The sequence below is a fragment of the Orbicella faveolata genome, unplaced genomic scaffold (assembly GCF_042242905.1).
Source record: "Orbicella faveolata isolate gen_17 unplaced genomic scaffold, um_ofav_v1 contig_2, whole genome shotgun sequence".
Taxonomy (NCBI): domain Eukaryota; kingdom Metazoa; phylum Cnidaria; class Anthozoa; order Scleractinia; family Merulinidae; genus Orbicella; species Orbicella faveolata.
The window spans coordinates 4,450,554-4,572,449 of NW_028301547.1; the positions used below are offsets into that span (position 1 = coordinate 4,450,554).

Genomic DNA, 121,896 nt, shown 5'->3' on the forward strand with positions numbered 1-121,896 from the left:
TGCCCCTAAGAAATACAGGTGGAAGAAGCTCCATATCTCAGAATTGATCATGAAAACGTCATTGAATATATACCGGCAACAAATTCAGCATACAGCACGTCAGTTAACAAATGTTGAATAAAATCAGTTACTTGCTTTAGTGCGGGAATTAAGGGAGAGTATGTTACGCTAAGTAATTTTCTCTTCAAAGTTAATGGAACGAGAAAAACAATCTATTTTCGGTGCATTTTGTTTTTGTAATTTGCCAGCAGCGCTTTTCGCCATCTGATTGTAAGAATAGTTTTTAGTTTAGTCTACATGCTACGAAAATTATCATTTATAGAGATTTAATATTAGATAGCTATCTCTTTCAAAGTTTATTGCTCGAAGGCAAGGCTATTAATGGGCGGAGAATTGATGAAGATAGCATTTCTATGATAAAAATTCTGTGCGAATGTTGATAACAGCTCATTATTGAAAAAAAACCTGCACTGAAAAGATAAATGTGCCAAAGCGAGACAATAGAGATCTTTTAATGATTCCAGAAGCATCCATCTTGGACTAAAATTGGTGTTAAAACTGCTCGTTGCTTCAAAACGATTATTAAGTTCGCTATACTAAATAATTTTCTTTGAATGGTCTTTGTGAATTTTGTTTTTAATTTAACCTTTGTGAAATGTTAACAGTCAAGAATTTAACAATACTATTGAGTGACATTTTTCCGTTTGATAGGGATTTTAAAACAACTTTGAACTGTGTCACAGTTACTCTTGATATTGAGAAAGCGGTGTACGAAGTAAATAATTCAAATTGTTTTGTTTCTTTGTAGGTCCTGCCAGACGAACTAATATAATTCTATTTCCATCTGCTAGAGGACTTAAAATCTATTGAACCCAAAACAACACCTTTTACGATACAACCGCAGCACAATTTCCACCTTAATTTATCATTTTTGAACCCGGCTGTAAGTGCTTTTCGAAGATAAAAGACTGCCTTCGTTAGACGAACAGTATAAATGCCGAGTTTTCAAGCCTTTACTTCCGTTTAATTCTTCACTCTCTAAAGTGTTGTTTTCCGGCCGGTTTGAACGGGTCTTATTACATACCACACGAATTTTTGCTACCATTGACATTATCTGCTCTTGAAGTTCTAATAAACTGAGATTTTTCTGTTTCCTATCTGCCTGTTTTTTTCCTATAGCTGATTCACACTTTCCCCGAGTACATTTTCGACCGCTAACGTTAAATACCTGAGTTCTGCCATTTTTTTCCCCAGAATTTTCAACTGAACTATTACTAACTCGTAATAAAGGGTCCCTTCGGAAATGACCCCTTTGTGTGAAGGCTTCGTATCATACTGTCACGGAAATAATTTTTCTTTTCATTTGAAGTCTTTTCAAAGTTAAATTGCTTTATTAAGTATGAATTTTCCCTTGGGGTGAATTTGATCAACGTTAAAAGATGTGACTGCCAACATTAGGTTTTAATTGTCCTGCTCTGCCAAACGACTTTCCAATGATTCTCGTAAGTCAATTGGACAGAGTTCCAAAATATAACCAGAGATTGTGTTAGTTATGAAGGACCGCAAAACGTTTAAAGTCCATTTATCCCAATTAAACTGACGTGCGATACTTTTTGTCAACTTTGCATTCCTAACTTTCTTTCTAGAACCATTTTGAAAGCAATTCGTCAAAGTTTTTCTGTCGCTTCATATGTAGATATATAGTCTTCCCTTTATATCAAATTTGTTCGTGCATAAATGAATCACAAATTCCAGAAAATTGCCCTGAACCAATTTATTCTTTAGCACTGATTATTTTGATGCACAACGAATCTTCAATTCTGTCTAATTCTTCACCTCTTGTCCCACGTTTTACGAGATTGAAAAGAAGGAAAATATGTTTTAACCTCGCGTGACTTGTTTTTTTTTTTGTACACATAACGTTATCACTGGTGTCTTGGAAAGAGGATATCTTTGAAGACAATCGCCCAGCTTAGAATTTATCTCGTGAAAATGAACCCAGTGTCCTGTAAGCTAAAAAGCTATGATACTTTTCATCAACGACTGAATGTTATTAATTACGGGAGAGAGTTGCAGTGAATTTTTCACTTTAAACTCGCTCAGCGGGCCAGGGCCAATAAACGAGTGAAAATAAATAAATAAATAAATAAATAAATAAATAAATAAATAAATAAATAAATAAACAGTCACCAGGAAAACTCTCGTAGATTTTTCGCTTTTAACTGACTCGCTCCGCGAGCGAGGGCCAATAAACGAGAAAAAACACACCATGACGACTCTCGCTGCGAAATATTTGACATAGTTCAAAGTCAACGACTGCGCACGACAGTTGTCGAAAGTCGCAATAACTGGATTACATGAGATTTTCACGACAAAAGAGGGGACGAGAAATTATGTTCTTTTATGTTCGTGGTCTATTAATCCATGCTAAGCTAAGATCGGATTTAAAGAGGTGGCGAGTCAAAGTATTTAACATGGACAAAATGATGGTTAAATCATTCCGTGCGAGCAGTTCTTGACAATATAACGCGAGCGCGAGTAACTCAATTAAAACCATTATTCAAAAACGTTTTAATAAACTGGAACTTGAACTTAATTTCACAAAGTTTGTGTCGTCCTTGTTAACTCCACAAGACAAATGATTAGTGCGGTGAAAATTCAACTAAGGTCTTGCCAACTTCCCAAAATGTTCTTCTAAGCTAAGAAAAGTGACTGACAACTAGGAATAAAAAATAGGTCCGCAGTGCGTACATGTGTGGCTTAAAAGTGATATTTGCCGTTATTGGGATAAAACTGAATTATCTTAAAAAAGTGAAAGACCCTAAGATTTTCAGGTTAAAATAAGCCCTTGTTATAAATGGCTTATACTGGATTTCTAAAATACCCCAAAACCGCAAGTCAAAAGTTAACTTAGCATATGGGTCAGTGATACTACAAGAGGGGGATCTGAAGTGTTTCAGTGTGAGAATATGGGTGCTTAATGTTATTACAAACATAGGCTCACAATGTGAGCTCATGTAGGCCTCCATTTATTTACTTTTATCTTTCTTGTAGTTGAGAAATTGTAAATGAGGTGTTGCTGTGTTGTAAATGTATTCGCCAATTTTGCGAATGTTTGAAATTTATGTCTTTTTGATTATTAGAGTGTAGGTATCTTTCAATCATTCAAGTCATCAATCAATCAATCAATCAATCAATCAATCAATCAATCAATCAGTCAATCAATCAATCAATCAGTCAATCAATCAATCAATCAATCAATCAATCAAACAATAAGATAAGGATATTCAAGTCCAATGTAATAGCTGTGTTGCTGTACGGATGTGAATCGTGGGAGGATGACAAAGGGAGATGAAGCCAAGCTAGATACTTTCCAGCACAAGTTCCTGCGTAGGCGTTTAAAAATCTATTGGCCCATGCGAGTGTCAAATGAAGAGAAGCACATGTGAGCTAACATGGAAACTATCAGCGACCAAGCAAAGAGAAGGAGGTGGACATGGATTGGAAACGTGCTGGGAATTGATAACAGTTCCCTACCACGAGTTGCACCGACATATGCATGGGTACCGGAAGGAAAACGCAAGAGAAGAAGACTCAGAGAAACATGGCGTAGCACAGTGGGGAAAGAGCGAATGGTGATCCTGGGTAGAGCCAGGGCTGGCGGCGTCTGACAGTGTGTCTTGAAGAAGTAAAATTTATGGCCCCAATCTCCATACGGAGAAGCAAAACTGATGATCGAATATAAAGTTTCGTTCAGGTGTTCTGAAATTGCTTGCAGAAATACATAATTTCAGCAAAATTAAAAGAAAGGACTGCGAAATCCTCTTTATAGAGAAAGAACCGAACGAAATCTCTCAACCAAAACTGCAATCAAATTGGATTTCATTAATATAACGGTGGATTAAACTCAGATTGCAATATAATTCTACCGGCAGAATTGTTTCTTTTTGATGGTTACTCAAATGTGAGGTTCTTTAAAACATTTTTAATTCCAAAAAAATAAATATCGGCAGAACTCTCTGGTAAAAGGTCTGTGGTTCTCACTAAATAGATTTTTAAAAAAACTTCTGGTAAAAATTAGACTAAAGGTGTGATTAATACTGACAAACATCCACAGCTAAAGACTTGTCGTTCTAACTTAATATAAATATAACAAGAAACTCTGACAAATGACCATAGCAAAAAGCCTGTGGTTTTCATTTAATTTAATTATAGAAAAACTTCATAAGCTTGTAAAAATTAGATTAATTAAAGGCGTCATAAATATCGGCAACAATCCAAAGCAAAAGGCCTGTGCTTGTCAGTAAATCTAACTAAACAAAACTTTTGTAAAAATCAGACTGAGGGTGTAATAAACTGTACCAATAGACGAGCAAGCGAAGGAAAGAATAATCGTGCGAGCGAACGATAAACCAACTAAACGAACAAACGAACGAATGTCCGACCGACCGACCAAACGAAAGAATGAACGAACCAACGAACGAAGCAAAAGAACGAAACAACCAGCCAACAAAACAAAGAGCCCACCCATCGACAAACCAACGAACGAACGAATCGAAAGAACGATCGGAAAAAAAAAGAACGAACCAATGAAGCTACCAACAAACCATCATCAGATATTTCAGAGAGCTAGGAATTTTTTCCCACTTTCAGAAGGACTCCTTGAATTTGAACACCATGGCAACGAGTCACTAAAATATGGTTCTCTTGAGATGGGGGAGTGGTTTCCTGAATGGCGAAAATGATGGAGTGAAATTTTGTTGGCGTCTATAGAAAGTGGATCGTGTCACCTGTGAGCACTCATAAGGTGGGTTCAGCCGTACTGCACTGATATTAAAAACAATGATAAAATTCTAAACAATCTGGTTTAAGTACCGTGAAGGTTTCCAAGCCAAATTAAGACTAAAATATTAAAAGTACAGCGTAGTAGAAGAATTGAGTATACATTCATGGAAACGCTGTTTGTTCGCAAACGAAACGGACGAGAGCTGTTCACAACATGAGTCTCTAGGCCTTGTCGTCCACAAAATACACATAACGCTTGGTTATGAGTTAATCATTCGTGAAATTTCGCGTCTCGCGCACTTAATAAACGCTACAATGAAAACTTAACAGCGATGTTACTATTACAGTCATCTAATGAGAAGTCTTCGCCACTTGATTAGCGCGAGTTGTCTTTTTTGTCAAATGCTCTGTCACACCAATTGACGCTGAATCCAAGACAGTGTAGCTGAGATTATTTTTAGAAATTTCCATTGAACAGGCACTTGCAAAGCCAAGTTCTTCATTCTCATTCTGTTGGAAAGGTATTGTGGTGGTTTTGATCCACTCGTCGTTATCATAATCATAGCGCTCAACTATTGCTCCTTCAGAGTCGCCGCCATAGCAACCACCCAATAAGTATAGGTTGCCATCGCAACACACCATACGGCGGAACTGGTTCCTCCTAGTGACCAGGCCCCATATAATCTCCCACTCGTTCGATCGTTCGTTGTACACTTCACAAGTGTCAGCAGGCGCCCCTTTGTTTCCACCAGCATTCTCTCCTCTTGCATGTCAGCTACTTTCTCCCAAGTGTTTTGGTTAAGGTCATACCTGTCAACATCGCTCAGGTATTTGTTCATTTCTCCGCGTACTCCACCGCCAATGAAATAAATAAAATTATCACTGGCTACAAGGCAAACTCTTTCCCTTAAACCCGAATCAAAAGATGTAATGTCTTGCCAAACGTTTGACTCCGGTGCGTACCTCGAAATCATAGAAACGTCGAATTCGCCTTCAAGGCAAGTCTGGCAGACTGCATGTGAAAGTCGTCCTTTGCATTTGAAGCATGAATAATGTTCCTGGCCGTATAATGAAAGGAGACACGGACAGAAACCAGTCAGTCTTCTGTTGCACTCAGGGCACCTGTATTTAGTTACCACACCATAAATTTCACAACCATTTCTGACAACTATCTGCTTCATAGCTCCTTCTTCATAGTACGGTAATGGCGTCCAAGTGTTAGAAAACAAATCATAGCGGTGCATTTGTGACATAGGGACCTCTGAATTTGATGGAGAAAAAGAATACAGTTCGTTATGACAAATAGAGGCTATCTGAGTTCGGTGATGTGAACCTAAACTGTCTCCTACATTGCACCATCTGTCTTCGCGAGGGAAATAACAAAGAACGTGTTCCTCACTGCACACCACAATGGTCGGAGCCTTCCTTGGTGGGGTAGATAAATCGTCGAAGTTGTTTGAGTCAATTGCCTTCAGAGCGCCCTTCACAAGATCCAAACATCCGTCATTAACTTTCACATGGTAATTGGTCGCAATGACACCGCATAGGAAGTCGCGTGATACATAAACAAGTCGAACTTGACGAAATAAATCAGCGAAATATTTCTTTCGTTCGTTTTTATCTCGATCAATCCATGCTAAAATGATCTCAAACACATTTTCCTCGGTGGTCACATCTATTTCGTCACTGGAAATCCACATCTCAACTTCCTCGTTGGACAAATTAAAAAACTCGTTTGTTTTGGCTACGGATGTGAAATTTGCTAGGATAAACTGTCTGGTCCTGGACAGAATTTCGTCGCATCGATACAATTCTGCAAAATGGTAGATTGAAATACAGTTTGAAGCATTCATGGCCTCTAAGTTTTCTACAACTCGCATGGCAAGAGCTTTTAATTTCGGAAGAAACAAGTAATCAGCCATAAAGACAAGATTTTCGGCCATCTCTCGAGGGGCTAATGTTTGAACGCTACCAGTGTAAATAAACTCCAGTACAGCAGACATCACTAACTCGTTACTCATCTCCAACCGAATTATTCCCTCTTTAGCCTCTTTCATGTCGCTGTTCAGCAGCTTTTCAAAAAAGGGACTGGCCTTCGACAAAACATCTTTATGAGCTTTGAATTCTTTTCCGTCTTCCACCAACAAAGTCAAATCACATGGATGATCGAGTGCTTCGTGTGGCTGAAACATTTCTTTCAAACTTTCGTTTTGCGAGCGATTGCTGGTAGATTGTAAGGTTGCTGACATCTTAATGACGTTTGAGACTAAATCACTTTCGATAAAAATGACATCTACGAGTCATGCGAGAGTCCAATATGGCAAACTTCCTCATCAGAAACTGAAACTTCAATGACTTAACCCTTTGCGTACCAAGTGGCCATATGTGGCCACTTAAATACAGGCCCCATTCGGGCGTCCTTGAAAGAGGGATTTTAGGGGCTGGAAACTAATGCTACATTTTGGTTCAGACTACACAACGTAGTTCTTCAGTTTTTTCGAAAATTTCTTCAATCGAGCGGGTTTTTAGCGAATTTTGCGAGTTTTCTTTTAGTTAAACGTTTTGAGCGAGGTGATTTAAAAATGGCGGCTCTTCGAGATGATGCTACACTAGATTTTAGCGTTCAAAACGATGTTGAAATTCAATTTATCGACGAAGAAGACTTCCCACTTGCTAATTTAAACGAGCACCGAGCCTCTGATCAGGAATTTTACTCTGGTGCATCTGAATCAAGCTCAGAGGATTCTAGTGAAGAGTCCGCAGAGGACGAAAACACTGAGACTGAAGTGCAATTTCCTGAAGAATGGTCAAGAACGGTCGAACGCAGAGTAGATATTGACTTCAGTGAAGAACCAGGAATACCGGTAAATGTCAACACAAGAAACCTGAAATGTTTGGATTTCTTTGAGCTCTTTTTTACACAAGAGGTATGGCAGTTGTTAGTTAGTCAAACTAATTTGTATGCAGAGCAGAAGAGAGGGCCAGCAGAAAGCTCTGCATGGTATCCAGTAACAGAAGATGAAATGAAGGCTTGGATTAGTCTTTATCTAAATATGGGGCTGGTAACTAAACCAAGTCTTAATTCTTACTGGAGCACTGATCCCATCCTAAGTTCTCCTTTCTTCCCATCTGTGATGTCCAGGACACGTTTCCTGCAAATCTTGCAGTACTTGCACTTTGCCGACAACACCCGTGCCCCCCCAAGAGATTCTGAAGATTACAATAAGCTGTACAAAATTCAGCCTTTCCTGGATTTGCTTATAGCAAGGTTTCAGGCAGTTTACACACCTGAGAGGCAACTTGCCATAGATGAGACTTTAATTAAGTTCAAAGGCAAAGTGCACTTCAGACAATTTATTCCTATAAAGCCAGGAAGATTCGGGATAAAGGCTTTCACCCTTGCAGAGTCCAGCAGTGGTTATGTATTGAATAGCAAGATTTACACTGGCAAGGAAAACAATGAGGTTCAGAGAGATTTAGGGAGGAAGGCAGTTATGTCTGTGTTGGAACCTTATCTAGATAAAGGATTCTATGCCTTCATGGACAATTATTATACATCTGTAGCCTTGTTTGAGGAGCTAGAAGTAAGGAAAACACTTGCATGTGGCACTGTAAGGTCCAACAGGGTACACTTGCCAAAGGAGATTTGTGGTGTCAAAGAAAAGGCAGTGAAAGATCTTGTAAGAGGGCAGTGTCTGTACAGGCAAAAGGGAAATTTGACTTGCGTGACATGGCGTGACAGGAAGCCAGTTAGTGTTTTAGCTACCCTTCCCACCAGCACAATGAATGAGTTACCAGTAATCGGATACCCGTAATTGCACAAAGAACTCTGGGATCGTCAGGGGGCAAACATTGCAAGTCGCTAGAAGGAAATGTATAGCGAAAAGTTGTTTCGACGCCCAAAAACATGATTTTGTGGAGTGATCAACGCTTTTTCGCTGTAGTTTTTTCGCAAATGGATTTTGGCAATGTTGATACATGGAAAATGTAAGTTTTTGTTTGAATAACCGTGATATAAGTGATAAAATTTACCGATAAACTCCCTTTTGCTTGCGTGAGGTTTATTGTGAAATACATTGAATAGAATTTTGAAAATTTCAATACACGCCTGATCTCGAGAGGCTACCTGGAGCAAATGGTAGAAAAGACCCCCCGAGAAGTTACATATAAAGACAGAAAAGAAGCTCTAAAACAGAAATCGAAAATTGCAGAAGGAACCACTAACCTTTGTGTCAGGCAATTTCACTCAACCGTCAATACCAAACTTTGGAAAGCATAATTACGCACAAATGGCACTTTTAAATACAAATACTCAGAGATATATTCAAGGAGCCACCCTTGATCTGTTGTAGAAAAGGAAACCACTGAAATATGTGCTTGTAAAAGCAGAGCGAAGGCTTTGAGCAACACGGTAGCCACACAGCATGAGTCGCGCGGACTCATTTGTCATTAAATCAACTCCAGACAGTACAATGATCACCACCGGGCTTATTTCCAGTATTATTTGTATGACTGAGCTTTCAAATAAGCCAAAAGTAGCCTGCACACAACTTGAAAGGCTTTACTGGGTTATTTCCTCTCGATTTATCCCTAATTAATTTTGTAATATTTTCAGACCATTACGTGATGTAAATTTCTCAATAACGCTCACGTAAGCAACGGAGTTTATCGGTAGGTTTTATCACATATTTCACGGTTATTCAAACAAAAACTCACATATTCCACATATCAACATTGCCCAAATCCATTCGCGATAAAAACGACGGCGAAAAAGCGTTGATCTCTCTCACAAATCGTTTCTTGTACCTCGAAGCAACTTTTCGCCATACATTTTCTTCTAGCGACTAGCAATGTTTGCCCCCTGGCGATCCCAGAGTTCTTCACACAAACACGGGTATCCGATTCCTGGCAACTCATTCATTGACTCAAGCACAGTGCAGCGGTCAGTCAAAACAAACGGGAAGTGGGAAAAGAAGGAATTCAATCGACCAGGTGTAATTGACCTCTACAACACCTACATGGGTGGCGTAGATGTGTCTGACCAGAGAAGTGTTGCGTATGCTAGACTAATGAAGGGGTCAGTCTGGTATTACAAAATTTTCTTTTACATGATAGAGGTGTGTGTATCAAATGCACATATTCTCCACACCAGGTCACAAAATCATGTCAGTAAAAGAGCTCTAGAGTTTAGAATGCAACTGATCAGTGGATTAGTTCAAGGCTGCTGATTAGTTAAAGTGCTTCCGGAAGGACACAGGATTAGTGCAGACCCCTGTTCCTATCCCTGATATAAGGTTCAATCGTGATCATTTTCATTACCCTGTAAGTAACGAAACACGATCAACCTGCAAGGTGCATGTTCAGAAAGTTAAAACAATATACAGCTGTGCCATTTGTGGTGTGAGAATGTGTCCTGAGCCATGCTTTCAAAGATACCACACAATGCAAGACTATTTCTTTGAAGATGAAAGTCGAAATGGCCCCAGGCGGCTGAAAGAAGGAAGAGGGAGGCCATATCAAAGAGGGAGAAGGAGAACATTAAGAAACTAACTCTGTATTGCTTAAGAGCCTGTTTATGAGCTACTGAGGCACAAGATTAGTGGTTGTATAACCCACAGAGGAACTCTTTGTATCTTAAGAATATTTCTTATGATGTTTTTATTTTAAGAATTTTTTCCTTGTAATAGGAAGTTATAATTTGTCTTAAATTCTCCCAATTGGGGTATATTGCCCTAAAAAATATTGCTTATCCCTTGAAACATTGTAGAAAGTTGATTAGGATTGGAAATAGTTGGATTTTTTTCTTGAGAGCAAGTGATTTCAAATTTTCTTTAAAAATGTGCATAATTATGAAAATTATGCCTGTCATGACGTCACAATTTTGACATGTGTCATAATTTGTATACTTGACGTGAAAGAATATTTAATGTACTTTCTAAATATATATGGTTTTATAGGGTTTTATTGTAAAGAATGAGCTTGACAAGCATTTTTGTAATATATACTCATTTTTGGGACAAATAAATACCACCCCCCTTGGTATACAACGGGTTAATCAACTTAAACGGAAGACGCATATTTATGAAAGTTGGCCACTTTAACCTCTGCCATTTTGTGATGCGTAAGGTATATTTTGAGTTGCTGATCTAAATTTAAACTGTTGTTGCTGTACTGCAGTTCGTCTCCGGGCGGTGCATGCACCGTTATCAAATGTTCTCGTTACTCTGTCGCTATTATATGAAAAGGCGAGATTTTATAGACTGAATTTAACTCACACGCTTGGTCGAGCACAGCATATTTATAAATTGTCTGCAACTTGCCTTTTGTTTCATATCACAAAAAGGGATTACAGTTGGAGACCACCAAGTAGAACACTAACCAATGAAAACTGTAGCTGACAACAATGGATTGGTAGCTTCTCGTGACGGCAAGTGAAAACACTGTCGACTCCTCTGTGTAATATACAGTCTTAGAGATTCAGTTCTTGACGGCGAATTATCATAGTTGTAAATCTTCATGTCATGTTCGAAAGTTAAGCTCAGTTCAAAAGTCATTTTGCGACAACTAAACCGAAACCGTTGATCATGGATAAGCATATACAATTAAGGATCGAAACTAGCAAATCGACAAATGACAAAGTTTCCTGAGAGGTTCGAAACACTTCGCACTTTGTTGGGTTTTCAATTTTGTTAAGAACTATTGTTCGTATTCTTCAATGTTACTGGTTTATTTCAGAAAAAAATATCGCTATCAATTGTTCCAAGTGGCCCGCATCCAGAAGTCTCACTGTAAAAGGCTTGGCTTTGGAAAACAGGAGAGCCGTGCGAAGACAGATAAATTTCGTCCAAGGGTGGAGTGAAGCTAAATGGGGAGTACAAATCATGCTTTGATCTGAAAATTCTTCCTGACGACTGACAGATCATTCCTAGTTTTAACTAACAAATCATGCTTCAATCTCGACATCGGTACTGACAAACGACCGATGATTGCAAATTCTAACTGACAAATCATGCTTAGTTGATTGAAATTCAATTAAATTAATTACAAAGGTGTCGTCAAAAAATTTGCCGTCTATATACTAAGACTTTTGGCGGGAAAATTGGAAAACATTTGCACAACGTTTTCCCTGGGAACGTTTTTGACAAACATTTTAAGGGGGTGCCCCCTCTTATTTTTCCCGCCTAAAAATATCAACATATACCATCCTTAACACAAACTGACGAACAATTTTTATACCAATCATTTGAACTTTTTAAAACTAAGATTTTTGAGTCCAGTAAATGTTTGTCTCCTGTGAAATAAAAATAAAAAAACTACGAAAACTTCAATCTAGTCCCAACGTTTGAAACATTTTAGACCTTTCGTCACTTTTAACCAAGATGAAAAATTATAAGGCAATTGAAAAAATGTTCATGGCTTGCTTAGTTATCTTCTAGAAATTACTTCCAGCGAGGTGTTAAAGGTTTAGGTCTGGTTATCAAGCTTCAAAATGTGTAACTATAAATTCTATGGTTTCAGTTAAATATTTTTTTCATTAGAACTTTGTCATTTGCGAATGAAAGCAATAACATTTTACAAGAATCAGACAACTGAAACTGTGGCTTTGAAAAGCAATTGTTGGTAGATTTTTGTCCGCAGCAAAATGATACCGGTAAATTTAAGAAGAATCTGACAATTGAAGCTGCATTCGTCCGTAATAGATATAATTAGTGAGTACAAACGATAGTGATAAATTTTCAAGGAATCAGATCGCTGGAGCAGTAAGTGTTGAAAATCGAAGATGTAATAGTGAATACTTTTAGTAACAATGTCTGCCAGTTGCAGAAGAAAGCAATCGTATTATTTAGAAAAATCAAACAATTAGAGCTACACATTTTTGAAAAGCAACAAATTTGTTCGCGAATATTTTTGGTAACAATGTTTTATGACGAGATTCATGAGACTCTAAAATACCCAACAGGACATAGGTTCTAACATCTGGTAACGTCACGGTGCTTGTGCTAATCAGATTACAAATCTGTCATTACTGCACAATTTTAGGGTGTTTGTGGTGTATGAGCCGTTTAACATTTGACAGAATAATTTAATGCGGTAAATCAAATCACCAACCATATATGGCCTGGTTAAAAACGTTTAAGCAGTTAATGTTACAACCAGAGGCTTCGCTGTATTTGCATCGATCAAAGAACGAGTGGCGCGAACTGGAGCATGGCGGCAAATGCATGTTCTGGACCGTTGCTCGATCCGAGCCAAACTTGATTCGCGGTGTCGAACGAATGGCTTCATAAACCACGAGAGTTCATCGAAAGTGATTCCTTTCCGTTTTCCAAAACAAGTGGAAAAATAAGTCACATTTGGAATAATAGGCAACACTTGAAAAATGGGTCCCATTTGGAGCAATAGGTAACACTTGGAAAAATAGGTCACATTTGGAATAATGGGTCACATTGGAAAAAATGCGTCACATTTGGAAAAATGGGTCATATTTGGAAAAATTCGTCACATTTGGAAAAATGGGTCACATTTGGAAAAATGAGTCACATTTGGAAAAATGGGTCACAATTGGAAAAATGGGTCACACTTGGAAGAAAGGGTCACACTTGGAGTAATAGGTAACACTTCAGAAAATGGGTCACATTTGGAAAAATGAGTCACATTCAAATAGCTCACACTTGGAAATACAAGTGGCAAAATGGGTCACACTTGCAAAAATTAATCACACTTAGAAAAAAGGGTCACATTTGGAAAAATAAGTCACACTTGGGAAAATGGGTCCCATTTGGAAGAAAGGGTCAGACTTATAAAAACAGATCACACTTGATAAATGGGTCACACTTAAAAAAGGGGTCACACTTGGAAAATGGGCCACATTTGGAAAAATCGGTCACACTCAGAAAAGTGGGTCACCCTTGGAACTCTGGGTCATACTTGGAAAAACGGGTCAAACTGGAAAAAAAAAGAGTCACACCTTAAGTCACATTTGGAACAATGGGTCACACTTGGAAAAAAGGCCAAACCCGGAGAAATGGGTCACACTTGGAAAAATGGGTCACACTTGGGAAAATGGGTCATATTTGGAAAAATGGATCACACTTGAATAAAAGGGTCAAACTTGGAAAAAAGGATCACAATTGAAAAAATGAGTCACGCTTGGAAAATGGGCCACATTTGGAAAAATAGGTCACACTCAGAAAAGTGGGTTACCCTTGAAACTCTGGGTCATACTTGGAAAAACGGGTCAAACTGGAAAAAAAAAGAGTCACACCTTAAGTCACATTTGGAACAATGGGTCACACTTGGAAAAAAGGCCAAACCCGGAGAAATGGGTCACACTTGGAAAAATGGGTCACACTTGGGAAAATGGGTCATATTTGGAAAAATGGATCACACTTGAATAAAAGGGTCAAACTTGGAAAAAAGGATCACAATTGAAAAAATGAGTCACGCTTGGAAAATGGGCCACATTTGGAAAAATAGGTCACACTCAGAAAAGTGGGTTACCCTTGAAACTCTGGGTCATACTTGGAAAAACGGGTCAAACTGGAAAAAAAAAGAGTCACACCTTGAGTCACATTTGGAACAATGGGTCACACTTGGAAAAAAGGTCAAACCCGGAGAAATGGGTCACACTTGGAAAAATGGGTCACACTTGGGAAAATGGGTCATATTTGGAAAAATGGATCACACTTGAAAAAATAGGTCACTGTTGGAAAAAGGGTAACACTTGGGAAAATGAGTCACACTTGGAAAAGTGGGTCACACTTGTGTCGCTCAGACTTGGAAAAAAAGGGGGACACACTTGGAAAATGGGTTACTTGCACCAATAGACTAAATTTGGAAAAATGTGTCACACCTAGAAAAGTGGGTCACACTTGGAAAAACCAGTCACATTTGGATAAAAGAATCACGCTTGGAAAAATAAGTTACACATGGAACAATAGGTAACACTTGGAAAAATGGGTGAAACTTGGAAAAAATGGGTCACTCTTAAAAAATGAGTCACTCAAAAAATGAGTCACATTTGGAAAACTGAGTCACATTTGGAAAAATGAGTCAAACTGAAATGTGGGTCACACTTGGAAAGATGGGTCACACTTGGAAAAACGGGTCACACTTGGAGAAATTGGTCACACTTGGAAAAATGGGTCACACATGGAAAAATGGGTCACACTTGGAAAAATGGGTCACACATGGAAAAAAGTTGGACAAACTTGGAAATAAGGATCAATGTTGGAAAAATGGGTCACATTCGGAAAAATAGATAATACTTGGAAAAGAGAGTCACACTTGGAAAAATGGGTTACTCTTAGAAAAACGGGTCACATTTGGAAAAACGGGTCACACTTGGAAAAAAGAGTCACACTTGGAAAAAAGGTCAAACTTGGAACAACGGGTCACACTTGGAAAAAACGGTGAGACTTAGAAAAATGGGTCATACTTGGAAAAATGGATCACATTTGGAAAAATGGGCCACAGTTGGAAAGAAAGGGAGAAAGTTGGAAATAAGGCTCAAACTTGGATAAAAAGGGTAACACTTGGAAATATAGGTGAAATTTGGAAAAATGTGTCACATTTGGAACACTTAGAAAAATGGGTCGCACTTGGAAAAACGAGTCATATTTGGAAAAGAGAGTCACAATTTGTCGAGCCCATGTGCCTTCTTTCATGTTCATCTTGATGCATATCAACCTGAGTTCATCAGGACTCGCTTTGAAACCAAGGCAAAACGAAACTTTGTAAAGGAGCATTTTTTATCTTTGACAAAGCCGAACTTTATTTTATGGAAACTGTAATAGTCAAGAAAATTATTTCTTTATTCCATTTTTTGATAATTTACTGGTTCATATTGAAGCCACAAGTATTTCATTTAGATTTCTCGTCTTTGAAAACATTACTCACCACAAGTAATTTTTTTAACTCTTTTTCTCTGAAGGAGCATTTACACCAATAATTGAAAGAAAAACTTGTTTTTAATGAAAAAATAAATAAAAAGCTTTTTACAATTCTGTTAAAACAATGCTGTTCATGGTTAAAAACTCTTATTCACAAACTCTTATTTACAAACTGTAGTTTCATTTACATTTTTGTTGAAATACCAACCTTGTAGCTCAGTGTCTGTTTGTTTAAAACTCAGTTGGAGGTATCTTGCTGTCTAGCTAGCACTGACAACAATGAACACTTAAATCATAAACGAGAAATGTTCTTCACATCGCGAAGAAACATAGTAGACCTCACTGGGAGTAACATTGAATTTGAAGACGCAACTTCTTGACGTGTCACTGTTTTCTTGTCTGGATGACTATTGCTCGTTTGTAGTCCTCGATAGCGGCCACTTTTTTGCCTTGTTTACCAAGAACATCAGCTCGCCTTTTGTAGACAAGAGCATCTCCGGGTTTGAGACTCAAGGCTGTGAAATAATGAATTGATAAAGAACGATCAAAAAATAACAATAATTCTCACACTCAAGGAAGGAAGAAGGATAAGAGAGCCTTAATCCCCCTCAAGTCATGTTTAGCTAGTTACTGGTGGAGAAACAGCTAGCCTCCTTCGCGAACGTTCTTCTCATCACGCAAGCTTTCCTCCCCGACGAGGAGGAGTGCGTGACGTTCTCACTTCTCTTCACGCACTCCTCCACGTGACGGAAGAAAGCTTGCGTGATGCGTCCATAGAGCGTCTGCGTAAGAGGCTAAGAAATAGTTTATCCCAATGTGATGCAAATTTTGATCAGGTGGACAGCCAAAGCGACCCAGCACGCACTTTCATACTCCAAAAAAACACCCACGCAACGTGCGCGCGTGGGAACATTATCCGTAAAAGACCTGGGTACCACGCATAAGGGGTACCCTTGCGAATAAGACCTTTCTAGTGGTTTAACTCTCTTAACTTTCATCCTCACTATTAACAATGTATTACTTACGTTGAAGTAGCTCAAGCCATTACATCAAATGTGACGAGCGAACTCACGGATCCGTTTTAAAATTTTTGAAGCATCACTTGGCGAGAAGCTAAACTTCTGGTTATTTTTGGATATTCTGAGTTCTGAATTCGAAATATCAATTCTCCTTACTCATTGCGATGTTGGTGGTACATCAAGACATGATGGTTATCTTTATTCTCATCACCTGTCTACTTGACTGTCTATTCATATAATAAGGAGAATCTAACATGTGATCACTGTTGGGACTACCTCTTTCAAGTTGCCAACTGTTCTTCGATGATAATACAGCGCGAAATCAGACCAGGTGAAAGGACAGATGTACGCAATGGGAAGGGTGGGTAGGTGGGTTGCTATTTACCTCTTGTATAGTCGTCCTCTGAATCTTTGTATTTCCTCAATGAAGCATACAGGTTTGCACGGTTAAAGTACACATGAGCCGCATACGGATTCAGCTCCACTGTTAACAGAATAGAAATGAAATTGTAATAGCTATCATTGTAACAAGAGCTACCGGAAAATTGAAAAAAACAAAAAAAAAAAATAGAAAGTGTCAGTCACACAGAGAGGTGTTTTCTTGCTCCATTTTGATTGGCTGGGTAGATTAGAAGCCAACAAAAAGATATCAAGAGTTAAAAGAAAAACTCTACCTGCATACACACGAATGGATCAGATTAGTACCCCCAAAAAGAGGTCCAATCGGACAGCCCCCATCGAAATTGACAATGACAAATTCTGAGTTTATTTCCTACCTGCCCGATTAAAATCTTGTATTGCACCTCTGGAGTCTTTCATCATCACCTATATAGAGACGAAATGTTAATAACATTGACATTTCACTAGCCTGATGCACCTCTATAAAAGTAAATCCGCTGATCACAGTTGTAAATGTCTTATAGAATTTATGTTTTTCAAAGTATAGGATTTCATAAATTTGAGGCATCTTCGCATTTGGTAACAGCAGGTCTGGCGGGAACTGCACGCGCGCTACATGTGTGACCGCCGAATAATGTGACGTACCTTGGTTATGGCTCGGTTCAGTACCGCGGACTCATCTTCAGCATACCACGACAGTGCTTTGTTGTAGTAACTGAGTGCCTTTAATCAGAAAACAGAAAACAGAACGACCGTTATAACCAGGCTTAGTCCATGAACGGTAAGCTCCAGATGGAACGTAATGTACCGGTTACATGGAGTAAACGAGAAATGCTGTTTATCAAAGTAATGGGTGACAACTTATTACTCTCCCTCCCCTCCCCCTTCCTCGAGAATAAAAATCAACAATAATAATTTTAGTTGTCTGCTCAGTGACCTGGCCTTTGTATGGCAGCGAGGCTAGAGTTGACCTTGTTTTGATACAGACCTCACTGCTTTTGTCATGTAAATGCAACTAGTTAGCATCAGAACAACTTGTTTTACACAACAAAAGCAGTGAGGTCTGTATCAAAACAAGGTCAACTCTAGCCTCGCTACGATGTAAAATGGTCTATTGAACTAAGTCAAGTCTATGATTTGAAGTTCGTTCCTCAGTATTTAAATACCAGGAAATTACTCATACTACATCTGCGAGGAAATTATTTTGGCAAAGAACACAACACAGAATTCTCAACAGGAATCGTACTATTCTCACTTCTGCCCCACCCTCCCCTCCCCCCCTCCTCTCCCACCAAAGAAGAAGAAGAAAACAAACGTTGGGAATGGTAATTTGGTTTGCACGATCAGACAAAATTTGAAATATGAACTAAATTTCTGAAAAGGTTCTGGAACATATGAGAATCATTTGAAAAGATGAAAACTTTGCGTTCCCACATGGACGTTTTTCTCGGCTAAAATTTCCAGGCCTTTCTTCAAGTTTGAATCCATTTCCGTACCCACACGACTAGGTTCCAGGGGCCCGAATCCAGTAAGTTCTTTTGTGAAAAAAAGAACCCTGAAAATCTTTGGCAACTAACTCAGTGTCGGCTTTTAAGTCCCTTAACGTTAACATTGGTTTCACCCTTTTAATGTTCACACCCGCACCCAACTGACCTGTTTGAACTGTCTCTGTCTGAAGTACACATTAGCTGCATTGTAGTAAGCCAGTGCATAAGATGGATCGGTTTTGACTGCCGCTTGATAATCACGGATGGCGTTAACGAAGTCACCCATGAACTGGAAATAAATAAGAAAACAAAGCAGCAAAGTCTGGTTAACTTGCTGCTGTTGTTTTACTGTGGGTGTCAATTATTGTCTGTGGATGCTTTGTTTTATACGTCACTGGTCACCACAAAATGAAGAAATTACCTAGCATGCTTTCTCCAACGGTGAAACTCCCTGATCGACCAAGTAAACACTCACATCCCACAATTCCCCAAATGGCAAAGTTATCTAAAACAATGTCAACAACCTAACCGTTTCATCTTCTTTCATTACTGTAGTCAGTTATTATCACAGAGTGTTTCACTCGGTTTACCTGCTGCACAACTCCACGATTGGTCAACAGCTCTGCAGTCTTTGAAATCTGATCAAAAACGTAAGGCAAATAGTTAGCTTCAATAGTTTTCATACAAAGTTGGGATGTTGTACCATCGCGAAACCCATGTTAAAAGGGATAGGGAAGCCCATCGACAAATTTGAATTAAATACCCAAAGGAGACCAATCTAGACGAGGTTCAAGCTTTATTTGACCCTCTTAGTGTGCAACCCCAAAACATACCCCCTGGGTAAAATCATTGCCGTTACATCCTGATATTCCCAAATGATAACAAAATCCGCCAGTTACATTCCAAAAATATACGACACGTATCCCACCCATTGCACATGAGAGTCTCCTCAGTGGGAAACCTCCCTTCTACCAGAGCAGTTTCCAAACACGCTCGAAATGTCATGTCAGCTTTCTAAAGTGTTCAATGTAAGAGCAAATTTACGACACCTGGTAATTATTGCTGATTTTCGACCAAACACTGCATTTTGCGCCATCTTTGCCACTGATAAAAAAAAACGGTGGGGGAAAATACGCAAACAGCCCCCTTTTAACGTCAAAGACGTTACTAATGGACATGGTGTATCCTCTTGGTGTCATGCTGATAGTGAAACAACTCGCACTCAGCCCGACGTTTAACATAATAACTCTGTCCAGATCATTCACAGAATTAGCCATGTCCAACTAAAATATACGTAACCAGCAGACTGTAACTCAGAGCCGCTAGTTTATAATCCTATACCTTAATGGCTTCATTCATATCAACAAAGGCACCAAACGTGTTACCCATCTGTAGATTTACCACAGCTCGTCCTTCTAGAGCTGACTGACATCCTGCGAAAATAGAAATTACAAAAACATTGTTTGCTAACCTGGCTCCTGATGTTTTCTTTAACAATTATAGAATTGAAATTTGTATAGCCCAAATTTTATGCGTATGATTAAAATGCGCTTTAATACGATGTATGTTAAAAAGCTTAAAACTGTTCCTTGTAAATTGAAGTAAAGCATTTAGATTACATATAGACTTTTTCTTTGTTCTAAAGGAGAAAAAAAAATATAACGTTGTCAACCGGGGTATAGTAAATGTTTACTATGATTTTAACAACATGCCATTTCTCTAAGTATTTTTTTGCTCGGCTAAGACATTTCAAGTCGTTGATTAATTTTCAAACATAGCTGACCTGAATCAATGGTTATTGCTGCGGAAAATTGGCTCCACGCTGCCTGGAACTTCCCCTCCACCTAAATAAGAAGACGACAAAAAAAAAATTTCCAAGGAATAAATTAATGGATCAAACACTCACTCAGGTGACCAGCCATGCCAGTGGAGCAATTTCTCAACTTGCACTTACAAAGCCGGACTGTTTTTCATTGCTTACTTGCAGGTTGTAGCCCAAGTTAACTCGTGCAGATAAACAGAGTGGGTCCATGTGAAGAGCCTTCAAATAATCATGCCTGAAACACAAGTGCAAAAACGTGAAGTTTTCAGCTTTATCTCTATCTGGTTAGTCATACATTATTTCGTTCGTTCGTTCGTTCGTTCGTTCGTTCGTTCGTTCGTTCGTTCGTTCGTTCGTTCGTTCGTTCGTTCGTTCGTTCGTTCGTTCGTTCAGAATAACATGAAGACGGGCGTTCAATGACGTTTACTCACCTTCCAAGTACGGTGCCGTCTTCGTGTCCAAAGTCCATCAGTGCATTTCCTCGGCCATTATAAGCCTCGACAAAGAACGGATCGATACGCAGAGCATCGTTGTATGAAGACACGGCTTCCTCCAGGCGGTTTAACCTAAAAGAAACAATGAGAACGTAACAATATTTTCATTGACGAAAGATTCGCCAAGTTCATCTCTGTTCTAAATGCAGTTTCTTCAGAGTCCTTAAAACTGCCCTCAGAATTAAGGAAAGCGAAAATAATTAAATAAAACCTGGGTTTTGACTGTAAGGGAAGAAACACAACACAACTTCTGGTTTTCATCGCTTTGAATTTTGAAAACCTTTCAACCTGACCCAAGTAACGGTGATGAACCAGTTGTTTTTGGTCGTCACCCGCGGCGTGAAAACAAAAATCCCCGACATTTTACCGACACGGAAACAATTTTCACTGATCGAAATATTTGCGCTTAAGATTTGCTTACCTGTGGTAACACAGACCCAAGGTGTGACGAATATGAGGGTTCTGCGGAGAAACCTTAGAAAGCAACAAACCATAACAGTGAATTATATGCACACGAGTAGAGGTCCCGCCAGTAAAAAGACTGGACAAGCGAGAAAAAATTATTTCCAGCAATAACGTACGTGTTTATGTACCTTAGCTGCAGCCAGAAAATCTTGAAGAGCGTTTTCCATGTCATCTATTTCGTAATACAGCAATCCTCGATTCTGTAGAACCTGGATTAAGACATATAGAAAAGGAAAACAACATTGAGGAATTGCCTTTGTGAAATAAGCTTGATTTCCGCCACTCTCTCGGTAACCGAGCCAAGATGTGCGACGGATCGGGGCAAGTGGGGATAACCACCATTCATTTACGATGTTTTAGTATTTAGTCTGTACAACAAGAAAATGAAGCTATTTTTTTCAATTTTGCCTAAACTAGATTTATCCATGCACGTTTGTACCAAATGAAGGCCTGTGATTATCCCGTGGTCATGGAACCCTTCGAAAGAATCATTCACAGCGACACGGATCAGAACGTTTTCCTAATTCGAGTAGAGTTGCTTAGTTAATACGACATGAGCTCAAGGTTAAGCAGTTTGTTTCTATCTGTAGGAGACTGGACAAGCTAAGTGGCACTAAGTAACTTCGGGTATTTGTAGCATGAAACAACCAGGTCCGAATTGTTCGAAAGCCGGTTATCACTAACCAAGGGTTAAAAGTTAATTTTCATTGATGAAAATTGTTTCTCACTGCTATGTTTTGTGTGGTTTGAGAATATTCAAACTCAAAACTGAAGGACCACAATATAAACAGACCACCCCCCCCCCCCCCCACCCCGCTCCAAAAATAATAAAAAAAACGTCACAAATCTGATATCAAAATTCTCGCTGATCCTCGGTTAGCTTAATCGGCCTTTGAACAACCCAGCCCAGGAGTTGTGGAATCCCTTCCGAATGGGATGCAAGTTCACCACAGGTTAACCCTAACCTATTCCTACCGTCCATGATTCAACCTCACTCACCTTAATGTTTGGAGTGTCTTCAAGTAACATGACAGTTCCATAATCCATCAGCGCCTGTAGAAAATCACAAATGGAATGTTCGGAATGTTTCGCGGAGAGCGTTGTCGTATACATCACTTGCAAACAATTTCGCACTATTTCGGGCTTTTAATTTTTGGACACTTTTTACCTCATTTCGGACAAATTTCGGACAAAAATTTCGGACACTTTCTTGAAACTTAGACTGAAAAAACATCAAAAGGTAATAGTTTTAAAGCACCTTCAAGGTTTTACAGATACACCGACGAGAAAATAACACAAATCAGATCTATCAAGTCATTACGTATCTCAAGCAGTGTGTCAACTAAAGTTCGCTCAATCATAAGGGAACTAAGAGATTTGGACGGAGTTACTTACAAGTTTCACATTGTACTACAAATATTTCGGACGCTTAAAAATTTCGGACGGTTTTATTTTCGGATACTTCTTTTGTCCGAAATTAAAATCGACCGAAATTTCTGGCAAGTTAATGCAGATTTTGATAACTTACTCTTCTTTAGACAAACCCAAACCAACAAAAACTATTGAGTACGTTTTTAGTGAGTTGTACTAACCTTCTGAAAGAATCTCATTTCATGGTAGCACACGGCTCGGTTGAAGTAAGCCAGTGAACATTTGCAGTCGATTGCTACAGCTTCTGTGAGATCTTTCACAGCAAGACTGTAAGCTTTGATGTTGTACTTTAAGGCTCCCCTACAAGTTGCCAAACAAAATTTCAGCGTAGAATCACTGCTAACTTTCCACAACCTGGTGTCTTCGCGGCGCAGCGATCAGATCCGGAGTTTAAGAGCTCAATTAGAAATCCACCCCGCTTCCTCTAGGTATATTATGATTTGTTTTCATTATCTCCAGAAACTGCCCGATAAACACGCTTTGTAAATAGCCAACTGGTTCGCTTTACCAATGCTGTGTTTATTCAAAGAACTCCTTCCCTAAACTATTTAGCTAAAAGCTAAATGTATGTCTACTACAATCATATATTTACTTCACATAAAGCTATTTTCCACATAAGAAATATGTCACTTTAGAATAAAAAAGAGCCTGTAAATGTATCCGAAGGTAATGAAAATTGCACTTCTTAAAAGTAGTCAGTCCCATAAAACACAAAATCATAATGATCAGCTTTATCGCAAGGTAACTCGAACACTTTTATTGCGCTTTCTTTCTTTTAAGTTCCAAAAGACGACCACTTCAGACCCATTACTCAGTCTTTGTCATCTGCATTATGCAGACAGCAACTTCCTAACTTTTCAAGTTAAATAATCTAGGAAAACTGGAGGCTGAAGAGAGAGAGTCCAAACCTGTAAAGATAAGCCCTGACACTGCGAGGCTGTAGTTTGATGGCCTCGTTACAACTCATGATTCCTTTGCTGTACCGTCCTTTCATACCATAGTACGCTGCTCGACTCAAAAATGCCTGACACAAAAACCAAATAAAACTCATTTAGAGATTTATTGATTTTGTATTGAAGGAATGCATGGTATCCTTATTCTTTATATCCAAAACTAATTACGTCTTTCAGGGTTGATTTTTGTTTCAAAGATTTTTTGGTGGGTTTATTTTCCGTGTGGGAGAAGCGCGTTTAAAAAAAATGCGCGCTTACATTAGAAGTGATTGTTTTGTGTGAAAAATCTAACACTTTCTAAACACGACAATATTCGAGTCTTTCCACATCGTCGACTTACCTGGAATAAAGTGGGATTGATGGCCAGTGCTCGGTTAAAATCGTGGATTCCTTTGGCGTGTTTCAGCTTCATTTTAGTGAGTCCGCGCTGGTAGAAAGCCTTAGAAAGGAAGTTAATATACCTTCAGTTAGAAATATCAATTCTCCTTTCTGGGTGCTACACGTCTCTTGCAATCTTCGTTCTGAGAATTCAATGGTAAATCAGGCTTCAGTAGTTCGAAGGCTGGATAACGCTATCCACCGGATAAATCACTATCCAGCGGATAGCGTGGTTTGTTATCCAGCCTTTGAACAAGTGGGGCCAGGATAATATGAAACCGCTAGATGTTTTTCTTCTTTGTTCTCATCGACTCGATATTTTCCAAGATTAACTCGAGAGATTTGGGTGGCGGGGTGGTGGTGGTGTGGTAGGGGAGGGGGGAGGGAGGGAGGGTAACTAACTGCTCCTCTTGGGACCATCCAGTGTATATTGTTACCTCAGCATAATCCGGGTTCACTCGTATAGCATTGTTGAAAGCATCCAGCGCACCAAGGGGTCTTCCAAGCTCTGATTGACACATGCCAATTAGGAAATGAACAGACGCAGCTTCTATTGGCATTTCATGGCGAGGATTCCATGGAGTCTGCAGAAGGAAGAAAGTCGAGCAAACGATCAGAAACTGCGCAGGTGCTTTGAATGATAAAAGTTTTAAGTACCCATACCAGCCAAGTGGCCCATCAGGCCGGAGCTTATCCCAGTTTCCGTAGCGTAAAGCCACTAGGAGTATTTCTACTTCCCCTTGGGATAGGATGCTAGTCCATCGCAGGGTTACCCCTCAGCATTAAGTTCGCCGGTACCCATTTATGCACCTGGGTGGAGAGAGGCACTGTGAGAGCAAAGTGTCTTGCCCAAGAACACAACACAATGTCCCTGGCCAAGGCTCGAACCTGGACCGCCCGATCCGAAGTCGAGCGCACTAACCATGAGGTCACCGCACCTCCACCAATGAATAGTACATGCATAAGTGACAAAAAATAGCGGCCTGTCTTTGATTGTGGTACAAGGGTCTTCTTGTTTAAACAAAAGGCTTCTTACAGCTGAGCCATCGGAGGTCAGCTGGAAAGAAGTATCAAGGTATGACTGAAAAGTGAGCTTGAGAAATGACGATCTATCTTACTAGAAGAGGAGAAAGAGAGGAAAGAGGTGAGAGAGGAAAGGAGAACGAAGGGCGCGGGAGAAAATACACAAAGGCCGAGAAATAATGTGTTTAATTTCCGCATTTAGGAAAAGGGCATGGAGTTTTCTGCGCACAACCAAAAGAGAAATATCTGATAGTGAGGCTTCTTCAGTGAAACCAAACTGAGTACTTCAGCCAGCAACGATAGCAATACAAGTAATACCGTAGAATTCCGAAAGTAACGGCTTCTTTTGCCCGCTAAATCCGAATGTAACGGGGGCTGTTACTTTCGGAATTCTACGGTAATGAAAAAGGGTGGTATTCAAGAACAACAACAAAAAAATAAATCAATTAATTAAAAATTAAAAATTAAAATTACAATATTTAGAAAGGAAGCCACATCAGCCTTAGGTGGTTTTCATGCAGGTTTTCTATCCTGGTCGAATTAGAATTTGGAGTGTTGGTTATTTAGGAGTGAGGAAACCCGGAGAACCCGCAGAAAAACCCTCGGAGCAAGGCGAGAACCAACAACAAACTCGACTCACATATGACGCCGGACCGGAATCGAACCCAGGCCACATTGGTGGGAGGCGAGCACTCTGGCCACTGAGCCATCCCTGCTCCCCCAGAGTAAGAACTATTTGCCATATTACCGGGATTTCGTTTTAGAACGAAATCAAAGCATTTTTGCTCATAGGTGAAAAGCTTGTGTCCAATAAAAACGTTCCTCCTCTGCCTCACAGGAGGTGTACATGCAGCATGGAAAGAAAAGAGAAGTCGAGTCACATACCATGACCTTGATGGCCCTCTCAAAGCTGCTAATGGCGTTTTCAAATCTCTTGGCCTTCATGTTGGTTTTTCCCAGGAGAATGAACAAAGGAGCTACAGGTTTCACACGAGTTGCTCGTTCAAGAACTTCAATGGCCTGCAAGTCAAACAAATACTTGTGACAAAAATCAACGACGAGTCTAAGGAGCCTAATTTGCTGCTCTGGAAAAGTTAGATTTAGAATAAGAGTAAATTATAACTGCAGAATAAAAGATTATTTTAGTAAAAAAAGTTTTCTTACTTTCAAAGATTGACATTACCTGGTCGAAGTTCCTCAAGAAACTCTGCACCACAGCTTGCTGAGTTGCAGACGCTCCTAACCCACTGTTGAGGTCAGCGGCTTGTCTAATAAAACACAATGAACCATTGAACGAAAAATCACCACACTTGGAACAGAGCGTGATACTGGTCAGAGGTTAGTAAGGGACCATTGCTCCTTTTGCTTGTGTATATGTAACTTAATTTATCGTAAAAGTTATCCTATGATGAATAAATAGTTGCTATTGTTGTTGCTCTTCTTTCACCTGACCACTTTTTTTTTGACAGATCTTAACCATTAGAAGGTCCGAGCACCATTTACTTTACGATGAATATGGAAAACAAACCTGACATGAAAACTTGCCAGCTCTAATTTGTTCTGCTCCAGTAACAGTTTTCCCTGGAAACAAACACCATGTTCATTAGTATCAGCTTAAAAGGGAGGGATTTTGACTGCACTTGGCATTCTGTACGGTGAACTGGAATCAGTTTTGCCAAATCTTTTTTGAATCTGGAAACGTTTAGAATTCTTGAGGCCGGATAAAACGATGACGAAAATTGATGCGAGAACTCAAACCATCTGTGAAAAAGCCATGCAATGAAGTTCCAATTAGCTCCAACTGATGAGAGCGCACGAGAGGTTGGCTCTGAGGGAGCATACTGTCAGGCCAGCTTGGTTTCATAGTCAGAATGTTGCTGCTTAGCAACCTTGCAGACTATTTGCAGGCTCAGCTAGTTCCCAGGTTCAGGCAAGATGTGTTGTACTTATGTCACCGCTAATGATACTTTACAATCTAGGTTAGCTTCGTTTATTAAATGTATCAAAGGCGTGTACTTACTCTGGCCATGTGGTAGTCGGATATGTCTGGTCTCATGTGAATTACTCTCGTGTAGTCTAGGATTGCCTCTTGAATCTGTAAAATGATAACATTGTCAACATTAGTTTACCAAATTCATAATCCATTCCACTCTCCCTCAATCATAATTATCACTGTTGAATGTCGTTATTTATTCTGATCACCTTTTCGGTGCTTCTCTTCCTCAGGAAATTCTTGCTTAAAGGACTTACGTCACGGTTTGCGCATCTTGAAAATATTAGCCTACATTTTTCAAGTTCGTCGTTTGTAATTCGTGTTAATCTTCTCCATCCTTGTTCCTTTATGGTTTATTATTATTATCTCTTTGGTGTTTTTCTATCTTAGTAAAGAACTATTTTCAGGTTCCCTTCAGTTTAATAAAAGTAATTTTTTACATGGCCAAAATAACTCAAAATACGTTGAAAAGATGATTTAAAATAACGTATTTGGATAGTTTTGAACAAACGAAACTCCCCGTAGAATGAGAAATATTCTTCTTGCTTAGAAAGTTAAGAATATTTTCTCTCGATCGTATACTTGCATTCCTTTGCCTATTATAATAGGCAAAGGAATGCAAGTATACGATCGAGAGAAAATATTATTAATACTCGTTAGTTTTTGAATATATTCAAAGAAAGAAAAAGATATTCAGATATCTTGATAGTATCAAGTCAAGTAAAAGATACTATGAATGGTCAAGATAGAAGAAAAGACCAGAAATCTTGAAAAAGAACAAGCATGAATACAACACTGATTGGGAGAATCACAACTCGCGCAGAACTACGCAAATGATAGGTGGCCGAAACTAGACCATCATTTAATACCCACCATGTGGAGTTTGTGGTATGCCTCAGCTCGACAGATATAAGCTCTGATGTATGTGGGATCAACCCGAATGGCTGCTGTGTACCGGCGAACAGCCCTATAGAAATATATAACAACAACAACATACTTGGTGAAGCCAAACAAACTAAACCAGAGGTTTAATTAAGTGTTGGGCACTGGGCAAACTTCCCGGCTGTAAGAATGATTTTGTCCGCCTGGCTTGACCATCTAGGGGAAGGTTTTTCTTAAAATTTTACACGGCTTTTCAGTGTTGAAAATCCTTGTAAAACACCGCTGTTTATATAATTAATTTATTTACGTACTTGTGATAGTTGCTATACTTGATGATGTAAATCAGGCCTATGTTGACATGAGCACTTGCTAACTCGGAATCCAACTGAAGAGCAGCTTCGAAATCAGGGACAGCATCCTCCCATCTGAAAAACAACCAATTCAAACATTGTAACCAGTCTTGTAGGATTCGACGCGGCAAAAATAAGCTACGTAGCCCCTTACCTCTTAAGATCGGTGTACAGAATACCCCGGTGCAAAAACGCTTTGACGTTCTCTTCAGAATTGTCAAGAAGCAAAGACACACTGAAATCTTGCAAGGCTCTCCTCGGATGAACTCTGAAACCATAAAGAAACGAGATTATTATTAAGAGACATTTTTTCCGTATAAACATTATAGCGCATTTAGTGACACTTATGTGGTTGATTTTTTTCATCATACAAATCCATAAACGGATGTTGAGCCTATATTGAATTCGCCACCCTTTAGGCCCCATCTACACTACGCGGGGGAATTTGAAAACGGCGTTTTCCATCTGAAAACGCATCAGATGTTTTCCGTCCACACTAAGCTGGAGGAATTTAAATACGCATCAATCATCGGCTATTTTGGATTTGTGTTCGAAAAAAAAAAAAAAACTCTGGAAGATAAATCACATGATCATTGTGATGTCATCGTTTTGAAAAAGCGTCGTTCTCGAAATATTTTTCGTCCACACTTCAAGGCAAAGCCGTCGTTCTCAAATTTCTCCAGTTGAAGTACGTTTTCAAAAAGTTCCTTTTTCGTGACGGATTAGTATGGACGGTAGGCCTAATCGGAAAAATAAAGCTGCGTTTTCAAATTCCTCCAGCGTAGAGTGGACGGGGGCTAAAATAAATTGGGACTTCCTAAGCGTACCCAGATTAGAGTTCTTCAGCAATTACAGCCGTTTTGATAGTCTCTGTGAGCAATTACTCGACTCGCGTTACACAAGTAGTTATTGATAGTTGCAACCATAGAGACGACAGAAACAAATAAGAAAATACATCTGCAAAATTACGCTTCTTACTTCCTCAGTAAACAGCCCCTGTGGTAAAATGCGACGGCATTTTGAGGATCATAATGAACAGCAGCGGCAAGGTCTTTTAATGCAGCCTCAAAATTACCCTGCAAAAAACATGAAAACTTTTCACTGATAAGTTATAGGAAGTGCGGTGGTTCAGTGGTTAGCGCGCTGGACTCCGAATCGACGGGGCCGGGTTCGAGCCCTCTGTGGTGGATCATTGTGTTCTTGGGTAAAACACTTGGGTAAACTTTTAAGGTAACCTGAGAAAATGGCGGTGTGCTGGGGAGACCCTTAGGGTTAGTCGTTTCTTTGGCTCGTCACTTAACCTCAATCACCGTTTATGCCAACAGCGAGTAAACGTTTGTAGGATAAGCTCAGCGACTTTATGCTATTAGATACAATAAGCATGTAGGTACTAACATAATTTTCAAAGGATGTGACTGAAGCTGTAACGCAAGACTATATTACATACCGTCTTGGCGTGAGCTCTTGCTCTGTAGGTATAAGCTCTGGAATCTTCTGGGTCTTGTTGGAGAAGTTGGGTGAAATCTCTCAGAGCCGCAGTCCAGTTTCTATGATCAACGAAACACTGTGTGATTAGCGCAAGATCACGGAAACAGACCACAACAATGTTTGGAAGATGATGATGACCGAAACAACTGAAATATTTCGACAATACAAAGCACGGACGATTACTAAATCGACTAAAAATGTATGGTTTAGTAACTGTCCCGGAGTTGTACTCTCTAAAAGTTCAAAAGCGAACTTTAAGTACCATAGTTTTAAAACAAAGGGCATTTTTTTAACAAACCACTAATTGAGAAATTGGGTACAAGTTTACCTAATTTGATTTCATAACCCTCCCACACAGTTTTGGTTTTCCATTGGCCGAAAACAAAGCGACAACTAGATATGTTTTTGAATCACTCACTGGTTGTTAAAACGAAAGAGTCCCATCTCGAACATGGCGTCCGTCTTTGAGGGCAAAAGCTTGGCTGCAATCTTGTAATCTTCAAGAGCCAGAATCATGTCTCCACGCTGCAGGACAGTTTCATTTAGAGAAAATGCCAGTAACTAACATGCGTTATTCCTGTTACACTTGCTGTATTTAATAAGTTAATCGGTGTCATCGGAGTAAATAGTGCCTTAACCCTTCTCTTCTTTAAAGTGACGAGCAAATAGTTTCTCCTTACAACTCCACTACGCTGTTAAGCATGCAGTTAAAGAAAATAAAGATTTTCATCAACTCGGACATTTTTTCCTGTATCGTCACAACATTGTGTAAATTCCTTTCCAGCCTCTCTCTTATTCCCACTCCAGATGGAGGGAAACACAAGAGCCCGTCTCTCTTCGCGCGCTAAAGTCTCACCAACTCAAAAAATCCCATACTGATGACGTAGCTTTAGAGAGATTCGTTTACTGTTTCTGATTGGTTGTTGCTCGGCTTGAAGGACGTCACTCAAGTGTAAGAAGTGTTAACAAGAGAGGTGTTTCTAAACATATCATTTCAATAACAATGCAAATATAAGGAGGTTACCATTTTAAACATGGCTGCTCTCTGATAGTAGGTTTCAGCATCGGCTGGGTTCAACTTAATCGCCTGAAACCAAATCACACATTATTTTGGTCAGTTTGTGTGCAGGTAGAATACTCAAATATTTTGAGATCTGAGCTAGAACAAATGTCAACGCACGGTTTTATAGCACTTCAAGAAATCCGTCATATTTCTAGGGATTAGTCTGGTAGGTGGGCGTCCTCGCGAGCGACCGTGAAGAAAAAGAATGATTTCTCTCAACCTCCGAGATTCGAGTTTCCTCCTATAAGGTGATTTTTGAGCGTGCTTACGCACTCGCCTGCTCGACTAACAGTGAGAAAACTGAAGGAATTCTTGTAGTGTACTTGATCATTGATACCTGAGAGTAATTGACAATGGCCATTGTGGCGTCATTTTCCAGACGATACAATTCTGCCCTGCAGTTAAAATCGAACATGATGTTTAATACACTCATTTGTCAACTACGATAGAGCATGTAAACACGAAATTGAATCCAAGAGCGACTCGTTCGTCAGAGAACTGTAAGTATAATCTAGGTCGTGTTTTGCAAGAAAACGATACAAACATAAGCTGTTCTTTCTACAATTCCCCAAACCTGGATCGAAAGGCTCGAGCCTGCGTACTACTGTGCTTGATAATGAAAGACAAGTCATCCAGAGCTGACTGAAAGACACAATAATAAACACCATAAGTAGAATTCTATTTGTATACTAAAGCAAATACTGCAATCTTAATGGCTGAATTATCGTACACTGTCAGCCATTAGTGTGCAGTGGTTGTTGGTCGTCTTCGAAATGGCGAAAGAAACTCTCCATGCACTGGCGGATATCTTCTGAATCTTACTGTTTGTGGACGGTATTGCACTGGAACAAGCTTGCATTTAAGGCTCAGGTAGGGAGTCTTCAAATCTCATATGGCATTACATGTAATGATATCCTCGCACATGAGGCTCCGCTGCAAGCTAGTCTGTTTACAGTCTTTAAACACTAATCGAGAGGAGGTCAGTGGACATGTTACCTTTCGATTATCCTGTAGCAGATGCAACAGATGTCTGTGCCAGTAAGCATCCAGCAGTTTAGGTTCCAGCTCAATAGACCTGGCAACAAAAGATACACCACATGAATGAAGGAAATTCCAAGAAACAATGAGTTATTCCATATAACCTCCAACGGTGTTTTGAGTTGTTGGAAGACCCGTATCCTTAATTAAGCCTTTTCAGGTTTTATTCTATTGGCTTAAAAATGCTTAAAATTGCTTCGAACTGCTACCATTAGAGAATCTACTCGTCCACGTATTCTCTGAGAGATAATCAACCATTTTTTTTCATGTAGGTGAAGTCTGCCAACTGGCCCGTCAGGCCGGCGCTCATATCCGGTTTCTGTAGCACGAAGCGACTAGGAGTATTTCTACTCCCCCCTGGTTGGGATGCTAGTCCATCGCAGGGTTACCCCCACTATTAATATGGCCGGTATCCATTCATACACCTTGGGTGGAGAGAGACACTGTGAGAGTTAAGTGTCTTATCCAAGAAAACAACACAATGCCCTCGGCCAGGGCTCAGACCTGAACCGCTCGCTCCGGAGTCGAGCGCACTAACCATGAGGCCACCGCTCCTCCAACTCGGGCTCATAATATGATTGTTGAATGCCACGGAGGAAGAAAGGGAGACAAGACCAGAACAACACGCGTGTATCAGCAAAATACTATAGATCCCTGTTACTTGTGTTTTACATGAGCTGTGAATTCATTCCCGTTCTCCTCTCACCTGTTTAAGTCATCCCACGCCCTCTTCAAATATCCGAGCTGCAGATGAAAAGAAAGCCCCATTCAAATTAGAACCACTAAGACTGTACAAATAGAACACAACTTATATAACAACGACGACCCACGTGGAACCCGACGTTTCTTAAGGCAGTAAGTGGCATCGCATTAAACAGTCAGTTCTGAAAGTCACGGAAGTTGCAACGCCATGATTACTGCGGATTTGAGCTGTATACTCTTTTTTGATACGAATATAGTTTTTCTAGCCTGCAAACGCAGACGCATTTTCGGCTGTCACTTGGTTCCGCCGAAAGGAACCAAGTGACAGCCGAAAATACGTCTGCGTTCGCAGGCTGTTGTTTTTCTGGCCTAGGCTAAAATTTATTATTTTTCTACCGATTTTAGGCTTAAAATATTCGTACGTGTGAATATTCTTAAATTATAGCATATGGCATTTATGATTTATTGACTTTGCTGGCGTTGAAGTAATTTTGAAGCCAGACTGCAGGTAATAAACCCTGTTATGACTTGTGCCTAGTTTTGCTGTTTAGAGAAAGGAAGAATTTTCACGGTTTAGTTCAAAACATATAACTGTATTGTGTTTACAAATTTTCAACACACAAAATCATACTCTTTTCAAAATCTCAGCCTCGGGTTTATTCTTAAAATATTCGTAAAATTTGGCAAATTTCAGCCTCAACATTGTTACAAAATATATTCTTATAATGAAAAAAGATCTAAAGTTGGTTATTTACCTTGCGTAAGACAGCACCTCTTCGGCATAAAAAGATAGCAGTAGACTCCGGTTTCTGTGTAGTTTCGAGCAAATCGGTTAGTCGTTCAACTTCCTCTTGAAGGGCCTATAGTACAAACAAAACCAAAACAGAACATTTGTAGATTTATAAATTTGGCTCAAGATGAAAAATGTTTATAAGAGTTTTTGCCAAGATGGATAAAGTTTCACTTACGTTGTACAGCTCCCGGTCTGAGCTTCTTATCTCAGGCTCGATCACTTGGATGTCTTCTAGTATATCGTTGTCTATAACAACGGCTGTGGACTTGCTGTGTGGAAACAAAACTGCGCTCTAAGATACCTTTAATCACACGTGCTATGCTATACTAGTAACACTAAGGCTTTTCAGTTAGTCTTGAATTAACTGCTGAATATTTTACTGTATGACTGAGAAAATGTCTTTATTGTGATTGGCTGAGAGCTGGCCAATTTATCGTGAAGTTTTAATTTGCACTGCAGTGCCGCAAATTAACGCGCGCGTGCGTATATTTTTCAGTCGTACAAGTAAAACTTCTGTCACATTACACTCGCGTAAAGGCTGGTGCAATTTTGAGACAATTTTCAACTATCGCTCTTGGTGTAAATTTACTACGTCTACAGTCATGTACGATTTCCTGTGGCCGGTTTTCATGTGACGTCATCATTTTCCAAAATCAAAAATTACCAATCCTTCTGAAGTTTTGATTTCATCGCATGTAAGACCCTCTAAGAACTTGACGTTTTACTAAAGGGTTCTTCGTTTTGTAATAGAAGACGTTTGAATTTCCAAGTTTATGCGTTGCATGACATTAAAATGGCGACCCGAGAAGTCTCTCGCGTGGGTCAAAAAATGAGTTATTGCTTAAGTTTTTACTAACTGAACTGTTATTTCACAAGAAGAACACTTCTTCGAATAACGCGCGAATGAAAAACCGCACAGACCTAAATCTTGGAGGGGTTGTGTATATATCATTCATCTATCATATTCCAGATTCTTTTTAGTTTTGATGGCGTAACAGTGAAAACCAGCTATACTAATTCAGTCTTACCTTTGCGAGTGTGGTCTGGGAGAAGTCAAACTCTGCAGATCAACTAGAGCACGAATTAAAAACAGTTAACAAGTCACTTTTGACTAAGGCAATGCAAAATATTTTGACTGCCAAAACGATCCTAACTCGACGGTTCCTTAAATCTATTCTGGCTTCAGAGTTTTATGTCCGGCCAGGTGGTAACCTTAGATAGGCCACACGTTGCGTTGCGTTACGCTAAGTTGCGTTACGTTGCTTTACGTTGCGTTACGTTGCGTTACGTTGCGATGCGTATTTTTTTCCCTGGACCAACGCAACGCAACGCAACGACTTTAGGTTAATTAAAGAGGAAAGCGTCAAAGTGAAAGTTCACCAGGTGAAATATTTGGCAATAATTGTTAGAGAGTCTGATATCAACTTACATTTGATTTCAGGAATAGCAGGAGTGGGTGGATAAACTTCATCGAACCACACATACCAAGTACGCTCACGAACTTCATCAAACAGTGCTTCACCAGACCTGTAGAATAGATTTTATTCACTTGTAGCTCACACAAAAACTGCTCCCCCCACCAACAAATAAAAAAAAAACATTTCCATGCTGCAAAATCCACAGAATACAAACAAAATGTTTTTTTTACTAACGAAAACGTTTCTAATAAGTGCGCCTACCCTGTAAACTCGTTTTTCATCATTTCGTCAAAGTCCAACAATGTTGGTTGGCTTTTTGCTTTTTCCAGGTCTGACCTGCGGAAAGCAGTTTCAAGTGAAAAATATACACGATTGGGAAATCTCGGTGCTGACAATCTATTATACTGTTGCATTCTTATTGTACCTTGTGCTGATGCTGATGCTTTCACTCCTCTGCGAAAACGTTTCTCTCTCTAAGTGTCTTATATCCGTGAACGACTTGTGTCTGCAAGACATAATTAACACTGACATGATTACATTGAGGAAATAAAGCAAATGGGAACATGGCCAATTCATCTAAGTCCCTAGTCATCCTTTTGCTTCACACATTATCAACTTTCTCACACCAGATGAACAACAGTCCTTACATTTTGAACCATAACTCTTGGTCTCCGAAACCACAAGTAGATGACAAAAACTCCCGGCTCAGAACAAGTTGGAGTAAAACCCGTGAAACTGTAACAACTTCTTTCTGTGTTTGTGCTTGTGTTTAGTTGTATTGTTTTGTCGTTATGCTTTGCAGCACAAGGGAGGTACATGTAGCGCTCGAAACATACCTTGAAATTTTCCTTGCTGGTTGATTCAAGAATTCTCTTATTGCCTGTTCTCTTTCCTAAGATAAATGAAAAGAGCTGTAGGTAAGAAGCTTCCACCAAAACAAGCAAACAAATAAACAAAGACATAAACAAAATTAATTTATAATCAATTTCGCCATTCAACGCCATGGAGAGATCAGAGTAAAGTAAGACATTTACATGTAAGTGGCCAGATGATCAACCAAAATTGTGATTAATCTTAAAATTTGCAAAAATAAAAAATGTACATACCAACTCCTTTTTTGTCTTTTTTCTTGTCTTTCTTTGAGGATGTCTCCTAATGAAATTATCGAACCAATACAGAAAAACGTTAAAACACTGTCTTGAATGTCACGCCTTGCCGATCATGTCACGTCATGTCACGTCACGACATCTTATCATCAATTCAACCCAACTTCTTTCCCTCTTTCATCTAGACTTCCACTCAAATAATAACAACTACAGTAATAACAACAGTAAAAAACAAACAAACAACATAACTTACCTACGACTTATAGGAACAGTTGTGCCTGTTTGTATTGACATGCTATCTCCAGCATCTGTCCTCCCCTCGTCAGTATCAAACTCATGTGACGTCCCCTGAAAATCTTGAGAACACGAACAGGAAGACAAATTAACAAAAACAAAATGTTATCATCATGGTAATTTTTAAATCTAGTTTTGTCAAAAAAATTAATTATACAGAACACTGTCATCTCATCAGGAATACATATGGAATAGAAATGCAAAAAGAGATAACAGACTGAAACAAACTAAAGCGTATTAACTTTGAGTTCTCTTTCATTTGCATTACTGATCAGCTCAACCATCAACTAAAAATGATCCACAAAATGATCCACAGAGAGTCTTCATGAATTATTTTAAGTTGAAAGTTTATGAGGCACGAAGCCCTTCCTTTCACAAAAAGTCATTAATTTTCTATCACGTATCATATTAACACTTGTATGATGTAAGCTGTAAACTAAATTTCACAATAACCTTGACATGACAATCTCACCCATTATGGTACTGTGTTCTGTTGGTGATGTCACAGTTGTTACTGAAAAAGGCTTTTCCTGAGTGAATATGAAACAAAGTAAGATACTAATTAAATAATAATCTTATTAAAAAAATAAAATATATATATTTAACTTTATTAGTACAGTCGAACCTCGATTATCCGTACCTCGATTATTCGGACTATTTCTTCCAGTCCCAACGAGTCTGGATAATCGAGGTTTGACTGTATACAGATATTAACTTGTCAGCTGTAAATTACAGGGTGAAATACATGTACAGGAGTGTACCTGAGAATGTTCCCTATCATCAGTTTGTTCTTTCTCCTGTTGTTTATCTTTGATTGCAGCAACCTGGTCACGTTGGTAATTCAACTGAAAAATATTAGACTTAACCATTAACATAACATAATTATATATGTCAGTGTTCCAGATAAGTGAGGGTTCTCAGGTCAAAAACCTCACAAGATCAGCTACATGTGATGACCCAACAAATTAACAGAAAATTTATAATTGATTTGGTGGAAGCAGCGGTAATTGATCCATTGGAAATCCTTTTAGACACCCTGCCTTGAAAACTGATCTGGAACCCTGCATGTATTACTGGACAATTTTATTTCTTTTCATGGGAGGCGTGGTGGCCCCATGGTTAGTGCACTCGTCTCCAGATCGAGTGGCCCGGGTTCGAGCCCTGGCCGGGGACACTGTGTTGTGTTCTTGGGCAAGACACTTTACTTCCACAGTGCCTCTCTCCACCCAGGTGTATAAATGGGTACCGGCGAACTTAATGCTGGAGGTAACCCTGCGATGGACTAGCATCCCATCCAGGGGGGAGTAGAAATACTCCTAGTCGCTTCATGCTACAAAAACCGGGATAAGCTCCGGCCTGATGGGCCACTTGGCTCGTATGCAGACTTTACCTTTTACCTTTACCTTTATTTCTTTTCACAGATATTTGTTAACATCAATATTCTGACTGGTCTTTCCAAACAACGTGAAGCAACAACTGAACAAGAAAGTATGACTGTCAATTTGACAAAAATAATTGAAGAATTCAACCCTTAATAGCTAACTTAATTCTGTAAAGGACTTTTGACTGATTACAATTAATTCATACTGTAAAACAATTTAATACATGTAACTGTACACTAATAAGCTTACAGTAACTTCAAGGTATTATCTCATTACCTCATTCATGCTGATGTCATACCCTGCAGGGACTATAAGACCCTTTTCACCAAGTGACAATGATGGATGTGACACTGACCTAAAATGGGGTCATTGCAATAGTAGTGAGGTATTGAAAAGAAGCCTTAACAGGATTGGCCAAAACTCACCATAAATAGATCTTTAAAGCTTGGGCAGTTTGTCACTCCATTTCAGACCATGTGATGATACTCTTGGGAATTTACACTTTTAAATTTTCAAATGGTCGCATGTATATGAATGAATACTTAATTATTTTTTTAGATGTGTAAAATAATATTCTCTAAAGAATATCATGTGGTCTGTAATCAGAGACGATGAACTGCCCAAGCTAAAAAGGTCTATCCAACAAAGACTAAAGGATAGGCAGGAAGGTGCGGTAGCAAAATGGTTAAGCATTCTGAGTCAAGTTGTTTAAAAACCAGTTAATGCTAACCCATGATTAAAAGTTAATCGAAGTATTAAATTTTCTTGTATAAAAATGTTTTTCCTTTCTATGTTTAGTGTGGTTTGAGATTACTCAAGCTAGAAACTGAAGGACAAACAAACAGAAATCCTCACTGAAAAGTTACAAAATCAAACTGAAATTGAAGAACCCAGTCAAGGAAGAACCAATTTGAAGAAACCGGTCAAGGACTCTGATTTGAAAGATCTGTGTTCAAATGTGTGCAACTAAATTTTCTTCTGTATCAGTCAATGGAAAAAAGACTCATGATTCCTGGAAAGTTTTTTTATTGGAGTATACCTGAAGATGGTGACACCTTCATCTTGGTCTTTCTGTGCAGCTGTACTTTCCATACCTCCATCTAGTTCAACATTGCTTTCTTCTGCATTATCTTGTTGTTTAATCTCCTGTCTTCTTTTGTCAAGCACTGACACAAATCTGGTTGGACTTGCAACTTAAAAAAAAAGTATTTAAAATTTAAACATGTGATTATTGTACACTGTTGTACATTGATCAATTGTTTATCCAACGTCATTTGTCTTGAAAGTGCATCAGAAATATAGCATGGTTCAATGCTGCAAATCTTAAAAGTTGCTATCTACACCCAAGGCAGGAAAGACATTTTGAAATCCAGTTGCCCAGTGGGCCAGTACATTTCAGTTTTCAGTTAAGTTGCCCCCACTAAAATATACTTGCCCAAAAGACACGCAGTGTTTGTGCCTTATCAACTAAATTAATCCATACTTTCAACTCATTGTTTTGCTCATTTTGTAGTCTTAAGTTTTGAAATTGTTTTTGATTAGAAATTATCACTAACAAGACTACTGAGGCTCATTTCACTTGCCAAGTGGACCACCAAATATCTATTTTCACTTGCCCAAGAACAAAATTTACTTGCCCTGGGCAATCGACTTGGGTTTTTTTCCTGCACTGGACACTGATGTGTTGTTTTTACAATCTTTGAATAGGACAGAGTGAACAGTGTTGCAAACATATCTAAATTGCACTGAATATTTTCTCAGGGTTTATGCTACCAAAAATAGATTCTGGCCTTCATGTATATACATGAACATTTTCAGAGCTTCTATTTATATTTATTGGACAAACGATATTGTCACTTCTACAATAATTTGTCAAGACACTGAACATGAGGTCAGGTCATGTTACCTTGTCCCTCTTGGCCGTCTGTCTGTGGGTCAAAACCATCCACTATGCCTCCTATATCAGTTTTTGGTCTTTGAACTTGGGTTTCAGCAACAAGCTTTCTCAGATCAGTCATGGACTCATGCATTCGACTGAGAACTCTGCAAAACAAAAAAGGAAATACATGGAACAAAGTCATGTGTGTGAGCTTGAACATCTATACATGTATGTGTACATGTACAGATACAGTATTGGGGGAGGGGGAGTAACTGGACTGAACAAAATGGTGCAAAACAGGATAGATAATGTAAACATAAAACAGTCCCAGTGTGAAGTCATGTACTATATGTGAGCTTGAACATTTATACATGGATATACAGATACAGTATGGGGGGGGGGGGGGGGGAGGTGTGGACTGAAGAAAATGGTGCATAACAGGATAGATGGTAAACGTAAAACAGCCCCACTGTGAGCTTAATTAATAGTGTTAAATCTAAATATGATTTTGAGAGTAAAGGTTGTACATGTACCAGATGGAAGAATGCCTAATCAGACAATTTTCTGTTTAGCTTCCTACCGATATATTCAAGACAACATAATGAGACTTTAAAATGGCTTCCAACAGGAAACCATATGCATCTAGAGAGAAACAAGATGAATCTTGAAAAAAACTGAGAATGATATGCTTCATGCGACAAGGTGATACGGTGTACTTGTAGTCCTTACTTTTGAGAAGTACATTGCACAGGCCATCAAAAAATACTCATTAAAATCAGGATACCTAGTTCTTAGTTAAAACCTTTCTAACCTAAATCAATAACCTTACTGTCAAGTGAGTACTGTACATACCTGTTCCTGGCCTTCAGGTCTTCGTCATCCAGGTCAGCCTCTGTTTCATCATTATCATCACTGTCTAGTCCCGTCACTGTGTGCAGTTCTGCTCCCAGGCTCTCCTGCAGCAAGGACGCACCATGGTACTCGGGATAAAGCTGCGACTTGATGGTTGCTGGGGCCAAGTTCATTTTAGGTGGAGCTGGAGTCCAGTAAAGTCTGCAACACAATGTATATATAACATCAGGGTTTCATTAACGTTTTCAGCAGGAGGGAAACTGGTTCAGCCAGGCAAAACTTTTTGAACAGAACTTCTTAATAAGAAAAAGTTTTTTCCAGATGGTCAAGCCAGGTGGGCAAAATCATCCTCACAGACAGTCAATTTGCCAGGTGTCCCACCGTTAATAAAACCCTTGTACAAAATAAAAATTACTGAACTGTAGTCCTAAGGTTCAATACATGTTTACTTCATACAAGCAATTACATGTACAAGGGCATGACCTTGAAGTATCCTCTTTTAGCTCCACTTTGACCCCAACAATGTCCAGAGATTCACCTGGTTCAGCTGAAAACTAAACCAAAAAAGACACAGCTTACAAACAATAATCATTAGCAATCTTTAGTTGTCACTTAAAATTTGAAACTAGTGAAAACTCAGTGCATGTGTCAAGTCAGTGTACAGTTTGTTCGTTATTTGATTTACAGTTAAGCCTTTCCAAAGCAGTGAATGGAAAGCCATTACGAAAAAACATAATAATTTACGTAGGATGTGGACCAAAGCATGAAAAAGAACTTGCAAACTCTTTCAATGATTAAAAATTCTTATCCTTAATTGTATGCAATTCATTTTGATGATGTTTCTTCAGGTGTCTTTTCAAAACATACTACATTGTACAGTTCATATAATCAGCAATTACATTATGAGCCTGTGTTTTGTTAATGAACAAATTGTCAACGAGGTGTAGCCTTGTTGCCTATTATCCATAGAAAACAAGAGCAAGTAATCTTATTGCTTTAGTTAAGACAAACTCAAAAGGATTACAGCACAAAATCTACATTTTTTTAGAAATTAAAAAAAATTGTAGATTAAATTGTTAAATTATTTTTGTAATTTTTTGCAATTATTGTAAACCGCATATAAAGTCAATAATTTTCAGTTTAAGGTTACTTCCCACCTTCGCAGGTGCCCTTCGGGAAAAAAATCGTACGCGCGCCAGTTTCAATAAAACCCCAACAAACTAAATATCATAAGAAAGCTTAATAAATGTACTTTTAGAAAAAAAAAAAAACAATTTCAGCAATGTTTTCTTTCAGGAAGTGTCAGGAGGCGGTAAGGTGTGAAATGACCGAGGCTTCTTCTACTGAATTTATCAGGTATCGGATTCCGCAGTACGAGCAAAATGGCTGCACAGTCTTATTCACAAGGCATCAATCAATGAAAGTGTGTCGGGCTTTTTCGATATTCTGATTGGTTGTCTAGATATCCACTTCTAAAGTTGGAGTAGCTAAAAATATGCGAGACGTGTTGCATAAATGGATGCCACGGGGAAAAATGTGTTAAATATTCAAATTTCCCGACACACTTTGGTTTGTCATTATCTCTGGAATGTTCTGGCAAAGTTTCACAAAAATCCGTCAAATCTGCATACCCTATAAATTCGCTCAAAGTGGATGTATTCCTCCAAAAATCAAATGCGAGATTTTAGCTTGTAAAGGTTCGCAAACAACTCACGCCATGCCCGGAGACTATCATGCCTAATAAAACCGCAAACCAATGGAACAACAGGACCTCCTAGTGCCTATGACAATAGAGCAAGATTTCCTGGGAAAAGCATCACATTACAACATGTTTTTTTAATCTCGCTCAGTGGAGTTCAATTCAGGACGACAATGTTATATAATGGGCAAAGACACCAAAGGCAAAGGCAAAGGCAAAACCCGCGCCAAAAAGGTTAAAGGCAGAAAATGTGCCGCTGAAAAACAAGACGTTAAGGAATCGACGCACAGCTTAAGAAATACCCTTATTGCTGAAAGGAGTTCCCTTGGGTAGGTTTCATTTTCTTCATCACTTCCGCCAGATTCCAACGAAGAATCTTGTTTGCAGCCTGCACTGACGTTAACTTTGATTTTTAAGCTACTTGCTCCAAGGATATTCGAACTCTCCGGATCTTCAGCAGACACCGACATTGTCGAAGGCATTTGGCCCAACCAAGGGCCTTTGTCGCTTTCAGCAAGGTTTTTTTTTCTTTCCTTGACAATATGGAGCTTTCTCTCTCTTCTTTGGGCCGGTTTTTTTCGTTTTCTTTACCCAAGGCCTTTTTTCTGCTTTTGATTTTTCCATAGGAGTTAGCGTAAAGAGCTTCCACGTGGGAATTTTTGTCAAGTGCGTGATGTAAATAAAAATATGGAAATGACATGAAATACGAACGATGAGTGTTTGCCGCGAAAATTTCCCCAGGGTTCTCGCCTGTTGGCAAGATTGTGACACCTTCCTAGTTTATTAACTTTATTTGAAAATATGTTTTTTCTAAATAACTCGGCCACTTTTTGAGATTTTTAATGTTTTTCTTTTGGAAACACTAGATAAAATGACGAACTAAAATTTTGTCAAATAAAAGAAAAAACGATTTTTTTGGCCTCTGAAGGTGGGAAGTAACCTTAAAGAGCAACAAGCACGTGATCATTGTCTATCAGCAAAATAATAGGAAACAATGAGAGAACCAATCAGATTTGTGAATTTCCAATAGAACACAGCTTAGTGGCTACCAATATTAATCTTAGATACTGATTCTGTACAAACTGTGCAATCATATTCCTTCAACCCACCAGGCTATCAGAAGCCTTCTTGAGCCTGTTCAGTGTCTCGTCTGAATCTCCAGCCACTAACGCTTCCATGAGAATCTTCTGAGCCACAACTGACCAGCGTCTCTCTTCACTTTTCCCAGCCAGCTTGACTGTAGGCTTGTCATCTTCAATCACTCCTTCCTCTGTTTCATTCACTTCAGGCACTTCTTCCAAACTCTGTTTATACATTACAAGACAACATTAAGAATATAAAAAATCAAAGGTTAAGTATACATGTACATGTTTGTAGACATATGGGGTCATAATCTATGATAAGGTTAAGCACATGTAAGTGTAGCCCTGGGCCAGTGGTTCACATTGCTGGAGATTACATGCAGTACCACTCTGAGATAAGCGAACCATAAAATGCATTTTAAACTCGTCGACAAAAAGAATTCAACTTGTTGTCCCTTTTCACCAACCCATCAAATTTTGTAAACTCAGTTTTCATCAATACATTTGCCTAAGTTTGTTATTTGTTTTACTTTTACTACATACCAATGCAAATGCCAACATGTTAAAAAGCATTTTAGTTCTAAATATAAATGATTTTAATCAAGTTTAGAACATGTTTGATGGTTCTCTAAGTGGTACTGTAAGAGTATTGCTACATTTATCTTCTTAATGGGGACCTTTTAGTGATACAATGTAGGTTTCTCTTACAGTTAAATTAATGTTAGTACCCATTAGTGTATACCTGGGTGGAGCTAGGGAGTAAAAAACTAGACAAAAACAGTTTACCCTAGCTACAAACATGTATGGTTTAAACCTGTCCCTCTCAAGTGATCTTTCAACTGTTTTATACACTGTACCATTAAGATGTCATTCTTCCCACATATATATAAGCATACATGCACTATAAGTTGAGTTACATCATAATCTTCAAACAAAGTCCATTTAATTAAATGTATTTTACTGTCGAAAAAGTATGTACCTTGAAGTCAACATCTGGACCTTGCTTCCCTGTGACCTGGAAAAATTTATCCCGTGTATGTTCATCTCTTGTGAGCTTGCAAAGATGGGGAGGAAGCTCTACTCTGGAGGGCATGGTGCAGAAGTGATGAATGTTGTGAGTCTTGACTGGCTATGGAAGGAAATGAAACATTGATCAAGAGTTAATTCTTGCTTAACAGCCTACCCTTAATACATGAATCTGTAAGTCAATTAAAACTGCAGTAATGTTGTACATATAATTTCATACATGCATACTGAGTTGTTCTTTTCAATTAGTCTCCTAATACAAGCCTACAATGTACACTTTGTTTCTTCGTCAAGATATTCACTCAATTTACTCATTCAGTTTTGTACATAGTTACCAAAATTAAAAAAAAATGATACACTTCAATATTGTAATATAATGGCTCATAAACCATGATGGCTCCAATGAAAACTCTTGAATTGCATTATCTAATGATCCAGTTTTTAGTAATGTGATATATACCTTCTTCTCTTTTTCTGTTTCCTTTACTTCCCATGAATCCAGAAACATGACACTCGCCTCCCGATCCTGTTTGACATCAATCCACTGTTTGTTTGACTCTTGAAGTGGAAATCCTGTACTGCTTACAGGAGCAGTAGACTGTTTAGAAGCTATCTCCACCTGCTGGCCTTTTATGCTGATGATGTCTTCTGGAACCACTTCCGATGGCAACAAAAGGCACTGTACAGATGTGAGTAACACTGAATTACAAAACTAAAAAGAAATAGTTTCATTCTCTACATGTACATTACAAATCTCTTGTGGGCCTGGTTGCTCAACAGTGGACAACTGATGATTTATGATTAGTGATTTATAATGCTGTGGATGGCTTTATCCAATACTTTGAAAAACTGGGCCATCCAGGTGTTCAGAGAAAGTCAGTTGAGCTGCATTTCTGGTTGTATAATGCATGCATGAGAAATTAACTTCATCTCGTTACAAGTACATAGAAACCTCTCAAATAATCATTCAATTTTAGAGGGGTTTTTTGCGAAAAAAATTTCAGTCCATCACACAGCCTAAATGAAAGAAAGTGTCATTTTTTTAGTTTCGCCATTAACCTCTTTGGAGAAAATAATGGATCCATGCAATTCTATGTGACGAAAGAAAGGAGCTTGCGATCACAATGGGAATTAAAGTTTGTTCTACCTGTATTGTTACATGTAGTGGTAGCATTAAAAATGAACATGCACATGTATGTAAAGCTAAGTACCTCCATAGCCTGTTCATTTGTCATCATGGTCTTTTGACTCGCAAGCCCTTGTCTTGTTGAAAGTGTAACAGACTGAGATGCTGCAAAGAGTGACACAGAAGATTATTAAGACCATACATGTTAATTTCATAATATTATCAGACTGATTAATAGCCAAGTGTAATAAAAGGCACTTTCCATTCCACCAAAAATTCTGGAACTTTTGAAATGGGGGCAAAGAGGAGCCAGCAAAAATTGCCATCGACTTCAAGATCTGTCACCTACTTTGCTTGCTATTCACCTGATTTTTTAGAACTTCACGACAAAAGCAGTCACCTACATGTAAACAAGTGCTAGTGACTGCATTTAACTTTGTGAGAACCCTGAAATGGTATGCAAATCTCTTCAAGAAAAACTTGTTGATGAGAATTGAGGAATTTCTGAGGAGCAGACAGAAAGAAATTTTCAAGAATTAATTTTGGTTATAGCTGTACTCTGTGAGGTCATTCTGTTTTCCAGAAATTCCAGAAAATGCTGGAGATTTTCAGAAATTAAAACTGGAATTTTTGGTCAAAATATGGAAAAACACCCTTGATGAAGCAAATGTTAGAGTACAGGTAGTATTGTTCATGTACCTAAAAGATATCAGATCTCTGTCTAATGGTAGTCTGGCAATTAATTATTTTGAACAAACCTAGCATATCTCTGTCAGTCATTTCACTCTTCCTAGTTTCTGTTCCTTTGCCAGTCTGCGGCAGTTCTTCTGCTGTTTGTGGTTTAACACTGACGTCACCAGAAGCACCCATCTCACTGTTCATTGTAATTGCTTTGTCTTTCTTTGGGCTTGTGTCCAGACTTTCCTTATCACCAACAGAAGCTTTACCTCCTTCATCACTCTGCAATGTAGCCTTTCTAATGACAGCAGGAGTTTTGGACACATAGGGACTAGTGGACATTTGCTTCAGGTCAAGAGGAGACAGCCCACGAAATGCTCCCTGAATAGAGAAGTCTCCACTGCCATGCCCTGCCATAGCCCAAAGTAACAAACTTTCTTTTGATGGAGATAATGCAGCTGCTGCCACCTCTTGTTGCCTCTTAGCTTCGTTCTCAGCTTCCTCAGTTGCTCTGATCAAGTTCAGTATACCTGCCTCAGGCCTGCTGATTCTTTTTGTCAATTCAAGAATCTCAGAGTGGATCCTGTTTATTGGGGAGTCTTCTTCCCCTTCTGTTCCCTCTGTCTTTGCATCTTCCACATCATGTGTAGAAAAAGATGTTTTAACTACACTAACTTCAAAATCTTTTGCAGTATTTTCTTCTTGCTGCACTTCCTTAGTTCCTGCATTAGTATCTTCTTGAACTACTCCACTGCTTTCATATTGAACTGGAATTTCCACATCGTCCAACTCATCACCTATAACAGCATCATCTTGCATATTCACGCCGTCATCGTAACTTTGATTAACTGCTAATCCTTCATCTTCTCCATCCACATCCACTTCATTCTCAGCAAGGTTAAGAATGCCACCATCCTCATCCAATAAAGTGGGTGTGGTTGGGTGGAAGATTTCTTCACTCCTGCAGACATCAAAGTACAATATTGAACAGTTGAATTGCCCATCATGGAGACCACCTTTTGAACAGGGCACAAAGAAAACTGATTTTCAAGCTAGCCCTTTTTGCAAGGTGTCACTGTGATGAACTACACGTACCCAAAAATCTTTCTCACTTGCCCCCCAAACATTTTAGTAATCTGTTAAGTGTACATGTACTTCTGTAAATTATTCGGTTGTCCTAAAAAACTTCACTTGCCAATCAGGCAAGCAAAGGACAAAACCCACAAACCTGAGTGCACAATCTGCTAGCCCTGGGCTATCAGACACAACTTTCTTTGTGCACAGCTTTTAGTAACATGACATGAATTGTTTTTAATTAGTGAAAATAAAATGCATGATTAAGCATATACATGCAGCACTCAAAATCACCACTTTCCTTGAATCTCTTGCATTTAATGCACTGTTGTATATGATCTTCTCAAACTCTCTAATAATTCATCAAGTTAAAACAAAGAAAATCACAACCATGAAGGAAGTTTGGATACCTGGTCTTAATAAGCATATATTTTGACGATTTTACTTCTCTGTTTACTCCTTAGTTTTTGTTTTGATTGAGAAGATATATCAAATACTCGAGACAGTGTTTCATTGGCTATCCAGACACCTTGAATTTCGTCAAAAATACTCCGCCGCGCATTGTATTTTCAACTCTCTTCTCAGTGTTTGGATATCCCGATGAAACACTGTCTCTTGTGTTTGATATATTACTTCAGACATATCCTTTAACTTGAAGAATGGCGTAACCACTTTGCAACAGTGCTTAACAGGGATCCACCTGTAGATCCCCCCAAGCTACAATTAAACCACCAATTATCGATCAACACTGGCAACATCACGAACGAAGAGATTAAACGGGCACTGACAAGACTAAAGAACGGAAAAGCTGCAGGATCAGATAACATTCCACCAGAAGCCTTAAAGGCAGGCGGACAAACGTCCATCGATATACTATATGATCTGTTCAATACTATCTGGACAACTGAAGAGATTCCGGAAGACTGGCTAGATGGACTACAAGTAAAACTGCCAAAAAAGGGAGACACTAGCTATTGCAAAAATTGGAGAGGAATCACTCTGCTGTCCATCCCCAGTAAAGTGCTTAGCAGTATTATGCTTGAAAGAATGAAGGCGCATGTAGATGGAAGACTGTGTGAAGAACAGGCTGGATTTAGAAATGGAAGGTCCTGCGCAGACCAAATTGCGACCCTTCACATTATTATTCAACAGTCCATCGAGTTTCAAACATCTCTGTATCTGAACTTTGTAGACTTCGAAAAAGCTTTTCATAGCATTGACCACCAAGTGCTATGGGCACTGCTTCGACACTATGGGCTACCAGAGAAATTCATCAGAATGATTCAACTTTTCTACAAAATTTCAGATGCCAAGTAATCCATGGGGGAACCCTTACAGAGCCATTTAGAGAGACAACAGGCATAAGACAGGGCTGCTTACTGTCCCCTCTGCTATTCTTAGTGGTTTTAGACTGGATGACTAAAACAGCATTCAACAGACCAAGGGGAATTCAGTGGAAGATGATCCAGAGACTAGAGGACCTAGACTTTGCTGACGACATCTGCATGTTATCGCATAGACTTCAGGATGCCAACAATCAAATGGAATGACTGAACACCACAACACAAAGAGTAGGCCTGGTAAAACTAAAGTGATGTGAATCAATACCATTCAACTAGGAGAGGTTTGTCTCGATCAGTCGTACATTGCAGAGGTTGAAGAGTTTACCTACCTCGGTAGCATGATGAATAAGACTGGAGGAACAGATGAAGACATAGCAGCAAGAAGAAAGAAAGCACAGCAAGCTTTTGCCATGCTTACACCAGTCTGGAGAAGCAAAGACCTGCGCACAGCTACCAAAATTAGAATTTTCAACACCAATGTTAAGGCAGTTTTACTGTACAGTTCAGAGACATGGCGAGTGACGACAGCTTCTACAAAGCAAGTACAAACATTCATCAACAAGTTTCTGAGGAGAATTCTGAGAGTATATTGGCCTGAGGTGATTTCCAACAAAGATTTATGGATAAGAACTGGACAAGAGCCTATTGTTACCACCATAAAGAGAAGACGCTGGAAATGGATTGGTCATACACTAAGGAAGGGTGAGAGAAACATAGCGCGCCATGTGATGGATTGGAATCCCCAAGGAACACGGAAACGTGGCAGACCCAGAATTACATGGTGCAGAAGCATACAGAAGGACCTGAGGGAGAACAACATGACCTGGTGTGAAGCCAAAAGAGCAGCTCAGGACCAACAGAAATGGATAGCAATTGTGGACACCCTATGTCTCCCATGGGACAAAGAGGACTAGATGATCCTATAGTTTTATGATCGCAGGCTCGCTGAGGACGAAAGCTAAAGGAATCTGCATGCATATTTTATGGCATCAACATGAGCACAGAAAGGGAAACTGACAGTGAATTTTCTCACATTTCCTGCAGCACTGCCTGTTTTGTGCTTAGACTCACAAGAATTGAAATGCTTGTCACAATGTACATGTGAGTACCTAGCTTAAGTGGAAATGCCCCAGAGACAGCAAGCATTCTCAAGATGATACAACCTACTTATAAACAGAAAGGCAAGAGGCTGATGATCTAAGGATCACCTCATGCAGAAATTGATCTAAGTCTACTATGCAATTTAGCAAATGTAAGAGAGAGATTTGAACCCTCTACACGTAGGTAAAATAAACAGTTTCAAATATTAAACATACTTAACAGAAGAAGCTCGACTCTTGACTGATCCTTGTTGTGAGGCCCTGGAGCTTGGTCTCTGTTTGGGCGCTGGTCGATGTGCAAACTGCACAGCTACAGCAGTACTTTGAGAGCCAATTATAGCTGGCTTCTTAACCGGAACGTCCTCAGGCTGAGGGGATGTTCGTGAAGTGTTGGGACTTCTTGAGTGTGCTGACCGTGGTTTTGCTGCTGATTTCTTGAGAAAAACAAATCCATACAGACTTACAAATCCACTTATCTACTTACTCTGACAGCTTTGCTCATTTCATATCATTAATGGAGTTACAAGAACTTCTTAGAAAATAACTCAGATTACATAAATTAATTTGTAATGGATAATTATGTAAAGTATGAATTCTGACTAATTCTAGGTGGAGGTGGTGTGGCCTAGTGGTTAGGGTGCTGGATTTGTAATCCCAAGTTCAAATCCTACTCCCTGCCACTAGATGGATTTGTGTTTGGTGGTCCCAGATTCAACTCCTCCACACTTTGTAAATAGCCAACTGGTCAGCCTCTCATTAGCTGGGATTTTTAACAAGTTTCTGTTTAATTTCCAATATTTGTTTGCTTATTTCAGTGTCTTCTTCTTCTTCTTCTTCTTCTTCTTCTTCTTCTTCTTCTTCTTCTTCCTGGGCGACTCACCTCGATTAGTACAGTAGTGCTACACACTTCAACACTTAAATTAAGTGATTTATTATTATTTTTCTAATTCTAGTGAACACTTGGCAGATTACTGATAATTTTACAATGTATATGTATATGTAAACATTTCCTTTCAATTCACTGAGCAAGTTTCTAGACTAAATTAACATAAGTCTCAGTTTATAGGTGATATTTTTCTGATTATTTTTTGAAGGCAAGCAGATATGACAGAAATGCCGCATAATGAGCATGTGACGAGGATAGGGTAAAATCTGACAAGTAAGACAAACTGAAAATTTCAGTGTTAAAGGGAGCAAGAGACAAGTATATTGTACATATGTACAATTGGAACAAGAAGAGTATAATTGTGTGGTCCATTCAAACTCTGCTAAATTATCTGGGAGTCTCCTGGATACAGATCAAAATAATTCTCTGTTACTGGTCACCAAATCTCCCGCATATGAAGAAATGCACTTAAAATACATTTTCACTTCTTTTGGCTGATTTTATATGTTTTTAGCAGGGGGTGGGGGATGCGGAGAAGGTTTGGATCTTTGACATATTTAGTGGTTGAATTGGTGGAGTTCTAATTTTAACAACATTTTTGGAGGGTTGAGAAGGTATCTACTTAAGCTTATGTACACATGTACAACTATAAAATTTGTTTATGATAATAAATATTTACCTTATCTTTTTGCTTCGCTGTCGAACTATTTTCTTCTCCAAGTCCTTTTCCATACATTACAACATTCAACTCCACTTTTGAACGGATAGAAGCCACGCCAGTCGATCGAGAAATCATGTCCGAAGTCTTGCGATCAACACCATCAGAGCCTTGCAGGTCAGCTTCTTGAGCTGTTTTTGTGACAATCTCAGAGTCTGGCGTTATTGTTCTTAACTCTGAACCTAAATCGATGGATGGGCTTGGTGGAGGGATTTCTCCGTCCGAATCATTATTTTCTGCATCGATATTCTTGGTCGTTTTTCGTTTGCTTTTCGATGTTTTCTTCGCTGGCTGGCGTTTTGTAGGTTGGCTTCTCTGCGCCAGTGAAGTTTTTGAGCTGCTTTCAAGCAGCTTCGACTTTTCATCGCTATTCAAGCCAACAAATTCACTCTTTGATTGTCTAGTTAGGTTCTGAAGCTCTTGCTTTATACGCAGTTCCTCTCTCTTAAATGATTTTCCCCCAAATGACATCTTTAGTATCTCACTGTTGAAGCTGCTGTGGTCGACTCTTGTGTTGTTTGCATACTGTAGTTTTTGACGCTGAATTCTCCATCTTCTGCCACCATATTTAAGCCAAAGTTAAAACCGTGTGCATTAGCTTGCCACAGTCAAATTGTCGTCAGAGCTTGTTCATTCTGCAGGTCACGACGATGGAGAAACTTTCGACTTTGGATCGGAGAAATGCGTGGTTCAGACGCCATCTTTGTTTAGATCTTGTTGCCTTGGACCCAGTTCCTCGAAAACTTACGAGCGGCGGTCTTCAATAACCCCACTAGGGGAGAGGATTGGAGGGGACAGGGTAAAATTTCCTTCTTCCCGCTTTTCTAAGAAATCCTTAACCGAAATCGAAAGTAAAAGGAGATTTCACATACCCTTCCTCCTTTTCTAGGAAAACGCTGAGGCGATATCAAAAGGTCAACTAGTTTAGTAGCGTGACAAAAGAAAACCACGTCATTGCGTAAAAATTGCTAAGACAGGCCATTTCTTCGACAACTTCGTAGAGGACAGAGGCACTAAAAGCCACCTGTGTTGGTAAGTACTGAAATGGTAGCATTTACAGGGAAAATTTGTAATTCTTACAAGTTAACTTTACGGTTTAGTTTATATCAATCGTATTAACCAGTGTTAATCTTCAAGATAAGGTGGAGTTGCCTTGCCAAAGTTTTGAACAGCTATGTTAAATGTTTACATTATAGCAGTAAGATGCTAAGAGGGGAGTTCGAGTACTGATGACTAACGCGGATGATCTGATAGTAAACTTGGCCTTTATCGCCGAGTAACTGAAGCCAGTTAACTAAAAGAAGCCGCTCTTTAGGTTAAAATTCACAGAAATCGAAACAAAGCTTATAAAAAAAATGTCAGACTTTCTTTACTGTGAATGTATCAATCAAGTAATTCCAATTCGCAAAACAGGCGGTTTGCATCTGCCAAAAACTATTCGATTCAACAAAAACTCTCCATCTAAAAACTGTTACGATATGGTTGATGTTTTTTTCGATACTTGCCAGAACTTGTTTTAGTAAACTCGAGCAAAGATCTACATTTTAATTGATGACTGTATCAAAGTTTCCTGTTTTCAATAAATGGTATGCATTCCTCAAATTTCAGTTACTTGTCTTTGGAAGGTACATTTGTTTTTAGCGTGCAAAAGGCATATTTCACAGCTCTTAGTATGCGTTTTTTTTCCTCTTGCATCGAGTAGTTATAACTAAACTCTACAAAATTCTGCCAACACTGGAAATTGCATCTGACTTTCAGCAGTTATTGTGACGTCAATGTGGAAATAATCGTCAACAACTCGAAACTAGAAAGAAAAGGTCGTTATTGTTAAATAATACGAAAAAAACAACATCACGTCTGTCATGGGATATTAGTGGCTTTTTTCATACTACGGGCAACTGTGATTCGTGAAAGCAGTGTAAAACATTATTTCTCTTCGGTTTTGTGGTCGAAAGCAAAGCAATTTACAAAAAAATGTTTCTTACATCCGCACCGAAACCAAAAATACAAAGAAAGAATTTAAAGCTGGTATTCAGGTGACTCAAGAACTACTGACTAAAAGATTCAAAGAATTTTGCACCAAGAATGACTTATTTTTGTAATTAGCAAAGTTTGTTAAAAGTAGCATTGCGTCTACACATGAATGATGTTGCACCACGCTCTAACATTTAATACTTCTGATTCTCTCCTGTTTCAAACAATCTTAGCATTTTTGATTGAGTAGAAAGATAACTTATCTTGCGGAAAGCACTGGCAGCTCTAAATTTAACTTTGTAGACACACTGCATAAAGCACTGGCAGATCTAAATTTAACTTTGTAGACAGTATCCTTACCGCCGTCAATTTCTGTCGAATGAATTCTTCAACCTTTTCCGCATTTTACACACGCTAATCAGATATTTGCACAAGTAGGAAAATTGGTTATTTTTCTTGGCCCATTTTAAGTCGTTTGAAATATACTTTGGCGAGGGTTCGAATTATCGGGAGTCACTATTATTAATCTACTATTTCTTTAACTTTTGCAATTTTATTTTTGCAGGACCCCACTGAAAACCACATCTATGTGAAGTGGGCTCCCTGTTGAAAGATCTTTATTATTACTTTTAACTCTAATAGAGGCCCACTCGAAAGATCAATTCTCTCAACGGGTCACTATGATTTTACTATCCAGTTAGTTATGAGAATCTGGGCGAACATCAAAACAGCATCTCCAAGTCGACGTTTTTTTCCCCTCATAACCTTTTCTTGAAAAGCTGTGTTGTTTACTGCAAAGAGTAACTACGTGTTGATCTCACCCAGCTTACTTGCGGCTGATTGGCCCCTTCTCGTATGACGTCATATAGTCACGTGGCTTATTTGTCAGAACCGTGAGTCCCTGACCCCCTGCGCTGTGTAAACATATCTCGGAAGCGTAGGTCGGTTGGGGACCGAAACACCACGATTTTTAGAGGGAGAGAACAAGGTTAATTCAGTGCTGTTTTCAACACATGGTTTGACAATGAAGGTAAGACAGTGAATTTGCTTGATGAAAATGACAGCCAGTTGAATACGTCGCTTGTTTCTTGATCCGATTATCAAAAAATCACTACGACGCTAGCTAGGTTACTGCACAAAAAGGCGGTCCATCGCCCCTGGTCTCTGCCCAAGCCTATTGACTTTTACAGGCAACTCTGCAAATCAGTAACTCACTGAGGTAGCATCTAGTAGATAAATTAACCCAGCTATCGGCATCTTTCGCTGGCAACAAGTGTCAACCGTGCCTTCTGCAGGCTAGTCAAATAAAAGCCACCCTTTTAATACGCAATTAATGCTGATTGAAAGCGCCGCCTGAAGCATCCTGTACGTCTGAAAGTGACTGAAACTAACTAGATCGAAACAACTCTCAATGATACAGCCTGATGAGAGACGGAGCCAGAGAGATGGAGCTGGAAAGAGAGCTAAGGTGCTGCTTAATTTTAGTAAGTATACAATTAGCAGTCAGTACCGCGGGTCTCAAAGCGTCGCTTGCGTTTTTCTAGCCAGAGCTCCATTGAGGACTCTCGTATTAACGTATTGCATTGCGAGCTATACTGATCAGGCGCAGCTCCGCCAAAAATAAAGTGAGAGCACTCAATCTAAAATAAGATACAGCTACATATGCGTATATATAGTCAACTACAGTTTAGTATTGGCGCAGACTGCAGGCTTCTGGGGTACTCAAACACTTCCGCTGAACTTACACTGAACACTAGCACCTTTGTAATAACTATACTCGAACGTCGCAGCAGACAGGGTTGTTAAACTCGATGATAAACGTAAATAAAATACAATTTTACAGCTTTATTAAATGACGATCTTCAGTTAGAATCGCGCAATGTGCTAATGGAAATTAATCTGAAAAAAGCTCGAAGCAGTTTTGATGGCAATGGTGTCATCAGAGTTGCGTGTTTTCAGATGTGAATCAGTGTTTTGGATACTTAATTAGTTGGATAATTTCCTGCTCATCTTCTGACTACATCAACTGTACTGGAGCAGAATGGACTAGATCTGGATGCGTTTGTCTTGTTGTGCTTGTATGGAGCCTTATAGTATTCCTTTATCATCAGCAAAGTTTTGTTCCCTAGGCTAGGTTTTAACTGATTAAATGGAAGAGAGGAAGGTCGCATTTCTGTTTGGTCTTTGGAGCCCAATGGATAATCATCAGTCTTTTTGAGATTGTGACAGCTGTTCAGTTCAAGGAAAACTAAGATTCAGGATGAAGATCTAAAGAAGCCGTAAACGCACTGGCTACTTAACCAATTTGCTGAGAAGAGAGGACAACTCCGCACTCTGGTCGACATCTTGAAGGCTAACATCTACTGCCCCAACACACCTCGACTGCAAATCATATTTATCGGTTCGTTTAGTTCCCACATCTATTTTAGAATGTACAAGTTTATTTTGAACTCCACTAACTTATAAACAGTTAACAACGTTTTAAATATTTATCCTAATCAGGCAACAAACAAACTGCATATCTGTATAACAATCACAAAATTGTACTTGGCTTAGCACTATCACAACTTCCAAAGAAATGATTAAGCTTAAACTCAGTGTTCATCAGGTTTTGCATGTGTAAGCCTTTCCGTGATGCCACTGAGTTGAAATCACCTCAGTCGTGCACTCTTATCCCCGCAATATTTTCATTTTCAAAGCTCATTGATACACTGTATGTATTTTGTTGGAGCATTTCCATCTTTAAGGCATAATTCTGATCATTTGAAGTCGTAAACAACGGCTGTAGAGTGAGCATCCACCCCATGTATAACTCAATAGTGGGCTTTGCACTGAAGCCCTTAATTAATTGGAAATGGCGATATGGAATGTCCATTCGTTACTACTAGGTACAAACTATTCTTTCTCCGGATTTTTCTCTCTCAAACTTCATCCGTCGAACCTGGAATGTGTTTTTCAACTGTGGAAATTTAAGCTATTCCATATATTAGCTGTGTCGGACACGGTCAATACTTCAAGTCGGTTTTCAAAAAGCAGTGGTGGAGATCATTTGGAGAACTAATGGAGTGTTTGCAAGTTAAACACGCTTAATTTACACAAGAGTCTGGTATTTCGTATCGCTTGATTTTAATCAGTCATTTAGGCGAGGCAGGAACGCTTTACTCATAAATAAGCTATATCTCAAGCAATGTAAATTGAATAGTCCTGCAATTAAAACTTTTAAGCTGATTATATTCATATGGTACAGATGGAGTAATTGTTTACCTGTATCGCCAAAAGCTACCTTAAATTACAAAAACTACTAGTCCATTTTTCTCAATTTTATCCCTGCCATCCAAAAGTGCATTTGTGTTTGTAATTTCTACTTATAATATTAAACTATTATGACATAGTAAGTAGGTATTGTTTTGTGAAAATGCTTGTGAGACATCAGGCTCCACCGAGTTTCGAACCCACATTGCAAATGGACCAAACCTTGTCATGTTTCGTCAGTTTTGTACTTTCAGAGGGAAAAGCTGGTGTGTACAAATCAGTCTCAAGCCCTTGTAAGTAAGAATTTTCAAGTGTGCCCCAAAAAATTCCAAAAATAGTTTTCAAAATATTATTCCAGTCCAAGAAGATTTTGTGCACACATTATTCGAATCTCTTTTAGATTTTTAATCTCCCTAACTACTCTAGTTTTCTCCACTCTAGCAATATAAAAATGTTTTGTACTTAAAATTGATTTTTTTTGGCGATCCTTTGCTCAATGCTATTCTTCCGGTGAAGGAGTCATGAAAAGCCGCTTTAAAGATGAAACCATTTTCTACTCTGCCTTATTTCACAACAAAGCCTTCTTCTTGAATTTTTAGATTCTCCGGCGAGTAAAAATTAAAAGGAATGAATTGAAAACATTCTATTCCGCTTTGTTCGTGTCATGGAAAGTATTTCTTCCGAGGAACGAGGTTCTTGTTTATTTCAGTGCAAAGCCCTTTTCCAAAAGAAACATTTTATGTGTTATTTATTCCGTTTCAAAATTTGCATTTGCTTTGTTCAAATATTTTTCCTTTGTACTGCTTCAACCGTTCCGGACTGTTGCCGAGTTTCTTATACAGAATGGTTTGTTTTCAATCCTAGTTATACAGTTTTTTCTACGTCTTAAAATATTGTGTTACTTACATGTTTGTTCTCAAAGCAAAAGAAAAATATATGTAGATATTCCTCTATCTTTCCTCGGAAGGCTTTTTGCCATGTCGAAGTTATTCAGGGGTTGATTTACAATAAAAAATTTCAATATGGAAACATTTTTTCCATTATATTATCGATTTATAACAAAAGAAGTCCAATTTTTCTAGAACATCTACGGGTCAGTCCAATACGCGGTCACGTGGTCTTAAAACTTCCTGTGTTCCAGACTCCCATTAGTACATGAAAGGAGAATTTTGCATTTCATCGCCTATGATTTTCGGGAAAAAGCAGCACTCCTGCCTTTTTCAGCCGATATCGAAAGAATATATAAATATTGGTAACGAATTTAACCAAATAAACGGTAGATATTCCCTGTTTTGTGATTAATCTTAGAACTGGCACGGTTTACGGACGCTGGTGGAAATTGTGCTTTCTGGTTCTTCGCTCCGTTACAGTGCACTGCTATATCAGACTCAACGCTGTAACGGGGTCAAGGGTCACTGTTTTCGTCATTGTGTTATTCACTTTCAAGTTAGCAAAGGAATGAAAAATTGTCTGATTTAAGGTCCAACGAGGAAGTTATAACTGCTCCTGTAAGCTTGGGCACATGATCACGCTAAGCGCGGGAAAGCAAAGTTTTCCACACAGAAAAATATGGCGAGTCAGGGTATAACTCATGGCTAGGAGCAAGAAAGTTTGTCAAGGTTGGTGAAATCGATGTGTTTTGTGCTTTTTTCCAGACCCAGGCAGGTGTAATACGTTTACAGTGAAAAGTCTTCCTGGTGTAACCGAATAAATTTTACAAGACGTCATGAACAACTCTAATCGGTCTAAGTCTGTGTTCCATTAAAGAGACGTTTTTTGTTTAAAATGATGTAAGTAAGGTTGCCAGGAAAAAAAAACTATTTAGGAATACCTCACCAGAGAATAGCTACAATAAATGAAAAGAGATTAAGATATGAGAAACGGAATTCTAATTAAGATTCAGAACTCGGTCATCGTACAACTTATAAAGAGCCTCTTGAAAGTGTAAGATTTGAGCTTTATTATTTCACCTATAGACCTATCCTCACAAATAACCTGACGACGTCGTTTGCTGACTACAATTAAAGTCTGTAAGGCGCGTTTAAGTTGATATTAAACTCGAAACTTGCTGTACATCAGCTGCGATGATGCGCGCTTTCGCTTTCATTTAGTTGACCATTGGAACCATAGTAAACAACAAAACTCGAAGACACTTCTAAAAGAGAATTAGTTTTCTTGGAAAGCGTTTCCGTTATTAACCGCTGGATAACAGCAACGGCAAACCACCATATAACCAAAATAAAAGAAAGTGTTGACAAAACGCAGCGAAGATTTATGGGATAGATCAGGTTAGGACGCGTCACAGCTGAACTCACGCGAGTGTATCTTAACAAGGTTCCAAAACACCCATCTTGTTGCGAACTCGCAAAAAAGGTCTGGATTTTCACAATTGAATAGAAAATATATCGATTCTCTGGGAAGAACAGCGCTATCGTCTCAATGGTAATAGTAAAGGTAAGTCTTCTTGCAAAAGCGAGTCCATGAAGAACGCGCTCGAAGCGGCGATCGATGAACTCATTTGAGCAATTTTAGCTTCGATGCATTTAACTACAAGGCCTTACGGGCCTTAGATTAAGACACTGCAGTCCTTATTGCAGTACCGCACAAAGACAGATTGAAAGAGCCCGATTTGTTTCTTTTTAACTGGTTTTAATTGTTCTAAAATGGACATTAAGGTATCGGTGAAACGTTCTAAATGAGTTTGCCGAAGACTGACTAATTTGCTTGGTACAGCTAGATGCCCGCGCGGACTTCACTCGACATCACATCTGAAGCTTGTATAATTATGCTACTTAACCCCAACTGAGTAAACTACAAAAAGGTGCTGTCTCATAGACGTTCAATATCGTTGCGTAATGACAGTTCTGTAGGTGCGTTCGCTGCCACTGTCAAGACGAAGGTGTTCTCTAACCCACAAAGAGTTTCATACAGTTAGAATCCTTGAAAGTGAATTTTGGTGAGCTAAACAGCCCCCTTTTGCAGGCAGGCAAATGAATTTCGCTTAATTTCTGGACGTATTTCTCGGACGTAGCGATGTTTTTCAAATACTGACATGCAAACTCAATTGAGTATATTGCACTCCAAAGTCCGCAGATAAGTTGTCCGTGCTAAACGAAATATGGAAACAATTCTCACTGTTGCTCAATATAAGGTCAAGATAAATGTGTTACCAGCCGTAAATGCTACAAACCGATGGCAAGGCATTGGGTTTACTCAACCGCTAATATGCTCAGGGATGGAAAACAAGGTATATATGTGCAGAACAGCGTCTATCCACTCTTTATGTATGTATGGATCGGTTCACGTGCACGCCCTCGACCCTCCTCGAGCAAAACCGGATGGCCAGTGAGTCTTTGTTGCACAGCAGAACTGACCTATTGTGTGGCTTAAACCAAGAAACCAGCTGGCTTTTCCAAATATTTTGTATCATAAGCAACATCGTTTTAAATTATAAGGAATATATAATCTCAAAGTTGTATGTAGGATCAACTGTGGAGATTTTTGCAAAGATCGTGCGTCGTGTGATGAAACTGGGGGGTTTGTGCTTTGTATCGATTGGTAAACAAAGATGATCAATCCTTTTAGTGAAGGAAGACAGCTGAGCATGTGAGAAACTACTGTCCACTGGTGTTGTGGATTTCCTATTTATAATGAGTTATTATTGTCTGACTTGAGTGTTTCAGCTTGAAGATATTAGTAACCAACGTAACATTAGAGTCGCGTTTCGTCCTTGCTTAACTCAAACGAAATGCTCAACAAAATATTGGAAACCATTCGTCGGTTTGGTGCACGAGCCACACATTTTACCTCAAAAGGCGCCCATCTAGGCAAAGACACGTCTCTTCAGATTTAACCTGATGTGGACTGATTGACAAGGTTAGTTTGCCGTAATCCTTCAGGTAAACTTGAGTAAGTTACGAAGCTCAACCCATTGTGATATCAGTCTGTGATGGTCCCAGTTGGTTTATTCGATTATAGCTAAGCAGGCTCAAGCTTTCTTCATTCACTCTATGGTGGTCAAAAATTAATACTTTAAATTTGACAGGGAAAGATTAAACCGTCGATTTCTGTCAGGTAATAAACTCATAGCCTGGGAATTGGTCTAATTTGTCCTGCTTAACCGAGAGCTGTTGAGTCATTGACTGTTTGATCATCGACTGCCAAGTTTCAGTGACACATATTCAGTAAAACCATATGTATTTATTACCAATGCAGTTAACTGTTTAGTGGCAATTAGCTGAGAATAAAAGAAAGCTGGTTTAAACAGCTGGAAATTTTAGGGTATTTTAAAGCAAGGGTTTTTGGAGCAGAAAAACAGTGGCCATGCAACGGGTATTGTAGTTGTATTCAAGCGGTTGCCTCGGATGTGATCTCATTCAAACTGTATTCATAGCACTCGCCAAAGACAAGTGCAAAATTGTCTTATTCGCCTCTGAAAGGCGTCAGAAGAAGAGAAAATAAGTATTCAGTGTGTTAATACTCTTTTTTGTGAGCTAAACCATCTACAAAAAGGCACCAATTTCTAAAATATGTCTAGAAATTACTTCACGAAGGTCAGCATGCAACATGCAACATGTCCACCATCTTGTTTCACTACGTTTTAAACCTTAAATAAACCTTAAATAAAAAAAAAACCAGTGTTCAGAATGCAATTTTTTTTAATTTCACTATCTGATGGCAGTCAAGTTACACTAAAATCCATCAACTGATTTCTATAATGAGAGTGAGTGTAAGCTAACCCTTTGGTGTGTACTACTTAATACAGAGAATTTGAACTGAACTGAGATTGGTTCAGGTTAAACAGCATAAATCGTAAATATGTCTGCTTTGTCTGGCTCTAGTGTGTAATATAAATGCTACTTCTCAGTTAAGGCTGACTTCTGTGAGAGGACCTACTCCGAAACTTGATGTTTTAGCTCTGCAAGGGAAAGCAATTGTGGAGATACGTGGAGATCCACTTAGGTACTTGTAGCAATTCCTTCTTCGCCATTTTTTAATCAAACAGTAAATTGTACTGCTATCTCGTTGGCGGTATACATGTTGTTGCGTTCAAATCCAAATCACTAGCTACATCATTGTCTTGGATGAAATATAACCAGTGTCGAATTTATTTTCATCCACATTGTGTAAGCCTCGAGGCCCATGCATATGTACCCAGTTTCAACAGACTGCCCACTGAATGTATCATCGAACAACATTAATGGTTCATTATGAAGTTTGGTCTTTTTACTGAGAAGTAGTCCATCTTTGTTAACAGTTAGATTTGACTTTTTGTAAGGCAGGAATTAAATTTCTTAAGTTTTGGTATAGATCAAAAAGCTATCTCATAGTTTATTGACATCACCAAAAGTATCATTTGAGTTTTCTTTGCATTTGTTGTTTTGAAGCAGCCATGACCTCAAAACTTGAAAGTTCTGCCAAATTTAATTCATTGTTTAAAAAAAGGACGTTCACAATACTTTATTTATTGAGACTTGTAGAATTAAAATCAAGTTCTTTTTATAACTGCTGGACAACAGCTTTTTATAGCAGCTAGACATTCTTGTCATTATTCTGAAGTTTGGGTTGTTAAGATTTTGTACATTCAGCTTTGAATAATACTGGACAAGTGACTGCATTTGTCTGTCGTACGAATTTCATGGTACATTTCAAATTTTCACTTTAAAAAGTATCGTTTATGGCTCTTTTACTACAAGTGATTTCTGAAGCCGCTAAGATTCTGTAGTCACATGAAACTTCTTGTGATTTGAATGTAGAATACCATTTCGATTATTTACAAGTTATTAGGTATGTCTCAGCTTGGATTGAAAGATTTGTTCAAGGAAATCTCATTGAAAAGCTGAAAAAAACCTGTTAGTATTCTGAATTTGAATAGTTTGCAGACTTTGGACTTGAAAAATAAAAATGGGCCAGTGACTGCCTCTAGATCTCTCCAGATATGTCGTGGTGTATCCAAATTATTTTAAAAAAGTCATTAAGCTGGGTTACTGTTGATTCTTGAAGCAGTTACTCTACTACTGGTGACCCACGAAGTTTACATCCGCTTGATTTTATATTTAGAATATCCATTCGGATTATTTGGAGTATAGGGACGTTCAAGTTTTGCTTTAAAATTTGAAGCCAGTACAGATGGAATCGAGCTCTTAGCTTACACAGCTAGAAAACCTTGTGAGTATTTTGAAGGTGGGCTTTTAAGATTTTGTGATGACTTTCACAAATTAAACTGTCCAAGTAATCGATGACTGCGTGGAGTTCTCTGGAGATTTCTCCCGGAGCATTCACATTGTTTGGTTCTTAAAGAATCATTTATTTGTGTTACTGATAATTCTTGATGCAGCTGCCATTTTGCAGTTTGGAACGGCCTGAATTGAGGTTTAAATAGATATTGTTTGCAATTTAGAGATGCTCAAACTCTTGTTCTCCGCACTTTTACACGAAAAATTATTCCAGTGAATACTGGACGAGACACTGCTTTTAGCTCTCTCCAGATATCTCGTGGTACAGGCTAAGCACATCATTTAAATACGTTTGTGTTGTTTAAGTACTAGCGATTGGTGAAAAGGCTGTGATTCTAAAATACCTTTTTCAATTATTTGCTATTTAGGGACTTTCAAACTTGGTCAGTAAAATCTTAATTTATGGAAACGAGCCCAGGTGAAATCAAGTTTTTCTTTTTAATTAACAGCTGTAACAGCATTTTAAAGTCAATGTGTTTAAGATTTTTATTTGCAGAGAGCAAACCTCACAAGCCATGCTACTCGATGAAGTTCTTTTTGGCTAAATGCCGATGGTTAAACACAATTGTTTAAGCATTTGCCATTGCAAACGTGGAGCTGTTTAAATACACGTTCAAAGGCTCTGAAGAGAAAGCTAGAGAAAAGTTTAATGGTTTTGTAACGGAAATGAATTTTTGCAAGTAAGCTTGCTCTATCAACGGTGATACAGCACTGACACGATTTTCAAAACCCTTCGGTCTAATTTTCATATTGAAATATACATTCGGAAATAAATGATTCATTTGTCTTGGAGGCCAATAATTTCTTACTTGTATACTGTATTCCCTTTTCGGGTTGTACCAGAAAACGTAACTAAGTTCTTTCATCTGTTACCGTGATAATATTAAGCTTGTTTTGAGATGTACCTTCGGTAGAGCTTATGCGTGTCACAACACTAACAAACAATCAGAAAACGAAATAATACAAATCTCGTTAATTAAATTATCACCTGAAATCATGGAACATTCAAAGTCTCACAACTTCAAGCAAGATATATTTAATGAGTCCTCCAATCTGTCAGTGTCACAAGCTGGCTGCGAAAATGTGTTGCGACAAGCACTAGATTCCATTGAGGAATGTTGTTCTTCTAGCGTCGCCACACCCTCTCGCTCACTACGACACTTTTAAATCGTTCCATCAGCGTCGATAGATCTGCAACCAAAACATAACATCAGTGTTTAATAACCGTAAGTACAATTCTGCTTATTATATTGTGCCCTCTGCTTTTCCTAAAGACTCTGTTTTGGATTTATTAACATCGCGGAATGCTGATTCATAAAGGCCGTAAAGATTGTTATGAAGATTGTCTGTCAAGCAACTGGCTTCATAAAACCAACAGACCCATTCAAAAGTCGTTCATTTCAAGACTAGAAAAACAGAATTTCTTCTATTTCACTAAAACGGCATCTAACCACCCAAAGACGACGATATATTACAAAAACTACTACGAAAGGAAAGATAATTTTGTGTGTTTTGCATACCATTCATGCACGTACACATTTATTAACCCTCTTAGTTTTCATAAAAATGTAATTGCTGATTTAGGACCGAAGTCTATTTTATGAGAAAGAAAATGCCTAACATTTAAATATCATCCTCTAAGAGAGAGAAAACGTAACATCTCTTAAATTGAAGAGTCCAAACTCATTTGGCAATTGCAAGTTACCTGCTGCTGAAGAAGTGAAGTGAATAGTTATTCCTGAAGACTTGGCACACTTAACTGGGCTCGTGTTGTACGACATTTGTTCTTTTACTACATGTTAATCAATATCACGATAGAATGCAAAACATTTCTCTCATAGTAACACAAAGATCCCTTGCAATGCATATTGACTGAAATTTATTTGACTCTCTGAAAGAATAATCGATTTCAGACCACATATTGGTGACCTCAAGAAACAAAACAAGCCTAGTACATCACGCTGTTACAGAGACCATGCTTGTCAAATTTCAGTTTCCTTCTCCATAATTTTCCCTTTCGAATTTCAACCAAACGTGTTTGGAATTAATTTTCCATATTTGATATAGAAGACTAAATCATGAAGAAAAAACTTACATTTTGATTATAGCATATTTGCCATGAAATGCCTGATTGTACAGTGGAACCTCGATAGAACGAAGGGCCAAGGGACTGGCAAAATATGTTCGCTATAACGAGCTTTCGCTATATCGGAGTTCTTTTCCATATATTTTACTATTACTAGGGAAAATGATACCGTTCGTCACACCGAGGACTTCGTTAAATAGAGGTTCGTTAAATCGAGGCTCCACTCAGGACAAAGTAAAAGATTATGATGAAGATGTTTTTGACTTAGATATAAAAATTCCCCAGGACTGTTGAGCTACGAGCTATTCACATTATTGTTCAGTTGTTCTTACCACTTACAAGCCACTCCGTAATGAAAACAACTTTTCATTCTTTTTTAAAACATGTCTTCAATAAGTATAGGTCCAATCTCTGTAGAATTGATGGAGCCTTCAAATTACTGTCTTCATCATATTAAGCGACTTCATATTAAGATAGCTACTATTAAAATAAGGTTGCATAAGGAGAATCAAAATCAAATTACATGTTCGATACAACTTGTTGGGCTGCTGTGCGAATTCAACAGAATCAGGAGGAAACATTTTTGCTCAAGATTACTGATAAATTCCGGAAACTTCACTTGTTTCTGTTATTGTTGCATGCATGTAGCTGAAGATGGGGAGAAATTAATACGTTGCTTGGCAGAATTCAACAACCATTTGATATCATCTCTTTATTGCATATTTTAAAATCTCCTTTTATTTACTTTCAGGACAGTTTCTTCCAAACTTTCCAAAGCATCTACATCTAAACAAATACTTGACAGCTAAATTGCAGCATATTGTGCAACAGTTTCAGCTAATTTTTAATGTTTTTGATTTGTTGTTTATTGCCACGTTGTTTGAAGTAGTTACTGGAAATTAAAACGCGTGCAACAAACAAAGTACTCATTATGCAATTCAGTCGCTCACTTGCTTCATTCTTTAGCTATTCTATGATAGTTTTACAACTGATTTTGCCGACTCCTGTAGGTATTCAACCGCTTCCCCCTCAAATAAAAAAAAGTGAGTATAGAATATCATAAATTGAAAGCAAGGCATCGAGTGGCAGTACAATTTAAGAGACATCTTTGAACAATTTGACTCTTTCGTCTTTAAACAAAATTTGCTCGATTCTAGCCAGTGTTTGAAATTGGCAACTTATTTCTTTTTGTTTTTTAAAACTACCACCCCCATACCGAGCTCATATTGGAAGATTGCTTCGATCTTTTCTACATCTACATCTACATCTACATTTATTAAGTCGGTAAAATCATTAAGACATCGCACCAACTAAACTATAAGAGTTGATTATAAAATATAGAGATAAATAAATAACTAAATAAATAAACTCTGATAATACATATATAAAAATATGTGAATTTTATAAGAGTATCATATAAAAATGTATTGTTTAAAAGTCTATTGATGCTTAGCTAAATAGGGAAGTAACTTAGAGTTACAAAGAGCCAGGGAGTTTGACTCAGCTATATCCACGGGTAGTTTATTCCATAGTGTTATTGTCCTTTAAATATACTTCTAAGCTCCATTCAGCGCGGCTTTGGCTCGAATGACACTAAGTTCTCGGTACAAGAACACTCACTGGTCACTGAATTTTAGCTAGTTCGTATCTAATAAACAAGCTATTTGAAATTGTATGGTAAACGCTGTCATAGAACCTTCATATGTAATGATCCTTGCGGAAAAATCAATAAATACAATTTGACTTCTGTCTAGGATGACCTTTATAAACGTTTCATATCATCACATGTGTCGAACGGAAATGGCTGACACTGTCAGGGAAAGATTAAGATGAATGAGCATTTTATTCCATGTTCAAAATCTCTTTCGGAAGGTGTTCGTCATAATTACAAATGTCTGAAGGATTACATCTGTCGAACAAATCATTTATTCCTGTTCAAAAATCTCCCATCTTTAAGTATGAACAAAAGTAGTGAACAATAGCTAAAATCATATACAAAAGTAACTAGATAATAAAAATAAACTCAAGTCTCTATAGATTTAAAACGAAAGAAATTAGATTTCTTACAAGCAGCGCTTAAAAAAAATATCAAGATACTATTTACTACCCTCTGAGGTATGATCATAAAGAAAATTTATGCACAATTGGAACAAAGGTTTAAAAGATCTTCGGATCAAAAGGGAGTAAACCGCGATATACTTCTTTATTACTCTCAAGGATTTTAAGGGTTGTTCCCATCTATTGTCAAAAAGACCTTAGAAAAACATGCTTTCGAGGGTTTAAAGGATTATTGCGAAGAAATAAAATCTCATTTGGTAGTAACGAATTCTTACCGTCACGATAGTGCAATGTTATCGATCGTTTTTACGTGACCTCATCAAATCCCAAAATCCAAAACTAAAGAGCCACGAAAGTTTTTATCCTCATCAGGCATGAGAGGATGTAAATTTATGTCTGTTTACAACTTTTCAGCTCAACCGCGTGCTTGGTTTGGAAACCAGCGCAGTTTGAAGTTCGGAGTTAAGGCGGTGCGTGACATTCCGCTCCTATCACGTTTGTGGAAAAATATACACGTATCTAGTGATTTTTAGCCTTTTTAGGAGTTAAAGTGTTAGAAAAAGTGCTTGAGGGAATGTTTGTTGGCTCAGTTCAGATAATCAGTCGCCTAGATAGTCAAAGTAAGTTCCAGATGCTTACACCATTTCGCGGCCGCCATGTTGGTGGAGCACAGAGCTCCCATACTGGGCTCTGTAAATTTGCGCAAAACATTTCGACGAATATCTGAAGTTTGGAAAACGCAGAGAACTAAAACTTGGAAAAGTGTCTTCTTTACCTGTTTACTATAACAGTACAATTTCTTGACTTTATCCACTGAATAGTTTTCGATTTATTTTTTCGTTGCGTGACGGTGAAAAGGATCAACACTAACTTACCCAGAAACGTACAGGCTTTGCTATTTACGGCCTGATCGATTTTTTGTTTCATGTCGGTTCCGTTATCCTGTTTCGTATTTTTCGAATTTTGATTATTAGTAATATCTTAATTCTCAGTTAAGTCTTCAGATCCTCTAAAACCCTCTTCTAAAGACTATACTTATTAAATGGTCCATGTTTGTGAACTTCCAAATACGCCTCTCAGATTAAAATTATTTCAAAGAAAAATAAAACTTGTTACACTTAAAACTACCATTTTGGCCATAGAAGTACTGCGAGTTAGAAGATTACACTTAAAATAAGATAATTAGTTATTTAGAATAGAGGGAAGATACATAAGTGCCCTCGCTAAAAAAAAGCCTTGTTTCCTCTGTAATTATAAATCTGGCAGACAGAACTGATTTGCTCTTGTCAATATCACAAGAAAAAAACAACGAAATGTGCAATTCCACTACAACGAATAAAATTTCACAATGCTTTCAAGAAGATATCAAGTTAAAACCTACAATTACAAAACTACAACGGGTTATTTATGAGTTTTATAAGATACCTCATGTACACTGAATTTTGTTTTGGTTAAGAGTCCGAAATTGTTAAGTAACTTTGGAATTTCGAAAAGTGGTCTATGAAAGATATAATCTAATATAAAGAAGCTAAGTTTCTTTCATTATATATCAGAAAATATTGGCAGCTAAAATGCATGTTAAGTGATGCTGACTCAGTAAAGGTCAAAATGAGAGGGAATTGACTGAGAGCTACTGTTTTTTTTTTCTTCTGTCAGCTGAGAAATCATGTGTTTCTTAAACGAGAACTGACATGTGAGATCTTCAAAATTTGCTGATTCATGAGAAATTAACTAAAATATTTTAACTGTCATCTGAGAAATAATAAGTTTTTTATTTGATACCTGAGATCTGAGGTCTTCAAAATTCAGTTACTAATAACTGAGAAGCGTGCTAGGTCTTAACATCATAGCTGAGAAATCACCCAAAGATTACAGTACCGCTTCCAGACTGCGGTCTCCAATAACCTGGTTGTCTAAATAGTGCTATGACAAAGGTTCTTTAGGAGAGGGATAGTATTTTTAAAAAAAAATAAACTGAATTAATTTACGTATTAAAAAAATACCACATACCATGCTTAGGTACTTTATAATGGGGCTGTGATTTCGCTGTGCAAGAATGCTCAGAGAATGCTGAACAGTTTCCGGGTTATTCCAAATAACAAAGTTATAACTGAGTCACCAATACATTCAAGACAATGCTTGTATAAAGGTGGGCGACACATACTAAAAAAAGAATGACATAAATTTGGACTGCAAGCATAAGCTGATGTAAGATATCCGAACTTTGACACCGACAAAGAGAGGAAGCAAAATTCAGATCACGTCCATTGAAGAGACCTACCCAGTCAGGTAACTTCCTAAAATAACTCATGAAGAAATTAATCACTGCTAAGTCACATTAGTCAAACTTGGATGATTTATTAAGCAACTAATAGTAAAGCTAGATCTTTACATAATAATATTTAATGCTTCTACAGTCTATTGAGTGTGATTTTTCGTCGAAACTCCATTGACTTCCATTGTCAAGGGAAGACAAATTTCGGTCTGTGACATTCAACCGCCTTAAGGCTGATTCGACGAGTTTATGACTTTTTAGTTCTTGCTCTAGAATAAAGAGGTGTCATGTTAGTGCAAAACACAATAAACTAATTATTTTAAAGATTGACTCTAAATCTGTTTGTGCCCTCTTCATTAATACTGCAAACTATCTTGTTGGTTCGGAACTGGGGTTAGAAGAAACAAATTACAATAGCGTATTAATGAATTAAGCCACGTTAAGCAAAATAAGAGCCGACTTTGCAAAGACTAAGCACTTCCTAATTATCTAAGGTCCTATCATAGACCAAATTAGGAAAATAGCTCTACCGATAGTTGTCTTTAAGACGTGATATGAAATTTATCCTATGGCTTGCACAGTGTCATAGGTCAGATATCGTTCATTTATTGTATTTGCAATATAATTATTAACCCGATGTGTGAGGAACGCAGTGCAAACATGTCCGAGTGACTAGAAATGCTTCTATTTTTATTCCAGATACATTCAGAAACAAGTAGACATTGATGAGTGGGAATTACTTCCTTGTCTTCAGTCACGTACAGACTTCTGAGTCGAACATCCTGCCTTTATTTGAAAAAAATTTCGAATCATAAATTTCATTATCTTCGGTTCCATCGTTCCAAATATATAAAACAGTAAAAAATTCATTTTTGGAATTCTATATAAACCTCCAACTAACACTTCTTTTGATGTCACAAACCCTCTTTTTCACAAACATGAACCACAGTGGAACCTCGATGTAACGAAAAGCCAAGGGACTGGCAAAATATGTTCGCTGTAACGAGGTTTCGTTGTATAGAGGTTCTTTGCCATACATTTTACTCTCACCGGGTTGAGGAATGTCGTTCGTTATACCGAGGACCTCGTTGTTAAACCGGTTGTTGTTCGTTAAATCGGTTACACTTACAGTTTCTGTTTCTACACTAAAACGAGGACTCACGAACTTGTGGCCGGCCAACGTTTACTTAGACTTCAAACCGTTGTTGTTATAGCTAAGCTTTTCATGCTTTTTCACACAACAAATATACTAAACTTCAAGCGGCTGAGGATATAAGGTCCTCTGTAAAAACCGCGCGTCATGGCTGTAAATTCTGTAAGTCTCACAAACACCGTAATTGCACCAAAATTCTAAAGTGAGTTTGGAGAAAATCAAGTGAAGAAATTGAAATTGGTTTGTTTCTCCGTTTTAATCCATGTGGGCATTTTTTGAACGACTGTGTTCATAGCAACCCCTACTTTATAGAACCTATGGGTCCTGAAATTTAATATGGGTCTTGCCTTAAGTTCGCTATTACGTAATGAGCTCCTTGATAAATTACGGCTATGCATTTAAGTAACGCTCCTGTAAACGCAAAAAATACGTAAAATTGGACATAAAATCACTTCGCAGTAAGAGAAAATAAAGAGGTTGTTGATATTTTTTAAGGGAAAGTTTCTGTATGGCCTTAAAATAAGCTAAAATAAATTCGAAACTTGTTCCCTGTTTGTTCTGTTAACTATTGAGATATATCAGAAAGTTTCGAATCAAACAGTTACTCGACAAAAAATCCACAGAGCTGACAAATTATACTTGGCAAATTATTTATTTTACACAGTCGAGAAAAATTTCACAAAAAAAATTGGCTTGCAAACTTTTCTTTAAAAATTTAATGGTCCATGGCTTCAGCGAGGCAGCCGCTCACAGGATGTCTTCGTTGTTCCAGAATGAAGACTGTGACTAAGATGATTATGTAATCCCGGCACGTACGGAAACTCAGCGACGATCGTATTTTTGTCTCGCGGCCGGTCTGGTGGGGTTGCTCTATTGTGCGGTTTGCGCCCGGTTGGAGCAGGTGCCTGCCGTACGTGCCTCGAGACGGCGAAAACAGGATGCTCTAAGCATTCGTAAACATGATCGTCGCGCCTCACTAATAATATTTGTTGTCGGAAAAAAATTGATTGAATTTAGAGACATCCACTTCAAAAATATACGGATAGAAAGTATGATACATGTTTGAGATAACACGACTTAGCATTTTTAATTTATGATTTCTCACAATATTTTTTCATTTCAATATTGGTGGTAAAATCATAAACGTAACAGATCATCTCTGCTCTTGTATAAAGCATTATGTCGTTGGGCAAAATTAAATTCCCTTTGGGAAATACTCCGGTTGCGTGACACGAACCCGGCTTATTCAAACATGTATGTCTAGTTTTAATACTGATTTTAAGTTGTCGCTTTTATCTAGGTAGAAAAGTGCGCAATTTTTAATTTAGTTTTCTTGATATTTTGCCCTTTGAATTTTCAAAACGAAATTACACACTGTTTATGGTAGACGGTCTGTTGATCGAAACCTAGCAACATGGAGAGGTTACGTGACCAAAACATCATTACCTTTGCATGCCTCGACGATTTGTAATTGTGTTTATTTCTGGATGGACGGCGCAGTCAAAACACGGAGACACAGACATTGAGCGAACGATGGAATATTTAAATAAAATTAACATTTAGTGGGTTTGTTTGACGGAAAATATTTTTACTCTTTCCGGTGACTTATGAAATGATAATCGGCCTCAATTCGATCACGGTTTTTCCATTCCTGATATTTTTAAGTATAATGTTATGTTATAACATATAGAAGAAATCTTAGGTCTGCAAGTATTGTTTTCGACTACCTGTCTTGCTTTTACGGGGTGAGAGGGTCACACCGGATGTTACTGTCAATCAAACTTGCGAGCTCCCGCCCTCTCACATATTCAGGTCCATTCCGGATGCAAGCGCTTTCAGCCAATCACATTTCGAAAAGGCGCACAAGTTTTCTTATCTTCCAATGAAAAAGATGCAGGGAAAAGCCCTTTTTATAGCCGCATCTTAAACGCGCTAAAACGACGTAGCCGACTTGAAACGGCTCAGTTTGCGATGATAAACCAATTGGTTAGACATAAAAACATTTGCATTACCGAGCCCTCTTGAAAGCGTTACAAGAGTTGCAGTGCACGAGACATTGGTTGGACTCTCTTATAAGGTAACAGTATTTTTTCGATGTTCACAAACTTGTAGTTCTGGTTGGAGATCTGAGGTGAATTTTCGGTGTGTGTTGGATTTGACAAGCATTCGAGTATATTTTGACAACTTCTCGGCGAAACACCCACGCTAGATTGTGCACGAAACTTGCCTATGCACATCAAGTCGAACTTCAAAAGCACTGTGTTTTCGCCATCGCGCGTAACACAATGGCTGTATTTTCAGGTGTCGTGCTTGTTTGGAAAGCGAGCTCCGAAGTCATGGATCTCAGTTGTCTAGACGTAAGTATATGAAAGACAATGATACGATCCCAAAATACGCAGTATCACGGAGACCTAGGGGCCTTAGACCTTCAGTGCATGCAAGTTACGGTTGTTTCACCTGAATCGCACAAAGCGTAATAATTTGTCTCACTTCTTCGACTGCGAAAGCGAAATGAGAACATGTGTTAGACGATCTGTTGCTATAAGAAGTTGTTTAGCTTCAGGTCAAACAGAGAAAAACGAAAATTGAAATGCAGATCACGTTTGCATCGATCAATCGCTGATAGTAAATTGTTATGTCGCGGCCTGCGGTAGAACGTATGTTTTTGTAAATACTTATTGAAATTCACAATTACGTCATACCTTGTTGAATATATTGCCGCATTGTCATTTTTGGACTAGAGGAGTATTTTTAACTTTAGCTGACGGTTTCGTCTCTCTGAAGAATGAATTCATCTTGGTAATCCCTTGCCTGTCGCTCGAATTGAGCTTTGCACTTTATTAGGTTAAAGTACAGTCAGTAAACCAGATAAGAGCCAGTTAAAATTCAGGTCCAGTTGATTTCTAACGTCACGCAACACTAGTCGCGTGACATAAAGCCATTGTTCCATACATGATATATCAGACATGAGAACAAAGATGGACTGAGTCTGTTAATAAAATGCAGAAAACATTGTTTTTATTTATAGGCATTGAATTTGCAAATGCCGTCTGCTCTTCTAACTGACTGTGGCGTATTTTGGTGGTTCATTAATTTACAACTGCGTGTCGCCATTTGTGAAGATCTTTTCAAGACTACAGAATTTGAGCATTTTGCACCCGCATCTCAATCGGCAGATTCAGTTTGATATTTGATTTTAAAAGCTTTCTCTATCGTGCCAAGATCGCATCCAGACTGAGAGAAATAATCCGCTAACAACACTGGAAACTTTTCTGCGACTTCTGAAGTGAAACTGCCCATATTTCATAACTCTGAAGAAACGATACAGCTTCAACACTGTAGCAGGTGTTGGAAATAATTTCATTTTTTAATCGGCATTGTGTTCAAGACGACTAAAGCTTTTAAAGAGTGAGGTTTCGCTATTCAACAGTTCGCTGGCGCCTTCAATAATTTGGCTCTGCAGCTTTGAACCCAAATGGAGGTAGGTCCCTTACGTAGAAAAGATTTTCTCAGCTTCAACTTGCACGTCGTGGCTTTCAATGAAACCTCTTATAAGAACACCTAGAAAGTGTTCTTCAATAATAGTTCGACGAAGAAAAATTCAAACTATGAAGTGCGTGTTTCAACTGATGGCGTTTAATGTTAAAGTTACAGTCGTTAAAAAATACCGAAAACCGACACAATGTATAGAATCTTATACTTTTAACTGTCGAGTGAGGCAAACTGACACAGAGAGCTAAACTGAGCCTATTTCAATGTCTACGTTACTTGTTTATCTCAGACGAAGCTAGACTATTCATTATATTATATTCGCCGTTTCGACACAGCCGGCTGTATTCTAATTTTGAGGCTATGGCAACGTTCGCTATAAACAAGAAACTGCAAATACTGAGGATTTGAATGCTGTTGCAAATATTGACACAGCCGTCACATTTTCTCGCACCTTAAACAACAAAATGAAATCGTGACGCTCTGAGATCAAAAACTACTTGGAATGTTATAAAAATAGCGAAACATCGCAAGCACGTCCAGGGACCGAACCCCTGTAATTAAACAAACTCATTCAGTGGTTTTCTGACGTCGACTGGAAGTTGTTGTGATAAAAATAGCTCCTATTTTGCCGCAAATTCAGTCAAATTAGCTATGGCGTGCTGCTTTATGATGCCCTCTGTAAAAAACGTACGTGACCTTGTTATCCTTTTGTGGACATCATGACGAAAAATGTACGTTCCAAACAGAGGACATTTTCCGTTGTGGACACTGTTAAAATTTATCAGTGGTAATAATTAAGTTCTTTCGACGCGCAAGGTAACTTTGCTGCGTTTTGAATCAGCAGTTGTTTTGCAAAAACTCTACGAGGCATCTTAACCAAGCTGAAAGAGAAATAATCTTTACAATGTAAGAGAAGCATTTCAAATAACGCAATAAAAGTTGGAGCAACTTTTAAGCCCAGTTAACTGAGATAACATGGAGGCACTTTCGAGATCCCAGCACTTTGATAATGGAGTTTATCCATGCCTTTGGGGTCGAGAAAAGGGTTAACAATCGATCTCCATAATGACTACCATGCAGTTAATTTGGATTCTCGTCAATATTTGTATCCAAAGAATGATTATCTGGAAAGCAACAAAGACAATGATCAGCATATTACTTCGTTCACTTTTTTTTTGTTTTCACCTGATACATACATGCATACATCAACTACAGTGCCAAGATTATTTAGCATCTCTGCTAATTGGAGACAAAAATAAAATTCTACTTTATAATATTAAAACTATATAAAAACTAAGGAATCCTGTTCATGAACAATAAAAATTAAACTCTGGGCTAATAATTACAAAGACATTCATTATAGGAAACTATTTTATATGATTTAGGCTAAGAACACCTATATTAGCAAAGATCACTAGTATTTTATAATTTTTACTCTTGTGTTTTTGCATCAAGCTCACGTCACTCTCCTTTCTAAGAAAAATAATTGAAAACAAAACGTCAGTCCAAATTATTTAAAAACACTATTATCATAGCAACAAAATGAATTTTAAGGTAATCATACAAAAATACGAAAATAGGAAACATTTCAAAAGTTCAAAATTTGCAGAGAACTTATTAGAACATGCCACGTGAAATTTACAGTTTTTAGATAGAACCTAGCTTTTAAATCTCTTTTGTTTTGTATTGTAGTTTATTTTATATATATTTTATCGTATTACTTCTGATCAACAGTTCTCTTCTTTGTAAATACCTTTTAGATAGTCTTTTTAGTTTTTAGACACAGCCACATCAGCGTTACTGTTATTATCGTGTATAAATAAATGCATTACCTTACCTTACCTTTACTGTTCACGTTTGACGTTAAATCATAAAAAAATTATAGAATAGGAACATTAATTTCACTGAGGAACATTAATTTCACTGAAGAACAAGATAGACGTTCCTACTATGTATACAAAGAGTTGTAAGGGTGTACATGTATACATTTAGTAGAAAGGCACAACAACAATCCACAAATTAAAAGTAGTAGAATGAAGGGGCTGAGGGTACATAAAAGAAGGAGAAAATATAACTATAAAGCTGAGCTGACTTACTTCAAATTTGCACTCTTTGAAGTTTTCGAATATTTCAAAATTTTAACCAAATTCAGTGCAATTGGGCTAATTTCTATCACGACAACTTAAGTGTACTCACACATAATCTAAACCTGCATTTTTAAAATTCAGAATATACAAGCATGTTTCATGCCTACTTAGAGTGAATACTGAGCGTGGAACAGCTATTTGTCCCAGACTTTTATACGCTATATAAAACGATGAGTAACTAACTTGTTCTTATTCACTGTTTTATTGTTACTCTTTTGACGTGTAGCTAGAGGCTACTCAGTTTTCGAAACAAACTTGTTATTGTTTTGTTGTATAATGAAGTCACCTTGTCGGTCTTCTTTTTAGACTTTTTCAGAATTTGAGTTGACTGAAGCAGCTAAAATGAACTGCGACGAGGTTCCAGGCTGGGATAACTCTCTGAGCGATGCGCTGATGTTTCCCAACGGTGGTGGAGGCCCTCGATCCGTGGACAACACTCAAGTAGTTCCAGATCTTAATGAGAGCACCCTAAGTGGAGACATTCAGATGATGAGTTTGGACTGCCCAGTCGTATCGCCGGAGGATCTGACCAAACAAAGAAGCGACAGCCTCGGCAGTTTAAGCTCTTGGAAGAGTTGCTCCAGTCTGACTTCTGGCTATCAATCAGATGATACTCACTGGAGTACGGTGAGCTCCCCCAAGTATCTGGGTATGGACGAAGAACTTCCCTCTTCCCCAGCTGGTAGTACTCTTTTAAACTTAGACGGCATCTCATCTCCAAATGTGCTGGAGTCTCTTGGCCCTACAGCTGAAGGTTAGCCAGCTTTGAATCTCTAGTTTGCATAAGCATTTCTTCACACTAGCTTCCATACCACACATCCTGTTAACCTTCTGTGTAGCATGGAAATGAAGTTTCATATACACGAACACCTCTGGCATTAATTCGCACAAGGCCTAAATTCAAGGGCCACCGATGGACAACTCTAATGTATTTCAAACGGTATGTTTACTCTGACAATTGTCCCTAATCACTAAGGTACATTTGGATGATTAAGAACAACGAGTTCTGGTGCAATGATCAGTTGCTTGAGATAAAAATGGTTTAAGTCAACAGAAACCGTTTTAGTTCATTTTACACTGCAAAACGGTTTGTCGATTGATGTAGTATTAAATTTTAGTTTCGGATTTTCGATCAGGAACTGACTTGCTTAGTTTGTGTATCTGGCCCTAGTTAAAAAAAAAAAGACTAAAGGCAAATGAGCACCACTGTTGTTCAAGAATTGATCTTTTAAATCAACAGAATTCGTGTGAATTATGAACGTTTTGTGGTCTACATTCTTGTTTCGAAAGTCACTATACTACCAAAATACGATCGTACTCTTTTCTTTGATGTTCATGAAAGATCTTGCTGGAAATGTGCGCCTTTTGTGTAGTAAACTTTTGCTCTTCTCTTCGATCACATTCGATCCATTACAGATGTCTAAGGCATACGAATGTGTTAATTTCGATGCAATTTTGTCTCTTAGCTTCTCCACGTAACATCCGTTCTTTTCGTATAAAAAGGCGACTGTTAGTTGTTATTTGGATTCAAACCTCACGAGCGCATTGTTTGGAGGACGGTTTGTTGTGGTGCAAATGCAAGGCCCGTTCGTCTTAACAAGAAATACAGCCATTAAAACATGGCTCCACCAAATACTTCAGTTGCTATCGCTCTTCATTTGCAGCATTTTGATTGGCTGGTCGAATGTTACCCATAATTCAAATCTATTGTTGGCGGTTCAAAGCGTCTTTGGAATGTTCTTCCTGTTTACAGCGGTAAGAAGTTTGGTTCTGCAACTCCTCAGAAAAGCGGGAAACATCCGGTTAAAGTATGACTTTACATAGCCGCAAATCCACGGAAAGTTTCAAATAATACTTGCCAAGCTCAAAGATGTTTTCTGGTTTTACGGTGACTCAGATTTTTGCGTTTTCTTCCCGTTTTCTCTTGTTTTGGGTTTCTAGCTGCTTAAAACTTCCGGTCGAATCGATCTGTGCTCTAGAAAGCTATGGACAGTCGTTTCATCAAGGTTCTATACGAAATCGGAACCAATGGTTTGTTCCTGAGCACACTAAAATCAAGGTAAGCTTTCGTTTCCTTACGTGAGTAAGGATTTTCTTGCATATCTACAAGTCTTCGAACTATCACGACATGCTCGATTTGAGTGCTTTTCTGAAACATACAAGATAGATCAAGATAACTCGTCAAGCCCATTTAGCCTCAAGGTAGCCTTAACCAGTCATGAAATGTTTGATGTAAAGTGAGTCGATTTCGTTTGGAGCGTTGTTCTCAATTTGCCCGTAAAATGTTCTGATAATTCGTCTACAAACCGGCGTTAACCAAGTGTAACGAAAGTTGCCCGCCTTTACAGTTCAGTTCCATATATTGGGCAAATGGATTTCAATTAATTCGTATATAGTTTTGCTGTTGCGGAATATATAAACAAGAGCTTCTTAATTACACCAGGATTATTGAATATTCCGTTTTCAACCTTTTTCTTTGCAAAGAGCTTTTTTCAGAAAGAGTCCAGTTTTTCGTATGCACGAAAATGCTTACAGCTCTTAACAGATTTACTAAACTGGATATTTTATTTGCTCTCCCTTTCATCGCAAGAGAACCATTTCAGTCGTATTGCGTAGAACTGAACGGTTTTGCAAAATTCAGCATGTATCTCTCCGTGTGCAGACAACACGATCGCCTTCATGCGATGAATGTTCTGCTTTTGTCTTCTTTAATGGACGAGTGATAATCAAAATTCAGCCAAGAAAACTGTTCAAAGCTTGGACGAAACGTTGACGTTTTTGCCTCGTTTGTTTTGAAAAGGACCACAGCTTCTGTTGATTCTGTGTTCGGGAAAACTGTCAGAGTTGTTGCTCGTATATTAGGCTCTTGATTGTAGTTGGTCTTTCTTTCTTCTTCTACTATGAATATAGAAAGGCAATGAGGTGAACCATTTTCCTCGACTCCTACATGAGAGTTAAGGCTCTTTAAATGTCGTTATTTATCTCCTAATAAGCGGTTTTGCAGCATGGTAAATCTTTTGTCTGTCTCATTCTCCGAGCTGAATATGATTTATCAGTGACTCTTCTAAATGACATATGGGCTGATTCTTTGAACCATATTTCTTCACTTGGTTCTTGCAAGTGGAAGCAACTTGTCTATAAATACTCACTCAAGTGATGAGTCATTCACTCATTCCCCTCTAGTGACCTCAATCATTAGACTCAGCCCCATTTACACATTTGCTCATATACCTGTTGATTGTCCATTCACCAATTCACCAATTCACCTATTCACCTATTCACCTATTCACCTATTCACCTATTCAGTTTTCACTCTCATCCCTCCCCCCTTTCTCCCTTATCCACCCTCCCCCTTTCTTCCTCCATTCCTCCATTCCCTCATTCACCCATTCACCCACTGTATTCACTAGTTATTTCATTCATCCATTAACCCAATCACTCAGCTTCACTCATGCACCCATTCAATAATTCACCTATCCATTGATTCAACCATCCACTGATTCTCTCATTCACACCATATCCAGTTCATTTATTCATTCACTCATTCATTTATTCCTTCGGCCCTTCAACCATCCGTTCAATCACCAGTTCTTTCATTCACTCATTCATTTATTCCTTTGGCCCTTCAAACACTCCCTCGATGGCCAATTTGTTCATTCACTCATTCATTTTTTCCATCGGCCCTTCAACCATTCCCTCGATCAATCACCAATTCGTTCATTTACTCATTCACTTTTTCAGTCACTCAGCGCTTCACTCAGATTCATTAATTCAACCATTCACCCCTTCTCTCACTCGCCCATTCACTCATTTCCTCTTTTCCTCTTGTGTGTTTCCCATATAGGTCTATCCAGCTCAGGCGCAGATTGGATGCGTTGCTCACCTTCTACCTGGACAAAGGCTCAAGTACAGAGCTGGCTGAGGTGGGCCTGGAAGCATTACAATATCCCGGGAGAGTATGACCTGGGGAAACTAGACCTTACTGGTCTAGAGCTTTACTTCTCTCCAATAGAAGAGTTACAAAACCGTTCAGAACATGGAGGTCTTCTGTACGATGCCTTCACTCAGTTACAATTGGATATTCCCCAGTGGGAATGTAAGTATTGTGGAGCAGGCTACAACAAATATGTTATATAAGACAAATAAATAAATAAGCATTTAGATAAATAAATAGGAAAAAATATGTCTCTCAGTCTCTGTAGACTACGATATTCAGCTTTTTCTCAGTTAAACATTACTAAATCAGTAATACGTGGTCAGTGTATGAGTGCATTGGAATGAAGCAAGAAAAAGAAAAAGTAACAGAAAGTAATTAATGAAAGCAAGAAAGAAAGAAGAAGGGAGGAATTGAAAAAGACTAAAAAGAGGAAAAGAAAGGAAAGAGAGAAAGAAACAAGAATGTAAGGAAGAAAGACACAGAAAGAGGGAAAGAAGCAAAGAAAGAACGGAAAACGACAGACACCCCTTAATTCCACAGTAAAATGGTGGGACAATTTAAAAAAGATTCGTCGCCCTTCACGCTTCCGAAAACTTTTTTAATGTTAATTGATTTGGTTTTCTTTTCCAGATAACAGTACCTTCTATGAAGGTAAGTTTGCTTTGTCATGAACCTGTTTTGCTACATGTCGCAGAAAAAGGTTTGCCAGATCTAGACTGAGCGAAGCCAACACGGACTATTATTAAATTGTTTTTTCCTCTCTTTTACAGGATTTTATGATCCGTTAAGTGACGAGATCGTTAACTATCTTGCTGAGCAAGGTATTGTATTCTGTCTTTATCCGTTGGTACTTCATGTGTAGCACTGAGTTATGAGAATAAAAGATAAATTCTCCTAACGGACAACCAGTACAAGAATTCTGTTCTAGATGATGACTTTTTTAATTTTTATTATTTGTCTGCGTAACAACGCAGGAGAAATTATTTGTTTATAACTCATGGTGTCTTTTGCTCTTTAAAGGTTTACTTAATAACGAGCTTGAAGATCTTGATTTACAAGGTGAGAACGCTGAGATTCTTGGCTGCCAAAAAGAAGCAGATAAAATCGTTTCAAATCTCAGTTGTGCATGCTTTTCCGTTTTCGATCTTTTGCAATCTTTTGCGTCAATTTCTTTTCTATTTCATTTAGTACTGCATATGTCGTCAGTTATGCTTTTATTTTCGATTTTCCTGTCTGTTTTGAATTGACCTGTTTAGGAGTTCTTGTCGTAAAGGTTCTTTCTAAAAATCCACTTTTTTCTTCCTTTTCAGACTTGGCAAAGCTTCTTGATGATTCAGAAAATGGTGAGTAAAAATATCTGTTATAGCATGCAACTGTCATTACCTAGCTTGTAAAATCGTCCATAATTACCTTAGATGGCCATGCCCCTACCAAAAACTGCGACCGAAACTTGTCTATTACGTAAGCAAAGCTGTGTGCGTAATAGAACTTTCATAGGTGCATTTCATCAGTGTATCTTTTATCGCGTAAAAGTAGCTTTCGAACTCGAGAAAAATTAGCGCTAAAATTTGAAAAATTTCCGTAAGAAGCACGAGTTTCCGTCCACACGGGTCTCTCTTTTCAGAAGGGTTACTCCTCGAAGAACAATTTTAATTTTAATCATGGTAATTCAGTTTTCGTAATTAACACCAAAAAGCCCCGTTGGGAGCTGTTTATATAATCTGTCTTGTATTGGTGCCTAAATTTTGGCGACTACTATGCTGCACAGTCCTAGACAGTGATTCAGCAAAACTGGAAATTATTAATGTCGACTTGTGACAGATTAAGCTGTGATTAAGTTGTGTTTTCCGCGCTCGACTTGCCATACTGCTAATACCACTATCGATAGTAATTGATTGCAAAATGGACGAGTGAATTATCAGAATTTTAACTTACCTCTCAAACATAACCCTCAAAACGCTGTGAATTGCTTGGTAACAGAATATAATAACCGGTGAACACTCTACATATTTAACAGAAAATTTGCGAAAAATGGCACGTATTCGTGACGTCAAACGGGAAATATTAACCGACCCCGACTTTCATTAACCGAAAGTAACGTCACTATCGTGGAAACAAAGGCAAAGATAATTGAAATGTCCGTCACAGGAATTGCTCCGTCTTTCCGCAATTCAAAATTCGTGACTCGATATAACTTCTCTGCTTCCTAGTGCTCAATTTCGATGCCATTACTCCGAAGTGTCTCTGTGACCTTTTACACGTGAAAGAAAAGAGAAAAAACGTCTCATTGGTTGAAAAAAAAAATTTAATTGCGTCCGGAGAAGCAAGCATTATAAACTTTGTTCAAGTGCATAAAGTGCTAAAGTTCACCAAAGCCAAGCTTCTACCGATTAAAGACAAAGTACCGCTTACGAGCAACTGCTAGTAATGTTCGCTGTAAGATAAAAGACGAAAGAAATTGAATGTATACTATTGACAGCTTCCTCTGAAGCTTGCTGTGAGCAGAACATAAGGTTCCGCATGAGTTATTTCCTTATGTCTCGGTATTAGCACGTAGCGCATATTGATCACTGCGCAAGTGGATAACACGTGATACCTCGCAGGTCGAGACTTGCGTGGGTGGTTGAAAGACGCACCCTAGTTCAATGTCTCATGATCGAGGCGAGCGCAAATTCCAAGCTTCGAAAGAAAATATGTTCAGTTTTCGAGCGCGTTTCGCAGCTTAGTACTCTTAGTGTGTTTTTCAACGGGTTTCGCCGTCTTCCGAAGGTAGAAATTCGCGACTTTAGCCGCGACAGATCCGCAATAAAGTTAAGCTTTAACAAACAACATTCCTTTGTTTCCGCCTGACGATACACTGACCGTAGAGATACGCTTTGTTACACACTTCCGGGTCTGTTGGTTTTTGTGTCAATGCTGCCCGTCTATGCTATCACGGACAACCGTTTGATCACACTTTTACAGCGCATTTGCCATTTCGACAGCGTATACTCGTTTCAAAACTCGGGAAACCAGCCTTTTGAATTCAAATTACTCGGGCGAAACAAATTATACTGCTCGCTTTAGTAAAAATGCAAATAATCCATCGCGGTTACGTAAATAGGCAAGTGAAATTCGAATCGCAATGACCTCTCACTTACTGAGGGGATAGTGCTCGGGAGGCTTTTGTTCTGATGCTTTAAACATTTGTAAATAGAGGCCGAAAGTGCTAAAAGGTTCTTCGTTTTATAACTTATGCTTTCAAGATATCTTCTTATGTAATAGCATCAATTCACCGATGATAATATATCAGAGAGCAAATTCAGTAAAATGTAAATGTTTATGACCTTCCCTCCCCTCCCTCAAAGATATTTTTTGCTCAATAATCCCCCAGCATATTTATCGACTGTGGTCCGTGGTTTGCTCTTGCATGTTGAGTTCCTAATAAGCGAGCTTTCCGCCAAACGTTCAAAGCTGGAAATGCCCTATTACTGCTCTTTAAGAATATTTAGCAAGGAGAAAAAGAAAAGACGTCGACGAAAAGGTAATCGACTCGAATTGAATCATAATATTTCGTTAGTATTAGCTCGTATGCCTTGCGTGAACTGTCCCTGCAATAATTTGAACTTTTATGATATATTTACTGTTAGCCGCCGTTCATTACTTTCGTTTGGGGAAAGTGTTAAAGCTGAAATGTAGTAGTTCATGCCTTGTTGTTCGAATAGTCCGGTTTTAGAGATTACAGTCTACATTTCGGATGGTAATTTGGAAACGGAGATGTCGATTTGCAGTGTAATTTTACGCAGCCAAACTAGCTTCCTGATCGATTGCATCTTGTATAGTTCTCGCCGTTTACGCCGTTTATTTAAGCTCTATCTGACAGACTTGCGTTCATTGCAGCTGATTGTGAATCTCGTTTGTTTTATTGGCATTGCAAAGCCTCGTCTGCGCCCGTCTGTTGCATGAATGAAACTAACAACCGTGTTCGTTTCCGCACCGCTTCAGTACGCGCCATATCCGTACACGAAGGAGGCGAAGGAAAGACGAAGTGCAGTCCATCGCTATTTTTATAATTTCTGGTCAATCCTTTCACATCGTTGAATGATACAGAATTCTTATTGTTTCTCAAGGGCTAATAATCTTCCCAGATGACGGTCTATCGTACAATTGCAAAGGTTCTTGTGTGACCATCTTTTCGGGTTTCTATGTCGGGCGGTGAGGTGTACATGTATGCTAAATACCAGAAGATTGATCAGTCTCGAGATATTCTCAAACTCTTCGCTAAGACTCTACGTGCCTACATGTGTCTCTTTAAGCGTTTAGTCTGTTTAAAATGGCGAAGTGTCGTTAATTGTGATCAATTTTGAGCAAGGTTTATTTAACAGCGCGACGAACCAGGTTTCATTCTGAATAGTTTTCCGCGTTGCGGGGCGCTATGGTTTCCATTCACTTGGCATTGAAATGAGCTAGACACGCACAATTATTGCAGAAATTTAGCGCTGTTTAACGAATCATCGAACCATCTAACGACACCTTCTCTCTTTCAGACGAATCTTTTAATGAAGATGAGACACATGCTGAGGGAGAAAAAGATGTCAGAGGTAAGTTAGTAGCTTTTGGACGAAAAATTATTTTGTCACGTAGCGGGTTGCATCAGGTTAAATATTTCCGGGAGCAAAAACAGCTCTCTCGAAGTTTCTTCCGGGAGCAAAGCAGTTCGCTTTTTGTTTGCTCTATGGTTAGGTGTTCTCATTATGCTTGAATGATCGAAGTTAACTGACATTACTTGTTTTTGCTAAGGGTATTTTGTAATTTCTTTGTGTTAAAACCACAATAGAGATATCTTTGGCTTGTGGACGTAATTTATATTTATGTATTAGCTTTAACTACCTCCGTTGTTCGCTTTAATTCCTGTGTTACCTGTCTTGGACAAACGAAGAGACTGCTATACATCTCATTTTTGCATTCAGACGAAACATTTTGTTCTCGTGTTTTTTGCTGTTTCGTGGTCGAAAGGTTTAGAACAAGATTCGGGAGTGATAAGTCTCGAGGACAAAATGGAGTTGACATTTATTGATTTGCATAAATTTCGCAATGACTTGTATATTAGCGCTCGTCAATAAGGTTTTGTTCTGAGTTTCCTCAGTTTCTTCACCAAGGTATCGCTGATTTATTCAGGAATCACAGTTTTAGTGTTGATATCTTTTTATCGAGTCAAATGTCGCCGGGCCTAAAGTAATACTGCTCTCAGATTAAAGCATAATTATCATATGGGCTCTCTCGTACCGAGACATAAACACACAGCACTTCCTTTTAGCTTCGATTTGTACTCTCAGCTACAACTTAATGGAGAGTTGCTATTTCAGCACTTTTTTGGTAAAACCGTCGTATTCCGAGTCCAGAGCAAATCAATATTGTGAACATTTACTCTGTGACAATGTAACGTTAGCTTACGATATTAAACAGGCTTGGGGTTTACGATGCACATATATTAAATATCGTACACCTTTGAATATGCAAGACTTGGAGGAAAGTAGATTTTGCTGATAAAATATTAAAACATCTTTTCAGTTTACAAATGCTCTGTTTTAACTTTAAAAGAGATTTGCAAGCCTGTCGTTTGTAAACCTAAGCATGTAAATTATAATTTAGAGCTCTGTGAGATTTTGTTGTAGCGTTCCTGATATTAACCGTTCAATAAATATTACCACTATGGAGCCATGTAATGACGTCTGTCTCGAGATAAATGGCTAGTTTATTTCCTAAAAAACTTGTAACTGAGATTCGTAGGCTTCGCTGTGTAAGACTGTGGTTTAAAGTGTGAGGAAAGTTCGCTTGAATTTTCCATTTCTAGTGTTGACAACGAAGGCGCGAAAGGTTTCTAAACAAACCCCCTGGCACATTATAAACAATTTCTTAAACCGTTGTATGTATAATGCAAAGGAGCTTAGCTTTAATCGGGAGCAATTTTACACTACAGTAAATTTGGCCTGAGGAGTTACTTGCTGCATTGTAGAGCGTGTTTTCAACGGTATTCTAGAAAGTTATCTAAAAATTGTAATTTTTTTGTTTTAAAATTATTCCACGTATTTATGTAGACATTGGCTTGCTTTTTGTTTAAACCTGTCTTTTACTATTATTTGGGGAGCTTGGGTCAATTGGGGGTAGGTTCTGGAAGAAGATAAATGGTTTTAATATTTTGTGTGAGCTAAAGTGGTGAAGTTAGCAAACAAAAGACAGGAAAAAGAAAAAAAAACATTTTCAAAAAACTTGTTTATGAATGCCAAATATTCCGAGTGTGTGGATGCCTTGAAGCTAAAACCTAGCTCATGGCCGAAATAATTTTAAACATTTTGGCTTCATAATTTGGCACGTTTCTTCAGCTTGGGGCCAGCTGATGAAACATCTGCTTGTTAATATAACAAGTTGGGCGGAACAAATTTCATTTAAATTTTTAAAACTTGTTTTACTACTATCCACTCTGCAAAGATGCTTGAAGCATTATGAATAATGGGCACGTCTTGTATGTCAACAGTGAATGAATTATCTTTCCTGTGCTACCTCAATGAATCGCAGAACGTCTTGTACAATGTAGAAGGAATTTATTAGAGAGACTGTTGTTTACCTCCTTCACTTTAATATTCTGAGACACTTGGCTTTATTTTCTGTCCAAGTCTTCGAGTAAACAGCTATTGTTTTTACCTGCATTTTTGCAGAATAGGAAACTCATTAAAAACGTAGTAAATAATAATTTTCATACCATCACGAAGGCGCATTTTGGCAAACATGCATGTGAAAAAAAAAAAAAGCTAAATTTGCTCAATTTGGTCTCAAGGAAGTTAAAAAAAAAAATTTCAATTCTACCTGTTTTTTAAAATTTCGGATAAATTTGCTTGGGTGGATGTTTTATTATTATTATTCGCCTGATCATCAGAGAAAATAAGTCGAAAGCAATTTACTTTGTTAACGGCGAGCAGGTTTCAAACGACTTTCACCAATGAATAATAATTAATTTTTGTTACAGGGCCAGTTAATTGATGCCTGTAGTATTAATGACAAGTTTGTCGTTTCTTGAGACGTGGTTAATATCACAGGAAAAAAATAACTGTTTTCAAAAGAATATGTCACCATATTGTGTGCTTTATAATTGTTGTAACACACTAGTGCAGAAGTAAAACAACTGGATTTGCAAAAATTCTTTCGCTAGAGCTTTTGCCGTTTTGCCGAGGGCAAAATATTTCGTTTCTTCCGTTAAAAAGACAGTTTTGTATGACCTTGGCTGAAAACTTTTACCTTATAACAAGAGAAGTTAACTAATTGAACGGTTTAATACGTAAAGTTTTTTTTTGGCTGAAGTGTGTTCATTTTAAAAACCACATATTTTTTAAAACGATAATTTGATCCTTTTTTTTTCTTACTCAGTTACGTTTCATGTAGGACTTGGCAAGCTTAAATACTCATGAACACTCCCTTATCACCCACCTATCCTTCAAACAGGTGAAATTTATTTAATAATACTTCTATAAATGCAAATTTTAATGGCGGTGTGTTTCTTTTCAGTGAAAAGTGACAGCGAACTAATTGAGGGTGCCAACGATACAATAACCTCGTCGAGCAGTTCTTTCGGTACGTTGTAATAATTATTTGTTGTAAACCTCTAGGAAGTTATTAGCTGGGAAATTAGAACGAATACAACGCCGGCAAACCCAAGTGTTTTCGTGTTTAGATACTTTGTAAAATTTCCGACCCCTGGGGGAACATAACCGTATCATATTTACAAAAACCGCCCTTTCAACAGGCGATGCTATAACACACAAAAAATTAAACCAATCTGTGATTAAAAGACTAATTTCTCCTTAAAATATCGACACCCACTCAAGCAAACAAGTCATGAGAATCTGTAACAATAAGCATCAACTCAGATTATAGCCTTATATGATGATTGTTAAAAATAATATTTACATTCAGCGTCTATAGATTTCCTTCGGCAGACTTCTTGATGCCCATGCAAAAGAATTGGTGCTTTTTTTATCGTCTAAATGAAGGCAGTAGTAACTCTGAATCACAGTAACGATTTAACTTGGAGGGGGTATTCCTTTTTTTTTTTATAGTAGGTGATTGTACTCTTTCTTTCGAAGAAAAACAAGCAGTTTGCCATAATATTCACGCTGGGCGTGTGTTTATTGATTGTCAAAAAAACCAGCTTTCTGCCATAATTTGCATTTGAAAAGATTTTCCGAACAAGCGTCCTTTGTGAGTTAATTTCTGAAAAAAAAAAAAGATTTAAAATTAAAAACTATTTTATATTTTGTTTACCCCAGTACCCTCCAAGAACTCCACGGCAGGTGGTATTGGTCCGGTATCCAGGCCCCAACCAAGTAAGTACTCCATGGTAAAGTGTTATTCGAAAAGTGTTAATCAGCATTTCTAGGGTTATTTTTGTTATAATTACCACTCTCTTCGTCTCGGTCTGAAAAATTGCTCACACCTAGCGTGGCTTGGGTAATTGGTAATAAATTGCTTCCTGTAGGATGTGCTACGTGACACTTTGACTCGCTCAATTTAATGATTGATCATTTATATTCATACATACATACATACTTTGTAGATTGCTTTCTCGCTGAATAATGACTAATTATAATTTTATGCCGCTTGTGGTGTTAAAGAATGCCTTTCATTTAACCCTTTAGATCTGCCACTGAGTTACCCCGTAGCCGGATACCCTGCTCAAACCAACACTGCTTCTAATGGCTTCTGCGCTTCTCGCCTGTGGCCGCCAAACGGGAACTTCCCGCCGTGTGTTCCACCAATCAACGGATACACCCACCAACGCCAGCCTCAGCGCAACATGCCGGAACTTCACAGGAATCGTGATCTCCCCCCGGTGCCCCCACTGATTCCCTCCCCGACCAGTCCGTTGGATAACTTCCCAAGGACGCCATTGCAGACGCTGTCGTTGGCGGCGAGTTTCTTCGCGAAAACTGACGCGCTGTTTGATGCGGCTTCACAGCCTAAGAAGGCCTCAGCCGAGGAGCGCGTGAGAACCCGAGATGGGCTTTATGATGAGCCATTCTCCGCTGGTAGTCTTCTTAACAACGGGGCTTCACCTCCCGACGCGAAGAAACCAAAACTGGAGGGCTCGTTTGCACCGCTCAGTAAGATGCCGCCCAACGGGGCCCCACCGCCTATGAGGCCGTCACCAGCCGAACACCATGTGCCTTTCCCGGCGAGTCTTTCCCCCAAATCGTGTGCGGACAGTGAGCTGGATTATGTAGAAGAGCGGGTATCACCCTCTCCGCCGGCTTCTCCGTACGGGAGCGGCTCGCCCTCGCAGAGGGGATGCGACTCGCCTGTTGCCCGCAGGAGAAACAGCTCGAGTTCAACGGATTCTGGCACCGAGGAGGCGAAAGATGGTGAGTCAATGTACCTATTGTGATTGATTTTTGTGCAGCACAGGCAAAGCCTTCACTCAAGGCATCTTACTTGCTGAAAACTAGGTAGGGGCGACACGGACAGATATAGCGGGCTACACGAGCTGTTGACTCTTTTTCGTGTGCAATGCAAAACTCGAATATATTTAATTTCTTTACATTACCTGTTGGACTGTTGGATTCATTTCCACTCTTTTGTTGTTTGCAGGTAACCATAATCGCAGCGAATCGTCCTCTAAAAGTTCTAATTCCAGTTCACCCAGTGCAAAACCCCGCGTTGGCCGAAGAAAGCGTAAGTGATTCAAATATTGTGTTTCTTTCTTATTCAAAACAGTCAAAACATAAATATGCTTTGGAGTTACCGCGAACATTGGGTCATCCGTATTTACTATTAATGTAAACACGCAGACGCCATTTTTCAGTTCTTAAATATTTCCTCTATCTTTTCAGAAACAAGATCTTTACATCTGTGGGAATTTCTCAAAGAACTCCTGGAGAACAAGGAAACGTGTCCGCGATACATCACGTGGATAGAGCGTGAGGAAGGGATTTTCCGACTCGTCAACTCGGGCGCGGTGGCTAAGCTTTGGGGTCAGCGGAAGAATCGGCGCAACATGAATTACGAGAAGATGAGTCGTGCTTTGCGGTACTACTATGAGAGGAAGATCCTAGAGCGGGTCCCTGGCCAGCGGCTGATCTACAAGTTTGCTCCTGATACCATGAAAGAGTGTAACTTCAGCTTCATGAAGAAAGACGGCTGACATATTGGTCGGTGACTGTTATGTGTGTGTTTTTTTTTTTTACATGTAGTTTAGCTATCATACGACTTTGTGATTTTCAAACATTTACGGATTTGTGAAGTCCTCTCAAACATCCGGGATTTACTGGAAATAAGTATTTCCTTTCTCTGAGAAGTGGCCGAGCCCGCGATGTGTTTGTTACAGAGTTGCTTAGCAACATAGATCAAGCTTGAGGTAACCACGCAGTGGTCAAATGCCAGGCGTTCGTGCGGTTCCCGCCAAAACTGCCGCTAATTATCTCAACGTTTAAGAAATTCTGAACTTTCAAGCAAACGAACACGTTAACTTAGGCGCTTGTGCCGGAAGTAATTTTTTGAATTTGACTGCTGTGTGTATTTCAAGCGAAATTTGAAATTTGTTTGAGATGAAGTCACACAATACTGATTACTTTTGTAAAATGAAAGTGATTACTCAGTCATCGGGTCTTTTGATTCAAGAGAACCTTTTTGACTGGAAAGTTTCATTTTTTAAAATTGATTAAGAAAAAAAGTGAGAAAAGAACGATGAAAAATGTTTATAAATAGCTGATGATTGGTCAAGAGGAAGCATTTAGACTTCACTATAACCCAGTAAAATACAGCGCCCTCTGGAAGCGTTGTCTAATTATCACTAATAATCAATCCATTTCGACCAAAGAGTTCACTATTTTTTGCCTCGTTACATATGCAAAGGTTATGTGTCGCGGAAAGCGCTTTTGGTACGACAATGTAAATATAAAACTTTCAGTCTTTTCGGCACCATTTTCAAAGTTAGCAATTAGGGCAAAGTAGGAACTGTCTTAAAGGCAGCTGAGAGGGAAACTTGATTTTTTTTCTCCCTATGTTTGCTGTGTGACGTTTTTTGCCCAATGTTTCACATTATAGATGAACTATAAGAGTTAGTTATTTACTTTATTTGCTATTTGTTGGTTTCGGTATGCTTTCATTGGCAGTCATATTGAGGTCATGAACAACACGTCTGATTTGACACATGGTCGTCTCCTGATTGATTGTGTCTTCATGCTTTGAGGGGCTTTGTCACGGATGACTAATTTTGACAAATTTAGATTTTTCTACGTTCGTCTTTCGTTACTCGTTCACATTTTCAACAATCCTTGCACCTTTTCGGAATCGCTGTTACCTTGATCGTTCTTTTTTTCCCCCTTTTTTTTCAAGTTTTTTGTTCACCTATTATTTTGAGGTAAGCGTCCTTTTCAAGCCTATTTTACAAACCTCAAAACGACTTTAAATCCGTGACACAACCCTTTAAAAGTCCAAAAAAATGTGTCGAATCGTGTTTGAAAATTAATCCTGTTGTTCTCAAAAGATGCGCAAAATTTTCACTCAAGGCCAAGAGAACTGTGCTAAACTCATGACCAGACATAAGTTCATAGATTCTTTGTTCGACTACCATACATGCAGCTGCTGGTGTTTTGAAATCGCTAAGCAAGGAACCCTTGTGAAGGTGGCTTGGTTTGTCACGGCACAAGTTGCATTGCGTGACAACACGTTTAACGGCTGTAAACGTGACTTTTCAATCCAAGGCGTGTGTGACAATAGACCAAAATTCAGCCTGACACAATGGACCTCAGCACGAGGCTCTGGCGAATAAACCCCACAAACTCTGTAGTTATTCCTAGGAGCCTCGTACTGAGGTCTATTGTTTTAGGCTGAATTTTAATATATCAAAATTGGTCTGTTGACTGCCAGATTTGTCATTATTTAGTTTCATATATTACATATTCATATTAATGTCACGTAGGTGACGCATGCCACACCATTTATCATTGTAAGATAATTAACATTCCATGTGTGTAATGCCTGCTGTGGTTTCGTAGGGAATATAACATTTTAGCTTGGTTAGAGTATATTTTGTATGGAAAGATTGTTTTTAATAAACATTACCATTGAAACATGTGTCTTAGTCGTCTGTGAAATACATCTCAGTCAAAATGCTATGGGGTGACCCACAGTGAACTAAGTTGCTTCATACTACAGAAGACCTCCGAGGGGGATGACCCACTTTCCTTGATCTCTAAAAAAAATTTTCTTAATTGTTTTCCTTCTTGTTCCCCATTAACATTCCCTTGTTCCCTTGAAATAAATGGTTTTATTTTTTCCAAGAGGGCACGGTAACAAATCCCGCAATTGAGTTTTTCTATCTCTGACCACGGTAATGAGCACGTGATGTGTGTGTGCGTGGAAAAGGTCAACAATTATAAAAGTGATTTGAAAGAGAGAGGAAAAAATAAATAAGTTATTTACCAGCTTGGGGTCAGTCTGTACATTGAAAAACTGTGACCTCAAACTTGAAAATGCTGCCCTTGGCCACAGTTTTTTACCATATGGAACTGCCAACTGGCAAACAGCTTAAAATTATATCTATTCCCTTGTTCCCCCCAAAAAACCCTGGGAGGCCTGCACTACGGAACCCAGAGTGCTGGCAACATCAATAGAAACCCCCTCCCCTTTGATATCCCAAGGCAAATGTACTAAGGCCTTATTTCACACTTCCTGCAGTAGAAGAACAGCAAGCTAAACCTCACATAATTGTACAAGAGTTTCACAAATACACCCACGTTTTTTATTCACGATAATGTATAACAAGTTTGATCTTCACTTTTTGAAGATCCAGAGCCCTGAGTGACTTTTGCCACGGAAATAATTTGAAAGCAGAACACAATTTCCTTGTAGTTGTGTATGAAACTTGTCCTCACCAATTTCCTTACGATTGTGCTTATTCCTAACAAAATTTTCCTCACTCTTCCCTCCCATAATTTTCACTATCTGCTGTGCAAGCTAAGACTAACAAACTCTCTCAATTTGGTTCTAAAGATAAAATATTCTAATTTAAAACATTTAGTGCTTAGGGTCCCAAGGAAGAGAGGAGAGGGGTGTCTCTGGAACCCTTGTGTGAATTCAAAAACTTTTCTTTGTTAGAGCCTGGAAATAGATGCTTATTTCTGTTCTTAAGGGCCTTGAGGTAAAGCAACAGGGGCTTCGTTGTTAAATGTATTTTAGCTTCTAAACCTGGAGTCCTAAATAACTTGGGACCCTGAGAGCTAAATTGATTCTTTGTATAAACACACACTGTCTTTTTTGATCTACATGTATAAATTTATATTATATGATCATTTTATTATGCAATGTATTTAACAATAATTATAATCATCACTTAATTTCTGTATGTTATGCATATGAGCTAAATACATTTTGTTATACTGAAGTAAATGACTTTGTAATATACATTTTGGGTATGTGCATGTACATGAAAGATAAGATATATTATCAGTTTTTTTTTAGACAGCCAGCCCTGCAGCGTTTTGTATCATAAATTCAGTTACCTTTTTACAGTATTTTGGAATGGAACAGCTCCTACTAAACTGTCACTTTTCTTGCCTTCAAGGCCTTAGTCCATTAGAGTCATTTTCTTGCCTTGACTTCCATTGCTAGCGCCTTAAAACCACCACATAAAAAATAACCCTTAATACCCCCCCCCCCCAACCCAGATTAAAATTACAAACCAGGATATTTCTTTTCCTCTGCAAAGGCTTTTAGCCTACATAAAAAATCTCGCAATCTCACAAACACACCTTGTTGAGCCGCTACATAGGAGAGAGAAATGATGTGAACTTTTGAAATAAACATCAACTTTTGTCCTAAATCTCTACCATCTATCTTGATATTAAATGCGCTTCTTCCTATCTTCAACATCGGAGCTTGCTATCCCATTTGCTATGACTTCTCCATTAGTCATGACTTTACCGTTTGCCATGATATCAGCACTTTCCCTGACTGTTCCATTTGCTACACCCTTTTCATGCCTATTGAACTTCCTGGTAAAGTATGCATGAATGTAAAAATTTGAGAACAAAACAAGGAAGGAGATCATGTAACCAATCAAGGCATACTGCATCCACAGAGGATAGTTACACTTGACATAGAGTGAGACAACACCATGACAGAGAAGCATACAAAACTGGGTCTAAAACAGAGGGAAAAAGAGGAAAAAAGAAATTAAATAAAATATACTCTGTATTTCTTTAGTCTGTCTGCATGATTTTTGGGGTGTGGGGCAAGAGGGAATGTGGGATGCATGGCTGTCACCAACCTCATACCAGAATAGCTGACAGATTGTAAAATTAATATAATTTTTCCATAACCAGGTTCTCCTAACTCCTAGTAAAAAGGCAAGGTAAAGTCTGCATACAAGCAAAGTGGCCTATTAGACTGGTGTTTATCCTGGTTTCGGTAACATGAAGCGACAAGGTGTATTTCTGCTCCCCCCTGGATGAGATGCTAGTCCATTGCAGGGTTCCCTCCAGCATTAAGTTTGCTGGTACCCATTTATGCAATTGGCTAGAGAGAGGCACTGGGAGAGTAAATTATCCTGCCCAAGAACACAACATGATGTGCCCGGCCAAGACTTGAACCAGAACCACTTGATACAGAGGCAAGTACACTTAACTATGAGGCCACCATGCCTCTGTAACTCCTAACTCCTAGTAGGTCTGTAATAGTATTAATAGTATTAACAATTGTCTCATTGACCTATTTGAAATATTGTAGGGTATGATTAGGGCTTCATTTACATGTTGCAGCAGTCTGCAGTGAATTTAAACTGCCTTTGCTCATTCAAATTAAGCATGCAGCTATCTTAAGTTCTGGCAACAAAATTATGAACTTAGCCAAAGCTAAACTTCACTAGAGTTTGCAAAGTTGATGTTTCAAACTTTACCCCTCGGCTTCATCAGAGGATAACAAGCTACCACTCAAAAGATCGGATTCACAAACTCGTTGCAACACTTAATTTACCCCTGTCAACTTCTGAAGTTCATAAAGAGCAAAGCGTTTCACATCGACACAGTTTCTTCAGAAATTATTACCTCTATTACAATAAAACTTTCTTTTCAGTTGTTTGTCTGACATAAGTATCAAAAGAAATCATAGCTATTCTACAAGATATATATCAAAAGACAGCTTACCAACTGAAATTGTGTTAGATGCTTTTTCCACCAAAGGTATTTCCTTAAACTTGGTACAGCTGACATACCATAGTAAGTGTACATAAAGACGTGTACCATAGAATTAATCATTGCACTTAAAAATGCTGCAAAGAAAACAAATTAAATTCTGCATTTCAGATGAAGATCAGATGCCCTACATGAATACATTTGTTAAGAAAGGGTAAAGGGATAGTGAGTTTCAAAAAAATCAACCCATAAGGCAATTATTTTCAACTGGTGGAAATGTATCGTAGACTTCGGACTTCAATTTATCAACCCAAGACGCAAAGAGCAATGAATAACTTACACTGTCCACCCGCTACCCACTTCATTCCAATCCACCACAAGCCAACCATAGTTGTGTGGTGATAAACATGAAGGAAAGTTACTTGATTGTTCTTCTTACGGAGAAGGAAAAACATCTGCCAGATGAAGAATTAACACACATTATCAGATCACATGCAATGGACTAGCGATGATCCCTGTGATGGACTAGCATCCCATCCAGGGGGGAATAGAAATACTCCTAGTCGCTTCATGCTACCGAAACCGGGATACAAGCTCCTGCCTGGTGGGCCACTTGGCTTGTATGCAGACTTTTTCCCTATCAGATCACATTCTCTGAAACTAAGTACGTAAACAGATGATATTTTTTTGGTGCTGTTGTACCTACACTGTTATTAACTTCTGAAACTTTTTCATTCTCACACTCATAGAAGTTCTGGTAAGATATTTGAGAGCTTAAGCAGTGATGATGACAACCCCGACAATAACGGCCAGTAAAAACTGAATTTATATTTTACCCGCTCAAATTTTGCGATAGTCTATATCTGATCAGAACAGCACTTTGTCTTTGTGTATGGAGAAAAAATATATCAGAACTAACATGACTGCATCAAAGGAATGCTGAAACTGGCTGATTAAAAGATGGAAGTACTTACAGTGTCGAAAAGTTCCACAATTTTGGAGAAATAAAACCACCACAGGACTGAAGCAATCTGCAAAAAACAGGACATAACACTTGTCTAATTCACTCACCAGAATAAAAAAAGCGATAGAACAACTTTCACCTTGCAGGATGATTATCTTGGCCATGAAACAACAAAAGTGGATGGTTTATAGATAAATTCTGAGACTTTGAACAGGGATTTAGAAATTCCCTGAGCTGATACAAAATTCTCTGACTTTTTTCCTGACCTTGAAAAAAAAATCTGATTTTCCTTGACTTTTGTCTGTCCATGGCAATCTTCAGTTGATAATGTCTGATGCAGGTATAGTACCAAATTAAAACCTATTGTTCATTATAATAAAGTTCCCAATTTGCTGAAATGAATCATTTATGAGGAGTAGTGTAACTGTCTAGGTTAGATATTAGTGATGTTTCCGTCAGATCATGTTTCAGAACCTTGTACGTCAGTTTTACTAATCGTCTGAGTGCATGATCTGTTATTGCGTTTGCGAAGTATATTGCATTTATTGCAAAGTTTTTTGGATCCTGCGTTTATAACTACTCAGGCGTGCAGAAAGGACAATCGGCAAGCATGCTTTTACCTTTCTTAGTTTCATTTCATTGCTTTATTTCTAATTCAGTTGTTTTTGCCTTTCCTGTGTTCGTGTGTTTATCATATCCGATTATTGTTCGGCTTTGTTATTTCGTGTCGCAATAGACTGGATATTTTACTTGTATTTTAGTTTGACAGTTTTCAGCATTGGATCATTGTAATAAAGATAATCATTGGAATCAAGACGAGGTCTAGTGCTCTTGATGAGTGCTTTGACGTCCTTCAATTTGTAATTCTCAACGTGCAGTAATCGTCAGTTACAAGTAGGGACACTTAAAATTATTATTATTATTATTATTATTAATATTATTATTATCATAATTATTATTATAATTATTATTTGTAGTATTAGTATTAGTTGTAGTAACCATGATATCATGATTAGATACGGAAACATGTTTTACAGGTTTAACAGACATCAAATTATGTAAATATTATAGCATTTTGTAAAGCTTAGCTCTAGTTTTTGTCACAATTATTATTTGTATTATTTTTATTATTACAAATAATAACTTACAAAATTAATTGAATACTTGACAGAAAGTTCTTATTGAAATCTTTATAACAGCAACACTATAACTGTTTTTAAGTTGAGAATATAATAAATATAATTATAATTCGTTTTCAGATCTTCTGAAAGACAGTTACCCTCATTTCCTTGGGTTCAGAACTCATTGAAAACTCTTGACAGGAATAACTATACCCAGCATCAATAGTTGAAATCAAAAGCTATTAAAAGGAAAAAGAAGTGAACATAATTTCACATGTACACATACAAGCTATTAGTATTTCACATTATAGTAAACCATGGTTACCAAATCATGGACATAAACCATGCAAGTTATATTTTCTTCAATTTACATTGGTTGAAATGGAAGTTCTTTTCTGTCAGCAATGTTCTAAAATTAACACATCATATTAGGTAAGTTTATTTAAGCAACTTGCAGATTGAAATGTGCAAACCCAGATAATTTCCATTCCCAGACCCATGGAATGTCGCTGGACTGACTTTCTGAGGGGAGGGAATAACGTGTGGAGGAAGTGTTCTCAAAAGCCAAAAATGTTTATTTTACAAGGAATTAAAAGTAGCAAAACTAAACTGGAATGCTGGTATACACGTAGATTTAATTTTTTTTCCACATGAAATCTCTGTTTTGAACAATTTGTCCTTAAAAGTACAATATTAAGTTTTTTTGCCACAAAAACTCTGACTAGTGATCGAGTATTTGTTTGATAATCATTAAATTTCAAATTTGATATTACGATTATCAAACAAGATACTCACTAAGGAAAGATGAGCTACAGTGTAGTTTGTATTGATTTTGTTTAAGCAGAACCAAAGGAAATCAGTTTCAAGGTCATTCATCTTCTTGATTTAGAGCACTGCTCAGTTTTTTCACCATAACTTTGTGGGTGGCTCTTTCAAAGCTATCAGAACTCCAGTGCCTGCTCTAAATTTACCTTTAAGCTGAGCATTTTGTTCATATTTGCTGGATTACATGTACACGTACACTGTACAAGGTTTGCTGCAAACATTTCTGCTTTAAAGATGGAAATATAAGATTTCGATTTACAACTTACCTCAACACAGATGTATAAATTCAGTAATGTCAAAGCAGCATTGTAAATTACTAGTAGGGTGGTAAGTTTGAAAGCTTCTCTGGATCTCATGACTCTTGGAACCAGCCATACTAACAACAAATAAGTTATTACTGCAGTTACAGGAGACCAGATGGATGGAACAAATAACCAATTTGAAGTTCTTGGATCTAAAGATGGAAAAGACAGACATTAAACTAAGTATAGGGTTGGTTGCCTAGTGGTTTAGGCAGGACTCTGAATTGAGTGGTCTGGCCGCAAGAGCTGGATGGGGTTACTACATTGTGCTCTTGTGCAAGACACTTTACTTTCACATTACCTCTCTCCAACCACGTTTATAAAGGTGTAGAGGCAAGCTATCATGGACTGGCATCCCTTCCTTGAGTCACTTTATGTGAGGGATCAACTTTAAGATTAGCACTGACATTATTATGCCGACACTTAATTAAAGCCATCCACCCCAAGATTAAAGTCACCTACTTCAAAGCTGAAAATGTGAATTGAAAAGGAAAACAAAACAAAACAACAACAAAAACTGTTGATCAACCAACACTCAATGGACATCTTAATCGATACTTGGCTGACACTCGGTCAACATCTCTATCAACACCTGATCAACACTTCACTGACAGTCAGTTGATAGCTGGCCAGGTGTTGACCAATTCATTTATATTGATCCACACTCAATGTCGTGCCTGCGAAAATTAGTGAATTCTCAACTGACTGTCGACCGAGATGTTGACTGAGTGTTGAGGGAGTGTCAATTGAGTATTGATTGAGTGTCGATCAAGGGTAACAATCAACACTTGACTGTGGATGCCAGCTCTTATAGAACACATGACAAAAATATTCTGCATCTGGCAAAGCTAGTCTTCCAGTTTCTCTTACTACATGTAGCATCACGAGTATTGTAAGTGACTAGCAGTGGTAACAATGACAGAGGTCTTCATTGTATTGCATGGTGCAAAAAGGACAGATGCTGAGTAGCAGCTGGGGCATATAATGACCACAAGCACCTACACACATGCATTAACCTCTGAAAACCCAGGAAAAAGTATTTCCTTCATTTAAATTGGGGAAAATTGTCTGCTAAATACCAGTATTCACAGTCAAACTTGAAAAAAAATCTGAACACTGAATATGAATACGTTTGGAATGTTTATTGCATAAATAACCAGTCACAAGCAAGATCTTCAACTACAGAAGACCCACAAAACAGATGAGTTTCTACTGGTCATGGAACAAATCTGTTTTGTTTCAAAATAAATCCTTTAATTGTTTTTGTTATACAAGAATTTAGATAACTGCTCACATCCTAATTAAACACTAATGAAGAGGGTTTGGGATATTTTTAATGAAAAAAAAAAACTATTTTCACAAACCATCAAATGAATGCAATGTGCAGGGCCAACGGGACTGAATGATTGGCAGGGGTGGCAGTTGAATCACTCAAGTGCAAATGATCCATATCAGTGCTTTCATTGTACAACTGTTTTCTAAGATAATTATATCGAGTTGCTATTTTAACCAAGGATGATATTAAAATATCTAGCAAGGTTAGCAAAGCAACCAAAATTTTGAATTTTTAATCATCCCTTTTTCTAGACGTATTGAATTAACTGTTGCTTCACTTGAGTAACCATCTGTGCCAGCTTGCTTGTCAATTCTTTTTTTTTCCATCAAACTAAGGACTTGATGTGACTCTTGATATGAAAGAAAAGCAATTATTTAGACTTTCAGTAATTAAGATATAATGAGGGAGGGTAAATCTTGGGATAAAGTGAAAACCAAACACTAAATTTATATAATTCCGCGACCGACAGAATCCCTCTGTTGTCTGTGGTTTCTGTAATTGTCTGTGGTTTCTGTAGTCTGAAGATCTCACTTGTGATATGAAAATGTGTTCCCTCTACAATAAGATTCATTTTCATGCAAATCAACCTCATTTTTTACATGAAAGGTTTTGCATGAGGACTCATTTTGAAACACTGACACGTTAGGTTACTCACAACTGGCCTAATAATTATCCTGAAGGTTGACATATACACAACATAAGTGACTAAATACTAGTGAAAGTTTTCCCATGTTTTGATTTATGATCTGTTCTCTGGAAAGCATGGGAAATTATATTTTCAACCCTCTAAAAATAGAAAATTCCTAGGGGAAGAGGGATGCCCCCAAATCCCAGTGTTTACAAGGAACTAAGAACACATTTTTATTTGCCTTTCCTTGACTTTCAATTTTCTTATTATAAATGTATTTTCCTCTCAACATGCATCTTTCTGATATCATCAATAAGAGTTCTATTAAAATGTCATTAGGAAGCTTAAGCAGACCATGATGAAGACGGCAATGAGAACATCACTAAACAAAAGATTTACTGAGCAAAACAATAGCTGTGCACGTGCGTATAAATCTTTGTACATTTCTTTGGCATCCTCTGCAAAACAACAACAAGAAATGACCAAGTTCTGTGTCGTCTACGGATCGTGGATGAGGACGGCTAATTTTTCGTATTTCCATTTGCAACTGAACACCGTCGTTGCATATTTAGCTTAAGCACGTTTTTAGAGCCATTAGGGTACCAAACAGATCTAGACAATTGCAAATTTTGCTTGTAAAATATAAATTCATTTTTTTACTGGGCGTCGTCCTCGGCGTCATTGTTGTCGTTGCTTAAGCTCCCTATTAAGATGTATTTGCAGCAAGGTACCGTAGATAACCCTGAGATTTAATAGAGAAAAAAACTGTAATTATTCATGCTTTATGACAGAAGAGGTGAAAAGTTTAATTAAAAGAGTGAATGGGAGATGAGTTTTTGTTCAGTTTCTGGTAACCATAGGAGCCATCCTTGTTATTTTCAGTTTAATATTTCTTCTTTGGTTGTTTTCTACCAGCTTGAAAAGTTATGTATTTCTAAATGACATTTCTTAAAACGGCCTAAAAATTTTCATGTCTTCTTCTCCCATATCAATGCGTTGTCCCGGGAAATATCCATACCTCTCCCATAGAGGTCATTTTTGTTTGAAGCTCCTCCCCTCCCCCCTCCCCAACCTTCTGTACTTTAAAACAAAAAATGTGTCTTTGAGACACCCTCCATCTTGGAATTTCCAAAAATCCTCCTTGGGTGCATATGGATATTTTCTGGAACCATGCATTGTTCCCTTCTAGTAAATAAAAATAAGGGTTTCAATTTTAGCTAGAGGGTTGAATCTACATGGAACATCCTTTCATAAGTTTTCCCATGAGTACAAATAACATGCAATAGACCACTTGCGATATATTAAAATTCAGCTTGGCAGTGAGACTTAGACGACACAAACAAAGGAAATTGAATGACCCTGTTTAATCATTTCTTTTGTCTGTGTCCTCTAGGCCTCGCTATCAAGCTGAATCAATCGAAAGTGGTCTATTGGAGTGAAGGAATTAGCACGAATGCCATGGGCAATTGCATTTCAATCAAATTAACAAGTTCGAATTACTAAAATTACAGCAGCTACAAAAATATCGTCGTTTGAAGCTGTGGAATTTACCGGCATTCCCGATGGATTAATGTGCAAGGACTTTAAAGTTTGACCTCCAACTCACCGCTTTGAGAATCTACCCGTACGTAAAATTCTTGCAGTTCCTTCATCAAGTGGGAAGCCATGTTTACAAGCCTGCCACCGAAAACAAGAAAGTAAACCCCGGTTTGTGGTTAGTGGCTACCTTGCGCTAAAGACAAAACAACGGGTCGGGGTTGCGCTATCATTGACATTCCATGCATGTTGTGTGTTGTAATTTAAACTTATATCATACCTTATCACAATAAATGCGGCAAAATTGACGCTTGTAGGTGTTAGATCTTTACTGTGGGTTACTGCGTACTTAATTTTCAGCTCTAAATTTTTGTTCCTCTCACATAATACGTTTTAGGCTGTAGTTTTGCACCCTTTTATTTATAAGCTTAAATTAAAACTAGCTCTTTCTAACTTAGGCTTACTTTAGCTACTCCTCACCTGCCATCTGTTGCCATGCTGGGAGAGCGAAAAAATATTTCTATCCAGAACAAAGTCTGAAGGCAGTACTGTACAAAAATAGGGAATATAAAAATAATTTTTGAAAATTATTTTTCCCCATACACTAAAAAAATCACTTCACAAGGTCATTTCACAATAATGGAGTGGCAAGACACGTGCCGGAGACGAAACATTAGCTCATTCCAAAGTTCATAGACAACAAAACAATAGAATCAGTCAACCTGGGCCAGGTCAAAACTTAAATAACTGCAAGAACAAACCTCGCAGCTTCAAAGTGCAAGATGTTCTAGGTCTGTGCAAGAAAAATTCGAATTTCAGCTCCTGGTGGCCATGATTTACCCGCGCGCAAACACCGTGCAAAGCGTGCAAACGAAGGCCGCTGACAAGATCCCGGGCGAGCCCCCGTTCTGCCCGTCGAACCACTACCGAACGACCAATCAGAGACCGGCAATAATGGCTTGTCTTTGACCTCTATTCATCTGTTCTTTCCTTTTAATTGAGTTCCACTTCGAAACCGTGGTCAGAGTCGGAGGAACAGGCTGTGGAACCGTTCAGTCAAAACATTCTTCAGTTTTCCAAGTGGTGAGTTGGAACTTCATTAATTAGAACTATGGCGCTACCTAGGTATTTCACGGACTTCTGGGTGCAAAGTTGCACATCATGCTGTACATTCCATGTACAAACAATGTCGGTTGCAGACGAAACTGATCTAATTAGGCCATGTGGCACTGTGGATGTTCAGTTCGTGTGCTTTAAAGCTCTCTAAGCGGCGTACAATCACAGACGAAGGAAAGCTTATTTAAAATAAGTAGATCTCGAATTCTTCCGATTTGAAAATAGTTTTAGGCCAGAGATTCAGGTGTGTGGGCGACCGACCGAATGTCGTGTTACGCAATTATCACGAAGGTTATTCAAGGTGATCGTTCTAAACATTGCTTCATAAGCTTTTGTTAATGAAGGCATTATATATTCCATTCTCCCATCAACATGCTGCGTCTCGTTTTGGAATATTAACTGAAATCTGTGCAGCACACAGTTGATTTGGTAACCGGCGAAATCGTACGTTGTGTACAAACTTTTGATTTCCGGATCGACAAGGGAAAACAATACTACTAACACGAACTAGATTTGGTATATTAAAGGTAAACGTAAGCTTAATTACACCTGCGTTTATGTAAAAAAAAATCGACTTTCGTAGGAAAATCTTTAAATTTTGTCGCTGAATTAATTTCCTTTCGCCGGATAACAGAGTGACAGCTTTCTTGCACCGAACGTTAACCAGCATCAAATTCATGAGCTAAATGCTTTCTAAACTAAATTAGAGCTGGAATTGCCATGCTAGTTCTCTTCTATGCGTTATTTTTCCGTCGATCAGCCTCGATCTGTAAGCTACAGTCTACAATCTGGTTATCTTAAAGGTGAAACTGTGTCCTTTGAAAAATTAAAGCTAGACCACAAAGAGATAAAGACCTAACTTCATGTATACACGTGACAGACCTGATTGGCATTAGCAGCTGGTCATAGATTGAAAGCAAAATCTTACTTTTTGTTAGAAAGATGATATCTTATAATCACGTGAAATCAGCAACATTAAAAATCAAACATCCACTGGATGGATATTTTTACACAGAGCACTCTCCCTGTATAATTTATATATTTATGGCAGGACCACTTGATTTGCATTTTCATTTAAAAATCTATCTTTGACAAAGGTAAATGCTAATATCAAGATCAAGTCTAAATGATTTTTCTTTCACATATTATATAATAATCATTCTATATGTTTTAAAGTCAAGGGTCATGCAACATTGATCCGGCTTTTCTCACGGAGAAATCACATGAAATAATACGTAACATGAACTTCAGTCTATTTATCTCTAATATGTTGTCTGAGGTCAAAAAGTCTGTCATATGCAGGGGAACTGACACTAATAATAAAGAGCCAAACTATGGAAACTGCTACTACTGATCAAATTCTAATAAAGAAAACAGTTCCTTATAAGCTAAGTCATATGACTAAGAGGAAATTGTGATGATGCAACACAGTTGACTGACAAAAAGCACTTTGCAGCTAAATGCCTCATACAGAGGGTAGCCTGACAAGTTAAAACTTCTTTGCCATGCAGTTACCCAATATCTATTTAAGAAAAAGAAAACATGTATGTGTCTCCATCAAGTTATGAAAACATGACTGGAAGTTTGGGAGAACAAGAAATGCTGTTGTAAGACGAGCTGACAGGCGAGTGTTTCCACAGTTTTTTCAAGTTCTCCCAAACTTCCACTTGTGTTTCTGTAACTCAGTAGAAACATAGAGAACATGTTTTCTTCTTCTTTCAGAAAATTCCACAATGCAGAAAAAACTTGTTTAATACTTTGGTCATCAAAATGTAAATTCTCTTTGCTCAAGCCATAATTAAGTCAACAGCTTGTGCTAGTTACTAGTTACCATAGGAAACACAATTTAAACCAGTAAGCATGCCTATTTTCATTGGACTACTTTCTAATTAACAATTAGATTATGAGCTTGAGATTTCTATCTTGTGATAGTTGACAAGGGTGCAGCCCGAGTCAACTATCACATATAGAAATTGATAGCGAATACTGTAATTGTTTTAGTATAAATCTAGTAGTCGTTCAAAACTTTAATCTAAATCTTCTACAAAGACACTTTGAAAACACAAAGAAGCGTCCCTCAATGTACACTGCTAGGCTACTCACTATCTGCAACAGAATAGATAGTGAGTAGTGTAGCCAATCAGAGAACGGCATGTGTGATAGAACACTAGTAGAACACTAGTAGAAATGTATGAAGCTTAATTGGAATTTCCCGAGGGGAGGGGGGTCTTCCGTGGGGGAGGTATGGATATTTTTTGGAACTACACAACATTAACCAATGTTTATTATATGGCTAGCTCTGTGAGCGGGCAAGATGAATCAAATCCTGCTCTGTGGTTGGCTACCCGAGCGGGCAAGATGGAGCTATCTTGCCCGCTCGGGATTACCCGCCGTGTCCCGCAAGAAAAATTTCCTTGAAAGCCACATAATAAATTTTTTATTGACCAAGCTTGTTCGGTCAAGATGGCTGGATATTGGCCTCGTTCTTTTTTTTGCGTGTTTATGGACCTCGACTCCGTCTCGGTCCATAAACGCGCAAAAAAAAGAACTTGGCCAATAGCCAGCCATCTTGACCGAACAGGCTTGGTCAATAACCCATATGTATGGGAGGCAATTTCAGGCAGTTTCGTATAGTTTTTTCCCAAAATTGCTGTGCATCCACATGGATTACACTTGCAATGCAAGAAGGAAAAAAGGGCTATTGCCTGAAATTGCTTGACATACATGCAGCTACATGTTGAATTGCATTGTAATGCACATGAAACAGTTAACATTAAAAAGGGCTATAATTTATTTCCCGAAAGAACAAGAGAGGATATTTACTCCAAATTTTGGAGTGCTCCTTCCCTTTCTGAGATAGTGATACCCTAACCGACACCAGACGGATTTAAATCGTCTACGAGAAGCCCCTAACCTGCGAACAGGCTCTCGGCGAGGACGGAAAAAATTCGGCGAGCAAAGCGAGCAGACGAGCGCGAAGCTGCCAGAAGCCCCCTTTTGCCCACGGGTGACGACTGTTCCTCTCGCGCGTTCTTTCGCGTCACGCGCGACGGACAGAGCAAATGGCGAAGTCCAAGATTTGAGCAATCTTTTTGCCACTCAGGAGTGGAAAAGAATTAATTCATTGAGAGCTGCGCAAAAGCTGATAATTATATTTCTTAAATCAGGTATTGTCCGCTAAATCAATTTTAACTGAAACGTAAGATCGAAACGTGAGTGAAACTAAACTCATTTAAGCCCCGGTTATTCAACCAATCAACGGATGTAAACACTGTCTGTCGACTAGATAGTTCGTTTTGTCAACCGCAATACCCACTTGATAGCAATTTTTTCGGTGGATTGCGTTACCCACCCCGTCATCAAGTATGTAGCGAAACGGATAATTCTGTAGCGGAGTTCAGTCCTAGCTGCAAACATACTTTGTCGCGTAGCGACCCGATAACGAAGAAGCTAACCCTAAACCGAGATGTTTTGACTCATTCCAATTTGTTTTCGATGTTAGTAAACATGCTGGCGGGTGTACAATCGGCAGGCTACAACCCGCGGGCGAACAGACCAAGCACCTGTACTACTGAAATCTTATTGGTCGTCGTGTGTAAAGAGACTGCTCAATGTGTTTCGGGCTCGTCCCGCATTTTCCAGCCCCCAGCGTGAAATCCATTGAAAAATTAAAAAAACTACCCGTATATTTGCAGACAAGAAAATTGAACGGAAGGCAGAGTTTTCATGTCGCGTTTAATGCGCAGTGAATTGTGAAGCATTTTGAGTACACGACCGGAAACCAGTGGTTGAAAGCTTTATTTACTTCTTGATATAAACTCCGGAATATAAGGTAATTAATAACTAGCGATGATTGCAAAGCTATTTTAATATTTAGGTAATTCAATGCTAGGATGAAATTTCAGGTGCAGTTCGATCGGTTGTCATTCATAATGCGTCTTAAAATTCAACATTGGCATTAGTTAGATCATAAACGGTATTTTCCTTATTTCGTTTCAAATTTACCTTTTAGTCTGCGAAGTTTAACTATCGTTCGGCGAGAATTTCCCCTATTATTTTGCTGTTTACAAAGGTCTTGTCAAACTCGGGCGTGGTAGAAAATGTTATGAAATACACATGCTTTGTGACTTGTGATTGACAACATGACATTGCCTGAAACGTCGTTCTTTGCTGTGCCACCAAAAGATATATAAACGTTACGTTTGTGCAAAAAAAGTATTAGAGAGTTTTAAAGCAACGATCATGGCGACGGCGAGGACGACGCCAACCTAAAAATGAATTTATATTTTACCGACGAAATTCGCAATTCTCTAGATCTGTTCAGTACGCCAATGGCTCTGAAAACGTGCTCAGAATAAATATGCAATGACGGCGTTCAGTTCCAAATGGACGTACGAAAAATTAGCCGTCGTTGTTCGCGTTCCTCAGACGACGCAGAACTTGGTCATTTCACGTTGTTGTTTTGCAGAGGACGGCAAAGAATTGTACAAAGATTTATAACGCACGTGCACAGCTATTGCTTTGCTCATTAAACCTTTTGTTTGGTGACGTTCTCGTTGCCGTCGTCTAAGCTACCTATTAAAATAACCACGCATCGCACCTCATAGTTTCAAAGCTATTCTTTTTGGAATTTATGCTTCAGCGCCAATTTCGTTTGATTTCCCTCATGGACGTTCACCTTTAATGTCTGAAATGTCATATGGCGCCCATTGTCGTCCTTTTCGCGTGTCTTCAAACCATAATCTTTAGTAAAAGTCATCTTGTGTGACACCTGTCACAGGTCTTCCAATGTTTATGTCACGCAGTTTTCACTAACATTCACGGTAGTAGAACTTTAGACTGGGTGAAGATTGAGTTATAAGAGTGATAACGATTCGGTTTGTTACTGTTGCTTTCAGTCGAACGCATGACAGACCCAGCTTTCTACCATTAAAAAAAAGATGCCATACATTTGCAGGAGCCCATTACCCTAACATTTGTCATCTGATCGCTCATTTGATATTGTTTTTTTATTTATTTTCCCAGGTAGATAAGGTATCAATTAAGAATTAGGAACAATGACCACTACTACCCAACGTCTTGTAGATTACTATCAGTGGGTCATTGAAAATGGCGGTAAGTATTTTAACATTCGTCATTATTATTATTCAGTATTATTACAGTACCTGTTTGCTGGCTTGCCTCCTTGCCCACCTAACTACTTATTCAAACCTACCTACCAACCAACCTTGTTGTTTTCGATCGCTTCTAATCTGGTATGGTTCTTTCTTTTTCACCTGATTTCAGACCCTAAGACTGAAGAATGGCCCATGATTGCCACTCCATGGCCCACTATTTCTCTGGTGGCCATCTATCTGTTCATTGTGAAAGTTGGACCCAAGGTCATGGAGAATAGGAAAGCTTACAGCCTAAGAGAAGTGCTCATAGTCTACAACATGGCACTTGTTGCTCTGTCGGCCTGGATGGTGTACGAAGTAAGTACAGCGCTCGAATCAGTTGTAAATAAGCCTGTTGTTTAAGTTCCTAACCCAGCCGAGCTGCATTGGTTGGCGATTTTCCAAATTTGCCATGTTTTCATCTTGGCAGCGTTTACACTGCGCCGGAGAAACTTGAAAACGAAGCTTTATTTCTACGGTTAGGCCTACCGTCCACACTAAGCCGTCACGAAAACGCTCCTCGAACCGGAGGAATTTGAAAACGCCAGCTTTTCGTTTTCGTGTGGACAGAAAACATTTTGACCGAGTTTTCCTCAAACACAAATCGGAAATAACTGGTGATTGCTGCGTTTTTAAATTCCTCCGGCGTAGTCTTTGCGTGAAGTCAATCTACTGTCCAGCAAATAGGTGTAAATATCGTCAAGAAAGTGAGGAAGTTGTCTCAATGTAGTACGTACCAACGTTTAAGAAATGTGTGACATTCATGCCGGAAATGAGAATGAATATGTCGATTTGAAGCAATTTTGTTCAAAGTTTTGACAGCTTCAGACATTAGTTTTCACCTCCGCTTATTCACAGATGTGGTATGTATAAATGGTTCTTATTTAAGTTGGAAGACATTTGCTAACTAGGGTTTCTTGTTTACTTTACTGTCCAGTTCATTGCCTCAGTCCTGGATATCCCAAACTTCAATCTTCTTTGTGAGCGCGTCCCTTATGTCCGTGATGACCCAAGACAAACTAGGGTAGGTAACTTTTTAGGAACGAAGACTCGTATTTTATGAAACCTCAACTGTTAGTACAGCAAATCCCTCCTCAGCGAAGGATGACCGAATGAAAGAAATGTTCAAGAAAACTCCTTTAAGATTTAGTACTTTTCAAGGTAAAGCCAAGAAATGCGTTTAGAAGTCGAAAAACGTCCAAAATTTCACTTGCGGTGCTCAAGTTTAATAACTTTTCGAACTAAAGTGTAATCTGAATATCATTTTAACACGGGATATAATTGGTGTCAAAAGCGGGTCGGAAGAGATCATTTCCAATAAGTCCTTATCCCTAAGCAGCAGTTAATGATGATTACTGGATTAACTGGTGAAATTGCCAACCGTCTGAATGTTAAAAAGAATCGAGACGAACGCGGAATGTCGAGTGAAGTGTACGATGAATGACATAGAGAAGTACCAATACTGTAGTCTTGGTTTTTGAAATACGCTAAAAGCGCGAATAGAATTCATTTTAATTGTTTTTCCCTTTCTTGTTCTTGTCCACAGCTGGCTCGAGTTTGTTACATTTATTATCTGTCCAAGTTTGTGGAGTATCTAGACACCGTAAGTACATTCTCTTATAATTTCCGGTTGTGCGCGCGCGTAATTTTGTTTAACTTTGTCGACAATTTAAAAGTACGCTTATCTTTGCACAGTACCGTTGATTCGAAGAATATTCGAAGAAAAGGAGAGCCTTTAAGCAATGTTGTGGCTTACAAGTCCGGTTCCCGTAGCGTGCGGCGATTGGAGAATTAAGTTTGTGTTTGTTGTTTGCAGTTCTTTTTCATTCTGCGAAAGAAGAACAATCAAGTTACGTTCCTGCACGTGTATCATCACGCAAGTATGTGTGTGCTGTGGTGGATGGTTTGCAAGTGGATTCCAGGTAAGACAGAAAAGAGCACGGGAAGGATAACGGACAGGGTTGGGGTAGGACAGATCGACAGGGTGGTGGGGGGGGGGGGGCAAGTTTATTTCCTCTTTTGTTTTCGTTGTCGCTGCGCTCTTTTGAAAAAAACAAAAAAACAAAAAAACGGCTTAAAACTGAAAACGGTTCTCTTGTGATGTAAAAGGTAGAAATGTGAGAGAAGGCTTTTATCCGTATTAAATTAAATTAATGTTTAAATTGCTCGAAGGGCTGTTAAAAATGGGGTAATATCGGAGAATGGGGGATTAAGGAAAAAAGAACGTGAATTGTTAAGAATGGTAAGATTAAGGCGAATTGCGAACCACAAAGTCCATAAATTTAGTCAAAAGTTTGCAAGGAACGCCAATTGTGACTTGAGTTTCACATAGTGATTTCTGGTTTCACTGACATTTTGCTTTCTTGTTTATTTTCTTGCAGGTGGTGTCTGTAAGTATCTCTCTTTAATTCTGTTGAACTGCATTGTGTTGTCAAAGCCGTGTTAGTAAATTACTTGTTTAGTTCTACATGGTATGGTTACCTCAGTCTTGACAGTTCTTTCTCTCTTTTTAGCCTACTTTGGTGCAACATGTAATAGTTTTGTTCACGTGGTTATGTACGCTTATTATGGTCTGTCTGCGATTGGTCCCCAAATGAGGCCTTACCTGTGGTGGAAGCGATACATCACTAAGCTTCAACTGGTAAGATCAGTTGTTACAATATTGCGCTTGCAACACAACGGTAGGCTAAGTAATGAGGTGTTATATCTCTTCACGCGCTTTTTGTATTCCTCGCTCGAGAGAAGGCTGGTTCGAGCCAAAAAGTGTAAGAATGATGACGTAGCTCCTCAGAGAACCATGCATTGTCTCTGATTGGTCATTACTTGCGCGCGAAATTTGGTAACCGAGCAACAGCCGATCACAGACAGAGCTCAGTTATCGGAGGAAGAACCGGGCGTTTAAACTGAGGAGACATCTTTTTGCTTAGCTTAGTAGCTGATGTAGCATTTAGTTGTTTTAACGTGTCTTTGACTACCCGGCAAGGGCTGACTGTATATATGCATGTGTGTATGTAAAACGGAACGTGACAAAATTGAACGGAGTAAATGGGAAGATGAGATAACACGAAGCTGACAAAGAGGTCAGTTGGATCTGAGAGGAATTCAGTCTTGTCGTTTACTTTCCAGCCATGTAGGCGGAGAATGTTTCGTCTTTGGAAACAACTGTTGCCTGCAAATACAGAGGGATTTTTGCCTGTTATTTCGAACCTAGAGAAACGACAGAAATCTACCTGTATTTGCAGACATTTTTATCCCTCGCTTTCTTTCTTATCTTAGCTTTATTTTTTACAGTAAAGTGTGTTTTTGACCTCCGTAATTAATTACTGAATGTCGCTAACTAATCGCTTGAGTGGAGAAACCCTATGGCTGTATACAAAAAAGGCTTGAGGAAGAATCGTGGATCAAATACAAAGAAAAACTACTTATTAAAAACCTAAACCTAACATGTAACGATTGTGAAGTCATTAATAAAGCTATGTATGCTTTTGCTTGTTGCCTCTTGTTAAATATTTCCTAATGATAAAGATGATGACTAACTGTATTGCGTAATATCATTGACGCTTAATACACAACTGCTGTGTGATGTTAAACGACTTAACCAATGACAAATTAACTAAATTCATCAGATATGGTATACTGAAAATCTTTTTAAACAAACTGTTCTCTTTGTTACCCTTTAAGCTGGGATGCATGGGTGGGTAGCGGAATTTCAAGATGCATTACATGAATTACCTGCATTTACGTAGTTTGTTTTACGATGGAATCTGTTAAAGAAACGTTTCGGTTAGGTCAGGGTGATAGCAAGCTAGAGTCAGTTTGTACTTAGTGCAAAAGAGGCGGCGTGAAATCTGTGGTCGAAAACTAAACATGAACTTGAGTATGCCTTTGAAATCATGTGATCTAGTGATTTATGTACAATGTAACGAGCATAGAATGTGATCAAGAGTCGTTTTCTCGTAAGCTGCTGATATATTTTAAAGTCATATGAAAAGATAATTAGCAGCATAGTGTCGTTGTGAAGCTGTTTTATCAAAAGGATACGTTCTATGAATTTGTTACTGGTATTCATTTGTTTGCTCTACAACTGGTTCAAACCAAGTCACTTAACATGTGGTCTTGATAATCAAGACATTGGTCAGCATTCACGTAATATGCAAATATTTCAATAGTCTTAGTCAATGAACTTTTAAACTCGTCAATCTTTGGTTACTCTACATGCGGTCAATTCAGTTCTTTGCTCGCTAAAAGCAGTTATTAATTCTCTTTATCAAGTAGCCTGTATTATGGCGTGGCTACAGAGGAGGGATGGGATTCGAGCCCACGGGCTAAATCTCGCGCTTAGTATAGGTCACGTAGCTTTTACCTCAAGTTCTCATTGGTTTGCTGTGATGTTTTGAATCATTGGTATATCTTTTATGTGTCGGTCTTAACTTAACTGTTCAAGTTAATATCAAGCTAAAAATCATCGAAGGTGAAGCAGAGTCTATATGACATGATGATATAATATGATTATGATTACAGGGTATAACATTCTGTGTTATTTTTCCGTACGAGGATAAAATTGTCTCATATCTAATTCTGAAGTTGGTACAAGGTATAACTTCAATACGATTAAGTGAACTCTTTCAAAACTAAACTTAATTATGTCTTTAAAAGAAAAACTGCCTGTGGTAAACGTCTGTGATATGAGTTCATCATCGTTTGACTTGTTTCCAAATTGTTTAATAGATGAGCCTGTGGTTGATGTGAATGATTAAAGTGCTGGTTGCACGTTGTTAACCATAAAAAGCTTAATACTATCAAACTCATTAATGCAGAGAATTGCTAGAACTCCAAATTTTGAGGCTACTCAACTTTGGGTAATGGCTTGACTAAGCTTCTTCATCCAAGAGGTTAACAACGAAATGGTCACTGCTTGAATATTTGATACTTTCTTCCTTCACACGATAATGTTCCCCTTTGTTTCGGCCTGTCTTTTGGAATTGAGGGGGACGGTTAGCCTCAGCCTATACAGAGGCTAGGACATTAACTTCTCTGCTAGGCTTGTCTGATTATTACTTCTTGGTTTCTGTTAACATGAAAGAGAAGCATTGAATGTGGCACTACCTCGTAATTCCACTCTTATTTTTAAAAAAACTAATCATTTGCCTTCGCTGTTTTGTTAATCATATGATTTCCAATAACCTTTACCCAGCGATTTTAGCACAGAACACTTTCAATCGTTTGCAAAGCGCTCTTTTTAGAATTAAACTTGTGTTTAATTCTGAGCAAGACACCTTTATGCGGTGTTGCGAGTTGAATTCTGTGTTGTGATGGCCATTTTTTCTCTACTTTTGTTTTCTAGACGCAATTTGCTGTGATAACTATATCTGGTATCGCTGCCATACTGAACCACGATTGCAAATATCCCTACTGGGCAAAATGGGTCATGCTTTGCTATACTCTTATTATGATGGCGCTGTTCACCAACTTTTACATTAAAACTTATCTGCAAAAGGGGAAAGGCAAAGAGCACGGCAAAAAGGAATCGTAGAGGACTGCTGAACAGGAAGCATGGAATGGACTCTAACACGACATAAATGCATTGGGAACTAAATTGGCTATCAGTGTAATATGGAGATTTATGGACTTTTCAGAATTAGCTATAAAAATTGTAAAGGACTAGCAGAGTTGAAAACTTTGCGTATTTAACAACGAAATTATACGAGAAATTGAGAAATGGACTTCATACTTTTTAACATTAATCGACTGTCGTTTTGTGAAATTGACAAAAAAAAGTGATATTTATCGGGCAAACGGATGTTTCAGAGGTCACCCTTGTCTAGGCTGTTATTTATCTGTACTAATGTAAATGGGGGAGAAGTTTTTACTACGCCTTTTGCTATATCAAAGTATATAATAATGCTATGGTGAAGAAATCTGCCTCTGTAAACTGATATTTTTCTAATCTGAATGAAAATTTTATACCCTTTCATTTATGTGTTGCGATGTACATAATTAAGGTTCTTTTACGTTAAGATGGATTGTTACAGAAAGTTTTGGGAGCCTTTTTTATGACAAGGCTTCAACTCGTACGGTTTTCATTTTTTTTTTTTTAAGTCAACGCTGTTTAAGACGATTGTGTATTTAGATGTTTTTTTAACCACTTGAACTAGAAAACATGGATAGGTTTGTCAATAATATTTCGAGTTTTACCGCTGACGTTGTTTTGTGAAGTCACATGTGTCAAAAGGCGGAAATAAAGTCTTTGCGACGCCTGTCAGTTGCCATATCCTGTGCAAGTTATAAAACCTAGTGTTGACTGATGACGTATTCTCAGTTATGTTGGTGTGTTTCTCCGGGAAATTGTGGTCGACTTCCAATGAACGTGCTTCAATGTTAGATAGCGTTTCGTTGCCTTGACGTCGAAGGGTCAATTTATTTAGCTTTTTGAGAAAGGATTAAAATATCTCTCGTGTAGTTGATTTATTTTTTATCAGATAGAAGTGAAACTGGCAAAGGAGTCTTATTTTCCCCGCAATGAACGAATTGATTAAAGGAAAGAACTATACTGGTAGCTTATACTTTTGGCATTCACTTTCCTGTTTTATACTGCGGACACCAACGACGCTCAGAGGGGATTGATTTTATTACCAAATGCAGCCCTTTATGTTTTGTTTTAACAAACCAACATCGCAGCGCCTGTTTTCTACTATAAACCAATATATAAATCAACAAATACACGAAGAAATAAAACAAACGCCGTTTGCAGTTTTACGCGGGCAGAACACAAAAATAGAAAGCAATATATAGATAAACAAATATAATAATGAAATAAATAAATAAATAAATAAATAAACAAGTTAATACATCGATAAATGTACGAATGAATAAACAAATGAATGAAAGAATGAATGAATAAATAAATAAATAAACAAATAAATAAATATGTTAATAAATAACTTTATTGACTTCTGGCTTCTTTATTTTCACTGCTTTTGTATCTCGATTTCGAATGACTTTTCGTGCATACTGATAGTAATAACAATCTTAAGCAAAAAAAAAATGGGTAAAAAGCGGTAACAAAAAAAAAAACTATAAAAAGCTATAAAAACAAAACGAAATATAATATACAGGTCAAAAAATGGCAGAATAAAACTATTAAAATGTAAGCTATCCTAACTTCATCTTAAAACGTAAAATTTATTTCACATCATACAAATTATCGTCCAGATTGTTTAACTCTTTCACTGCCTGTTAAGTTCGTTTCTGTTTACCCCAGTTAGTTTTTGGGGCAGGCAAATGGATTTTCGCTGACGGGCGTTACAAGTGTGAATTCTACTGCATTCCGTACAAGAACAGGGCAGCTTCTCTGCCTACACATGAACTGCGCTGCTCCGATGGATTTACTCAGTTGAGACACTCTACCTTATAAACATAAACAAGGTTATAAATCAAAATTAAAATGAAATAAACACTGTTATAGTTAAGAACTTCAACGACTCCTGTTCGCACAAACATTTCTTTATTAGTATTCATTGCTAAATCGAGAGGACTCGAAAGACCAAAACGCAAAGGCGTTTTTTCTTTTTTGGAATGACCAAAACGCAACCCGTAACTCTGTGTTTTATTCCTTACACAGATTCAGTTCGTGGTCACGTTGGTTTTCGTACTCAACGCCTTGTACATTGATTGTGGCTACAGTCGAACGATTCTCTATCTCTGTGGCCTTTACCAAGTCAATATGTTTATTCTATTTGTTAAATTCTACATGCGGGCCTACGTGGTCGAGAAAAACGAAAAATCCAAATAAAAGATGCACAAAGTCTGTCAAGTGACGCCATTACATAACGCATATACGTCATGTGAGGTGCATCATGAGTGGGTTTGCATTCAAGCACACGTTTTTATAAGTCGAATTTTAAAATCAGCAAGTGATAAACACTAGACGTTTTATAATTTACGTTTTTCTGCTGTCGATGGAAGTGTCAACAGTCTAATTTATTATGGAACAATTGCAACAGGATTGCTGTTAGTTTAGTTAGAGATAACAAAATTACAAGGTTCGCAAAGTTATCATTGACACGTTAAAACGCAACAGAATTCATCTAGAGGAAATAACAAGGTCGATAAAGTTAGTCAACGCATAAATATTTTTAATAAACAGGGTTAACATAAAAGAAGAATTCGAAGTCTCAGTTTTATAAGTAATGTATACCATGATATAATATATCGCAGAGAACCGTGAGAACATGAAGGCGATATCTCATTGCAATATTCCCTTCGGAGTGGTAATATAATAACAAGTTTTTTTACTAGTCTGGTTGTTTTTTATGTAGTCTACTTTTGTTATATAATACTCTACCTCAGAATTGAACTTACCTCACCTTTACCGTCGATTAGGGGATCGTTCTAGTTCTTAACTATAACAATATTAATTTCATTTCTTGTATAACTTCTTTTCATTCTTTTTGTTTTCTATCTTTTACTTTACCTTTCTTGCAATGACTCTAACTTGTTATTTTACGTCTTCCGTTGAATCTTGCCTTTCACTTCCAATTAAAATTTTGCAAAATACTTGATAACGAAGAGTTCCACTTGAACGTACTACCTGATAACCATAATTGGAATGGTCACACTGAAGAGTTTGATTCAGACTTGACGTACTTGTACAACACACTAGACTGTATTTAAAGTACAGTTCGATGGCTTCCACTTGAATTGTCATACACTAGGGTTTGATCCACAAACTTAACGTTAGAACCACATTTTACAGCAGAATAATAACAATGTACTGGTCGATGGCTTTCATTTGAATGATCTCGCACTAGGGCTAGATCCATATACTTAAAGTTAGTTCCAACTCGCAAAATAGAACTTTTTCAGTTAATAAAGCAACAACAAAATGTCCGGTTTTTTTGTACGACATCTTCAAATAAACTGTAAGAGCATAACCCATCTTGTCACTGGCTCTTCTCGTTGAAATATCACGATATTCTAAAGCTATAAGTCAGAGGTGTAAAAATTAACTTGTTAACTGTTCTATGATCGAAAAGCTTATCGTTCATTGTCTGTGTAATCGAGAGGATTTAAATGACCAAAACGATGATTTAGTTGTGTTTTTTTTTTTTTGGAATGACCAAAAGAAACATGACCGACTTTGTCTTTGTTTTATTTTTTACACAGATTCAGTTCGTGGCAATTTTGGTTTACATAATCTCCGCCTTGTACATTGATTGTGGCTTCAGTCGAAACCAACTGTATCTCAATGGCGTTTACTTAGTTACCTTGATTGTTCTGTTTGCGAATTTCTACATTCGTTCCTACCTCGAGAAAAACAAAAAATCGGAATAAAAGCTGCTCGGGACTTTCCATGTGATAGTATTATAAAACATATATTATGTTACATGTATGATGAGTTAGTTTGGATTGAGTGCAAGATTTTTTAGAGGAACTTTGAAATTACCAAGTGATGAATACACGAAATTTTGTAATTAACGGTTTTTGCTGTTGATGGAAATGTCAACAATCGCGATTATTATTGACAAATTGCAGTACAACCGCTGTAATTTTAGTTAGAGACAACGTAATTACAAAGTTGGCAAAGGTATCATTGACTGATTTAAAAAACAGCAAATGTTTTGTAACTTACGTTTTTTTTGCTGTCAATGGAATTGTCAACAGTCGTAATTATTATGGACAATTGCAGCACGATTGCTGTTATTTTAGTTAGGAACAATATAATAACAAGGTTGGAAAAGTTACCATTGACAGGTTAAAACGCAGCGGATGTCATCTAGAGACTATAGCAAGGTCTATAAAGTTAGTGTCCTGACCAGACAAAGCATAAAAAGGCTGGTCCTTGATTTTTATGATTGACTTCTTGTTTTAAAAGAAGAATTCGAAGTCCATGTTAGATGCATGATGAGTAAGTTTGCATTTAGGTATGAGTCTTTTAGTGGAACTTTGATATTATCAACTAATGACTTCTAGAAATTTAGTAATTAACGTTTTTGCGTCGATGGAATTGTCAACATTCTCGATTATTATTGAACAATTGCAACAGGATTACTGTTAGTTTAGTTAGAGATAACAAAATTACAAGGTTGGCAAAGTTATCACTGACAGATTTAAACCACAACAGATTTCATTTAGAGGAAATAGCAAGGTCGATAAAGTTAGTATCCGGACCAGGCAAAGTATAAAAAGGCTGGTCCTTGATTTTTACGATTACCTTCTTGTTTTAAAAGACGATTTAAGTCTTAGTTATATTCCTAATGTTTATACGTACGATGACCTAACATAGAGCAGGACACTCTGGCCCAGAGTGGAATAAAAAGACCATATCTGACACAATATAACCTTCAGAATGGTAATAAAATAGCAAGTTTTCTCTTTAGTTTGATCGTTTGGTTAGTTTTGTTGTACAGTTTGCTTGTTTTTATTTATTATTATGTTTTTTTTATGATGGCTACTCCTGTTTTTCGGATACTCTACCTCAACTTTACTTGCTCTTTACTAGTAGCAAATGAGCATAGAGGCTAATGGCATGGTAACGACTTACAACTTGGTATTTTGAACCTTGCCTTTCACTCCCAATTACAATTTTGGAAAAAGAATCGAAGTTTCAGTTTGCAAAATACTTTATAGCGAACAGCTCCACTTGAAAGTTCTCCTCGACGATAGCTTTAATTGGAATGGTCACACTAAGATTTCATCGAGACTCGAAAGTTAGAGACCTGTCGTACAACGTAATAAACTGTACAACATGAAAGAAGTGTTCAATAACTTTCACTTGAATTGTCATACCTTGGGGTTTGACCCAAAGAATCAACGTTAGAAACACCCTGTACAGCTAAGGAGACAGTACTAAAAGCACTGCTCTGTGGCTTTTACACACACTAGGGTTTGATCCACGGTCTTAAATTTACAATCACCTTGTAAGGCGTAGAAAACAGTACCGCATTAAAATACTGCTCAATAGCTTTCTTTTGAATGGTCACACGCTAGGGTTTCATCCACAGGCTCAAACGTTACAGCCATCTTCTACAGCGCAATAAACAGTATCACATGAAAGTTCAGCTCAATAGCTTTCATTTCAATGGTCAAATACTAGGGTTTGATTCACAGAAGACACTTTAAACTAAACAGTAGCTCGTCAAAGTTCCACTCGGAGGATTTCAACTGAATAGACGTAGACTAGGGTACCACATGAAAGTACCATACGACGGCTTTCACTTGAATGGTCACTAGGCATTCAAGGTAGAATCGCCTTTTTCAGTTGAAAATCAACACTTGCTGCCTAATAACTTCCATTCAAACGCTCTCACGCTCAGGATACATGAAATAGAAAATATCGTCCTTGTTTTCCTAGCCAATGTTTTTAGATAAATGGAATGTCTGACAAGCGAGAGAGTCTTTATTTGTAGAACGTGTTTGTCGTGGGCATGTTGAAATACCTAATCATAGATATTTTTCCTTTTTTCCTGTTTTAGATCCAATTTTTGTGTGTTATCTTGCACACTTCCAATGCTATCCAAATCAAATGTGGCTTCCCAGATGGTTTTCTATGGTTACAATCTGGCTATATGTGTTCTCTGTTCGCTCTCTTCATCAACTTCTACAGCAGAGCTTATGTAGAGAAGAGCAAAAAGGAAGAGTAAAACTAACACGGTTTATTCACAATTTTCCGCTAGTAAGGTGTGCACTATGTTATTTAAACATTTCTCCCAACATCTCTATGTTAAAAAGGTCTTCACAGTGTGTTGAAACTTAGTTGAATGAAATTTGCCTCAACCCTCAAAGATGTAGTAAACAATTTTCAATGTATTGTTCTGTAACGATCTCTATTTAAATGCGTTCGCAGTATCTATTACAAATTATAAACGTTTTCTCCCCCATGCCTTCTACATGATAGTTCCTGGCCTGGATTGAAGTTTTGTTTGATTAGAAATGTTCAAAACGTTTTTAACTTAAATTGTTTTGAGTGATTTAAATTGGACTATTTTGTGACTTTTTTTTGTATTGTAGCGCAGATCTTTTCTTACTTTTTTTCTTTAAACTACAAGTTTTGCCGTAAATTTTGTTTATTTATCTTCAGGAAATTGCATTCGCTGATAGCGAGTCAAAGTGTCCCTAGGCTGGCAATAAATGAGCTTAATATTGCATTTAACGCACTGCAAACTCGTGGGTTATATCAGCTGATGGTTTAGAAGGGTGTAGAAAGTCAATAGGAAAAGAGCGAAAAGTCGTATATGTAAGCATAGTCAAGCTTTGGGTTCCTTTGAAACTTGGTATCAATTAACTTTACCACTTTTACAATAAGTTAAGTTATATTGAGAGTGTGAAGTATCGATTTATCTATCTAATCAAAATGCTATTTCAATGAACTTTTGGACATTTGTGGTGTCACTTCTTCGTTCAAACCAAAAAGATGATGTTCACATGTTCTCATACCATAACCTTTACACTGTGATTGGCTTGTGGCCTGTGCTTTCTGTTACATATCTAGCGATTATGTTTTCCGATAGTGTAATCAAGAATTGACAGTTATTTTGCGCTAAGACTACCGTAATAACTTATTCACAATGATTATATGTAAAAATTTTGAAAACAAAGAAAAATAATTTACGTTCTTAAATTATTATGATTGTTTTATTTTTATAATTTCTGATGTTGTATTTGATGTATTATTATTGATTATTATGAAGTCTTCTCAATAAATTACTTTTATTGTAATGTCGCTGGCTGGCTCCAAGTCGTTGATTTAGATTTTATGGATCCATCTGATCCAACACAATGCTACTTTTAGCAGCTTATTCTGTTCTATAAAGAGTACAAGGAAACGTGATCGCAGTCTCACAAGAGAGTTTTAACGTTAAGTGATATCGAAAAATTTGAAGAGAGGGATAAAGACAGATAGTTAATGAAAGACAGACAGACAGGCAGACGGACAGACAGACAGACAATAAATACAAAATAGAAAGAGGGACAAAAACAAAGAAGGCGCGATGGCCTATTACAGAGGGCATCCCAGGGAGGCTGGGAGGTTGCATGTTCCCTTGTTCCCTTGAACATGTCTCTTTTTCGTCCTAGTTCCCTGTTAATTCCATTGTTCCCTAATTTTTGTCAAACTTCCCTTCAATAGTAGGGACATCCCTTGTTACTTCAAATGAATCCCAAAAGTCACGAGAGAGGTTTTATGTGGAGTATTTTCAACTCTACCAATTGGTAGAGTCGAAGATTGCACATCATGACGTCAGACCACGTCAGAACATAACTGGAAAATTACAAATGACCAATTCCCTCTTTGAGACATGCCTGCAGGGAATCATGGTATTTGCAATCATCATCTTGGACTAGGTATTTGTTTTGATAAATACCATGATTCCCTGCTGGCGAGTCTCATAGATGGAATTGGCCACTGGGCTTTCCATTGCACTTCAATCTTGTACTGTAATGAACACCGTGCTCGGGTGTTCTTTTCCGGCCCTTGGTCAATAATAAAATTTATTATATGGCTTTGGCTTGTGGCCGATATAACGCGCGCTCTGATTGGCTAAGAGCGAGATCTGAGCGGCATTATGCAGCCGTAGTGCCCACGGGCCGATTACGGATTGTGCAAATTAGGAAGAGCCCGGCTCGGAAAATTTAAGCGCATTGAAACGATGGAAGCCGATTAAAAACAGTAAGAAAAGTAAATTTAATTCCGAGTAACTAAAAGTTTAGGGATTTTTCCTTAATAAAATTTGTATAGAAGTCGTTTTTGACTTACCGGTAACCTTGGCGGGCACTAGTGAAAAACAATCAAGGTTTGCCGAGTGTTGAGTAAAGCTAAAATCGCTAAGTGAAAAACACCATCGGCAGATGTGTCACGTATCCTGAGCAGAACACCACGAAGAAATTTTTAAGTTATCATCTTAATCACAACAATTACCGAAATATTGAACTCCGTTTCAGTTCTCATCAAATAGATTCCCTCGCTTTAACACAAGCAGGTGTAAATCAGCTTCCAGGATCATTAGATGTAAACAATCGGGCGG

The 121,896-nt window shown here is 38.2% G+C and overlaps 5 protein-coding genes and 1 long non-coding RNA gene across 12 annotated transcripts; 2 read left to right on the forward strand and 4 right to left on the reverse strand.

Annotated features, from left to right (window-relative positions):
• Positions 1-5,357: 5,357 nt before the first annotated feature.
• LOC110062282 (kelch-like protein 11) lies at positions 5,358-7,195 on the reverse strand. Its single transcript, XM_020769153.2, has one exon. It carries the CDS (start codon positions 7,032-7,034, stop codon positions 5,358-5,360), a length of 1,677 nt encoding a protein of 558 aa, XP_020624812.2. The 5' UTR covers positions 7,035-7,195.
• Positions 7,196-15,736: 8,541 nt separating this feature from the next.
• On the reverse strand, positions 15,737-52,099 carry LOC110055244 (uncharacterized). The gene is made up of 55 exons (XM_089288900.1): positions 51,082-52,099; positions 49,733-49,950; positions 46,080-46,960; positions 45,407-45,486; positions 44,656-44,874; positions 44,149-44,298; positions 43,197-43,391; positions 40,872-40,942; positions 40,389-40,589; positions 39,564-39,700; positions 38,697-38,850; positions 37,934-38,012; positions 37,037-37,120; positions 36,748-36,805; positions 36,235-36,337; positions 35,982-36,027; positions 35,712-35,767; positions 35,300-35,380; positions 35,137-35,211; positions 34,887-34,984; positions 34,486-34,528; positions 33,633-33,726; positions 33,420-33,524; positions 32,669-32,706; positions 31,921-31,999; positions 31,499-31,566; positions 31,262-31,319; positions 30,886-30,948; positions 30,280-30,386; positions 29,821-29,920; positions 29,352-29,449; positions 28,528-28,641; positions 28,335-28,448; positions 28,015-28,108; positions 27,169-27,243; positions 26,677-26,729; positions 26,332-26,416; positions 26,034-26,168; positions 24,563-24,709; positions 24,088-24,186; positions 23,703-23,818; positions 22,956-23,094; positions 22,363-22,416; positions 21,492-21,572; positions 21,320-21,372; positions 20,836-20,970; positions 20,564-20,639; positions 20,366-20,426; positions 19,924-20,015; positions 19,173-19,220; positions 18,749-18,871; positions 17,741-17,818; positions 17,473-17,521; positions 17,082-17,180; positions 15,737-16,192 (listed from the first exon to the last, which is right to left on the reverse strand). The coding sequence occupies exons 1-55, from the start codon at positions 51,589-51,591 to the stop codon at positions 16,062-16,064; spliced, it is 6,600 nt and encodes a 2,199-aa protein (XP_089145026.1). The 5' UTR covers positions 51,592-52,099; the 3' UTR covers positions 15,737-16,061.
• Positions 52,100-54,039: 1,940 nt separating this feature from the next.
• On the forward strand, positions 54,040-91,831 carry LOC110065469 (uncharacterized). 4 transcript variants are annotated; one of them, XM_020772613.2, is made up of 13 exons: positions 54,040-54,124; positions 76,100-76,547; positions 79,638-79,889; positions 80,361-80,381; positions 80,501-80,551; positions 80,751-80,789; positions 81,041-81,073; positions 84,257-84,310; positions 87,270-87,335; positions 88,031-88,087; positions 88,400-89,122; positions 89,349-89,432; positions 89,591-91,831. In XM_020772613.2, the coding sequence occupies exons 1-13, from the start codon at positions 54,119-54,121 to the stop codon at positions 89,899-89,901; spliced, it is 2,145 nt and encodes a 714-aa protein (XP_020628272.1). In that variant the 5' UTR covers positions 54,040-54,118; the 3' UTR covers positions 89,902-91,831. The 4 variants fall into 4 exon arrangements, with proteins under 4 accessions (XP_020628272.1, XP_020628271.1, XP_020628270.1 ...); XM_020772612.2 differs by lacking the exon at positions 54,040-54,124 and adding an exon at positions 58,604-58,800; XM_020772611.2 differs by lacking the exon at positions 54,040-54,124 and adding an exon at positions 72,440-72,511.
• LOC149111658 (uncharacterized) lies at positions 69,065-82,683 on the reverse strand. Its single transcript, XR_016207032.1, has 2 exons — positions 81,666-82,683; positions 69,065-79,908 (listed from the first exon to the last, which is right to left on the reverse strand). It is a non-coding gene; the product is annotated as an uncharacterized LOC149111658 (long non-coding RNA).
• Positions 91,832-92,479: 648 nt separating the features above from the next.
• LOC110065470 (very long chain fatty acid elongase 4-like) lies at positions 92,480-102,477 on the reverse strand. The gene is made up of 9 exons (XM_020772616.2): positions 102,365-102,477; positions 102,084-102,151; positions 101,674-101,744; positions 98,068-98,255; positions 97,135-97,215; positions 95,866-95,922; positions 95,232-95,346; positions 94,904-95,028; positions 92,480-93,903 (listed from the first exon to the last, which is right to left on the reverse strand). The coding sequence occupies exons 2-9, from the start codon at positions 102,098-102,100 to the stop codon at positions 93,604-93,606; spliced, it is 954 nt and encodes a 317-aa protein (XP_020628275.2). The 5' UTR covers positions 102,101-102,151; positions 102,365-102,477; the 3' UTR covers positions 92,480-93,603.
• Positions 102,478-102,548: 71 nt separating this feature from the next.
• LOC110065463 (very long chain fatty acid elongase 4-like) lies at positions 102,549-120,596 on the forward strand. Of its 4 annotated transcripts, XM_089288903.1 has the most exons (9): positions 102,549-102,686; positions 107,745-107,834; positions 108,006-108,193; positions 108,813-108,899; positions 109,422-109,478; positions 109,692-109,797; positions 110,257-110,265; positions 110,389-110,516; positions 117,041-118,253. In XM_089288903.1, the coding sequence occupies exons 2-9, from the start codon at positions 107,777-107,779 to the stop codon at positions 117,206-117,208; spliced, it is 801 nt and encodes a 266-aa protein (XP_089145029.1). In that variant the 5' UTR covers positions 102,549-102,686; positions 107,745-107,776; the 3' UTR covers positions 117,209-118,253. The 4 variants fall into 4 exon arrangements, 1 of the variants encoding a protein (XP_089145029.1); XR_016207029.1 differs by lacking the exon at positions 117,041-118,253 and adding an exon at positions 119,350-120,596 and having other exon boundaries at positions 102,550-102,686; positions 109,692-110,265; XR_016207031.1 differs by lacking the exon at positions 117,041-118,253 and adding an exon at positions 115,497-116,172 and having other exon boundaries at positions 102,550-102,686; positions 109,692-110,265.
• The last annotated feature ends 1,300 nt before the right edge of the window (positions 120,597-121,896 follow it).

What these genes read in the sequence shown, in the direction of transcription:
- LOC110065470 (XM_020772616.2), bottom strand. An exon ending in ACGGGTAGATTCTCAAAGCG is followed by an intron (nt 98,256 to 101,673) that starts GTGAGTTGGAGG and finishes TTCCATCTTTAG; the next exon opens with ATCCAAGAACTTCAAATTGG. An exon ending in ATCTAACACAATTTCAGTTG is followed by an intron (nt 93,904 to 94,903) that starts GTAAGCTGTCTT and finishes CCTCTGTTTTAG; the next exon opens with ACCCAGTTTTGTATGCTTCT.
- LOC110055244 (XM_089288900.1), bottom strand. Translation starts at nt 51,591, where the DNA reads ATGTCATTTGGGGGAAAATCATTTAAGAGAGAGGAACTGCGTATAAAG. An exon ending in GCGTGGGATGACTTAAACAG is followed by an intron (nt 32,000 to 32,668) that starts GTGAGAGGAGAA and finishes TTTTGTTGCCAG; the next exon opens with GTCTATTGAGCTGGAACCTA. An exon ending in TCAATCCCACTTTATTCCAG is followed by an intron (nt 23,819 to 24,087) that starts GTAAGTCGACGA and finishes TTTTTGTGTCAG; the next exon opens with GCATTTTTGAGTCGAGCAGC.
- LOC110065463 (XM_089288903.1), top strand. Translation starts at nt 107,777, where the DNA reads ATGACCACTACTACCCAACGTCTTGTAGATTACTATCAGTGGGTCATT. An exon ending in ATGACCCAAGACAAACTAGG is followed by an intron (nt 108,900 to 109,421) that starts GTAGGTAACTTT and finishes TCTTGTCCACAG; the next exon opens with CTGGCTCGAGTTTGTTACAT. An exon ending in TTGTGGAGTATCTAGACACC is followed by an intron (nt 109,479 to 109,691) that starts GTAAGTACATTC and finishes TGTTGTTTGCAG; the next exon opens with TTCTTTTTCATTCTGCGAAA.
- LOC110065469 (XM_020772611.2), top strand. Translation starts at nt 72,440, where the DNA reads ATGGCTGTATTTTCAGGTGTCGTGCTTGTTTGGAAAGCGAGCTCCGAA. An exon ending in TCTTGATGATTCAGAAAATG is followed by an intron (nt 81,074 to 84,256) that starts GTGAGTAAAAAT and finishes TCTCTCTTTCAG; the next exon opens with ACGAATCTTTTAATGAAGAT. An exon ending in CACCGAGGAGGCGAAAGATG is followed by an intron (nt 89,123 to 89,348) that starts GTGAGTCAATGT and finishes TGTTGTTTGCAG; the next exon opens with GTAACCATAATCGCAGCGAA.
- LOC110062282 (XM_020769153.2), bottom strand. Translation starts at nt 7,034, where the DNA reads ATGTCAGCAACCTTACAATCTACCAGCAATCGCTCGCAAAACGAAAGT.